Below are 144,179 nucleotides of genomic sequence, written 5' to 3' on the forward strand. Positions count from 1 at the left end.
CACATAGCTCTTGATCAAAAATGGTCTCCGATGGAAGCTACTGATAAGGACCACCTAACTTTTTTTGGCCATTTGTTTCTAGGGTATGTAAAAATTTACACAGAGTATGCAGAATTTACATTGATGAATTGGGCAGAAAGTCAGTCTTTAAGCTTGGTGAAAGCAATTAATTCAATAAAAGTGGAACCTTGGTGAGGGTTTCTAACAACAGTATTTATAATGGTAATAGCTAATATTTACTGAATGATTATGTGTAAAGTGCATTTTAAGTGATTTACATATATGAATTTAGGTAATCCTCAAAACGCCAATATGAGGGAGATACATTTAATTTCCCTATTTTACAGGTGAAGAATTAGAGAGCAAGATATATTTTCACAGAACTAAGTTGCAAAAATAGGTTTGGACTCTAGGGATCTGTTTCTTAATTACTCCGATTCTTTTTCTTCTTCATGATGAAAACACAAAAATATTAGGATAATAAATATTCATTATTTAAGCTGCTTTATTGCTCATTATGAATCTGTCATCATTCACCTGCTACTACTTTTTTAAAAGGTTATAACTCAGAAACAGCCAGATTGAAGAGATGCATAGAGCAAGGTGTAAGGGAAGGGTAAGGAGCTCCCAAGCCCCACTCTCCTGAGTCTCCAAATGCTCACCAACCCAGAAGCTCACCTAACCTTGTCCTTTTGAGGTTTTGGAGGCTTTATTACATAAGCAAGATTAATTAAATCATTGGCCATTGGTAATTGAACATAATCTCGAGCCCCTCTCCCCACTAATTGTATTCTTCTATTAATAGATATTTCCATAATATATGTATATATATTCATATAAAAGATAGTTATATAGATAGATAAAATATATAGATAAATAGATAGATAATTGATAGAATGAAACAGAGGTAAAGAACAGAAGAGAGGAATGGAGTTGCATATACAATTAAGTATGTACCTATTATATAAGCTAGCAATTGTGCCCTTGGCTATATATCCTACAGAATTAAAACTTATGTTCCCACAAAAACCTACACATACTAGTAAATATTCCTAACAGCTATGTACAATAGCCAAAAAACTGAAAACAACTGATAATTGTCAATGGGAAAATGGCCAAATATACCATAGAATATTACTCAGGAATAAGAAAGAATAGATTATTGATACACTCAACTCATATGAATCTCAAGGACAATATGCTGAGTGAAAAAAAAGCCAATTCCAAAAGGTTACATACTGTATTATTCCACTTCTATAACATTACAGAAAAGAAAATTATAGATATGAAGGACAGATTATTGGTTGCCCAGAATTAGAGGATGAGGAAGATAGGTATGGTTATAAAAAGGTGACACTGTGCTTCAACCTGGATATTTCCTACTGACCTATTTTCTCATTTAATAATCCTCTCTTCTTTTAATTCTAACATGTTGCTAACTCTATTTCTTGCATTCTTTATATCAAACATTATAATTATCAGTTTTAGAATTTTCATTTGATTATTTTTCATAGGTTTGAGTAATCTCAGGAGCATATTAATTGCAATTTTTAAAGTGTTTTCTGGTAGCTCTGATATTTCACTCCTTCTGGACTGGTTTCTATAATCTATGTGTTTTTCCTGGGCTTTGATGTTTTGGTTCTGTTCCCTTGCATGCCTGGTAGCTGATGACAGAATGCCATACATGGTTTAAGAAAAAACTGAAGAGATTCTGGATGATATTATTTTTCTCCAGAGAAAATTTAAATTCCTTATGGTGAACAGAGTATGGTCATATGACCTTGATAAAATCAGAGATTAAAACATTATGTTTTAGGCATTGTTTTTACTGTTCTACTTCTGTTTTGTGCTTACACCTGAAGCTTGTTCTTTAGGGATCTCAAATGGAAGTTGGGTATTTTTCAGGGCGGCTCCTCCTTGGTGTGCCCTGAACTTCAATTTTTGTCTTCAAAACTGTGAGATTGTAGTTGTTAAGATTAAAAGCAAGAGCTCCTGGCATTACTTTTGTAAGTATGATAGACAAACTTAAGAAAATAAATAAAGAATCAAAGAAATAGGAATCAATTTATTTGGGAGCACATGCCCGGGTTGCGCGCTCGGTCAAGGCTCATGCCCATGTTGCGGGCTCGATCCCCAGTTTGGTGGGGAGGGGGCATGCAGGAGGCAGCCGATCAATGATTCTCTCTTATCATTGATGTTTCTCTCTCTCTCTCTCTCTCTCTCTCTCTCTCTCCCTCTCCCTTCCTCTCTGAAATCAATGGGGAAATTTTTTTCTTAATTCAGTTCATTTTTTATGGTGGAGCAGCAGAGTACTGCAAATCAGATCTATTCATTCTACAGAGACTTACTCAAGAGGTCCCTTAGGCAAATATTAATCAAATAGGCACCTATCTCCCTAAATAAGCAGAACTGTGATAAGGTAAAAAATGCAAAAAGATGTGCCCAGGGACTCAGGAACCTCTTAAGAGGAAAGGCTTAAGATCCAGGCCTTTTTAAAATTTATTATTTTTTTTTTGAGGTTCAATGCAATCTCATCCTTCTCCTGAACTGATTAGGTCCCACAGAAGATCCACTGACAGAGGAAAGGGCCAGGAGGGAAGGTTCCAAGAGGGAAGGAGAACCTGGCCGGCCACCTAGGCTCACAGTCAGGCCTAAATGGAGGTGAAAAATTGCAGTGTGGTTGATCATGGAAACCCTTCGTTATCCAAGAAGAAAACTTGAAACACAATGACAGAGTCTTCCATGTAAACTGAAGAACTCTAACCTTGTATGTCCAACCTTGAGCAACTCGGGATGAAGAGGACACTCAGGGGAGTAGGATCCAGACCAGCAAAGTTTCTGTTGATCAGGAAACACTCCACAGTGCAGCGCCGGTCTCAGCTGTACTGCTTGGCAGCAAAGGAAACCAGGCAGTTAAAACGCGAGCATCTGCCTGTGGCCACGCATGATTCTTCAGTTCTCTTTTAGCCAGGAAGAAGGACTGGCCTCTCTGGGCTGAGGAACTCCCCAGGATCCCTGGGTAACTACTGGGTATTGAGAAAACCTTAGGAGACATACCCTAAAATCCTTGCTATATTGGTTTACTTGGACTGGCAAACAGAGTCCTGTAGACTGGATGACATCAACAGCAGAGATTTAACTTCTCATAGTTCTGAGGCTAGAAGTCTGATAACAGTTGGTTTCCACTGAGGCCTCTCTCCTTAGCTTGCAGATGCCACTTCTCTGTGTCTTCACGTGGTCTTCCCTCTGTGTGTATCTGTGTCCTATCTCCTCTTCTTAAAAGGATGCCAGTCATATTGGATTAGGGCTCATCCCAACGACCTCATTTTAACCTACTAACCTACTTAAGGACTCTATTACCACATATGATCATGTTCTGAGATACTCAGGATTAGGACTTCAACATGTAAATTTTGGGGGGTAGGGGACACAATTTAGTATAATACTTGCCAAGCTGTACAACTGGAAATTTCAGTACATTTGAATGTTGAAAAGATATAACCCTTAGTCTATTTAAAAAATATTTTATTGTAAAATGATTACCCATCACCAATATTATCCTATATAACACAAGGATAATATGCAAATTGACCCTAACAGCAGAATGACTGGGAACGACTGGTCGCTATGATGTGCACTGACCACCAGGGGGCAGACGCTCAATGCAGGAGCTGTCCCCTGGTGGTCAATGCGCTTCCACAGTGGGAGAGCCGCTCAGCCAGAAGCCAGCTCATGGCTGGCCAGTGCAATAGTGGTGGCAGGATCCTCTCCTGTCTCCACAGCAGCACTTAGGATGTCCGACTAACGGCTTAGGCCCAGGCAGACATCCCCTGAGGGCTCCCAGCTGCCAGAGGGATGTCTGACTGCAGCTTAGGCCTGATCCCCAGGGGCAGCAGGTGGACATCCCCTGAGGGCTACCGGACGGCGGAAAGGAAACCAGGACACAGGCTGGGCTGAGGACAATTTTCATGCACCAGGCCTCTAGTCATACATAGTGCTGAGCTAACTTGCTTCAGAACTTCTGTTAAAACAGTAAGTAAATATAGAAGACATGATAGGGGCTCCCTGAGAGTCCTTCTCCATCCTCCTTCACATCAGTCCCTCCATAGAATTGATCAATATTTACCCTAAATATATCTCTATGGATGCTTTTGTTCTTCCATTATAGCCTTATCTGTAGTCTAAGCTGGTAAAGTAGATCATACCAGTTACATCTGCTTTTAATATTCTTATGTACATACCAACTTCAGAATACAATCCACACTTCCTAGCATGGTGTAGTCCTTAAAGATTTGTCCTTACTTGCCTTTCCTTAAAGATTTGTCCTTACTTGAACAAGTCATCTGCACTCATGGAGTCCTCTGCTCCTTTGCACGAGTTCTTCTCTTTGCCCGGAATGACCTGGCCTCCTTCCATCTGGTTTCTTGTGCTTCATTTATACTCTGATTCACTGAATAATGCCTCTGTCAATACACATTATATTGGATTAAAAATGTAAGTTTTCTTGCATGTTATACCCAAAGGATTCAGAGTGCCATTAACAAAAGGAATGAGCCTTTCCTAATTCAATGTCTAGAGCTTTGCACATAGAATATTATTAGCTCAAGTAGGATTTTAAAAAAAAATAAATGATTAATTGAATGAATTGGTTGTTGATCATATGAGTGATAATGCTACCTGTTGGCACATGCTTGTACCAAGACATTGAGAAAAATTTTAGTTATTGAATAAATCTGAAAATGATGTGTTTTAGAGTTCCTATTCCAACAGAAACAGCACTTAGATAAGAAAAAAAAAAGCTAAAAGTATTTTCAAATGTATTTTCTAAAAATTGTTTCTCCTACCGAGACTTTCACAACGTGGATGCTTTCATTCTGCGGTGTGTGTGTGTGTGTGTGTGTGTGTCTGACAGGCTCCAGGGAGCTGAGCAGCCTCCACTTGACACCTGACAGCGAGTCCCTCCTGATCCTGCTGGGAGCTGCCACAATCCATCCCGTGGCAGGAGCTCTTCTTCCCGCCTCATTAAAATGGAGAGCCAGATCCTGGAAACGGAAATCCACCAAAACCCGTAACTCCAAGAAGGGAGTGGGGTTTAGGGACACATGTAATAGCCCCATGCAAACAAACTGAAAAGCTGGTCCACATTCTAAAATTTTAAAGGCCTTTTTATCCCCTCTGTGTTCAATCCGTGTATTGAATCCGAAGTCACTGGCTTCCCAGCAGAAGGCAGCTTCTCCCCAGGCATCACGTTCTCCCACGCAGCCAGCCCGTATGGGAGCCAGCCCGACCCGCTCCCCGCTAAACCGAGCAGCCATGCCTGCACACAGCCCTGCTCCACCACCGATGCCCAGTGTTAATTGCTTCCCTGGGCCATGCTGAAAAGCCAGGGTGGCAGTATCCTCAGGTGATTCCTGAGGGCTCTCTTCCTTCCTGGGCTCATTATCCACCCCTGACACGATCAGCCTTCAGGTTCCCTCAGAGCACCCAAGTCAGTCATGCCAGAGGATGGCATCCTGGGACACACTCCCTCCTGAATGACATAACAGGAGGGTAATTTCCAGGCGCAGTGCCTGGGGAAGCCAGGGAGAGTACCGGGGAGACTGGGGATTCCCAGGGAGATCTGTGTCAGCTCTCTCACCCTAATTACTGGGAGCAGACGGAAGCTGTTAGGTTAGCAGACCTGCGGATATGCTGGCTGCCTACAGCGCCATCTCCACAAGAGAAGAGAGTCGAGACCTCCTGGGACTCTGCTGGGAATGAAGCAAGAGCTCAGTAAAACAGGGCACTCAGGTAGTCTTCTCTTGTGGCCCTGAGAATGCCTGACCCAGATCTCAAGACTTACTAAACAATGAGCTGTGTCTCCAGACTTGGCTCAGAGGCTAAGAACAGAAATGTCTCCACAGAGGAAAACATAAGAAAATGCAACTTGATAAAGTAACAGCTACGTTTGGGGTAGCAACAACCTTTGAAACACAAGGAGCACATGTATTTTCAATAAAAGATCTTCCACCACCACACACCTCGCACCCTTAGCAATAAGTGAATTTCTGTCTTTTTTGTTGTTGTTAGAGAAGAAGAAGCCTGTGCAAAAGTAAGTCTGGGAGCCACTGACTAACTAAGGAGATCAGAAATGATCTAGAAGGACCATTTCTCTGAGTCATTGCCACACTGGAATGTATATTGTTCCAGAATTGTTTCAACTTGTTCATGTGTCCATGCCTGTTTTTTGTTTGGTTTTGTTTCGTTTTTTAATAGATGACAACGCTCCTAGCTAGATCAGTTTTATGTCATCCACTTTTGTATAGTCTACAATGTCTAAGAAAGTGACAGGCATAAAGAAGGTGCCAAGTCAGTGTTTCTGGAAAAGAAGAAAAAAGAGGGAGAAAGCAGCAATGGCAGGATGGAGGCAGGAAAGGAGAGAGAGGGAAATAGATGAGGGAGAGACGTTTTGGGGTTTTCCAGAATTATACAGAAATCCACCCTCTGGGCCAAGACGTAGGTTTAAAAAATTTTTTTTTCATTGCAATCAGTATAAAATGTCCAGAAGCCATGAAGTTAAGCAGCAGTGGACAGATTTTGTATACAGCTCTTATTCTCCAAATTCAGTGATCAAGCACTATTGAAATACACCCTGCACTGCTTTTTCCAATCTTCTGCCTGAAGCTGGTCGTAATCAATAAACAAAACAGTCCCGGGCCCAGGAGCAAACAAGCAGAAATCCTAAACCAAAGACTTCACACAGGGCATTTGAATATGGCTTTCTTTCTCCTTCAAGATAGACATGCACACAGCTAAAGGAAGGGCAGCACTAAGCTTGGCCCATCTTGCTTAAAACCAATGTCCACCCTTTCTGTGAAGTATTGTTTTTTCTTATAAATATGACAAATTACAACAAGGTCACAACTAGCAGATACTAGTACCGTACACAGGGGAGAGGTGTGTCCTCTGGTAATTTCCCAGAACAGGAAGAAAGGAGGCAATCAAAACAGGGACTCAGAAATTATTAATCTTGCCCAGCTGGCGTAGCTCAGTGGTTGAACGTCAACCTCTGAACCAGGAGGTCACTGTTCGATTCCCGGTCAGGGTTGTGGACTCCATCTGGGCTGTGCAGGAGGCAGCCAATCAATGATTCTCTCTCATCATGGATGTTTCTATCTCTCTCTCCCTCTCCCTTCCTCTCTGAAATCAATAAAAAAATTTTAAGTTCTTAATCTTAACGTTTTCTTTTTCACTAATTTTGAGGGGAACATAGGGCAACCTCTATTTATCTAAATATACAGCACCCGTGGGGTGGGGGTGGGGGGCGCAATGGTAAGATAAGTACACATATAATTCCTTAATAAAAAATTAAAAAAATATATACAGTACCCTTGTCTAAGTCCCCCCTTTCCTCCCCCCCCCCCCCCCATCTCTCTCTGTCTCTCTCTCTGAGGCATGAGGACAAAAAGTGAGTCCCAGGGAACTAGAAACTACCAAAGAGATCAGGACAGAAAGGATCTCAGGAAAATAATCCCACCGAAAATTGTTTATAAACTCTTGAGCTAACCCCAAAGCTGTGCACGCATACATCTGATTCTAAGCAGCAAAATGTTGGAGAACTGAACCAAGATGCACCACCACTCAGGACACAGACTGGCCACTAGGTGGAGCACACACAAGACAGACAGAAGCAAAGGCTTTGAAAACCCAGCAGACATTAGACTCCAGAAGGCAGGATTGACTTGCAGACTGAAGCTACAGAAAACAAAATATAAAAATGTTCTATAATATTTAAATAGGATGCAGTTCTACAATTCAAAATTAGGCAGCATATGAAGAACAAGGAAAACCTCAACTCACATTGACAAAATCGACAAATGCCAAGGCTGAGGTGACAGAGATGTTGGAATTATCTGACAAAGTCTTTAAAATAAAGTCTTTGAAACAAAATGAAAATATAGCAAGTTTCAGCAAAGAATTGGAAGATGTATGGAAGGACCAAATGGACATCTTAGTGCTAAAAAATACAATGACAGAAACGAAGACTTCACTAATTGGGCTCCGTGGTGAAATGGGAATGAATAGAGAAGAAAAGAGAAAAAAAGTCAGAAAACTTTAAGATGAATACATAAAATTATACACTTTGAACAGTGAGAAAGGAGATTGGAAAAAAAAAGTCTCAGAGACCTTCAGGACAATAGAAAAGTTCTAATATTTGTGTTGTCAGAGTCCCAGAAAGTGAGGAGAAAAAGTTTGATGCTGAAGAAAACAGTTGAAGAAAGAATGGCTGAAAACTTCCTCTAAATTTTAATGCACATTCTAAATTACATAACCGCTAAACCAAACAGGTAACGGTAGAACTGGATTTCAAACCAATGTCTCTTTTACTCAAAAGCTAATTTAGATCCTGTTCGCATGGTTCCACAGATCTGCATTTGAATTCTATCAAACAGATATTCTCTTTTTTTAAAGGTGAAGAGAAGGGTGCTGTTTGGCTCTCTAATTTCCTCTTTCCTCCAAGATTCCTGAAACTGAACTCTCAATGCTGTATTGACAACCATGCTGTGGGCAGTTTTCCTCAAAGCTGGTTTTTTTGTTTGCTTGTTTATTTTTTATAGATGAAACTCACAGTGGCCTAAAAGAAATGAGGTCACCTGCGAAATCAGCATGGAGTGCTTTCAGTGCATGGGGCTCTTCCAGGCTTTGACTTTGGCTCACAAAAAAAGGGGTAGGGGTTAATGTGAATTTTATACACCTCCCACCACCGCCTATGGGAAAACCACAAACAAAGTGAAAGTCACCAGAAAGCTGTGTCCAGTGAGAAAGGCGCATTTATCAAAACCAGCAGGAACTTCACCCACACTGCTACAGAAAAGCAAGGTTAAAACCAAATGAGATCAGGAGGTTGGGGCCATGAGACCAGGCCAGAGAATTTAAATGAGTTTTATTAAAAGCCTTCATTACCCCAAGGTTTGCCAAAGACAAATAGCCACTTTAGTTCTCAGCCAGGTGCCCTGTTAGAGAAAAGGGTTTAAGCATGTTCTTCCCACAGCAAAGCCACAGAGGAAAAATAATCTGAATAAATGACTGAGATGAGAAGGCATTCTTAGTTATGTCATTGCTGCACATACAGCAAGAAAAGGCCATTGGGATAGTGGAAAGCAGACCCACTTTGAAATCAGAACTCCTTGTAAATTTCATATCTCCCATTGCACATGAACTTGGGCAAGTCATTTTAACTCTCTCTTGACCTCACTTTCATAAACTATGGAGAGTGAAGATGTCACGCTGCCTCCCAAGATTGTTGTAAGAATTAATGCATGTGCAGTGTCTGGCCCATACCAGGCCACACCTCTAAACGGCTGGGTATGCTGAAGGAGGCACTTTTTCTTGTACATGGAATAGCAGTCACTCACATTAGAAAGGCCTTCCATTTCCACCTGGTCCTATGAGGGCCTGAAGAACCAAGGCTAGGATGATAAAAAGTCTCCTTGAGTTGCTACATCTCTGGGTAGTTTTCTGCATTCCATCAGCCCCAATTTTTACATAGTATATAAATAAAACACATAATAAGTCAACTTCCTGGCTTTAGCTGAAGCAGGTAGGTCACCTGAAATGTCAGTATGAATTTTAGAAAAAAAGCAAGACGGAAATAAATATCACCCAGGAATTCCTCAAATATGGTTTTAATGCTAAGAAACCTACTAATAGTTCAGATCAACTAGGATTCACTGAGCAACTACTGGATGTGACATGCTCTTTGCTGCCTAGCTGCCTCAACCACACTTGGGGAGACAGAAATCTCACTAGACATTCCAGGTGATAAATCCGGTAATGGAGAGATATGCAAGGAGCTGAAGTACCATTAAGGAGGCACTAACTTCATCCAGGAGGACAGGTATGCTTTGCGGAGAGTGGTGTCTGAACACAAAGACAGGCAGGTTTCTCAGGGTGGAGGTGGGAGCAGGGTTTCCAGGCAGGAGGGACGATGTGTGCAAAGGCACAGAACTAAGTGATAGCAGGAAATCATCAGGAGATCCCTTCAGACTACCATGCTCCAGAACAACATGGATGGAGGCAGGGGAGGAAGAATCCTTTTTCCCAAAGTCAGGACTGTCTGGTTCTAAATGTCCCCCAAATGGTACAATGTAAGAAATAATATGTAGACAAAGGACCTAGGCTGACCATTGCATTTGAACAAACCACTCTGAGCATTAGTTTTCTCGTCTATAAAATGGGTTAAAGATCATCACTACTTCATAAGTCTGTTGTGAGGATTTGCTGATATGATAGTCTTTAAATTGTAAATCTAAATGAATGGTAAATACTGTGTATATTTCTTAGCTTTGGTCATTTATAAATAACCCATATTAGGTTAATCTTCAATAGCTGTATTTATAAGCAACAGATACTCAGTTCTGTGAATAATATCTTACCTAATAATACAGAAACATGTAAATTGACTGTACCTTGGCTATGCCCACAGCCAATCAGAGTGAGTATGCAAATTAACCCAACAAAGATGGAGTTTAATTTGCATACATACCTGGCACCCAGGTCACTCTCAGCTGGCCATCGGAGGAAGGGGCTGAGCCTGCGATTGGAGAGGCTGGGGGCGGGGGGGAGGGGGGGCGGCACTTCCCAAGCCTAAAGCCTGGGGCTTGGGAAGGGGCCGAGCCTGCGACCAAACGCAGACCATTCGAAAGTCAGCGCTGGGTTGCCCAGCTGCAGCCTGTCAACCCAGCACTGACTGCCCAGGTGGCTGAGACCTAGAAAGTGAGTCAGGGTCTGATCTGCATCCTCAGTGGAAGCTGTTGATCAGTGTACTTACCTCTCTCTTTCTCTCCCTCTTTCTTTCTAATCTTCGCCAGCAGCCTGGCTTTTCTTTCTCTCCCCGCCTCGGAGGGGGCTGCTGTTAAGCCCCTCCTCTTTGATCAGGCCCAGAGATAGGCCTGGAGATGCTGACTGGCATAGGAACCAACCATTCAGAACCAAAGTTGGGTGCTGTGGGGAACCAATGGCTGCCTAGGAGGCGGAGTTTTTGACGCTGACTGGCAATAGGATCCGACCAATGAGAACCAAAGGTGGGTGCTGTGGGGAGCCAATGGCTGTCTAGGAGGCGGAGCTTCTGACACTGCCTGGCAGCGGAACTGAACAATGAGAACCAAATCTGGGTGCTGTGGGAGCCAATGGCTGCCTAGGAGGTGGAGCTTTTGATGCTGGCATAGGAACAGACCAATCAAAACCAAAATTGGCCAGCAGAGGAGGGCAGTTGGGGGCAACATCAGGCCTGCAGGAGAGGGCAGTTAGGGGTGATCAGGTTGGCAGGCAGAAGCAGTTAGGGTCAATCAGGCAGGCAGGCAGGTGAGCAGTTAGGAGCCAGTGGTCCTGGATTGTGAGAGGTATGTCTGATTGCCAGTTTAGGCCCGATCCCTGGGATTAGGCCTAAAATGGCAGTCGGACATCCCGCAAGGGGTCCCCAATTGGAAAGGGTGCAGGCTGAGTTGAGGGAATCCCCCCTCCGTGCACGAATTTCGTACACCGGGCCTCTAGTTAACATATAATACATAGCAACCACTAAAATGTCCTAGGAATTGAGATAGGTATAAAGAGATCTAGATATTTTCAAATCACTTTCAAAATGTTTAATGACTAGGAAGATAAACATCAATCATTTATATGATGACTTGCCATAGGTTTTATGATAGAAAAAGTAAAATAGTGCAAAAACGTAAGAAAACGCTCACATAGATAGTTTATCTTTAAAAACGTGATAATTAGGATGAAAATATAAAGCAGTTTCCGAGTTGGGAAAACCTAGCCAAAGGATTATGAGGAATAAGAGATAAAAGCCATGCAGCTTCCTGGGGAGAATGAAGGAAAGTAGAGGATGAACAAAGCAGAACCTCTCCTCTCCCCCCCCCCCCCCCCCCGAGTGAGAAGTCTGACCCTTAGAGGGCAGCAGCTCAGAAGAGAAGGCACCAGAAATACTGAAAGAAGGAACTAGGGCAAAGGGGGGGAAAGGAAGAGGCTCCCAGGTGAGCTAATCCTGAATACTAACCTATTTGTGTTAGTTTTGCTTTGCTTTGCTTTTGAAAGCCCTCATTCTGCTTCTAAGGTGCCATCTCAGAACTTTTGTGATTCGTTTTCATCTCTGTGTGCGTGGAGGGGGAGGTTAGCTTGTGTGTATAATTTTCTTTAAGAGCATCACAAAGTATTTTTTTAGCTTTTGTCTGGACTGTTAATTCTCTATAAAAATCTTGTAAATCACCTGATATGATAATCAAAGACAACTAAAATAATTAATCAATCAATTAATTATTTCTTAGTTAACCAAACAACACTACTTTATGCCAGGCACTTGGCTGGCACCATGAATACAAGGGTGACTGAGGGAGCCATAGCCTCTGCCTTCAGGATGCTTCCAGAGGCACCAGGAAGATGGCTGGCTCAGCAGGACAGTCCATCACTGCTCTGATAGGAGACATATAGAACTGTAGTAATCACCTGGTAGAAATTTTGTGCTTATTTTGGGATGGGCAAGAATTGGAGTTAGGTTTATCAAGAAGTTTTCCTGGACTAAATGCAGTTCTAGTGGGCTTTTTCTTCATTCAAAATACTTAATGAGTTCGGCTGGCATGACTCAGTGGTTGACTGTTGGCCTATGAACCTGGAGATCATGGTGCAATTCCAGGTTAGGGCACATGCCCAGGTTGCGGGCTCGATCCCCAGTGTGGGGTGTGCAGAAGACAGCCTATCAATGATTCTCTCTCATCATTGATGTGTCTATCTCTTTCTCCTTCTTCCTCTCAGAAATCAATAAAAATATATTTTAAGAATATTTAATGACTACCTAAAATGTTGATGCTGATTTGGTGGACAGGGGACCAGTAACTCTAATACATTTATTTAATGATTCATGTGTTCATCCAGTGAATAGTTAATGAATATTGCTGCCTTTTATAGGCCAGGCACTGTGTGTACAGGAAGAACACGAGTGACCTGATTCTTTCCCTCACTGAGCTTCAGTGTAGCTGATCTAAACTCTTCAGTGTGCAGCTGGGAGGCAGTCACACCAACAGGAACATTGATCACCGTGCTCTGGGATGAGCATGTGCAGAGAATAAGCTGGGAAACACCCTGAGAAACCAATCAGCCCATTCCTCTGCCCGCACAAAGGACACAAACACTCACCTGCATTCCTGGGTGGTACCTGCTGCCCCAAACCAAACATAGAGACACAGTCTCAATTCGAAGGCCTCATCAGGCCTGGGTAGCCCTAATGCATGAGGGAGAGATCATGGGGAAGACGCATCTAGGTGAAACCTCAGCCTCAGACATTGCACCTGTGTGGCCCTAAGTAAACGCCTGATTCCCTGGGCCTCACTTTCATCATCTCTCTAAAAAGTGGGGGAAGGCAAAGCTGTCTTTTAAAGTTGTGGCGAGGATTCAATAAACTAACCTACCTAAAGAAGTGTATACAGTGTTCAATAAATTTTGTGTCCTTTGGCTTTAAGATCCTGTCCAGTTGTCAGGTTCTGTAGTAAAATTCTTCATTTTCCATGGCAGAATATGGGGTGCTCCTTCACGTTCCCAACGGAACTTGAATGCAACTTTTAAAAATTAAAGCTGCATGTTTTCCCACAAAGCCATGGACTCCTTGAGGGCAGGGAAATGTGTCCTCTGTGTCTGTGTAGCCCTGCCTTAGCCTAGTGCTTAAAACCTTTTACCGCCCCCCGCCCCTTCACCTCCACCCCCTTCTCAATTGCCAGGACTTTCCCCATGAACAGGATGTAGAAACAGCAGGAGGCCAGGGAATTTCTTAGAGCATCCTCTCAGGCGGAAAATACTGCTTGGCAAATCTCTGCCTCGGTGGACACCTGCAGTGTAAGGTCCTATACATTTCCAGGTGAGTGGCCATACATTTTTGGCAGCCAAAACAAAGGAGGAAATGTGAGTATTTACATGATTTGATGTGAAAAGAGGAAGGCCAACCAAAGGCATTAGGAAAAGCACAATTATCTCTGGTATTAAAAATCAAAGAATCATTTCTCTGGGGCCTCACAGAGAGGACATTGTTTAATTTAATTAACAATGCCCACAAGAGCATCTTTGCTGTAAATACAGTGCACCAGAAAGGCCCTCACCACGAAACCTAGGGACATTCCTACTGGTCATTTGCAATCTAGAGACAGGTTTTATAGTATCTAGAGGAACAAACAGAGAGCATAATCTTCAGACAGCTCTGCATAACACACTGGTTTCTCGGAGCCAAGTTGATATGCATGGAGCACCTGTGACCTTGAGAACCTGTTCCCTGAACAGTATCAGCAGCATTGCACAGTGGTTACGAATCCAGACTGGACTCATGCTGACTTAACGACTTACTCTTAATTCTGTGACCTTGGGAAAATCACTAAACCTCTCTGGGCCTCGATTTTCTCATCTATAGAATGGGAATAACAACAGGTTCTATATCATAAGGGTTGCTGTGAGGTTAAAATACAATGTGTGAGAAGTGCTTAGCTCGGTATATAGGACATGGTAAGCATTTTAAAAATGTTAGTTATTAACACATACTTTGAAGGGGAAATTCATTAACTCTCCTAACTAGTTGTTTCCTTCCATTGAGTTGGCTATTTTTCACTCTGACGTGTCATTTCTACTCCTCCCTAGTTGGGGTTCCCTTCGGTACTTGCGCTAACGTGAGGCATGGAATTCACTTGATTTTGCAGTTTTCCCTTTTATGGGAAGCCTAAGCCTCACTTCTTGGAGGATGTGTTATCCTTCAGGAATGTCCCTAACATGGTCCTGAGTTATGCAGCTCCAAAGCCTCCACTCTCCACCTGCCCCGTTTTGGAGGCGATTGCCTTGGTCTCTGCCCAGAGTGTTCCCCTCAGGGTTCACTGTCAAATGTTACCAGACCCTCTCAGGAGCATCCTGTTCCGGCGTTTCTGTGAGGTCTTTCAGTAATCAGTTATTAAGCACCTACCCTGTGCTAGGGACTGTGTTTGCTCCTGAGACTGTTACAGTGAACAAGAAGGATCCGTGTTCACAGGGCCCAGGACGGCTCCTCAGCTCCTAAACTCCAAATGCTCCAGCCCCCTGCGAACAGCCCATGGATTCCAAGAGCACCGTCTAGCTCACTGCCAGTGTGGGCCCGGGGCCTTGATGCGGGACCAGTGGGCTGCAGTGTGCACACGCGTGTGCCCCCTCACCGGGCCGTGCCCTGATTCTCTGGATGCTCTCCATCTCCTTTGGAGATGCTAGCCTCACTATAACCATCTTGGTAAAGGTAAGCCTCTGTGATTCTATGAAATCAATTACACAAATAGTCAATTTTGTGGATGCTTACTGAGCTCAGGAAATGAGTGGAATCGACCTCTTTCTCTGTCCGTGCTCGGCAAGCTTCAGCTTCTCTTAAAGTGGTCTCTGTTTGGGAGGCAAAGGCCAAAGCAGGCTAGAGGAGAAACCTTAACATTTGTTTTCCTTCTCTCTCCACTAGCACACTTTTGATTAGGACTGTCCCTCTTTTGTTTCCAGAGACCAGCCAGATCCCTGAGTCTTATTAAGACCCAAAGATTCCCTGGGTCTTATTAAGATAAGAATACCTGCTTTCATCGCTCTCTCTAGGTCTAGTTTTATAATATTTTATGCCAGACAGAACTTCGGGAGTACAAGGAAAGTTCATGTTTGAGTACCTTCTATGGATCAAACATTGAAATAAATGTTTTACAATTATTAGTTAATTTAGTTTCCAAAATAAAAGTAAATAATGCCATCATCTTATGCATGCAGAAGCTAGGTGCATAGAAATCAACCAACTTCTCCAAGATCACAAAGTATGTGAACAACTAAGTCAGGACTGGAAGCTGGATCTAACTCCAAGGCCATGTTTTCCACTAGAACAGGGAATATTCTGGACCAGATAACTCTTTGTTGTGTGTATGTCCTACATATTTTAGCAGCGTCCTGGACCTATACCAACTAGCTGCCAATAGCACTCTCTATTTGTAACAGCAAACATTTCTCCAGAGACAGCCAAATGTCTCTCCATTAAAAAAGACTGCCTTATAATAGACTAAGGGAAACCATTTATCCAACCTAAGTAAGCTGTCCTCCTGAGAAAGTACTGAAATATCAAATTACATAAGGCAATATGTTAAGGACTGAGGTAATGCAAGGGTGAATGAAATATCTTTAAGGAGCTTAATAAACAGGCTTTGGAATCAAGGAAAGAAAGTGGGGTTTGTGTGTGGGGACAATAACTTACTGTACTGTTCACTAACCTGACCAGCATTATCAATGCCCTATAATGACATGATGATAATGTGGACAGGAATAATCACAGCAGTGACAGTGAATTTGTGATATTGAGAGTTTCACTGATTTTCTAAGTGAGGAAACTGAGGCTGAGAGAAATTCAGTAGCCTGCCTCAGATCGGGCACTTGTGAAGAGGAAAGGCCAGGATGGGCATCCATTTCTATCTGGTTCCGACCAGCATTCAAGAGGATCACCAACAGTGAACAGTCACGGATGCTGTGACAAAAGACCCAAGTGCGAGTGGCTGGGGGAAGCCCGGGAAGTGAAGTGCGAACAGCAAATGTGGCATGAGTTGCAGAGGATGAGAACCAAATGAGAATATTTGTCATGCATATTTGGAAAAGACATCCCAAGTGTCTAGAGACATGAGTCTGTTTATATACCATAAATGAAGACATCCCTTCACTTAATGATCACTTAAGAATCAAACCACAATATGCATTTGCCTCAAAAAGAGGGGTGATTCTAACTAGTAACGTATTACACTAGAGCAAATGAGGAAGCAATGGGAAGAAACTTTTTTGTGTTTTTTTTTTTACATAACCGTAATTGCCTACAGGAAAAGAAACTCAAATGAGAATATTTTATCTCAGCTTGTCCATAGATAGAACCCATTCTGGAGATTTTTCTGCTCTGTGTGCATATGGGAAATTGCCCGAGGCTCTAGAGACCTGCTCTGTATGAGTCAGCACAGGTGTGAGGTCGGACCTCCGCTCATGTGAGACGAAGCTCATGAGGAAGACCTGCCAATCCACTCTTCTGGGAGCCCAGCTGGCACCATGCAGAGGTGGCACAGCGCGAGTAAACCTGTCAGGCGCACTTTGCTGTCCTCTTCATACGGCAGCAGGTCTTCAACTCAGGAAGCCTGGATCCAGTCCACTCGGAAACAGGGTCATTTTTATAATTTTGGTGAGGGAAAGGACTTTCTTATCCTTTAAACAGATGCCATACAAAGTGTTTGAAGTACTAGGGGAAATGCCATGAAATGTGTATAAAACAAATTTGAGAAATATTTCTAACACATGATAGAAAAGGACACATGGTTTATCTATAAATATAAAAGGCTAAGCGACCGTCTGACCTGCTGGTAGGTATGACGTGCACTGATCAACACGGGGCAGACGCTCAACGCAGGAGCTGCCGAGCTGCGGTGAATTGTCAGCGGTGGTTCTCAGGTGAAGGACCCTGGAACCAGAGAGGAGAAAGCCCGATTCCAGGGTGTGTCACCAGAGAACCGCCCTCTCACAATCCGGGACCCCTCGGGGGATGTCAGAGAGCTGGTTTCAGCCTGATCCCCGCAGGCCAGGCGGAGGGACCCCCACCTGCCAGAGGGACCCCACTCACTCGGGCTCATTCCGCAGATGCCCTTAGAGCCGCTGTGCCACCCCAGGTGCAGCCACTGGGGAGGAACCATGGGAGGTGGCTCCAGGGCGCGTGTCCACCCATATCGCCCAGTCCCGCCCCACTGGCCACCTTCTAATTAATTTATTTTCAAATGTGCATGAATCTGTGCAGTGGGACACTAGTAATATATAAAAAGCTTTCATAAACCTGGAAGACAAAGATGAATGAATAATTCAACAGAAGTAAGACAAAGTATACAAGAATTTCACATAAACAATTGAAAAAAAGAAAGAAATGCAATTAGCCAAACAATATAAGAAAAACCTGTTCACCATTATAAACTTTACAAATTAAATATGGTACATTTTCTACTAATTAGCTTGGTGTAAATTTTATATGTAAAATTTTGTTCTCTTTAATATTCTCTTAAATTTTTTATTCTAGAATAATGTTTTCATTTCAAGCTCCCACTTCCTTGGAATTGTCTGATAGACATATCCTCATATTTTTCCATTACTAAATATAATAGAAAAAAAGGAGGAACATTCAATAAATAAAGAAAATTAAAGTAAAAATAAAGAAAAAAATAGATTTGGCAGTTAAATACTAACTTTACAGTGCTGTGATTTTGTCTATTTACTTATTTAGTTAATTACTAAGTTATTGTCTCTATTTTATTTGTTTTGTTTTGTAAATTTCTTCTCTCCAGAAGTACCTCTGCACTTCTTATGAAAGGTAGCACTTGTTTTTTCTAAAAAGTGATAAACATACAATTGCTGCTTAATGGAATTGCCCTACTTAACCTGAGCAAGGAAAAAGACGAACTAGACTAAGACTCCAGAGACTCATAGAGTTGCCATAAGAGATTACACAAGGCATACTTATTGGAGATCACCCAAAGGTTTGCCTATGTCATATTCCTTCCAAAAAAAAAGTGAACTGGAATCTGACCAAGCTTCTACATCTAATTACCAATTTTCAGACATACAGTTAGCAAGGGAACAATTAAACATCACCGTAGTTGTGAACAAGAAAACCCAAACTATAAAAAACTGTGCACCCACCTCGCCTGCACCCTCCCAGAGCCAGCAGTTGGTTCTCCACGTACCAACCCATCCAGTGAGATGGGTTGTGCATGGACGGAGCGGATATGCTCAGAGTGATGACAGCCAGTCCCACTGGGGCCGCCTCTTCTTGCCCTGCTGCTACCAGCGCAGATTTATTCAAATCAAACAACCTGCTAGTAACCCCTCCCACAACACCTCGACCCCCCAAGTCCAGTGAAAGCCACCACCAAGGCAGTGGTGGTCTTCTGCAGTCAACAGCCAGTGCCCTCGTTCTCTCGTTCTCGTTTCTACATCTCCCCTGTTAAAAGACTTGGACCAAGAAATGTCTACACAGAGAAGTTAAGTAGCTTCCTAATATTACAAACTAATTAATAGGTGACAGGCCTGGGATTCAAGCCTCTGTCCAACTCTAGAGCTACACTCATTTTAATAGATCATGGTGATCCCTATATTAAAAGACATATAAGGAGAAAGAAAAATAATGTTAAGTCTTAAAATGGCAACATATTAAGCTTAGTGCTTTTCATACAATATTTCATCTAATCTTCAGAGAGGTTAGTTTTCTCCCCACTTTACTTTTGAAGAATCAAACTTAAAATTTTAGTCTAACTTCAAATAACATCTTCCCACTGTCTATCAAAAGCAGGAATACTTGGGTTAAATCAGGCCCACAATATCCCAAAACACTCCACAAAAGGGCCAACTGATATTTCAATATTTAGATTTGAGGTTTAAAATGTGGTCAAAGACTAAAGTTGGAAACATGGTATGATGTTAGATCTAGGCGGATATATCCTTATTTATTACAGATACATTTTAAACATGGGTGGGTTCACATAAACTATCTGGGTGTTGTTAATTGAGTTCTATTTACTTTGGATTTATACTCTACATTTCTGGAGCTCTTTTTAAAATTCTGTTTGTTCTTTTATATATGAAGGTGTTGTCTGATCTTGGGATCTAGAAATATAACAATGACTTATATAACTTTAAAAAACCTCATTTTAAAACAGTAAATTTTAAGACTAGGATGCAAACTGGGATTGAAACAAAGGATTTAGAATTTCCACACCCTATCATTTTGTTTCAGCCATAATTTTTTTTCATTTGACTAATATTTGACCAAAACCAAGTAAAGAGACACTTCATATTAAAAGTCAGTATTCTTTGTAAAGCTATTACATAAAGATATGTACCCAAATCAGCATTTTATATTATTGCTAGAGGCCTGGTGCACAAAATTTGTGCACTTGGGGGGGGGGGTTCCCAGCCTGGCCTGTGCCCTCTCACAGTGCTGGAGGCCCGCGATAAATCTCCCCAAAGAGGTAGGCCCCGCCCACCCATCTGGGGCTCCTTGATAGATTGCCCCAGAGAGGTAGGCCGGAGCTGCAGGACCCGCCTCCACGATACACACACAGCATCAAGTCCCCGCCCACGCAGCCCTGCCCATCCACGTGCGTGCCCGCTGCACATGCAGCCTACTGGTGATGGATTGTTAAGGCATGAGGGCATCACGGTGTGAGGGCATCACAGCGTGAGGGCATGATGACCACATAGCCTTTTATTAGTATAGACAAGCTTATACTTTCCCTAAAATGAAAAGTCAATCTTTTCAATCAGGCTGTGCTAAACAATGTATTGATATCTATATCAAGAAATTTAAAAATCAAGAAATTTGGGGGACCAACTGAAGTCAAAGGACCTTAAAACCCAGCTCCAATCATTTTAATTTAATGAAAATAAATATAGTGAAGCAATTTTCTCAGTTCACATAGAGCTATCTTGAGTAGGGCACTAGAAAGTAACATGGGCCTGACCTATTTTAAGAGCTGTCCCAGAAATTAGATATATGAATATTCTCTATATGACAGGTAATGTTTTCCTGAATATATATATATATATATATATATATATATATAGAGAGAGAGAGAGAGAGAGAGAGAGAGAGAGAGAACCTGAGACTGAGGTCACTCTCTGGTTACCAGACATCAGAATATCAAAATGGAAGAAAATTCCGCTTTTCACTCTAGATGGTGAAAGCTGAAAGATAATGTTGTTCCCCATCAAAACAGCAAGAAAAGGAAAACAAGCAATCTATAAAATTATAACTTTTCTCATAGCCCATCAGATAGCTGAAATTGCAAGGCAGTAAGACCTGGATTGAATTTCAATGAGTGATAAGTTCCTCCAAGGAGAGGCAGAACACTTGAACTATGCCACTGTTTATAGAACAGGGAAGGAAAAGTGTCGGCCATAAAGTTAAGAAAACATCAGGTAAAACTGTAATGGATTTTTAAAGGACAAATGTGTGCTAGCATAAAAGTCTAACATAACTGGGAGCTGAAAAGACTCAGGAGGAGTTCACAAATACACACTCAAAAGCTCTTCTTCATGGGCCTTGACTAGATGCTCATAAGGAAGACTGTGGGTAGGGCAGGAGAGGGGAAACAGCCCTGCTAGGTGGTGCAAGCACACAGGTCATGATTGCTGCGGCTGGAGGATAAGCATAAAATGTCCCTGCACCTAAATAGACACTTTCGAAAGAGGACATACAGAAGGCCAAGAGACAAATGAAAACATGCTCAAAGTCACTAGTCATCTGAGAGATACAAATCAAAATGACAATGAGGTTCCATCTCACACCTGTCAGAATGGCTATCATCAACAAATCAACAAACGACAAGTGCTGGCGAGGATGCGGAGAAAAAGGAACCTCTTGCACTGCTGGTGGGAATGCAGACTGGTGCAGCCACTGTGGAGAACAATATGGAGTTTCCTCAAAAAATTAAAAATGGAATTTCTATTTGACCCAGTAACCCCACTTCTAGGAATATATCCCAAGAAATCAGAAACACCAATCAGAAAGGACATATGCACCCCTATGTTCATAGCAGTACAATTTACCATAGCTAAGATTTGGAAACAGCCTAAGTGCCCATCAGCAGATGAGTGGATTAGAAAACTGTGGTACATCTACAGAATGGAATACTACGTTGCTGTAAAAAAAGAAGGAATTCTTACCATTTGCAACAGCATGGATGGAACTGGAGAGCATTATGCTAAGCGAAATAAGCCAGTCAGAGAAAGATAAATATCACATGATCTCACTCATTTGTGGAATATAATGAACAACATAAACTGATGAACAAAAACAGAACCAGAGTCATAGAAGCATCAAATGAACTGTCCAACCTATGAGGGAGGACGGGAGGGTGAAGGGCTAAGAGATCAACCAAAGGACTTGTATGCATGCATATGAGCATAACCAATGGACACAGAGAGTAGGGGGAGGTGAGGGCATGTGCTGGGGGTTGGGGGTGGCCAGGGAGAGGTCAATGGGGGAAAAAAAAGACTTATGTAATACTTTAAACAATAAAGAATTTTTTAAAAAAAATCTCCCTGCCCTACAAGATACTTCTCTCATAGAAGTCAAAGCTTTAATCCACTGGGAGAGGGGCAGGAAACTTTTCACACAGACACAAACACTTGCCTGGACTTAGGCATAAATATACTACTTTAGAAGGTGAGACAGAAAGAAAACCCATCTCCTGTGGTGAATGGATTAAAAAAAAACACACACACAACTCTCACATGCCCAAGGGCAAGCAAGATCTCTTGTTTCTCAGAGAGTGGCAAGAGCTAAAGCCATCTGACCTTGGTAAAGGAGCAGGGAATTCTCTAGGGTTTAGGATCCTGCACCAATTCAAAGCAGAGCTCTCCTACCACTGCACGTGCAGCAGGAAAATCTTTGCCACCTGAGACACACTACAATTAAAGACAGTGCTTGCCATTTTGAAAGAGTGAGAAGATTGAGAAAGATCCATATCCTCACCTTGAGGTCCACAGTGTTACCTAAAACTGAGGTTGGACAAGGAGATTTGAAACTCTCCCCTCTATCCTGCCACAAGGAACAAGCAATGGCAGTCTATTGCTGAGAGGAACCACAGCAAGGAGAAATAACCCTGAGGCACCGTGCAAATTCAGGGATTCCTGAAAGCTGGAGATAGATTGGGAATGCCAGGAATAAGCCCTCTGATACACCAGACCCTGCACTAAACACACAAGTGGGTGGATTGGAAGGCTTTGGTGCCCTGAGACTAATGTCAGCAACAACAAAACCCAAGCCAGCTCAATTTCTGATTAGAATCACTCAACCTCTCATTTACAATCTCATGGGGAGACATGTCCATTGCAGGGCATAGATATAATTTGCCTATACTTCATATATACACACTGTCCAAACTTCAATTTAAAAATGACAGAACACATACAAACACAAGGAGAAAATCCATTGTCTAAGAGATAGTCTATATTATGAGAATCAGAGATCATTTATATGTTGGAACTACAAGACATAAACTTTAACATAGTTTTAATAATGTTAAAGAAGCAATGGGGGAATTGTAGAAGAAATATGAAATTTATAGAAAGGAGTAAAATGGCATTGCTAGAAGTAATATACACAAAATCAGAGGTGAAGAATTCCTCACCATGTTCATCAGTACACAGGACACAGCGGATGAAACAATAATCATACTTGAAGATAGCTTAATAGTTACAGTGGGAAATAAACATAAACAAATAAAAAGAGGACAAGGCCTCACAGAGCTGTAAGACAATATCAATGGTCTTACATACATGTAATTGAAGTGCCAGAATAAGAAGAGAGAGAAACTGTGTCATAAAAATTAAATATTCTGGATTTAATGGCTAAGAACTTCCAAAATTCGTTACAAGCCAAATTCTAGGAACCTCTGAGAACCCTAAGCAGAATGACTAAATTTTAAATAAGAACAATCTATCAAGTAAACACACCTAGGTCCATCATATTCAAACTTGTGACAAAAAAAAAAATAAACCTTTTTTATTTAAAAAAAATAACCACAGGAAAAAAGAAACCTATTTCCTTTTCTATAACTGCAGTTCAGCAAGGTCTACCCACTTGTTTTCATGGCTAGAGAAGCAGTGGGATTTGGTACAAAGGCAACATCTTTCAATTTACATATACCCAGAACTGACTGTTGAATCTAACACTCAATAGCTCTGAGATCTGGGCAAATTGCCTAATTTATTTGAGACTCTAGTTACTCTCATATGAAATGGGGCCATTTCATAGACTTTCATAGGATTAAATGCTTATCTCTTTCCCCATTGTCCTGTCTCTTCTTATTCGGAGGACTAAGTCTTCTCTCTTTCATAACCTTGCTTAAGTTACCCATCAGAAAATCCTTTCCTGGATCCTCGTTGTATCTTATGCTTAAGTCTATCTAGCCTAGAAGTTTAGCAATATGGTGTTCATAGGTTACAAATTCAGGTCTGAATAAAAATAACTATACTGACTTACATTCTCTACCAAATTCCTATCCATCTTCTAACATAATCCTAATCTCTCAGTCTTTTCAGTAAAATCAGCATTTCTCATCCATCATCACCCCATCGTGTGTGCATGTATGTGTGTATGTGTGCACGGGTAGAGGGTAGAGGGTTGTTTGGGACCCTGGTATAAGCATCTATCCATAAGTTAATTCAAAATATGTCTATTCCCACATTGACGGTCATTCTGAACAAGACACACCAGCTCTGGACCAGGGGTAAAGCATTTGGCTCCATTCAGTCTGAGAGGCTGTCTATGGCCCCTCGGCCCTGGTTGTTCCACAGCTGTTTCTGCTCTACTTGCAGCTCCCGCACCACAACAAGAGTGTAGTGAGCCTGAGGATTCCCTCACTGTACTCTGTTATAGAAACACAGGGCCCTGTGAACTAGAACCTTCCACCAGGCAGCAATGTTCAGAGCCCATCTTCCCGGAATGGCTAATCTCTGATGGACGCATTCCAGAAAAATGTGATCAACAACCTCTCCTCAGAGGCTTGCGTGTTAAGGTTTGAGTTTCAAAACAGAGCTTTTAGCCAGTGTGACCAATCAACCACAAATGCCCCGAGGGCTATAACTTCAGGAGTGATTTTATATTACAGCACATGAATGAGTCCTAGGAAGTTTACTCCGTCATTGGGAGAGCAAGTGTGACATACACAACAGGCAGTTCATTGTAAAAGTGGTTCACGCGTGAGGTAGTTTGGCTTAGTGATTGAGAGAACATTCAGTCTCAAGCCTCTGCTTTCCTTCTCACTGGCTGTGTGACCTTTCTGTGTCTCAATAACCTCTTTGAAAAATGGGAATAATTGGCACGCATCATAGTATTGATGAGAGGATTAAAAGAGATTGCGTATATAAAGTTCCTGAAACACTGCCAGGTATATAATAAATGTCAACAAAATGATAAATATTATTGTTAATATATATAAAAACAAAATATTGATTTATGGAAAAATGGGAAGTCACTAGACTTATCTTTTAAATCCTAAATCTCAGGCTCAGTTTTCTGCAAGTTTATTAATTGTAGACATTTTTCTTGTTGAACTTTTTACTTCACTGGATTAGAACTACGTTTCAGGGTGCAATGGATAGCTAATGGAGGGGCAATGTTCCTAGCAAGAGAAAACAGAAAAACACACACACTCACACACAATAAAATATAGAAAATATCTGTTAGAAAGTAGCAGAAAGTTTCTGATGCCACTGGAAGTTAAGGGACTGAAATTCTGGAAAGGAGAGCCTCAATCTCGTGGACTGACTCTTTTACTTCCTTTACCCTGCGGGATGTTTATTGATTTGAGGCATAGACAGGAGGCTGACAATTCAGGCTTTGAATCTGTGGGTGGGGGACAGAAGAACTAGCAGGGTACTTGGAGGCGACTTGAAGGGCTTCAAACACACTACCAGCTTTCTCCTGGGGACCTGTGCAGAATACTGGGCCACATGGGCAGAAGGCTAAAGGGCAGGTGAAAAGCCTCTAAGGAGCTGGGCAGGGGCCCTGGCCAGTTCTACTAAGGGGTTAGAGCTTTGGCCCACACTGCAAGGTTGAGGGTTAGAGTTAGGGTATGTAACTGAGTTGCAAGTTCGCTCCCCTCCCCCATGGGGGTGCATGTGGGAGGCAACCAGTTGATCTCTCTCTCTCTCTCTCTCTCTCTCTCTCTCTCTCTCTTTCTCTCTCTCTCTCCTTCCTCCTTCCGTTCTACTTTCTCTGAAAATCAATGAAAAGAAATCTCCTCAGGTGAAGATTAACAACAAAAAAGGGAAAGAGCAGAGCAGGGGCTTTTTGGTAGTCTCAAAAACAAAACAAAGATGACATTTCTGCACTTCTGAGGAGAAGACAGTATATTAGACTCCCAGTTGAACACCCTCAGAGGAGAGGGAGAACCAGGGATAAATGGAACCTCTTAGGGCTGCAACTCAGCCTTTACTCACAAGTGCCCATGACTGGAGTAAGGCTTCCACTCTAACGGCCTAGAAAGAGTCAAGATGGCATCATCTGGAGTCTCTATATTTTATTTTATTTTTTTAAAATACATTTTATTGATTTTTTACAGAGAGGAAGGGAGAGGGATAGAAAGTTAGAAACATCGATGAGAGAGAAACATCGATCAGCTGCCTCCTGCACACCCCTGACTGGGGATGTGCCCGCAACCAAGGTACATGCCCTTGACCGGAATCGAACCTGGGACCCTTGAGTCCGCAGGCCGATGCTCTATCCACTGAACCAAACTGGTCAGGGCTGGAGTCCTATATTTTAAAGAGACAATAAAAAATTTTACAAAATTAATTATACCCGTAACATACAGACCACCTGACCACAAAACAATAGAAAATTAGAACAGACAGCAGAAACAGATCCACCAGTTATCTGTTGGAGTTAGGTAATGGGGACTTTAACTATGATTAACATGACTAAGGTGAGGGACAGAGATAAGAAATGACAAAAAGATTTTTTAAATTAGCTAAAATTGGTTTGTAAGACAAGTGAAAATTCTGGAACTGAAATATATAATATCTGAAATTAAATTAATTGAAGTTTTAAAAATAGAACTGATAAGACTCCTTTCTTTTCATTAAATGGTGCCACCAGTGAACCACATGCATCATGAATGATGATTCACTGTTCTTTTCCCCGATAAGTGTTCTTTCTCCCAGCTCTGTCTCTCAGGCTCCAATATTAATTCAACCACATACACAGCACTGAGTGCCATATACAAAGGGCCCAGGACGAGTGACTGCAGGTGGAAAGAGTAGCTGAGGGTTCAAGAGAAATGAATGGTAAGGCATGGTCAGTCCCCTCATAAAAATGAAGAAGCTCAGAGTACACATCAAATGCAGGGGAGTGCCTTCTAGCCCCAGCTTCTTATGAACTAGCTGCGAGACCTGGGAACAGACGTTTTTCTCTGAACCAGGGGTCCTCAAACTTTTTAAACAGGGGGCCAGTTCATTGTCCCTCAGACCGTTAGAGGGCCGGACTATAGTTTAAAAAAAAAAACTATGAACAAATTCCTATGCACACTGCACATATCTTATTTTGAAGTAAAGAAACAAAACGGCAAAAACACCCGCATGTGGCCCGCGGGCCGTAGTTTGAGGACGCCTGCTCTAAAACTCTTTTCATTCTGTGTAAAACAAGAGGGTGACCCCGATATCTATGCCTAAGATTTCTTCCAATTTTAAGATTTAAAGCAAACTGAGCTTTAATAAGACATAGTTCAGAACCCCCCCCCCCACAAACTTGTAAAAGCATCTACTCATGGTCCTCCAAAAGATGTTTTAAAACTGGCTTTGTTGAAGTATAATTTACATCAAATACACTTCACCCATTTTAAGTATACTTTTCAATATTCTTTGGCAAATATACATATAGTTATGTAACCACTACCACAATCAAGACAGAACACCTCCAACAATCCCCAAAGTCCTGTGTCTCTACAGTGAATCCCAGCCTCTGGTGATCACTGATCTGATTCATGTCAATGTAGTTTTGTATTTTCTAAAATGTCATACAAATAGAATCATTACAGCATGTAGTCTGGCTTTTCCCGTTTAACATAATGATTTTTAAATCTATCATGTTAATGCATTTATCAATAGTTGATTCATTTTGTGTGTTGCTGAGTAGTATGCCATCCTATAAATAAAACATGCTATGCTTATCAATTCATCAGTAGATGCATAATTGGGTTGTTTCCTGTTTGGGGCTATTATGCATAAAGTGGCTGTGAACATTCATGTACAGTTTATTATCTAGACCTGTTTTCATTAATTTGGAGGAAATACCTATAGGTAAGATATCTGGTTCATATGACAGCTGTACGTTTAACTTTATAAAAAGTATATACCAAACTGTTTTCCAAAGTAGCTGTACCATTTTGCAATTCAACCTGCAATGTCTGAGAGATCTGTTGCTTCATATTCTCTCCAACACACTTGTGTGGTTTTAATTAGGATTCTTCTAATAACTAATGATGTTAGCTAGCATGTACTTACTAGCTACATATCTTCTCATGTACTTACATATCATGTCTATATCTTTTGCGAAATAAATGTCTATTCAAATCCTTGGCTCAACTGTCTCATTTTTTAATTGAAATTTTTACTGAGATAATTATAGATTCACATGCAGGTTTAAGAAATAACATACATGGTACGGGAGGGGGGTTAGAGAGCAACCAAAGGACTTATATGCATGCATATTAGCATAACCAATGGACACAGATACTGGGGCGGTGGGGGCTTGCCCGGGCTGGGAAGGGATGGGGGAGGGGGTCAATTGGGGAAAAAGGAGACATATGTAAAACTTTAGACAATAAAAAAATAATAATAATAATAAAAGCAATCCCTTGTAAAATTTTCTTAGTTTCTGACAGCTTGCAAAACTGTAGTATGATATCACAAATGGCATATTGACATTGGTATAGTCCAGTGGTCAGCAAACTCATTAGTCAACAGAGCCAAATATCAACAGTACAACGATTGAAATTTCTTTTGAGAGCCAAATCTTTTAAACTTAAACTTCTTCTAACGCCACTTCTTCAAAATGGACTCGCCCAGGCCATGGTATTTTGTGGAAGAGCCACACTCAAGGGGCCAAAGAGCCGCATGTGGCTCGCAAGCCGCAGTTTGCCAAACACGGGTATCGTCCACCAATCTTATTCAGATTTCCCCAGTTTTATTTGTGTATGTGTGCTAAATTCTCTACAATTTTATCACCTGTGTAGGCTTGTGTTTCCACAGTCTCAGGATACTAAACAACTCTAGTACCACCAGGTCCACCTGTGGCCCTTTTATAATCACTCCTACCTCTCCCACATTCACCGCCCTCATGTCCATCCCTAACCTCTGACAACCAATAATCTGTCCTCCATTTCTAAAATTTTGTCAAAAAAAATTATGTAATTGAAATCATACAGTATGTATCCTTTTTGTGATTGTATTTTTCACTCAGCATATTTTTTAAAGATTCATCCAAGGTCTGTGTTTCAATAGGATGTTCTTTTTTGTTGAATAGAATTCCATGGTATAGCTATAGCACACAGATTGGCTAAAGACTTGCCTAAGAGACATTCAGGTTGATTCCAGTTTTTGGCAATTACAAATAAGGCTGCTGTGAACATCTGTGTACTTAGGGACACTGGTAGAAGGATTCCACTTTGCTCCTTTCCCACCAAGACGTAGCAGGAGGCCCAGTCTGGTGAAATGCCTTCCACCTCCTCAGGCAGTCTCAGCAGGGTTTCTGTCATCTACAGCAATACATGTTAGTATTTTATTTTAATTGTTTGCTGCATCAAAGACTTTTTGTCACATATTTGCTTTGCTTCCTCTACACATTTGCCTCATACCCTTTGCAAAAATTATTTTGAATTAGATCCTAGGTCTAAAAGCAGAAGCTAAAACTCTAAGTAAACATGGAAGAAAATCTCTATAAACTTGAATTATGCAAACATTTCTTAGAACACAAACACATGAGACATAAAAGAAAAAACAATATTTGGTCCTCAACTAAAATTAAAAATTTTGGTCTTTCAAAAACACTAAAAATAATGCGAAAATGCAAGCCACATATTAGGAGAACATACTTGCAATTCATAAAAGTGATAAAGGTCCTGGTGGTCAGAATAGTTCAAGAATTTTACAACTCCGAAGTCAGAATGCAAACAAGACAAGTAAAAATTGGGCCAAATCAGGGCAGGCCAATGGAACAGTAAAAAGGGACTCAGTTAAATAAGGATCCAATCCAGGAAATTTCCAAGACTGTCCTCTCCTACTTAGAGAAATCTCCATCTTGGAAGGGATGGGTGATCACTGGGGCTTGGGTTTTGGTCCATTAGCTCCACTGATGTGTCCAAGTGGCATATGGTCATCTCAATGTTCATTTTCTCCCATATCCATCTATCTCCTGGGCTAACATATTCTGCGCCACCTCCAACCAGGTGAAGGTAGGAAGCATGGAGAGTGTTACTCCTGAACATGCCCCCTTTTCTATTTCTATTCAAATCTCCATTTCTATTCTTCCAACATTCCCCTGCAGCAGTAACAACATCCCCAGAGGCCATAAGAAGGGAGTTACTTCTGAGGGCTATGAGGCTGGCTACACAATGGGTCACAGCTCTAGAGGTCAGGGGTCAATGAGGGCTTAGTCTCTCAGTCAAAATCAGGTGCTAGTCTGAACTAGATACCCACATGCAAAAAAATTAAGTTGGACCCCTTTCTCAGATAATAATCAAATACTAACTCAAAAGGGATCATAAACATAAGAGCTAAAAGTTTTAAAACTCTTAGGGAAAAAATAGGGATAAATTTTCAGGACCCCAGGTTAGGCAATACCTTCTTAGATATAACATCATCCACACAAGTCACCACAGAAACAATAGATAAATCAGGTTATCATAAAAATAAAGTTTTTGTGCTCCAAAAGATGCCAACAAGAAAATGAACAAACAACTCATATATTGGGAGAAAAGATTTACAAAACATTATCTGACAAGGGATATTTCTACATAGAATTATATAAATAATTTACAACTCAATAATAAAAAGACAAGGTGCAAAACTTACAATGGCAAATGATCTGAATAGATATTTTTTCAAGGAAGATATACAAATGGCCAATAAACACATTAAAGCATACTCAACACCCTTAGAAATCAGTTAAATGCAAATCAAAACCATAATGAGTTAATACTTCACATCCACTAGGATAGCTATTGTCAAAAAGAGACAATAACAAGTGTTGGTGAGCATGTGGAGAAATTGGCAGCCTCATACATTGTTGGTGGGATACAGTCATTTTGAAAAAGAACTTGGCAGAACTTCCAACAGTCACTGCATAGAGTTACTGTATGAGCCAGAAATTGCACTCCTAGGTATATATCTAAGAGAACTGAAAACATATGTCCGCAAAAACTTGTACAAGAATGCTAAGTGAAAGAAGCCAGTCACAAAAGACCACATATTGTACGATTCAATTTATATAAAATGTCCAGAATAGGCAAATCCATAGTAGAAAGAGGAAATTAGTGATTGGCCAGGGGGTGGGGGTGGGTGGCAATTGAGAGTGACTGCTAATGGTTATGAGATTTCTTTCAGGAGTAAAACAATGTTCTAAAACGGACTGTCTTCATTCATCAGAGAAGTTCGTAAATATAGTGAAAACACTTAATTCTATTTAAAAAATATCTGCTGCAACTTTATGCTCTCGAAGCTATTCCTCTTGTTGATTAAGGCGCTTACCAATTCTTACTTGGGTTATTATAACAGCATCCTAACTTGCTCCAACTCCAGTGCCTTCAGTCCACCTTTCATACTACAGCCAGAGAAGCTTTCTAAAACCTGGAGCTCATGGTCTCTCCTCTGTTTAAAACCAATGGCGACTCCAGCTGCTTACAATATAAGCCATCCTTACCATGGTTTCAACCTGAGCTTGACAGCTCCTATACTCCAGTACTCTCCCCATTATTCACAGGGGGTGCATTCCAAGACCCCCAGTACATGCTCAAAAAATGCAGATACTACCAAACCTTATATATACTATGTGTTTTTTTTCTATACATACAAAACTATGATCAAGTTTAATGTATAAATTGGGCACAGTAAGAGATGAACTACTAATAAAATAGAACAATGATAACAATATACTGTAATGAAAGTTATGTGAACGCGGTCTCTCTCTCAAAATGTCCTATTGTAATGCACTCACCCTTCTTGGGAGAAGATGCCTCCGCGATGAGGTGAAATGAGGCGCATGATCTAGGCAGGGGGACCTGGGGTTGGTTGGGCGACTCCTGGCCTCCTGACGATTTGTAGGGTCGTGAGCCGTGACAATGTCCTGTCTGTGATCCACCAATTCAGTGCCTTTTCCATAAGCTTTATCACGCACTGTGCCCGTAACTTCTGTAGTTTGAGGTACAACAGTAAAACCAGCGCGAACCTTTTTCCTTCTTCACAATTTCACAGGCAGATCTGTTCTCGCCGTAGATCTCTCCATAGGATTTTTTTCATCGCCTGAGGACCCTTTACTGATCTCCTTGGCATACCCGCATTGCCGGCACAGAGAGTCCTGCGTAAAGGTTCCTTGGAGCAAGTCGCTCTGCTAACCCAGCCGGCGGCCCAGCGGCTAACAGGTGGGAGCGTTCAGGGCGGAGGCAGGTGCAGCGAGGAGACGGGAAAGAGGAGGAGTCCCGCAGGGACGAAGCAGGACATCGCGAGATTTCATCTCCGTACTCAGAGTGACAAACAATACATAAATTGTTTATTTATGGAGCTTTTTACTTAATATTTTTGGACCACAGCTGACAGAGAGTAACTGAGACTCTGGAAGGGGAGACTGCGATGAGGGGGACTACGGACTTACAGAGGAAGCGCCTGAGCACCTGCCAATGAACTCCTCCCTCACCTTCCATTCATTTCCACGCACTCTCTGTCTCTGCCGGACGCCGTCCCCTCCTCGTCTCTATTGAAAGATATACTTAGCTTTCCAAGGGCTCCTTGCTGCCATCCCCGGGAAGGTTTCTCCAACTGCCAAATCCAACCAGCTGCTCCTGTACTGTGTTTCCATGGCCAGCTGATCACTTAAGATACAGCTTTGATGGTCTGTTTTATGTCTTTTTCCACTAGCCAGAAGCCCTGCGGAAGTAGGACCTGAGTTTTATACGTGTTGACATCTCCACTCCCAGACACGTCTCTGAGTGAATGAGGGAAGAAATGAAGCCAGGTTTACCAATATAGCACCATGCTCTCCCATTCCAGGATAGACACAGAACTGCAGTATTACCCAGCCCTAATCACAAGGAAATCCTATCATTTACAACAACATAGATAGAGGGTATTATGCCAACTGAAATAAGTCAGACCAAGAAAGAGAAATATCATATGATTTTACTTATATGTGGAATCAAAAATAATAATCCTATATAATAAAAGCCTAATATGCAAATCTACCAAACAGCGGAACAACAGGAGGAACAAGCAGTCGCTATGAAACTCACTGACCACCAGGGGGCAGACACTCCATGCAGGAGCTGCCGCCAGCCCGCAGGCCCCAGGCCAGCCAAGGCAGGTGCCAGAGGGGACCCCCCAACCACCCCGCTGATCGCCCCACAGATCGAACCTGATAGCTGTCCAGGGTTAGGGACCTTACCCATGCATGAATTTAATGCACTGGCCTGTAGTAAGTAAATAAACCACCAAACTCAGAGAAAAGGACAGATTTGTGGTTACCAGACGTGGGTGGGGGGATTAAAGAAATGTGTTCAAAAGGCACAAACTTCCAGTTATAGATAAATAAGTCCTAGGGATATGATGTACAACTTGATGGGAGCATTTGTTAAGGTTTGCCAGATGAGCTGCCCCCAATACTTGTAGTGCTTGACATTGTCTTAGGACAGAAGTTGGGATCTAATCTCTCTAAATTCTAAACCTAAACATATGGTCACTGCAGAACAGACCCTTGGCACATAGAGACCTTTTGCCTGTGACAAATTTTCATTCATATCAGAATAATGAAAGTTAACATTTCCTCAGTTCAAGATTCCAGGGACTCCTTTAAATGCTTCAAATTGTTTATCTCATTTAGTCCAGTCAGCAATTTCATAATAATGAATTACGTTCTTACAGTTTTATCAAAGTGTTTAATCATGGGTGACTTCTGATGTCTTCCCTTAACAATAAATAAAACAACATACATACATACTGTAAAGTAAAAAGTAAAAAACCCACCTCATCCTCTTACCAATCTCCAAGAATGAGGGTAGTACAATTTATGACAGATGTCATAAACTCTGATTCAAGGTCAGTTAAGGTAAATTGTAAAATATTTATGAAATGTCCCTTTATAGGGGCCTAACGTTCTTCTGAAGGAACAAGAAAGAAAGAAAGAAAGAAAGAAAGAAAGAAAGAAAGAAAGAAAGAAAGAAAGCGAAAGAGAGAGAGGAAGGAAGGAAGGAAGGAAGGAAGGAAGGAAGGAAGGAAGGAAGGAAGGAAGGAAGAAGGAAGAAAGAGAGAGAGAGAGAGAGAGAGAGAGAGAGAAGGAGGGGTGAGATGGTGTGTAACCTTAAAACAACAATAAATAGTAGTATAAGAAATTACTTTGTAACAGCATATTAAATTATAATCCGACCTTGATATTTTATATTCCACCAATCCAACATATTAAAGAACCCAGTTCCCTTTTGAATTAAAAATAGAAAGCAATATTTCTGGAAGGAAATGCCATGTCTGTATTTATCCTGTTATTAGAATTCTAGTTTTTACAAAGTTACGGTGTAAACAACCTCAGTATTCATATTATTGCCATGAATTAAAACTACTAAGATAATTCCAGCAGTAGTCATATTGTAATAACACTGTTGGTGAAATAGATGTACTATAACACTAACTTTAAAACACAAAGACTTGAATTATTCATGTTAGGATTATTATGCACAACCAGGTTTTGCAAAGGCATCCAGGTTTCATCTTTCAAGTAGACAAATAATTCTTAAGAAACCCTATTTTCTCTTAAAGTTATATTTTATTTACTGCTATAGCACTTCTTTTCAACATAGAGAGCAAACTAATCTTTCCCAAGGGTACTACAAAGGAGAAAGAAAAAGAGACTGAACTCTGAATTTAGCCTGATCTCCGATTAAAAGTGACATTGCTGTAATCTAGCATCATGCTTTCAGTGTTTACAAAGCTTTCTATTCTCATACATTTACTACTGATTTATACCCAAACACACACATTGGAAGACCTCTGTAGGAGATCTGCAATTTTTATGAATATTTGTAGGGGAGATGATCATAAATTGCCATGCTCTTTGGATATTATCAGACATCACTGATGACAGTATAAGTTGGTACAATCTTTCTGAAAGTAATTTTTGGATTGTTTTTAAATTTTGCATAATGTCTGATTCAATAACTTCACTACTGGGAATTTATTCTGAAGAACCAATCATAGATGTGCAAAAAAATTTTATCTTTGTAGCATTAGTTAAAGGAACACTATTGGCAATAATTTAAATGTCCAGCATTAGTTGTTTAGTTGAAGACAACACATGATATATAGCAATACAACACAATTTTTATTCATCCTTAAAATGTGTGCTCCATTTCCTAGTAGTAGAATATTTGAAGTCTTCAGTGCTATAAAAATCTCCCAATGAAGTGGGAGCTATTATCCTATATAATAAAAGGGCAAATCGACCGAACAGTGGAACAACCGGTTGCTATTACATGCAATGACCACTAGCGGGCAGATGCTCAACACAGGAGCTGCCCCCTGGTGGTCAGTACACTCCCACAGGGGGAGCGCTGCTCAGCCACAAGCCATGCTGATGGTTGGTGAGCGCAGCGGCCGCCTCCACGGCAGCACTAAGGATGTCCGACTGATGGCTTAGGCCCACGGGGAGCGGGCCTAAGCCATTAGTTGGACATCCCCCGAGGGCACCCAGACTGCAAAAGGTTGAAGGCTGGGCTGAGGGGAACCCCCCTCCAGTGCACGAATGTCATGCACCAGGCCTCTAGTTGTAAATAAACATAATGGCCAAGAACATGGACCTTGAGGACCATGTATACGGACAGACCAGGGGCAAGTCTAACCACACTGTTAATGACTGTGTGGACATGTTAATCAGGAGAATCTTAGTTACAAGTGGCAGAAAATCAACTCAATATACCCTGAACAGATGAACAAAGAGCCCAAAGAGGAATTTATTGCCTTGTGTAACTGAGAAGTTAAAGATTAAATCAGAACTCATACACAGCCTCATGTAGGGACTCAGATGGGGTTTTTACTTCTCCTTGCCCTCCTTTCTCTCACTACTTGACTCATCATCTCTGTGTATTGGTATATGCTCACCTGTCACATGTCACCTGGGATGAGAAAATGATGGCCATTTCCTATGATCCCCCTTCTTAAAGCTTGGATGGGGGCAGGGAAAGGCAAAGGAGAAAACTCTGAATGGTCCAGCTGGCTCACAAGAACAACCCCAGATCTGTCACTTTATTTTATTTTTTAATTAAAAATATATTATTGATTTCAGAGAGGAAGGAAGATAGAAACATCAATGATGAGAGAGAATCATTGATTGGCTGCCTCCTGCACCCCCCACATTGGGGACCAAGCCCATACCTCGACTGGGAATTGAACCATGACCTCCTGGCCCATAGATCACTGCTAAACCACTGAGCCATGCTGGCCAGGCTAGATCTATCACTTTAGAAGGAATGGGATCCTCTGATGACAACAATAATATGTTGTGACCACCCACTGTGGTCAGAAGAGCAGAATCACTGTTTATTTTAGAAGCCCTGCCAGAATCACACGATGCATTTGGATACCCATTTTCTATCATCCTGTTTTCTTATCCCCTGAACCGAGTGATAACGATGATGAAATCACATGATGTTTGGAAAAGATGTGATAAAGGACCTAAGCAAAAAAATAACTATTAACATTAATTTCAATAATAAAAATGAAGAATGTTATGTAGTAGAAACAGAAACAACCGGCTTTTTTTGATCCATAAATGTTTTGCCTGTCTTGTTAACCCACTCCGTTTCCCCAAGGAGATAGCAAACTTATAGAGCAGGCACCCATGACTGGTAGTCTTCATGTTTCCATGACAACAGCTATCACAGAGAAAGGAAAGAAACTAACGTATATTAAGCACTAGGCACTTTAGGAGAAACCTTGACATGTGATCTATTTCATACACCAAACACAGCAACCTGCTCAGAGCAGTCACTTGATAACTGTTTGATTAAAAAGTTCAATGATTACAAATTGATGTTACACATTTGGCATAAGGTAACTTCAAGACAAAATAGAAAACATTATATTGTATTACACGTAATAGCAACTTACATTTGGAACAAAAACACTTTATAAAGTCTCCTTAAACTCTTTTGAAAGAAAATTTTGTTCTAATAGAAAGTACAATCTGGTTCAGTTGGGATTTTGAATTTTGGAGTCTGATGTTTACCGCTATAGTTTCAGTGGGTACAATGAATGCACTTAGGGATATACTAAGGCCTCTGCCTAGGTATTAATATTAATAATATTAATATCAATAATATTAATACTGATTCTGAAAGTCAAACAAATTGAACAAAATAAGCTGGTTTGTTGAAAGAGGAAATCCCAGGCTCCTCACTGTAGTGTCTCAGGCGTGCACACTTCCTAGGGGCCTTAGCCCATCAGTGCTTCTGTCCTTTTTATCCAGATATCTCAGGCCCCTTTCTCTTCCAATACTGGGGAGTTTTCTGGTGCTTGGGGAGCACATAAATCCAAGGACACTTTCATACAGAAATAGCACAGATGAAGTTGAATTTAAACACATGCATTATTCTAGTTCCACTATCTGAGAGTCATGAATTCGGAAATGATGACTAACCAGGCAGATGACAGCAGTGGTAAAAAGTACCTCCTAAGACTCCTTCCTATGGAATAGCAGCAGGACCATATTCCATGGCAGGGCTAACTAATGCATTGGGGAAATAGGAAAAACCCATACTGATTTCTCCTGTGGCTCCATTTTTCTCTTGTCACAGCTTTATTATTATGTATTTACATACCATACATTTCACCCGTTTAAAATATGCCATTCAGTGGGTTTTAGTACACTCACAGTGTTGTGTGAGCACCACTGCAATCAATTTTAGAACATTTTCATCACCCCTCAAAAGAAACTCATACTCTTTAGCAGTCATCCCAATCCCCTCAAGCCTAGGCAACCAGTCATCTTCCTGTCTCTAGCCTTGGACAGGTGGCTCAGTCGGTTGGAGCAGCATCCTGTACACCAAAAAGACTGCGTGCTCGATTCCCTGTCAGGGTACATTCCTAGGTTGTGGGTTTGATCCCCAGTCGGGGCACATATGAGAGGCAATCAATGTTTCTCTCATTTTTATCTCTTCTCTCTCTCTCTCTCTCTCTCTCTCTCTCTCTCTCTCTCTGTCTTCTCTCTCATTTCCTCTCTCTCTAAAAATAAATAAACTTATCCTTGGGTGAGGATTAAAAAGAAGAAAGAAAGAAAAAGAAAAACAAGCAAAAACTCATAGACAGAGATAACAGTATGGTGGTTACCAGAGGGAAAGGGGTGGGGGGTAGTAAAGAATAAAGGGGGTCAAATATATGGTGACAGAAGATGATTTGACTTTGGGTGGTGGGCACACAATGCAAAGTACAGAACATGTATCATAGAAATAGACACTTGAAAACTATATGATCTTACTAACCTATGTCACCCACATATTTAATTTAAAATTTTTAATTGTGTGTGTGTGTGTGTGTGTGTGTGTGTGTGTGTGTGTGTGTGTGTGAAATGAGCTGTGCGAGTGTGGGATTTGAATTATTTACAGAGATGTAAAGACTGCAAGGCTGTGCCATTGTGCTGATCCTTGAAGAATGAATAGAATTTCCAGGCCAAAAAAAAGGGGGAGGGTTATTGCAAACAGCAGGAAGAGGTAGCTCAACAAAAAGCCTAGTGTGGCCAGATCACAGTGTTGGGATGTCAGAAAGAAAATGGCAGGAACATATTCTATTTCCTTAAACATGATTGGAGCTGCAGTCTCTGCATCTAGAAACAAATTCTGTTTTCAGAAGAGATCTATCTCTTGGTTTGAACATTTGACTTCTCTCTTGGTACTTGGTGAATTGTTTACATGTTTGAGTCTCCTTCCTGATCATAACACCTTAAGACCTGAGAACGTGAGTTAGTCTCCATGACAATGCCTAGCCAAGTGTTGGGAATATAGTAACTATTCGACAAATACTTAGTGAGGGAGTAAAGGGATCTGTGAATCAATGAATCTTCACTTTGAAGACTGAACAAATCGCACTTTTCTGTAGTGGATGAGGGTTAGAAGACACTAGTAGTTCTAACATACATATCTCACAATACATATCTCAGAACTACATTTCAGTGGATATTTAGGGGAAAACACAGTAGATTAGAGATTCCATTGGAATGAAAGTTATTGTTCAGATGCACTGTTTTAAGTACTACTGGCAGTTGAAGCTCACCCAAGAATGAAAAGCTCTTCACTGGGAGGTGATCCTTGGGAGCAAGGATAGAGGAGTAGTGAGACAGGGAAGGAAAGGAAACCAGTAAGGTTGTGCAGTGAGCAGGTTAGCACTGTGTGAAACTTTGCCTCAGTCTCTCTGGGGACATCTGAAAGAGTGTACAGAGCAAGCCTCAAATTATCCTACCGGAGGGGCGAGGAAGCTGGACTTTACCAATTTATGTCAGTTTTAGATGCGACTGCTCTTGGAAGTGTTAACTTGATTGCACTCTGACCTGTCCAGCATGCAAGACTAATACACTCCATGCATTCAGAGAAAGCTTTTAGCCGTGTGCTGAGAGGATACAGATGTTTCTTCTGCTAATGTCTAGTGCACACCTTGGACTTCCTGTGCTTTCACCAATATTTTTAAGGAAGTCACTAGGGGGAGAAGGGAGGGGCTGGGGGAGAGAAAGAGATTGAGATTACAAAGGGTACTTTGGTGAATCAAGCTACAGTTTCCACTGTTGTACTTAATCTTGAGACCATAATTGATATTTATCATTTCCATCCTTTACCACTTCTATTCCTTGGCCAACCTGCTTCTAGTCTAGGTTCATCGCTGGTGCAATAATGCAGTCTTCAATACCTGAGGGTTTGAGTCTCATGTTAACTGTCCTTGTAACCCAGTTACTTATCCTCATAGATGTTGTTGTTGCAATTACCCTTTAGGTTCTGAACAGGCCTGGAAGCATCAAGAGGCGCCCCACTGAGTCCCATGATTTCCAGACATACTCCTCCCAGCTCCAGTATTTAGCAGCCACCGTAGGTCCTCTTGGCAATCAGGATGCACTGCCTTTGCCTGCAGAGTTACTGTCTTCTCTAACTCCTGGCCTGTGGACATGGGCAGCCAACAATGACCAGGTGGCAGCTGAAGCTGTAGATTTAGTGGAACCCTTACTGTGTCCCCTGGTAGAACTTTCTAAGGCTCTAACTCTGTAGATCCTGAAGTTGTAAAAAGGGGGAGCTCACTTTCTTAAGTGAATTAGTAAACGTGATAGTGGGGGGCGGGGGGATGGGCATCATGCCTACTTCCACTTCATGAAGCTAGCTTATCCAGGACACAAAACTAAAAAACAAAAAAAAAAAAACAAAAACAAACACACAGCATTTAATAGCACCACATCTTCAGCCTTAACCATGCGGGGTGTCATTCCAAGTGAAAAACAGCAACATAGTTACAATGGCAGACCTGGTCTACCGAGAACAGTCACCACTGAGCTCTCATTGAGGCTGGTGCCCCTCTTTTCGGGGCGCTCCTTATTGGTTCAGTGAAGGGAGTGTCTTTTGGTCTCTCCTGGGGAACATGATTAGCTGGTAATTTCTCTGGCATCACAACATAAACACACTGTAACATGTCCACCCCTCAGGAGACCTCGGAGCTCTTCTCCAATACTTTGAAGTAGTTCTGGCATCTGTACACCATTTATTTTAAGCCAACATTGTTTCCAAGCTTTAAATAGCTATTCCAGTAGCACATTGGGATCAGCTCCAAGTATACTTGTCAGACTGTTAAAAATTAACTCATGAAGGAGTATTTTTATAGAAAAAGATTATTTATTATTTGGTCTTACATTCTGTCCTCCTTATCCAGCATCTCAAGATCAGTTTCTTAGAAATGTTCTCAGAGTCCTACTAGTTCTTACCAGACAGGTTCTATAGTTCACTTGATTAATGAATAATCCATTTCATCCTGCTACATAGGTCATGCCTTTCTGCTCAAGTCATGCTGAGAAATGACTCCAATTATTTGTCCAGAAGCACTGAGGGAGATGGGAGTAGAACTTAAGAAGGTAAAGCATCCCCACTTATCAAACTTCCTACTGAGGAGGGACTCTTATGCGTCTATTGGCTGTCTTTGTAAGAGCACGTACCCAAATACCTCCTCTACTTCAGTGTCCAACTCCTTCCCGAAAAGGATCCTGATTTTAATGGATAAGACTTACTAGCTTTGTGAACTCAACCTCCTATACAACTCTGCTTCTCTGGAAGTGAAATCTCAGGCAGGGTTTTCAGCATGGTCTATCCTGCAGCTACAGGAAAGGAGGGTTATTTTGATTATTGGTTGGAGGTCTTCAAGCTTTCCCCTCAAATCCTGAATTGAATGTTGGCTCACCAAGTCTGTAATTTTTTTTTCCTAAAAAATTTCTATGGAGGTTAACCAACTCCACAGTCCCATATCTTTTAAACACAAGAGCAATAGAATTCCTCCATCTATGTTCTATCCCTGATAGGAGGAGTCTTAGTAATTATGGGGCTACATTTTGCCAGGGATGAGCCCCATGCCATTATGCACCAGCAAGGGGGTCCTTGCTACCGCCTGGGTGGTGCTTGGTTCATTTCAAGAAGCTGGTATTGAGGAGTTCCTTCCTAGGCCAGCTCTGCTCCAACTAACTTAGGCTGGGCTTGGGTTCCCCCATAAGACCCTGAACAAGGATTTAAGAGAAAGTAATTTATTTTGGAAGTGAACTCAGAAAACAACAGTAGAGGAGTGGGGGAGTGATGATAGAAAGGAAGCTAATAAAGGATGAGTAGGATGGAAGGTTTCCCCTGTGGGAACCAGGGACTTATTACCACTGGGAAGTTCTGCGACATTGCATTGCGCATGCTTCAGGGTGGTCTTTCCTGAGGGACAAAGACCTAGGGCAGTGGTCGGCAAACTCATTAGTCAACAGAGCCAAATATCAACAGTACAACGATTGAAATTTCCTTTGAGAGCCAAATTTTTTAAACTTAAACTTCTTCTAACGCCACTTCTTCAAAATAGACTCGCCCAGGCCGTGGTATTTTGTCGAAGAGCCACACTTAATGAGCCAAAGAGCCGCATGTGGTTCGCGAGCCGCGGTTTGCCGACCACTGACCTAAGGTGTTTATTCCAGAATTCCTGCTGTCATAAGTTGAGGGCTGCTCCTGGAGATAGGAACTCTCTGGAACTTCTGGTCAACCTGCCTTAGGGTTCAGGTGCTCCAGAGATCAGAGAATGCCCTCAGGAAAAGGGTCACACACACAATAAGAAGCTGTGTGGTTGGTGCTTATGGAAACAGTGAAGGCCACAATAATATGGGTAGGAAAAACCAAAACATCTGTTTCAAAAGATAAAACTCCTATGAGTGTATGATGAACATCCATGGAAAATAATGCCATTAAAATGTGGTAGCTACCTGTAGCATATCAGCACCACAGCCATTGAGTAAAGCAAGATATCACCATGCATATTTTAGCTGTATGTGTGTGTGTGTGTGTGTGTGTGTGTGTGTGTGTGTGTGAGCTGGTCTGGCATCTGTCTTGATCAGATTATCTGAGGCTATATTTCTCTGCTTAACCAAAGAAATCTGTATATACTACTTACTTCCTTGGCCTAAATGTCGATATGAACAGTAGGTATAGATGGAATGACTCATCTCAGTTTTAATAGTGCTCAGCAGTTCCTTTAAATGCACATGTCCCATCTCCTGTTTGAAACAGAATTTTAGAAATGAGTCTTGAGAACCATGGATACCCAGTCCCCCAAAATGTTCACAACTCTAAGAAACTCGGAGCACTCTCAGAAATAAGGAAATGGAGTCCGTTCATGTTTTATTTTTCACTTGTGAAAATATATACAATATATATTACATGTACAGAGTCCCACAGCATGAGTCAGAGAAAGCTAACAAAAGGGCACAAACAGGGGGCAGATCTTTTTCATACATTTTCCAGTTAAACCCACGTTCGGGGCAAGGCAAGCGACAATAAAAGCAACAGCACAGGAAGCCTGTGTGCATGACGCCGAAGAGCTAAATCAGAGGAAACTCCTGGGTCTGTTGGGAACGGAGGTCATGTCTGGAGAAAAGACCATTTCAACTTAGGAGGCCGGTCAGAGCAGCAGAGAATATATTCAAGTCTGGGCAAAGATACCAGCGGCAAAACGAAAGCCAGTGCTCGACTTGCCAGCCAGTCTGCCCTTCTCCCCTTTCTCTTGAAAACCTGAGGCCTTGGCTGATGCAAAGAAGCAAATAGCACGGCCCAATCTCATCCTGCAGAATGGTGGTCAGCTACCAGACACAATTTTTTAACACACTAAATATTCTAAATGCTTGTAAACACAGTTGCTGATGCTGGGTGGCGGGGCGGCGGGGGGGGGGGGGGGGGGGGGAGGCTGAGGGGGAAAGGGGGCAGACATTAAAAACACATTTGCTATTTCTCTCATATAGGAAAGACAGAGGCAGAGATCTTTGGCGTGTCACATGTGTATCCCTATCATGACATTTTCCCAAAGTGATAAAAGCTGAGGCACCATGTCTGAGAGGATGGGGTGATGTGCAGCATGTGCCAGCACAGAGCCCACTAGGACCTGGCACAGCTGGAGCAGCTGACGGCCCTGGGCGGCGTGAGGTGCGGCTTCACGATGTCCGGCTCGATGGACTCCATCAGCTCACACTCATTGGCGAGGATGTGCTTCACCAGGCACCTGGAGGCTTCGTCGATGTTTATGTTTTCCTAAAGGGAAAAAACAAAACAAAGCAGCTTTTCTTACTCAGTGTTCTAGATGATGCCGGAGCAGAGACCTTTATGTGACAGAAGGGCAGTATTTTGGGCAACTCGTTTAAACATCCCTTCCTATAGGCTGCCCATGCGTCCTCTTTCTCTTCCCTTCACTTCTTTCAAAGTGCTTTGCTTTTTAGACCTTCACAAAGGTAAACGTGTTTATTTTGGTCTGTCAGGCAGGAGAAATAGTGTTTCGTAGGCTCACTTAGTAGGTTGAATGTAAGTTAGAGGGCAGTTTTCTTATTTTTCACATACTCTTACACTATAACATAATATTACAAAATACTTACTTCCAGTGTATCAAACACAAAATCATGATCTTCAGTGAAGTCAAATCTGGCTGTTTTTATCACAATTGGTAGAACTTCTCTGATGTGTTTCCTCATATTCAATGTAAGCAGATAAGGACTTCCTTGTCAAATTGTTTTACTATAAAACCTTGTCCGATCTGAAGTATAACTACTTATCCCTAATTTGTGTGTGTATGTCAAAGTTGTTGATATACAGGGTGTCCCCCCCCAAAAATGTATACACACTTTGACAGCTGATAGCTCAATTTTAAAAATGATATGTATTTTAATCAACACTGCCTTTACAATTATTCCAAGTGTGATTATACATTTTGGGGGGACACCCGCCCGATATTTTTAGATCACTGTCTGAAGTCATATTACATGGAAAATGTAAGAGGCAGTGATTGCTTCCAAATGCTATTTATGACTAACGCCTAATGGTCATAAATTTAAAACAAGGTTAAGTTCTGGTTGCTTTTGTGCATTTTGGGGGATGTGTTCTTGTCTTTTTACAAGACCAGTGTTCATGTCTCTGAGCCTCCCCTTTCCTCATCTATATAATCGTCTTGATAATACTTATCTATCTAATAAAAAGTTGCTTCCCTTCACTGGGTGTAGTGATCATGGGTGCTTTCACTGTGTGAACGTGCTGGGTACTTTGCATACATAATCTCTTACAATCCCAGGGTTTGTTTTCTGTTCTTAGTGATTTTGTTGTTGTTGGGATGGGGCGGGGTGGGGAGGAGGCCTGTCTGCCTTCAGCTCAAGTACCTGCCTCATGCTGGGGAAGTTGGTCCATAGAGAACAGCTGCCTTCTGCCCTCTTCTCTGCTGTGCAGGTTCCCATGCCTTCAGGTCAGTGCCATGCTTGGCATGCTTTCTGGCACTCTTCCTCTTCCTGGTGTCATGCCCACACATCACACTTGAATGATGTGCTCCCAGACAGTAATCTCTCCAAGGTAGGGGCACACCCGGCTCAATGCTTTGCTCTTGAGTCCAGTCACTTGTTTATGTGACCAATTGGAAGCCAGGACCAGGTCCTCTAATGTCTCAGATGCAAGGACAGTAGGGAGTGCAAGTAGTCTGACTTAGCCTTCCAGGCCTTGGCTTCCTGGGCCAACACATCTCCCTAAATAAGACCCATGTTCGGGAGGTTACAGGGTGCTTGCCCAGCCATTACTAAACCAATACTTTAGTGTCCAGTTGAATATTGCTTGTGTGTTGGGGAAGGAGACAACAAAATCCCTCCCCAAATACCAACCATGAGTTATCATCACATCAGTTTATACAAAATAAAACTGAAGGTTAGAGAGATTAAGAAACTTCCCCAAGATCACATAGTGGATGGGTTGGAGGGCCAGAACTCAGACCCAGGCTTTTTTGACATCAAAGCCTAGGTCTTACTAAGTCATATTCCTTTTCAAGATTGTTTCAAATATCAAGTACAATCCTATCTAATAAAACAGTAATATACAAATTGACCATACCTCCACTACACTCACAAGCCACGTCCACCAGCCAATCAGGAGCAAGTATGCAAATTAACCCAAGATGGCTGCGGCCACGGAGCGAGCAGGAGGCTTGGGTTGCCCCCGGTGATAGAGGAAGCCAAACTTCCCGCACACACTGGCAGGCCCAGGCCTCCACTCAAGGCTACAAAATTTCAATTATAGAAGATAAATAAATCTCAGATACCAGGGCCTCCGCTTGGGTCACTGGGGTGTGTGGCTGGCCTGCAAACCACCACAGGCCCCTCGCCCAGGCCGCCCCATGCCCCAAGGGAACCCCCACCCTGATCTGGGACACCCTTCAGGGAAAACCAGCTGGCCCCTACCTGTGCACCAGGCCTCTATCCTATCTAATAAAAGAGTAATATGCAAATTGACTGTCACTCCAACACACAAGATTGCTGCCCCCATGTGGTCAAAGATGGATGCCCCCATGTGGACACAAGATGGCCGCCACAAGATGGCCAGCAGGGGAGGGCAGTTGGGAGGGACCAGGCCTGCAAGGGAGGGCAGTTGTGGGCAATCCGGCCAGCAGGGGAGGGCAGTTGGGAGGGACCAGGCCTGCAAGGGAGGGCAGTTAGGGGCGAGCAAGTCTGCAGGGGAGGGCAGTTAGGGGTAACCAGGCCTGCAGGGGAGGGCAGTTAGGGGCAAACAGGCTGGCAGAAGAGCAGTTAGGCATCAATCAGGCTGGCAGGGGAGTGGTTAGGGGGTGATCAGGCTGGCAGGCAGAAGCGTTTAGGGGAAATCAGGAAGGCAGGCAGGCGAGCAGTTGGGAGGCAGCAGTCCTGGATTATGAGAGGGATGTCTGACTGCCCGTTTAGTCCAGATCCCATAGGGTCGGGCCTAAACGGGCAGTTGGACATCCCCCGAGGGGTTCCAGATTGGAGAGGGTGCAGGCTGGGCTAAGGGACACACACCCCGTGCACGAATTTTGTGCACTGGGCCTGTAGTAACAAATAAAAACTTTTTACCCCAGCATTAGGCCCAAAAGATGCTAAATGAACCTTAGTTCCTTTCTCCTTCATATGTTAAGGAAAAATAAACAAACACATGTTTCTATGACAGGAAAATCTAGTTTTAAGCATTAAAAAGGGCCCTACTTCATGTACAATATAAGTTAGTTTTGGCAGTCATATTTTTTTAACCCCCACTCACATCTAACATGCCAATTAAATGGGGTTTTCTTCCTATTAATATGCAAAGTGGCATAATCTAATAACCCGGAGAGTAAAATGCTAGTGTAGACAAATCAATACAAATCTATCATCATTATGAGAAAAGTAACTAAAACCTAAGCCAAATTAATGGCAGCCTAGACATTCACTCCGGTAAAAGATAAGATGAAACTGATGGGTTAACACACCGAATAAAGGCTAGTTGGTGTCAGGACTAGGACATGGGGCCATGTCTAGTTCCATCAGAGCCTGCTTTCAGACTGTATATAGGAGCAAAGTGGCAGTTCATGGTGACTGAGCCACATTCATTCATTCAATTAATATTCTTTAGATTCCCACTAAGTACTACACATACAAAGAACAACACAATGAAAGAATTCATGTCCTTGACTGAGCTTCTACACTATCAAGGTTTAGGTAAACAGAAGAGTAAGGTTGGAAATGCATCTTGAGCCAGAGCACTGTAGAGGATTGGATACTAAGTTGGTCAGGTAGTCACTGAGGTTGTTCTGTAGGTGACGTGTCAATAAACACAATACACTACAAATCCATTATCAGACAAAACTATATGACGCTTAGCACTCTATTTTATCCCTTCATCTATCAGTAAATATTTAGTAAATACCTCTCATGTGTACCATGGTGCTGATTGCTATGGTATATTCCTATGTCAGATTAGAGATTTCAAGAGGAAGCCACAAAGAAAAGCAAACCCATTATATACCACTACACTTACCACATACAAACTACACAAAGGCATGGTGTACAGTGTTTAGAGCACAGGTCTGAAGTCAAACTCTTCTCTTAGCTCCCCCACTTTCTGGTTGTATAACCTTGGACATATTCCTTTACCATTCCCTGCCTCAGTTTCCTCATCTGTAAAAAGGGAACTAGGAGATCTACTTTCAAGGTGATTGTAAGTTAATAATGTTAATACTTAGCACATATGAAATGCTTAGACAAATACTTAGACAAGGGCATAGAGGATGCATTCAGTAAATTTTATCTATATATTCTTCTCATTTAATTATCAGAAGAACACCATTATGTGTATGTTCTATTCCTTCATTTTGCAGCTGAGGACAGAGATTGGGAAGGGGTAAGTGGCTGGCCCCAAGACACACAATAGGAAGTGGGATTGCCAGCTATGAGCCCAGCGAGAAGAGTAAACACTAACATTAACCATAAGCTTACTACAAAAACCAGGTGTATAGTGTTTAGAGCAGAGGCTCTGAGCCAGACTCTGTTTCAGCTCCCCCAAGATATGCACTGGGAAGGAGCCACATTGTCACTGATTTCAACACAGGACAATCACATGGTCAGCATGGAGATATGGAGAAAGAAGAAGTTCCCCAAATAAAGGAACAGCATGGGCAGGAGATGCGTTTCCAGTATAAACAGGGTAGGAGCATGCAGTCAGGGCTTTGGGCAAGGCTGGTTCCTACTGCTAGTCCTTCTGTTCACCATGGAAGTCACAGCCAAGTGCCTAGACTAGGAGAGGGATAGCAATACAGAACCAACTCCCACACCCTCTGTCCAAGGCCAGCATGATTCCTCCAACCTGGCCTGATAGAACTACAGGTTCAGACCTATTAGGTGGGCAATTATATTGCAACTAGAGGCCCAGTGCATGAAATCGTGCGGGTAGGGTCCCTAGGGCCTAGCCTCCTGTGATCAGGGCCATCTTTTGCCTGTTCGTCAGTCCCCAGGCTGAATGCTGCCTCTGCCGCCGGGCTGTAAGGCCATTGGAATCACCAGCTCATCCCCAGCTGCTCGGGGGCTCAGGCCTGCGGGAAAGCAGGTGCTGGCAACTTCACCTCCATGTGCATGTGCCGGGCCGGCCGCTGATGGAATGCACTGCCCACTTGGGGCCACTCACATGGACACCACCACCACCACTGCTGCCACCGCCGCTGCTGCTGGGGCTTGAGGTGCTGATAGAAGCTGCAGGGCGCACCTGCGACCTACCTGCCTCGACATGAGTGGCCCCGAGAGGGCAGCGTGTTCCATCAGCGGCCGGCTCGGCGCACACGCATGGAGGTGAAGTCGCCAGCACCTGCTTTCCCGCAGGCCTGAGCCCCCGAGCAGCCAGGGATGAGCTGGTGATCCCAATGGCCTGACAGCCTGCCCGTCTTCCCGCCCCCGACCTGGATTCCTCCGTTCACCATCGCTGATCCATCAGAGCCTGTGGGCAGGGACCAAGGGGTCAGCTGTTCAGCCCACTCGCCAGTCCCCAGTCCTGCCCCACCTCGCCCCGCTTGCAGGCCGGGGGAGGAGGGAGGGACCGAGAGGTGCTCAATGCACCTCATGGTGACCGGTCATTTGGTCATCATGGTTGTCACAGACATTGGCTTTTTATACATATAGATATAATTGATTGAGCAGCTTGGCACCCAAGTAGACACAGACACGCACACAATTTGTAGGTGATTGTGAAGACACAGAGCTGCTGACTTTAGTGGGAAATACTACCTGGGGATTTGGGGATTTTTATTTGCATTTATTCTAGAAAGTAGTAATACCATCTCTGGGAACATCTTTTGTTAAAAAGGAAATTCATACTTTCTATGACTTCCAAGAGAGGTACACTTAGACTGAACCTGTGATTTATTTACATATTTACATCATGACAAGATGCTCTATTGTGCGGACTGCTTTAGGTTGATGTATGCTCATCTCTGTGTCTCTGCTCAGAATCTTCTCTTTTATATCAGTGAGCATGCCTGGGAAACAGGCTTTGAAATTCCTAATAAAGCACTTTAGTAAAAACAAATGGTGGTAACCACCAGTTGTTATTGAGTGTCCACACTGGTAATATAGTAGGTGCTTGACTTATGAAATTACGTTCACATCCTACCCTCACAAAAATCTGTTAAAGAGTGAATAGCCATATGTTAAAGGAAAGGAGACTTTAACCTTTAACAAAATTATGCCCAGAGCAGAACAAGGTCTTGGTCAATCTGTCATTCCAACCAAGCCTGGCCTAACTCCACTTCCTATCCAGTTCCCATACATTACCTTACAGTATCTCCCAGGATTAACAGAGCTATGAAAATAAATTTCATTTATAAATCAGTAGGTCTCAATCCTGGCTGCATATTCAACTCACTGGGGAGAGTTAAAAATAATTGGTACCAGGGCTCTCCTCCCAGACATTGTTATAATTTATCTGGAATGGGGCCCAACATGGGTATTTTTTTAAAGTTTCTCCACTTCTTGAAATGGGCATCCAGGTTTGAGACACACTTGTGTAATTAGGAATATCTTTAAAGGCACTCCTTTTTAGTTCAATCGTGAACTTTCTGGAAATATCATTTAAGGCAGTGATTTTAAGCTGCACTGATTCTGATCTTCCTATAGATAAAGGAATATAAATCTAACTATCTGAGGTCTTGGGTGATTGTCAGTTTTTTAATTAGCTCTTCAGAACATCTGTCTGATGGCAAATTATTTAATCTCTGACCGCTGGTGCCAGAGAGCAAAAATATCCTAGCAGAAAACCTTCACATCTACCTACTTAGAAACCGGCAAATAATTCATCCTCTGCTAATCTTCCCAAATACATCAACCTCAAACAAAACACTATGTACCAGAGGCTACAAGATTAGGGCACTAAATTTCTCAGCCCTGTGAAGTTTTAATTAGAGCAGATGGCCCACTGGATAGTAACACCATTCTAAGAAGTTTTGCACAGAACAGGGGTCTTAAAGTCCTTACTCTAAGATTCAGCGTTTGTTTACTGAGCACATAAGTGCTGAACATTTTGCTGGTTTTCATTTACTTTAGTTCCTGTCTAACATGGGGTGAGCATAGTGGACACCTATAGTTTTGTCTGCTTAGCACTTGCCCTCATCTCTACGATCACGCCCCGTCTCCTTTGGGTAACTGCCTCCTCCCACTGTGATTATGAGCTTCTACTGGGACTCCTCCAAACTGAGCCCCATGTCTCAGAAATTATTCTCAGAAAGTGGCATTTCATGTAATCTTTGTGACAAAGCTGAGGTGGGAGGTGCTGCCCTCATTTTACAGATGAGAAAAGTGAGGTTCAGTGAGGTTAAATGACATGCACATGGTCTCAGTAAGGGGTGGCATCTGACTTCCAACTTCAATCCCCAAAGCTTCTATATTTTCCCTTTGTCTTCTCCTGCTGACATCTTAGGGTCTATGGTCAACCATTTGTTAGTGCCCATGTGAAGGTCTGCCTGAACCCAAAGCCCATGCTACACTTTCTCCGTGAAGGAAAGAAGAGAAGAGTATGAGTCATTCAAACCAGGTCCTAATGATGCCCTACTCTCTGCAAGTTCCCAGATTTTAGTCTGTGTGATAGGCACTGGGAAGGAGCCATGAGGTCACTGATTTCAACACAGGACAGAGTCACATGGTCATCATGGAGATAGAGGGAAAGAAGATAAAAGTTCACAAATAAACTCAGCTCCGAAGACTGTGCCCCTCTGACAATACCTCCCCCATCGCCACCACAGTCCTACTTCAGCCACTGTCCTTTACGCACTAATGTCAAAGTCCATTCAAACCCTCTTTCTCCCCTTTTCTATAGTCTCAGGGCCTCATACCTGCAACCTTGGTATGTGCCCTGACTGGGAATTGAACCCACCATCTTTTGTTGTACGAAACAATGCTCCAACTAACCGAGCCACATAGGCTAGGGCTCCTCTTAAAAACTTTTATGAAACTGAATGGTCAACTCTAGCTTAAAAGTTTCTTTTCAGAACTAGAGTTTATCTTTTCTTTATATAAAACTCTTTTGTTCATAATTCAACTAACTCTTCGTTACAGAGTTTGAAACCCTTGTTTTCAAGACAGCATAAATTAAACTCTGCCAACATTGTTAGAAAAACATTGCTTGAGTGAAAGCATATAGGAACACAAACTATGTATAAAAATGGATGTGTTGCTAAGACTAAACAAAACAATTTTATAATCACCTTTTTGTATTTGGAATTTCATGATACTAGCTAACTACAAGAACTTTGGCATCAACCCTTGAACCTAAGTCTGCCTTTCCCTACCCAATCCCTGGTGTCTAACTCCTAAATTCCTCAGTCAGATAACAAGCCATTCTTAGCCTGAGCAACCTCACTTAGCACATGCTATATAATTTACTTCTTCCAGACATGGATTAACAGCATCCTTTTTTTCATTCTACAAACTTTTAATAGCAAAGAAAGAGGCGATACATCAATTTGAAGTTCTCATCATGTAATATTGAAATACATACCATGTAACTAAATGAAATCATTTATAATTCAGCTAATAATCACTGAGCATTTTCCATGGACCAGGCACTATTCATCAGTCTTTACACTCCTTGCTTTAATATGCTATGGAGTCAGCCCTTAGGTGATGATCTTATTAGTTCAGGCCTTTTCTGGTCTCTGCTTAGAGATCATGATGGTGATGTGCTCCCTTCTCACAACCACTGTGGCATTTCATCCTAGGTCAGGTCTTGTGTGGTCTCTTCTCCAGTCACATGCCTCCATTTCCCTCTATGACAATCATCTCATATATTCCTTCTAGGCTGTTTCCTGGCTACTCTAATTTAAGTGTAGCTACAATCTTATGTCATCCCCATTTCCCAGTTCAAAAAGACTCTGTTGGCCCAGTCGACACGACTCAGTGGTTGAAAATCAACCTCTGAGCCAGAAGGTCAGGGCACATACCCAGGTTGCAGGCTTGATCCCCAGTGCGGGGCATGCAGGAGGCAGCCAATCAGTGATTCTTTCTCATCATTGACATGTGTGTGTGTGTGTGTGTGTGTGTGTGTGTGTGTGTGTCTCCCCCTTCCTCTCTGAAATCAATAAAAATATTTTTTAAAGACTGTTGGCTCACATTGCCAGCTCAGAATCAGTCCAGACCAGCAAACTTGAGAGCCAAGCAATCTGGCCACAACTCCACTGTCCTGGCTCATCTCCACTGGCCCCCCTTACTCAGCTGGATTCCAACTGAACTAAATAAACCACAGGCCATTCCCTCGAGGTGCTTTGCTTAGGTTAGTCTGACTTCATCTCTACCTGTAGATCCTCTGCCCATCCAGAGTGAACATATCTCATCTGCTTTTCTTTTTATTTAAAAAAAATAAATAGTTGACATTCAGTATCATTTTACATTAGTTTCAGCATAGTGGTTAGACAATTAAATAATTTATGAAGTGATTCCCCTGATAATTCAAGTACCTGCTTCATTTGGAAGTACGTAGCTACTGACATCTAACTGATTCACAAGGATTTCATTTTATTCTGCTTTGAACTTTTATTTTATTTTTGAAATGATTTTGTTGATCTGAGAGAGCGATAAAGGGAGAGGGAGAGATAGAAACATCAATGATGAAAGAGAATCATTGATCGCTGCCTCCTGCACACCCACTATTGGAGATCAAGCCAGCTACTGGCCATGTGCCCTGACTAGGAATCAAATAGGCAACCTTTCCATGCATGGGACAAAGCTCAACCAACTGAGCCACACCAATCAGGCTCTGCTTTGAACTTTTTGACGTAATTCAGGTATATTTCCCAGTTTCAGAATCTTATGGTCATTTTGAAATTTTATTATATGTTCATTTGTTTATTTAAGGGGAAAGGTAAAGAAGGACTCAGAACTAGCCTAGCTCTGCCAATTGCTAGCTGTGTGACCTCAGAGAAGTCACCATAACCTCCCTCCCAACCTCAGTTTCTTTACCTATAATCTGTGATAAAAATAATGCCAACTTCATAAAGTTGTTGAGGATGTGTATAAAATGAGATGAGATATGTGAAAGAACTCAGCAACAATGTCGACATAAAAAAGGCCCTGAAAAGAAAATATAACACCTGGGAAATAATGCAACATTACATTAATATTATTAAGTTATATATAAGAATGTTTGGCCCTGACCAGGTGGCTCAGTTGGTTGGAGCCTGGTCCTGTGCACCAAAAAAGTTGTGGATTCAATTCCCCGTCAGGGCACATACCTAGGTTTTGCAGGTTTGATCCCTGGTCAAGGTGTGTACGGGAGGCAACTGATTGATGTTTCTCTCCCACATCGATATTTCTCTCTCTCCCTCTCTTTCTCTCTCTTTCTCTCTCTCTTCTCTCTCTCCCTTCCTCTCTCTAAAATCAATAAGCATATCCTCAGGTGAGGATTAAAAGAAAAAAGAATGTTTGGAGGGACAAACATACTTCTTTGTTAGAGTAACATATCTCAAAGTGGGCTCTGAAGTTTCATAACAGTACTAGAGGCCCAGTGCACGAATTCATGCACAGGTGGGATCCCTAGGCCTGGCCAGCAATTGAGGCCTATCAGGGGGGAGAGACCACGGGAAGTTGGCTACCACCCCCCCACCCCCATCAGGCCCAGTGGGGAGGAGCCGTGGGAGGTTGGCTGTGGGAGCAAACTGACCACCAGAGGGCAGCTCCTGTGTTGAGCATCTGCCCCCTAGTGGTCAGTGTGCATCATAGCAACTGGTCAACCAGTTGTTCTGGTCACTTAGGCTTTTATATATAGATAGATAGGATAAAAAGGCATCTTATGGTTAAATAATTTTATGAAATGTTAAGTTAAAAATAATTCTTTATCACAAGATCCCTCCGAGTCCTAAATGCTCGCAGAATGTGGCATGCAACAGAAATTCTTGCATTAATTGGAGAAGAGGTTTAGCATTCTGGTGGGAGCACACATGGGGAACATGGAAGAACTTGGGTCAGAAGGTAAAGATCCACCACAATAATGTGAATTAAAGAAAGGCAGATTCAGGTTGGAGAAAAGCAAGCAGTTCCCCTTTCCCCACCTCTCATCTCCAAGCACAGAATGAGTTTCCTAAACTCTGATAACAGAACTCTTATCGCATGCTCTGTTTCCCTGGGCTGGTGCTCCTCTTTGCAAAATTTGGCAACTACTGATCAGGGGGAGTGGTGGTACATATGGGAGTGTCTGTGGGTGGGGGGTGAGGTGGGGAATAAGAGACAGTTATGAAGTGACTTTGTATTATACTTACGGTTTTTTACCCTTACCTAGGTGGTGCTAACCCCAATATTACCTTTCTCCATTTTTCTGAGCCTAGCCCAAAACAAAGTTCATGTGTTTCTTTTCCTATGGTTTCAGCAAAGTAGAGTGAGATCATGCTAATAACAAAGTTGGAAACATGGACCTGACTGGTGATGACATTATCCACTCTGATGCACCTTCTCTGACCGGTGCCCTACCTCCCACATGAGCCGGTCTGGGTTGCGTAACTCACAGGTGCTTCCACAGCAATCGCTACCCTAGCTGTTGTTATGCATGATTGCAAAGACTTTTAGAAATGTTCCTTCTCACTACATAGTAAACTTCTTGAGAGCAGCAGTGGCACTTTTATGTACTTGGGGTGTTGCCAGGATCTTGCACAGGGCCTGTTGGCATGTATGTATTCAAGAAATTTATGAATAGCCCTAGCTGGTTTGGCTCAGTGGATAGAGTGTCAGCCTGAGGACTGAAGGATCCCATGTTCGATTCTGGGCACATGCCCAGGTTGCAGGCTCAATCCCCAGTGTAGGGTGTGCAGGAGGCAGCCAATCGATGATTCTCTCACATCATTGATGTCTCTATCTCTCTCTCCCTCTCCCTTCCTCTCTGAAATCAATAAAAATATTTTTAAAAAAGAAATTTATGAATAAACTGGCCTGTGAAAGGGAAAGAAAAGTAGACCAATACCAATTAAAAATCACACAAAAAAAATACTGAGTTGTTCTATGTTAAAGCCTATAATACTGAAGTTTTTAAAATTCTAGACAACTTTAGAGAGAGAATTAATAGATGTGTGTCCTAGCCCCCATGTAGCTACAAACCAGCTTAGTCACTATAAACAGATCAGGCCTTCTCTCTGGCATCATTTTCATCAGCTCTGAGAGGAGAGATTTTATACTCTGCCTTTTTCCAAACAAGATTAAAGGTAACTCGAGAGTATCTCCAGTCGTTGACTAATGCAGTTAAACTTGTGGGAGTCCTAAGAATAATGCTCCCTTAATGGGAAAGATTTCTCACATTGAGAGTTTAAGTATAAGACATTTATTTAGGCAATCATTTACTACTGCAAGTGCACTCTATCAACATGATTAGCCATAATCTGTTGGCTGCAAAAATCAGAAACCCACTGAACTGCCTAGGTCATCTGGAGGGTAGCACCCAGGAGTGATGGAATGGCTCAATGATTCAGGCCACTCCAAGGAACTTAGGAAATAAAATGAGGCTCTGAAACACCATTAGTTCAGCTTCCGTTTTGCTACCTGCACAGCAGCTTTTTGCATATAAAGATGGAGACAGCTGCAGCAGCCTTGAATTACATTCTTCGCCACCCAAGTGAAAAGCCCTCCGACCCCCATACTGGGTTGAAGAAATCCTGGGGAAAGACTCTGATGAGTCTGGCTTCAGTCACATGTTCACGCTGGAGACTAAAGCAACCCTGAGTCCAGAAGACAATGGTACCAGGAGGGGCCCCACTTAGGTTATGTGGGCACTATTGGCCATTCACTATGACTTGAGAGACAGAGTATGGGCAACCTGTGGGGGGAGCTAAAAGGGAATGGCTGGTATAGGAGCACAAAACTGGCCGTGGAGGGTCATTGCAAAATCAAAAATCCCTCAGTTATATTTACTATACTGCTTTATGGGCATTTGCAATCATCTACACTAGTGAAGATATATGTATTTACATTTCAGACAGACATAAACAATTTATGCTTTTAAAAGAAATGGAAAATATTTTCCATAAAGTGTGGCTTATAAAAGGTACATATCTAGTGGCATCTGATAACTTTCACACATGCAGAATAAGTGGGCAGTGGAGGCTCCCATATCCAACATGCAAAAAGGGGAAAGCAGAGTTGAAACACAAATGATCTGATAAAAAGTGCCTCTTCCGAAAGGCATAAAGTAGTTGCTGAATAATTTTTTTTTCAGGAAAAAAAAAAGAAAGAGATAAAAGAGGCTTCTTGGAACTTCAGACTTCACCTTCGTTATGATTTTTTGGTTGTTTTTACAGAAGTCCACCTAATTAAATAGGTTGAGAAAGACAGTAACTTGGCCAGATACCAGTAAAGGATATTTCTGCTTCAAATGTAAACTTTAAAAATCTCAACACTGTTCCTGAAAACCACTTTCTTGCATTATAAAATATTATTTAGATAACAACTCAGCTATTCTTGTTTACCATGGGTACCCTTTACTTTTTCTTTCTGTCTCCTTCTACTAGTATCATGTATATGTAGCTATAGGTGTACAGCTAATAAGTCATTTTGATCGGTTGGCACTTTAATTATAAAAATGACTTAAAAGGGAAGGATGAAGTTCTTTTTAATATACACATATCCCTAATTAAAAGGAAACAGACTAAAATGTCAATGAATCAATTGGTAATTTGATTACAGATAATTTTAATCTTCTATTTATAATTCTGGTTGTTTTCTAAGTTATTCATAAGGCATATGTACTATATTAACATTTACATTCAAAGGTGGGAAACAAAGAATATAAGAGTGTTAATTTTGAACCATGAATAGTTTACAAAGTCCTAAAACTTTTTCTTATCTCTCAAGCCCAGACAACAGGAAGGAAACAGCATGTCTATAAATATTTCATGAACTGCAAAATAGAAATATATAAGAATGAATGGAAAATGATATAGGTTTTTCTCACAAACAGAAAAAAATCTATAAGATTGAGTCTGAAGAAAAATAAGGACAGGAAGCTCAAATACAGAAATTCTAACTCTACCAGCATGAGTAACCCAACAAAGAAGAAAGAGGGGCAAGATCTAGGAGAATGCAGTTTGACTGCAGGAATATCTCAAGTAAGATCAGGTTTAAAAGTAACACACCCAAAAGACAGAAGGAGAAGGGAGGTGATTGAAGGGTGGCCTGAACTCATCCGAACCAAGTAAGAATACACGCACAGAGAAAATGCTACAGGCAGAAAACGATAGTACTGGGGTTTATTCAGAGCAAAAGTATCAACACAGAGGCACAAACTAGTGCTTGAGAAATATGGCACAAGCTTAACAGATGACCCAGAGAAGGCAGAGCTCACACACAAAAGCACTTCAGTTGCTCTTGTAACAAACATTCAGGTTGAGCAATCAGGACACTACCTTTCACATCTTATCTTTACAATAAAGTCCCTCATACTGTCCTGTGGACAGGGTGGCTATGGGTTGTCTCCAAAGTAAAATGGGTAAATTTAATTGGTTCAAATGGTGGCTGAGGGCTACTAATTATTTAATTACACTAAACAAGAAGATTTGTTTCTAAGGAAGTGGCACAGAGCTCAAACCTCTGATGGGAACTAACCTAATTTTCATCAGAAGTTTGGATAAAGTCAAAATACCTGTGCCCTCTACTGCCTCCCCTCTCCGTGGACTCATTTTCTCATTTAAATGTGGGAGTGTCCAGGGCTCAGTCCTTGATCCTCTTACCTGCAGCTGACTTTTCTCCTGAACTCCAGAAGCACAACCAACTATCTGCTTGACATCTGATCATAGTTGTTTTTGAGATTTTAATGTAACAGTCATCCCCTGCTTATCTGTGGTTTTGCTTTCCACGGTTTTCACGACCTACGGTCAATTACAGTCCAAAAACATCAAATGGAAAATTCTAGAAATAAACAATTCATAAGTTTTCATTTGCAAGCTGTTCTGAGTATTGCGATGAAATCTCGTGCTGTCCCACTCCATAGCCCAGGACATGACTCATCTCTTTGTTCAGCGTATCCACGGTAGATGCCCTGCCCACCCATTAGTCACTTAGTATCTGTCTTGATTATCAGATGACTGTCATGGTATTACAGTGCTTGTGTTTTAGCAACACTTATGGTAGCCTAACACTCATCACAATACCTTCGTCATTCCCCTCACTTCAGCTCCTCCGGTAGGCATTGCATCATCTCACATCAGCACAAGAAGAGTCAGCACAGTATAAGATGATTGAGAGAGATGGACCACATTCACATAACTTTTATTAAAGTATATTGTTACAGTTGTTCTATTTTATTATTGGTTATTATTGTTAATATCTCACTATGCCTGATGTATAAATTAAACTATCATAGGTATGTAGTGTAGGAAAAAAGATAGTATCTGTAGGGTTCAGTATACTAGTTTCAGGTATCCAATAGGGATCTTGAAACACATCCTCTGCAGATAGGGGAAGATCGCTGTATACAAAACTGAGTGTTGGCTGTCTCTCCATTGACTCCTTCATATCTCAGGACCCCTGTTTCAGAAAACATCAACTCTACTGTTCCAGTTACTCAGGCCAGAAACTGTGGAGCCATCCCCAAATCCGATCTTTCTCTCATTATGTTCATCCAAACTGTCAGGAAATCCTCTCTGCTGTTGTTCAAAAGTGCATGTAGAGTTTGACTATGTCCCACAATTCCTCTTTCTTATATAGTGCAATAGAGTCTTAGCTGATCTGTTTCCAACCTTCCTCAATATAATCCAGGCTCGACACAACTGCCAGCATGATTATTTAAATCCAACTGTTTCACATCTCTGACCAGACCCAATGTCTTCCCATCTCACTCAGGGCAAAACCTAAAGTTGTTACAATGCTCTAAAGACTCAACATGACCCCATCACTTCCCTGACCTCATCTTTATCATTCTATTAAAGCCCAGCTGTCACTTCCTGCCATAGTGCCTCTGCATATGCTACATCCTCTCCCTGGACCATTCCCTTCCCAGGAATCCATATGGCTCAATGTTGTCCCTCCTTCAAAGCTTTAATTTAAAAAATAAAACACCTTCACCCTGGAACCTTACCTGGTCACTTGTCTAAAATTGCTTTCCTCTTTTTGAACTGTCCCCTGCATCCCATCCATATATGCCACTCAAGTTCTAGACTTCTTCCCTTATTTAATATTTCTCCCTAGCACTTAGCTCATCTGACAAACGATATATTGCATGGATTTATCTTTCTATTACCTGTCTCATCCACTGTGATACAAGCTCCAAGAAGCAGGGATTGTATCTGTTTTGTCAACTGGGATAGTCCCACTGCCTGTCACATAGAGGCAAGGCACTCAGTGATTACTGAAGAATGATGAATGAAACTATAAAATATGTAGTTCGATCATAAAATGATTTTGAAGTGCTATCCATATATACTTGTCATGTGTTTCCATGCAATGGTGAAAGAAGACATTATAGCATGATAATTCGGGGGTTAAGTATGGGTTTCTATTATATGGCAAAACTAGACCTCTTTAGACTTGGATAATTTGACTTTTCTCATGCCTGCCCTTCTTTACAAAAATCTGAAACACCAAAACTTATAACCAGATGAACGAGAGAATGGCAATTCTCTTTCCAAAAGAACTCTTCTTTTTCAAAGGGACTCATCTGGGGACAGCTGCCATAATAAGCCCTGTGAGGTAGCATAAACATTTGGGAAACACAAAGTTTCAGAAACATATTACATGGATAATGGTAGGCACCCACTGCTGATACTCTCTCTTTATTTTGGGAACCCTGAAAAACATGGAAGCTAAAAGACTTGCCCTGTGGATCTCAAATGATTGTGCCTGCACTAGAAAATTCAGTGACCAAAAGTTACACCAATTATCTCAGAGAATTTCTTTCCTCTGGAGCTATTTTTGATAGGCAAAATTATTCTCAAAAGAGGACTTTGCTTCATTTAGTTCAAGGAAATGGATATACAACTCTTGATTTTTCTGTCATTGGCTTTTTCTAAGGTATTCCTAGGACAATCTAATCACTTCAGAATATCCCTGGACACATCAGGCTAACCTCATTTTTAACCAGTGCACCTTGCCCTGGCCAGTGTGGCTCAGTTTGTTGGGCATCATCCCTGCGCACTGAGAGGTCCTTGACTCAATTCCCGGTCAGGGTACATGCCCAGGTTGTGGACTTGATCCCCAAAAGGGGGCATGCAGGAGGCAGCCAAATGATGTTTCTCTTTTATTGATATCCCTCTCTCCCTCTCTTGTTCTAAAATAAAATAAAAATTACAAACAATAATTTTTTATTAGGTCAGGGAAGAAGGTGCTCAAGAGCTGTTGCTGCTGCTTCTCACTCATGTCTAATGAGATATTGATTTCCCCCCAATCCCTGAGGGCTCCCCCAAGGAATCAATACCTCACTAGTCAGCAGAGTAGATGGAGATGGAACAGAAGGCCTTGGGAGAGCAGGGCTGTCACCCACAAATCTAAGGGTGCTTCAAGGATGGCAAACAAGACACATTAAAGTAGGTAACAGACCACAAAGTCGGGGACAAACAAAATCAATAGTGAAAAATATGAAGTAACACGGGGAGGAAGAAGTCAAACATGTGTTAGTAACAAACCCCCTCCTGAAACAAGGAAGCAACCCTTCCCAGAAGGTTCTGACAGTGGTCCTAACAGATGAACCTTGCCTATTTGTTTTTCTTTTAAGAGTAGAAGCTGATCTCTGGCCAAGTGGCTCAGTTGGTGAGAGCATTGTTCTGTACACAAAAAGGGTGCCAGTCCATCCCTAGTCAGGGCATATACCTAGGTTGTGGGTTCAATCCCCAGTCAAGGTGCATACAGGAGACAACAGATCAATGTTTCTCTCTTTCTCTCTTTTCAATAAAAAGAAATACATGTCCTCGGGAGAGGATTTAAAAAATAATGATGAAATAAAATACAAATAGAAGCTGACATAGAAAGCACCAGGTAGATCCACAATCAATCAGACCTGAGTTTAAAATCCTAGTTCTGACACTTACTAGTTGTGGCTTTGAGTAAGTTACTTATATCCCACTATTCTTTGGATTCCACATTATAAAATGAGAATAAAATAACTCTACTTTTAAAAGAAGCCATAATAAACTATATAATAACTAAGATTGGGTCAGAAACTAAATATTTCAAATAGAATCTCAAGAATGAAAATAATGAAAAAATGTGCATCAGAATTCAAGAGATTTCAACACATTTTTTGAAATCTGAAAACAATAGAGAATAGTAGTGGATTTACTAGCATGTAAGACAGCATGTTCTAAAGGTGTGTAAAGGGAGATATGGACAATAAGAGAGCTCGGTAATTCCCACAGAATCCAAGACTAATGTACTGAGAGTGGCTGAAGTCCAGAATGTGGAATGTCAGCCGCACACTTTCCCCCCTTCTTCTTGTAGAATACCAGCACTAGGCATCTAGACCCCTAGACAAACACTAGTTTATCCTCTGAGTAAACCAAAGAAAAGAAACTTGAAACTCAAGATCTTGACACCAAAAATTTTTCCTATGTAGGTGTTGTGGGACTGAAAAATGTGTCAACTAAAAGCCTGCCAATATGGCAGCTGGACTACCACTTCCCCCTCACAGAACCCTGGCATCTTCACCCCTACCAGGAGAGAAGGCTTATTTAGAAAAAGAAAAGAAAAAAAAAAGACTTCCAATAGCTGACATTTGGGAGTCCTCAGTGACTACCCACCTAAAGTGAAATCTACTAATCAACAACCAACACAGCCCCTAACCAAAAAGTCTACTATACACACAGAGCTTAGTACCTGCTTCTGATGGTCTAGTTCCTAAAAATGAACGTCAGATGTATAAGAGGAACAGTCTACATAAAATAATTATGTTCTTAACTAAGAACAGATGCTATGAAAAAGAATAATGTGAACAGGAAAGCTCTTCAAAATTAAAACTATGATTGCCAAAATTAAAAATTATAACAAAATATTAGAAAGTAACTCAAAAAATGTAGAAAATTAAATAAAAATTATGAAGTGCTGAACATATGAGGGGGGATAAAGCATAGTAGGTGCACAGACTTAATTCAGGAGGTTACACCAAACTAGGAGTTCCATAAAGAAAAAAAAAATAAAATAAATAAACAAATAAATAAATAAATAAATAAAGGGGAGAAGAGGAATAATATTTCTTAGAACATAAGCTGAAAGAGCTCACAGAGGGCCAAGCACAGTTAATGAACAAAGATTCACAATAGCAGAGAATTGTGGAACTTCAGGTTATCAGGGGTCAAGAGATGATCAAACATTACAAAGCTGCCATACTCTCAGGTAGAGGTAACAGCTTCTCCTTAGAGTGCTCTTGCATTTCTCATAGAGGCCAGCAGTTTTTAATGGAACTTCATACTATAACTAGAGGCCCAGTGCATGAAATTTGTGCGTGGGTAGGGTCCCTAGGCCTGTCTGGTGATCAGAGGATCAGAGTCCATCTGTGGGGTGACCGGTGGGGTGATGGGGGGGGGGGGCTGCTGGCACCCGCCTTGGCTGGCCTGGGGCCTGCAGGCTGGGGGAAGCTCCTGCATTGAGTGTCTGCCCCCTGGTGGTGAGTGCGCATCATAGCGACCAATAGTTCCACAGGTTGTCCGCTAATTTGCATATTAGGCTTTTATTATATAGGATTACTCAGTTATGTCAGTTTTCTTCCTGGAGATTGGGGCTTAGTAAAGTGGCTAATTGAATAACAGTAGTTATTCAAAGAATAGTTATTCAATGAATGAATGAATGAATGAATGAACAAATAAACAAAGTGTAGCACAATGCATCTTAATCAATGTGCTTATGAAAATCACTAAAAAACTGTTTTCCAAAAACATACATTCTCTGCCCATCTAGACGTCTCTAAGAATGGGGCTGAGGAGTCTAAAATACTAACAAGCTCCCCAAGTGCTGCTGATACACAACTCTGTTCAAGAATCAGTCACTGGACAGAGCTCTGGTCTAGCTCTGAAGTCTAGGCCTGGTTTCTCCAATACGGGTCAGTAAAAGGCTCTTTGGAACTCCAGTTCATTATTAGTAAAAAAGGTAAATACTAGTATGCTAGCCATTGTGTGTGGCTCAAATAACAGTAGCTGAAACAAATAAGAGATACATGTAAAACAAGATTATGAGAATTTCAATGAGGAGAAAACTGCTAAATTCTGGTTCTGGGGTCTGAGGAGGAATAAGTGAGATGATAAGATCCACAGGCTAAAGGTAGAGCCTTGCAGGATGCTATACACCATGACCAAGGAAAGAATTCAGAGTTCCCAGTCTAAGGCCCAAGGAATTAAGGGGGGCTGTTCCCTCATCTTCATTTTTCTTCTCTACTTCCCCCTGCGTGCTGTGCGGCACTAAAATCTCCCTGCTGTGCAAAGTGTCTAGAGAGATTTCTGGATGAGAGGAGTTACATAATGTGGAGTCCTCTTGGGAAACACAGCAGTGAATTAATTTTTCTGCTTCTACACAGTTCTCTAAGGGTGAAAATGCTCCCTCAAAGGGTAGGGAAAAGAATTATACAGTAAAAGAATCTTCTGAAAGAATCCATGAGAAGCAATGAAACAAACAATTCTGTTCCATCCAATAATTGACTACAATCACGCTCCCTGTGCAAGCCACCTTCCTCATAGAAGACAAGGAGGACGTTGTGCACAGTGCAGGGATCTGGTTACAAAAGAAAGACGTTTAATGTAACGTGGTAAGATACAGGAGAGAATGCCCGCCTGACAGTCAGTGACAGGTGATGCTTCAGCCCAGTCATAAAGGAAGAGTTAGAGGCAGGTGAGTAACTGAAGGAGGCATGTTCCAGGCAGGGAGAAGGCCAAATGTGAACAGGGTAGAGTCCCTGGAGGATAAATGGAAGGACAAAGTAGCCAGAGACAGGCCTGGAAGGCAGAGGACAGCCTCACTAGGGGAATTTCTATGGCCAGGAACAAGGAGCCTGTGAAGGATGAGTAATTGTGGATAACGGTGCACGGCGTGGATGTCTGGGTGGATGTGACATCTCCAAACCAGATGATCTGATGTGCAGCAAAGCTGATGGGAGGTCAGTTTCAGACATGTTGGGTGTGAAGAGTTGTCTGGGTGATATCCAGGTAGAGTTCCAGGAAATATGGAACTCTATATTTAATAAAGGGATGGACTGGCACCCTTTTTGTGTACTCAAAGAGAAAGTAGTCATGGCTAGAGACAGACATCCAGGAGGAAGGCTGGCTCCAGAAGCAGAACCTGGTTGTAATCATTCTTCACTAGTACGCCATGTCTGAGGCCAGGAGCCATGGTTTACTAGTCAAGACCAGGGACCATCTGAGTCACGGTCGGCACCCAGCTGCACCCAGGCAATGTTTTCGTTCCCAAAGGATACAGCACTCTACCTGCTTTTCTCTTCTTCCACCACCTACACTTTCCACAGAGCTCACCTCTGCCTCAGATGAAGCTCAAGGTAGAACAGAGCCTCAGGAGCATCCTCCCTCCTTGAAATTTGTAGAGACAGGCCCATAGGTATTTTTCCTTAAAAGATTTTTACAGAAATAAATATAATGGGGAGCTAGAAGAGAGTGACATGCAACACCTTCCCTCCTGCATACCTAGCTATGGTTACGTTCTCTGAAGGTCCATTCCTATTTCCCTACAATGCCTTAGTTGTAGCTGGATTTCAGATTATCCAGTACATTATACACATAGATCTAGATAACCTCTGGAGAACTAGTTTACTAAAGATAAAAATTTAAATGTTATTAATTTTTCCTGATTCCTAGGCAAATGGACAGCTTGAGTTTGAGCCTCTTGTACTTAAGCTACTCTCAACTTCAAGAAACTATTGCATTTTTCATGTAGGGCATTAAGGATCTGCCAGAGCAATGATTCAAATGGTTGTACTACAGCCTAGTACATGATCATGACTATTAAACATTTCCTTTAAACGCTGCCTCCTAACTTTGCTGGGCTCTTTGTTTTATGACCCTAAGTTCAACCAGCTCTCATCAGATCAGCTAAAAATGCAGGCTTAAATGTGCCGTGACCAATTAAATCAGTGAAAGCACAGCATACAACCTCATCTAAATTCTTCGAAGATGGGTACCTAAAACCTGGAATACCTACTTCCCATTGGGAGTTTTAACAATAAGACATTTTAAGAATAAGAGGTGGTACCTAATAGCATGCTCTGAACTCAGCAAGGGCTCAATATACATGGTTCAGAGCACACACCTAGACAGTCAGTCATTCGGTACAAATTGTGTCGAATCAATGAATCCATCAGCGACTGTCAAGAATTTTTCATGGTTTGGCATTTGAAAAATGGGAATAATCAGAGATCATCTACTACCCAACTTAAAGATAATGAAGATTTTTAAAAAATAATGTTCTATCCTCAACCCATTAAAAATTAATTAGAATAACTATCTACCCATACCCAAGTGTAATTATCTATGCATTTCCAGTTGGTATAAATACATTATGTTTCTAAGTGCACATTTTCTGGAAGCCTATAAAAAGAAATGATGTGTGATACTTCTCTTCAAGCAGCTTTCAGAAAACTAGCCACTTCTTAACTGCGGCATTTTTCAGCTTGCAGAGCAATTTAAAAATAATCATAATAATAATAAAAGCTCACTAAACGCAATAAAACACAGAAAATTTTCCCTCCACATGAAAATCCCAGGCCAGCATGCCCTAAATGTGTTCCACTGTTTTGCTAAGTGTTCTCCGTGGCCAAAAACATTTAGGAACTGCTGCGTGGTGTAGTCCTCTTTTGGAAGAGACAGTAAAAAAGACGTTATGTGCATGACACACCATCATTTTCAAAATCCACACTGACATAGGACACTGATTTTAAAAATGTTAACATATGAAGGAGCAAAAAGTATATGTTAGAATCAAAGAAATAGCCTGGCCGGTGTGGCTCAGTGGTTGAGCATTGACCCAGGAAACAAGGGGTCAGCGGTTCAATTCCAGGTCAGGGCACATGCCCGAATTGCAGGCTCGATCCCCAGTAGGGGGCGTGCAGGAGGCAGCCATTCGATGATGTTTTTGTCTCTTTATCCCTTTCCCTTCCTTTCTTTCTAAAAATCAATAAAAACATATTTTTTTAAAAAGAATCAAAGAAATAGGTAGTAACATAATATAGCTTTAGGGAAGTCACCTAAATCTCAACTTTTTTCCCCCTGTAAAATAGTAATGATAATAATGCCTACTTTATAGGATCCTGCTAAGGATTGAATGAGCTCATGCACATAAAAAGCTTTGCACAAAGCTAACACATAGCAAGCAGGAAGAAACAGAGGCACTGTTATCACTGAAGATTTTGGAATGATTTAGAATATCAAAGTCCAAAGAAGTCCTGCAGCAAGGGAAGCTCTAAGTTGGTTTTCTCAAATGTATTTGACCATGTATACCAATCCAGTTTCTCAGTTGTAAGATACAAGAGCTGAGGATGAAAATAGTTTATTCAAGGATGTTGGGGAGCTTGTAGAATTATTCGGTCGTGTAGAGAAACAGGCTCAACCTGAAGCTTCCAGAACCTCAAACCCCACATGGAACGGGCCTGATGAGGACACAGCTGCAGCCACCACTGAGCATGACTAGGTCCTGTTATCTGCGAATCTCCCAGAAACTCACCTGAATACGACTGTCCCTGGGGCCAGCGGTGATCCTGTGTCAAGCACAAGACTCTGAAAACTCTGCTTGTCTATCCAGGATGGGGGCCTGATCGGCCACCACCCTGCCCAGAAAACATGGATTCTGCATTGCCCCTTGTTTCTCTAGTTGCTCACTTCTGAATCAGTACGATTGGTGGAATCTAGGCCCGGGCCCTAGCAGCAAAGAAAGCCCAGGAAGAAAGTTTTATGGGTTCTTTCTGGGGAGGTGAGCCTCCCATGGCTAGATGTTCCCCCAAAGACAGCAAATGTGTCCCATAGTTTCTAGAAAGCCTAATGCATGCAAGATTTCCACTACACTGTGAAGCGCCTACGCTTCCCCCTGGAAAACTAACTTCCTATAGAGAACAGTATTGGGTGTACGTATTCCTTCTCTCTGCAGGATGCACATCGACATTCTTCTTTTTAGCATCAGGGAAGACTCAAATTGGGTGGTTTAATGTAAGAAAGCTTCTTCCGAGCCACCCATAGATCATAGCACATTCTGAGGAGAGGGTGGGCCTAACTGGTCAGTCCAAGTAGGACAGAAACAGCCTAGAAAATCTGCCAGGAGGAGGGCCGATGAGGAGGGTCCAGGAGAAAGGACACCGAAGTTCTTTTTGTGAATTTGGTTCCTGTCCCCACTAGTGAACAGATAGAATCTGTTGTCCCATCTATACTGGTGTTTTCCTGGTGTCCTGTTTCTGAACACACCATATACAAATCGCTACACCCTAAGAGCAGGATGGAGCAAGTTGGAAAAGGCTAAGATATAGAAATAGACCTTGCGCCAAGTGCAACTGCTGTGAGCTACACATAGATGCTGACACCCAGACCACCGGATGGGCTGTGGGAACAGACAGATCATAGGGAAGTTGAGTATGTGTGTGTGGGGGGGGGGGGGGAAGGGGGGCACGGGGAAGCGTGATCAGACATAACACATCCATGTGGTGTGTGTGATCAGACATAACACATCCAGGGACCCCATATGTCATTTCTTGTTTACAGCAACTCTAGAAGGCAGGTGCGTATGATCAAAGAGTGAATCTAAAAGGAGCAATGGGCACCAAGAATACAGCAGGTAAATGGGTCAGCAGAGGGCAGAGCCCCGTCACCACTGAGATGGGCCCAGAAGACAAGAATCACAGCTTTGGGGCTGCATTAACAAAGGCAGGCCAGGGCTCTCATTCTAAAGAGACAATCTACCAAAGCATATTGTAAGGACTGGGCTTGGGCACAGGAATGCATAACATAGCCATTAGTGGAGCTCAGGTGTGATGTGGATAGTGTAATGTATTGGAGCTCCTGATCTATAGGGTGACCATGTAAATTTTTTAAAAATCCTCACTTGAGGATGTTTTTATTGACAGAGAGAGAGAGAGAGAGAGAGAGAGAGAGAGAGAGAGAGAGAGAGAAGAGAGAAACTTCAGTTGGTTGCCTCCTGCATGCACCAACTGGGAATTGAATCTGCAACCCAGGTATGAGCCCTGACCCAGAATCAAACCCACAACCTTTTGGTGTATAGGACAATGCTCCAACCAACTGAGCTGCCCAGCCATGGCTGATCATGTAAATTTTAATTACAAACCAGGAATGGAAATCTTATTAATAATTATGCTAGGACAACAGGCATAAACTAAGAATGTTCCAGGAAAATGGGACATAGGATTCCCCCAATTAAACATCACCTAGCCCTAGTGAATCCACAGGCAGAATTCAAGTAAACATGACCGATAAAGGGGAAGAAAGTGGTTGAAAACTTGACTTAGGAGAGACTGTATTTCTACTCTTTCCTTTGGTCTTAATATTCTAAGAGATGACATTAAAAAAAAAAAATCAGAGATGCTAGCATATATTTAATTTTCATTTATTCTCTCTTAACTCCCAGCCAGAAGCTAAGGATGATTGTTCCAGCAACAGCACAGGGCATGCAAACTCATAAAAAGTTACTCCTCCCCAAGACGAAGGACCAAGAGGGTCAATTTGCCTGGTCAGTGGCAAGATGGAGGCTGGTCTCAATGACAAACTCCGCTAACTCCCTGCTAGTTCCAGCTCAGAGACGGCCACGCTGATGGTGATACCCACAGGATTTCTGCCTTCGGTGCATTAGAAGTTTCAGAGACAGAAAAAAGGAAATCAGATGTTTATCATCAGACTGATTATGACGTCACCCCAGAGGATGCTCATTGTTAGCAGATTCCCTTTCTGAGAGAAAGGCCTGTAAGGGGAATGTTCCTGATCCCCAGTGTAATCAAAGAATGAATCAGTGGCTGTCTCCAAAGGCTGCCATCTTAGCTTCCGGCTGCCAGTGTGATCTGGGCCTCAGTAATACTATCCTCAGAAAGCAGGCAGGGCTTTCTCAGATGCTTTAAGAGAGACTTTTTGGACAGTCTGACAACGCCAGCAGGCCAACGCTGCAGCATTTATTATTCCTGAGCTCCCAGGGGTTGACTTTGAAGACCAACCTGGCACCACGAAGCCATTTTCACTAGTAAGATATTCAGAAGGGCAATTTCAATAGCCGTATGTTTGGGGAGAACAGAAATGGTGAATGTTGGTTCTACCTTTTACAGTGAGGCCTTGTACCCTCTGGGTTGTATTAACAGTTGAGTGCACTTTAGGCTTGTGAAACTCCCTCCACCCTCTCTCTGTTCAAAGCTTCTCATCAAAGTTTACATTTGCAGGGATTTAGAGGATTATATGAATCAGTGTGGAAGGTCAGCCGGGCCTTACGTTAATGAACATCATGCCCGTAAGCAGAGTTCAGGACGACCATGGTGGAGCAGGCACGTCAGGGTGGGCGAAAAGACGTCCAGAAGGGCCTTTGTCCCACAAGCAGTTTCAACCCTCCCCACAAATTCACAGGCTTCTTCCGTTCTTTCTTTTTTCTGCTAGCACTTATTCATTATCCAACACCCCATACATTTTACTTATATTTTGTTATTACTACTGTGCTACATGAAGTCAGGGTTCTGTTTTGCAAATGCCTCTGTTCCTAGTGCCTGCTGCATAACAAGTGCTCAATAATACTTGTTGAATGAATAAATGGTGGAAAATAAATCCCCCCCCCATAGAAATGTAAGTCATTCATTGAGTTTTTCCTTCAGATATAAAGTAACCAATTGAGAAGAAGAGTCCCCCAAATCCTACTTCCGGGCTGAAAGGGACTCTATTGAAAGGAAGGAGTTTGGAGGCAGGGGAGTAAAACTGAGGGTGGGGCTAACAGACAGGAGAATTTTTTAAAAAGCCAGACTATCATCCGAGAATCAGACTATAAAAATGTAATATTTCTTAAATTTCTGAAATTTATCACACCTGTGAGTTTTGTTCTATGCGTCTCTCTTTACAACAATAAATTCTTAAAACAAGCAAACCGAAAAGGTCCAGTGACAACCCGTAAGTAGAAAATGATAGATGCTGTGACTTAAATAAAAGGAAGCATCTTAAGAAATCGATGGAACAAGGAGTTTTAACAGGAAAGAAAGGGGGGAAGGGAAGAGTGCACTGAGACTCCAAGAAGGAACCGAGAAGCAGCCACTTGTAAACGTAAGGCCAGCTCAGAGACGGCACAGAGAGAAGGCAGGGATTGAGACTCCCCATGAAATGGTGGAAACAAAACTAACCCCAACCAGGACAGACAGTGTCCCCAACACCCTCTTCTCCATCATCTCCCAATCCAAGCAGCTGCTTAATCCTGCTGGTGTTTCCACTTCGGTGATATTTCCAAAGCAGGTTTTCCTTTCAATCCCTAAAGCCATTTGCTTAGTTCAAACGCTTGTCATCTTCCCGTAGGAATGCAATGACCAAGTCACTGTCTCCAGGATGACCTCCCTGGAATCTATCTTTCCCTAGTGCCCAGCGTAAAGTCTGCCAGACCCTGCCCCTGAGCCTATTAGAATGATGCCCATCAAGTTGTCTTTTCAGACCATTCTCCAGTGATGTGCACAAATGTTCACTAGGAGGCCTAAGTGTGAATTCCATAGTTAGAAACTGTACAGAGACTATGCCTCTCTTATTGACAACTGAACCTCTAACAATTAGCTCAGTGCCAATGCTCCACAAGTATGTAATACCTGTTCCACAAATAAATAAAAGTGGAAAATCATGATGTAAAACTGTGGAATGCAATCCTAATAATGTAACACACACACACACACAGTTATATGCATACAAAAAATATCCAAAAAATACAGCAAAACATTTATTTATATCATTTATGCACTTTTTAACTTTCAAAATTACTGTTAAAATTTCTCTCTCCTCTCCCTCTCCCTCTCCCTCTCCCTCTCCCTCTCCCTCTCCCTCTCCCTCTCCCTCTCCCTCTCCCTCTCCCTCTCCCTCTCCCTCTCCCTCTCCCTCTCCCTCTCCTCTTCTCTCTCTCTCTCTCTCTGATGGTAAGATACAAAAATACACACAAAAACAAAAGGGAGTAGAGAAAGAATCATGTACCTGACAAATCAGATAGCAGTGTGGGGTATAATGGGAGGTATAGCACCCTTATCACCTACACCCAATTCTTCATCTTCCATCCCTGCCCCTGCCCCACTTCTGCTCCCTCTCGGCCACCCGGGACAGTGAGCAGTGCCAAGCCACACTATGGCCTTCACATGTATACTTGCTGTCTACTTGCACTCCACTATCCTAGTATGCCCAATGCCACAGTCGGTGTCCCTGCCATCTTTTCATTTCAAGGGCAAAGCACAATTCCTGATACAAAAGAACATTGTATGTTGATGGAGTAAATTAATACATGAATAAGGCAGAAACACTGACTGTGTGGCCCACTTCTTTCATTTATTCTAAAAACCTACCTACCTAATAGGGTTGCTGTGAGGACTAATGAGAAAATGCTTGTAAGACATGCCTGACACATAAGCACTCAAAAAACGAAAACATTTATTAACTATTATTGACAGGATGATGTACAAGATGCTCTGCTCCCTTAGCCACAATCACCTTAAATTGCAGATAATAGTTCCTGCTCTGCCCTTCTCACCCCTTGAAGTGAGAAAGTGCTTAAAGCAGTTTGGGAACTATAAATCATGAGGCAAACACGTTATTATCATGATGATGATGATGATGATGATGATGATGATTACATGCCATTTTCTTTGTGAATCTTACCTACAATAAGTTTATCATTTAAGGTCACGTTACCTTTGCTGAGGTTTCAAACCATCCTACGAAACCGTGCTCCTTGCAGAACTGGTCCATCTTGAGGCCATTGTTCAGGAGCATATCCTTGCCCTGGTCACATTTGTTGGCCAATAAAACCACTGAAACTGGTTTGCCATTAGGGAGACTTAACTTGGAGTCCAAATCATTTTTCCATTTGGTCACTGCTTCAAACGTAGCTGGCCTGGTGACATCGAAGACAATGAATGCACCCATGGCTTCTCGGTAATAGACCCTTGTCATGTTTCCAAATCTTTCTTGACCTATCACCAAAAAGAAATAGAAATCAAAAACTTATTGCAATTATAAACAATATATATATATATGAACCTTATGAGGCCTCTGGTATGAGCCGATCACTCAGTAAAGTGCTTCATTGTTTATCTTTAAGGAATGAGCTAAATACACAATCATGCCACTTTGTTTTTTATATTTGAGTCTAGAGAGGATTCATTCATTTAACAAGTATTTATTGAAACTTCTGTGTAACCATGTAATATTCTAGAACTGTGCTAATACAGTATCCCACTATCACATATGGCTACTTAAGTTTAAAGTAATTAGAACTAATTATAATTTAAAACCCAGTTCCTCAGTCACACTATCTAGTAAATTTTAAGTGTTCAACAACCACAGAGGCTAGTGGCTACAGTATTACACAACTCCAATGCAGAACATTTCTATTATCATGGAATGTTCTATTGGACAACAGTCCTCAATACATGGGATACAATGATTAAAACATGAGTATCCCTGCCATCAAGGAGATTACATTTTAGCGGGATGATACATTATAATGATAAATATAATAAATAATGTAGTATGTTTAAAAAGTACCCACAGTGAACTCTAATTAAGGATAATAGTAATAACTAGCATTATTGTATGGTTACTAACCATCAGAAACATAATTTACATAAATGATCATGAAGGTACAATTATTATCCCCATTTTAAAGTGAGAAAAATGAGACTTGGTGAGGATAAGTAATTTGTTGAAATTGAACAAATTAATTAACTTTGGAGGTTGGGATTCATATCTAAGCTTTTTTAATCCAGAGCTCATAGTTATTTAGGAGCACTAAATATTCTCAACTAATAGTCTGTACTAGCTGTCCTCCAGGTTTACATACCAGGAGTTGTCCCATCCAACTCAAGGGAACAGATAACAGATATGTATGTGTCTATGCCAGTCTCTGGACAACATGCTAGGAATGCAACACGAACTAGATGATCTCTACTCTAAGTAGACTACAATCTATTGGATAATAAAAGCCCTCTGAAACAAAAAGAGAAAAAGGAAGGAAGGAAGGAAGGAAGGAAGGAAGGAAGGAAGGAAGGAAGGAAGGAAGGAAGGAAGGAAACGATTATTGGTCTTTTTTAGACCAATCAGCTAGAATCAGTTTTGCTCTGATTCTTAATTTTCTAATGAATATTTGCAAGATTATTAAACACTCAAAAGGTTGTCATATGGATGAAATGAATTAACATGTGTAAAGCATCCAGCACAGTATCTTAGTACTACCTGGCACTTCAGTTTTCCCTCCCTTTCTCCAGCCTTTTAAAAATTATGAAAGACAATATGATATGGGTAGTAAAATCATTGTTGCAGACCAGAGCTTATAACAAAAAGTTACAGGTATTTCAGCTGATTAACAAAATCCTACTGGTTGTCACTCTGTCCACTAGTAGTTGCTAAAGACAGCTAATGAAAATTGGGTTTATATTTTCTGAACCAAAAAATCCCAGAAGTATATGACCAGACAAAGGTCTTTTATTCTGTCTGAAGAATTTATTTTCAGAGTCTTACAAAGTTAAATAAATTAAAACAAAGGTAGGTGTGTATTCAATAAGCCAACTCCTCTTAGAAGAAAATGCTGAAACTGGCATGTGTCTAAAAGCATACAGGTCAGCACACCTCTGAGAACACTTTACACTGAACTTGGAGCTCCAGGTTTTGTGATGATGAGTTTGAACTCAAGTTACCACACTCTCTTGTAGGTCTGCTATGTTCATATTGGCACTTGCACTGCGGATTGTAAGGGAAAAATGATCCATAAACCACAAGCACTTAGTGGAAATGGATGAAGGTCAATGGTTCCCATCCTGGTGTGGAAGCCTGTGTGCTCGGAGCATTTGTCAGACCCTAAAACATTTCTGATGGGGGTTATACCACAGAAGCAGTTTTAATGGTATAATACTCTTCATAAGACACACAACTCACAGGTAAACGTTCCATTTCCCCAAATGAGTTTTACGTTTCTTTTTTCTTTTTTTTTTTTTGGTTTCTGATGCCAAGGAGTGATTTCCTTTGATACCATTCAGGGTGGCCGTGACCTTTCAGGGATCCGGGGGGAAGAAAACCCTCTGTGATCAATTAGGGCTCAGAAGGCCTCTAGGCTTAGGAAGGATGTCTTATGATCCCTTTCAGGGAACTATTCAGATGAAGGGCAAAGTCATGGGTTATTCAATAATCTACTTGTCCAGAAGTTTTCATAGCAGAAGAAGGCCACCCTCCAAAAGAAAGAGTTTACATTTCAAATATGTGGCAAAAGGTAATTTTCAAGACTGTGCATAAAAGCAATACACATAGGTTTAACACATTCATAGGAATTCCAAAAAGAAAATGTGTTTATGTTTGAGTTTGTGATTTTGTGTGTGTGTGTGTGTGTGTGTGTGTGTGTGTGTGTGTGTGTGAGTGTGTGTGATGAGAAACAAGGAATAAAAAAGTGTGTTTCTAGAAAGAAAAGACCTTTGTTTATTAAGGTCACTGGGCCAACAGACTTGGAACATTTGTATTTTTGACATTCCAGCAAGAGGTCACATTCAGACCAGGGCATTTCGGGCACACATTTTATCCTGCCTATCCTGTCAGCTGACAGCCCTCTCTGCTGTTTCTTATTAAAAGAATGAGAACCATGTGATTTCTAGTGAGTGACATATGGGCAAAGTAGAGACCTGATGAATTTATCATAGGTAATTTACTGCTAAAAAAATAAAAAAGACCACAGTTCAAAAATCACCTTTGTCCGGCAAGTGTGGCCTGATAGTTGAGCATCACCCCATGCACCAAGAGGTGACGGGTTCAATTCCCGGCCAGGGCCCAGGCCCAGGTTGCAGGTTCGGTCCCCAGTGTGCGGCACGCAGGAGGCAGCCAATTGACGATTCTCTCTCATCATTGATGTTTTTATCTCTCTCTCCCTCTCCCTTGCTCTTTGAAATCAATAAAAATATTTTAAAATAATAGATAAATGAATGAATGAATAAATAAATAAAAAGACAAAAACAGGTTTCACACAGTTGCCATGCAGCAGAAGAAATCACCTGATGGGTGTATAGCCAAAGGAAATGAAACCACTACCTTGAAGATATATCTGCACATCCATCAAAAGATGAATGGATAAAGAAGGTGGAGGGTGTACACACACACACACACACACACACACACACACACACACACACCAGAATAGAGAGCATTATGCTAGGAAAATAAGTCAGACAGAGAAAGAAAAATGCTGTATAATCTCTTATATGGGGAACCGAAAAAAACCAAACTCATAGAAACAGAGACTAGAGTGGTGTTTGCCGGGTGCTGAGGGTGGGGAAATAAGGAGATGTTGGTCAAATGGTACAAGCTTCCAGTTATAAGATGAATAAGTTCTGGGGATCTAATGTACAGCATGATGACTATAGTTAACAATACTGTATTATAAACTTGAAAACTGGTAAAAGGGTAAATCTTAAATGCTCTCACCACACATACCAAAAATTGGTAAGTATGTGAGGTAATTTCACAACATATAAGTATATCAAATCATCACATTGTAGACCCTAAATTTACACAATGTTATATGTCAATTATATCTCAATAAAGCTGGGGAAAAAAGGGAAATCATCGCCTAGCTGGTATGATTCAGTGGCTGAGCATCCACCTAGGAACCAAGAGGTCCCAGTTGGAGTCCCAGTTGGGGCACAGGCATGGGTTGCGGGCTCGCTGGGAGCATGCAGGAGGCAGTCAATAGATGATGTTTCTCTCAATGTTACTAGCTCTCCCTTCCTCTCTCTCTCTCTCTCTCTCTCTCTCTCTCTCTCTCTCTCTCTCTCTCAAAACAATAAAAACATATTTTTCAAAAAGGACATCATCTGAGGTATTTATAGAATACCCATTCCTGAGCCACCCTCTTACTATGTTGACTTTGTGTAGGGTCCAGAAATACCTGTTTTTTTGAAGTACTCCCTGAGGGAAGTCTTAAAACTCTATTTCTACCAGAATCTACTTTCAAAATACAAATATCATCATTGTGTTCTGCTATTATAGCTCTTCAATGGCTCTCTCATGCTTCAAAAACAGACACCTTTTTTGACACTAAACATGAGGAATCTTTGGCTCCAACCGCCTTTCCAAACTCTTCTCCTGCCACTTCCTTCAAAGTGCTCCAAGGCCAAACCACACTGGACTATTGCTTCCGAAAACACATCCTGCATCACTTCCCTGGATGTCTTCTTGTGTTTGTTCTGCATCTCTGTTCCCAAAGCCTAAATCCCGTCCCCATCTCTCCTCTCACTCTGTTCAATTGTGCCCTGAAATGCCACACATTTCTGCAACCTTCCCTGTCCTGTCTGCTGGAACCAGTGTCCCCCTTTTTCAGACCTCCACAGCATTTTCTTTACCTGATACCATTCACATTTATCATGCTCTGTATTCATGCTACTATCTCCAACATCGTTAAAACCTGGAGAGCAGGTTGATCAGTTTTAATGTTGTAAATCCAAGGCTAGTTCTTCACTATCAAGATACTAAGATAGAGATTAACAGAAATTAAGATTCCTTCTTCTTCTCGCATACATTTTTCATGTATTCATCAATTAGTGCTGCATATGAATGCACTTACTCTACATTCCACATGAATTTCCGGTAAGTAATCAATAGATGGAGAAAATGAACATTGTTCTTACAGGGTTGGTGCATATCTGTTGCAACAAGTTTCAGACCAGAATGTCATGTTTTCACAATCATTATCATCTTAAGAAATAATTCCTTGGAACCAATTAACCCTATTATAAAGAATATATATTTTGGGGGTCATGACACAATCAATAAAACTGAAAGTGCCACAGAGATGGTCTTTATTTCCAGGGAGCAATAGTATGAAAAGCAGGAACATAAAAACAAAAGTAAATATGGACTTTGCACAAGGATCTGGGAGGGGAAACAAACTACCCAATTGATAGAATTGTCAAATGGTCACAATGTATAATGGCTTCAACTGGTTTTGAAGGCTCAGGGAACCCCGCAGACAAGAATCAGAGTCAGCTGACATCCTGGTGAGCAAGGTTTTCTCATTTTTAAGAGCCTGTCTGACTCTCTGGCAATGGTTCTGAAACTCTTTCATCTTCTTTCTTCACTTCTTGGCTCCACCAATCCATTGACAGAAAAATGTCAATCAATCGCAATTTATCCAAGAACCTTAGGTTATATCCTGAAATGAACCTGGTGTGATCTTTGCCTACAACATTACTCACCACTCCCTAGCCAGAACCAAGTTTCTGCAGCCCCCATGACAAACACTGCCTCTGTATAGAGGAAGAGTTCAATTCAGCCTCCCTGCTAAGTGAAGAAATAACCTGTAATTCTTGACCCCTCTCCGTGGATAGTGGCAGGTTTAACAAGTCTCTAAGAGTCATTCTCTGTCACGTCTCTTGCATTTATCACTTTCTTTCCACTCCCACTAAAATCACTTCAGTTAGGATTGTCTCATCTCATTCCTGCACTTAACAACAAATTTTGATTGCTTATTATTTTCCAAGTACTGTTCTAGCAACTAGAAAAAAACAATTGAAAATCTTTGCCCTTATGAAGCTTACATCCTAGTGAAAAGATAACAGTAAACAAAAAACGAAGTAAGATACATTTATACTCCATTCGCTGGTGAAAAGTACCATGGAGAGGAATTAAGCAGGAAAGGAGAAAGGTGGGAGGGCAATGTTAAGCTGCATGGATAATAATGACTCACTGAGAAGTATCATCTGAGTAAAAACCAAAAAGAGGTAAAGAAGCCAGCCATAAGGATATTTAGGAGAAGAGGGTTTTAGTCAGAGGGAACAGCAAGACAAAGATGCAGAGGCACAGATGTTCTGGCAAGTGTTTGGAGAACAGGAAGGAGACTGTCGGCTGGTGTGCCATGAGGCAGATTACAGGGACCAGATTGCAGACAGTGAGGGACCTTGTGCAGATGTAGCCTTTTATTCTGGATGAGAGAGGGAGGCACTGAAGGATTGTGAGCAGATGAGAAACATGAACTAATAGAAGAACGTGGTTAAGGATGCTACTGCACTGAGGCAGCGGTAGCCAACCTTTCGGACCTCACAGACCACCAATGGTTCCCGGACCACCGGTTGGCGAGCGCTGCACTGAGGAATGATTTACTGGGGTCAAGGCTGGAAGTGGGGAGATGATAATCCACTTCCATTGTGATTATCCATTCCAACCGCTTGAAGGGGAGGGCAGTTAGGGGTGACCAGGCTTGAAAGGGAGGGCAGTTGGGGGCAATCAGGCCTGCAGGGGAGGGCAGTTAGGGGTCAATGGAAGGTGGTAGTGGTGAAGGTGGTAAAGATGGGTTGTTTCTAGATATATTTGGAAATAGAGATGACAAATGGGATGAAGACTGTAATAGGATTCAAGCATGATTCCCAGACTGTTGGCCTGAATCATTGAAAGTATGGAGTTGTCATTCACTGACGTGTGGAGGTGAAGGTTTTGCAGAAGTCCTTTGGGATTCTGACATGTTGATATGAGATGTCTATTGGCAGGTATGTTGAATAGGCAGTTGTATATTCCAGGCTGAAGTTCCAGGAGTGGTCAGGGCTGAAATTTAACTTGTACTTTAATTTCTATACACCTCTGCCTCTTTCACCTTTCAAAGCCCTGTTTTCACCCTATCATTTCCCTAATTAAACACTTTCAGGGAAGCACTCCTGCCTCCAGCCGATGCCAAAAATCAAAGGCTGAGCTGCTAACACATATAACCCACACAAGATTTAAAGCAATTCGGACTATTTCCCAAGAGTTATAAATTGGGAGACCTCTAATAAAACAGATACTGCAACATCTTGAAAACTTTACATTCAGAAATGCAGGGTCTACATCATATGACTAATCTTTGGGTATTCGTTCATTTGATCTGGTCAGTAAGGAAAAAAAATGTGCTGAGATGCTATTCCTTTTTTGCCTTGTTATGTACCATAAAAACACTGCCTTAAATTTGTGTATGTATATCAACTTTAGAAAAGTAAGTCTAACAAAAAGTATTTCGAATTCAATGAAATGTATATTATGTATGTGGATTAATTTTTCTTATTGTAAGGCTATTATAAAGGGTTGCCTAGAATCCCATGTTTGTTTCTGTGCATCAAAACACTCCTTAACACACTTGGCCTTGTTCCAGTATATCCATCCAGCTGTACGAAGAACTTTGTGGAGGAACAAAATGGGAGCCAGGATTTGGGGGAAGCTTTGCTCCCATTTCCTAGGAAAATAGAGAGCAGTAGCTTGGGTGGGTCCAGTATTGAGAACAGAAGCTTTTGAAAAGAAAACAAGTAAGCACTTTCCAAGTAGAGAAATGGTTCCTTTATTTTACCCTCTGGACTCCAAAGGAATTTTCAAGGTTACACACTTTGATCTACAAGGTCAAAGATACTCAGACTAAGATCAGGATACTGCCCAAAACTATGCTTTGCTAGGCTCTGTTAAGTTCTGCTTCCTGATTTCATGCCCACTCATTCCATGGCATGCCTATGCCCATCAGAACATACCCTGTCCCTATTCTCTACCTAAATTCTACCTCTTCTTCAAGGTTGTACCAAACCCTACATTCTGGCAGCCTGTCCTGACTTCTTGGCCCCACACTCAACTCTTTCCTCATCTGTACACACACGGCTCTGCCATGGATCACCTGCTCGCCCTGCCCTGCACTGCTTCTGATGTGCTGTAAGCCTCTGCCGCCTATGTCTCCAGTCCCACTGCAGACTCCTTGAGCCCACAATGCATTACTCAATCAGTGTCTCCTTAAGTCCCCACAGCACACACACTCTGAGAGGCTCTTAGTCTACGCTCATGAAGGACTTGTGCAATAGAATGGAACTGGTAATACAAGTACTCTTTACAGAATGAAGCAATAATTTTTAATATTGATTTTTTTTGAGGGGGGGGGGGGAAGAAGGAACCCCAGCAGGGAAAGAAGTGAACTGAATAAAGCAAGATCTCTGATCCAACTCATTTACTTTCTATGCCTTACTTGCTCCTTCTTAAGATCCACTCTGAAAAAAAATCTGTCCCCAATTCAGAACCACCCAAGCTCCTTATGCAATTTTTTTAGTTCCCCCATGAACAATGGTTCTCATTTCATCTTACTATTGGCTACCATCCCTCATAGGCACATCTTACCTCTATTCAACATTGATTTTTAGAGTGGAAGGGAGGGAGATGTGAGAGAGACACATCGACTGATTGCCTCCTGCACATTCCCCGGCCAGGGCCAGGGATCAAGCCTGAAACCTAGTACGTGACCTTGACCTTCAGTCCGTAGGCCAACGCTCTATACACTGAGCCAAACTGGCTAGGGAGCAAATGGGATTTATAAATAGACAAGTCTCAGTTTATATCCCAGCACTGTCACTGTGACTTTTAAAAGTTTTATGCATTTTTTGCTTGTTTATGTGTTTTCTAATCTAGTCTGTCTAAGCCCAGTTCTCTTGTCTCTATGACAAGTTCCTTGTGCATAATAAATGAAATAATACATAAAAATGCATAGCACCATGCCTGACACTCAATTCATGGTGTGGCTATTACTGCCATTACTGTATAAGAACAATCCTCCCAACAAGTAATTTAAATTAATTTGTTCTAAATTTCACCTTACACATTAGATCGAAATTTTTTTTAATCCCTGACACTGTAGATAATTCCTTTGCCACCATTAAACTGGGGAGCTAATGTAAACATTTTCAGAAAGTGAAGCTGAGCTTCTACATGACACAAGAAGCTAAGTCTTTCACCCCTCATCATGAGAGAGCAGATTTAGACAAGACTGAGGGAGAAGAAAGGTTAAATAATGTATCGGGATAACACAGACTGCACAAAGAAGAGACAGAGCAGAAAGTAATCATTCTGATTTCCCTCAGACATTTGAAACGATTGACTACCCTCTTCTTCTTCTTCTTCTTTTTTTTAAGCCTCACTGGATATGTTTGTATTGATTTTTAGAGAAAGAGGAAGGGGGAGAAAAAAACATTGAACAACCAGGGATTGAACCCAAAACCCAGGTATGGACCCTGACTGAGAATCAAACCCGCAACCTTTTGGTGTATGGGACAATGTTCCAACTAAGCCACCCAGCCAGGACTGTTCTCTTCTTCAACTGTTTTCCTTTTGCTTTCAAAATCTGCCCTTGCTTGGTCTCCTCCTACATGGTGTTTTCTCTTTTTCTTTGCTGACTCCACAGTCATTCATTAAATTATATAATGAGGTCTGCTAAAAGGGAAAGATATTTAGAGAAGTACAAAATAATGTAATATGTTGATTGCTAAAGGGAGAAGGGCTAGAAGGGAATTTAAGAAGTTGCATATGTCTCAAGGGAGGAAGAAGTTACCACTGGAATGAGAAAATTAGGGAAGTGTCTGAAAGTGCCCTTTCAGAATTGTCTTAAATATCCGGTAGGATTTAAATATATGGAAATAAAGGGAGGGCTTATATGTGAACCAGCAAGAAGAGCAGGAGCAAAGCACAGAGACAATACCATGGGGTGTGAATAAGGAATAGCAAGGAGTTCAAATGGCCAGATGTTAAGCCTCCTGATGGAGGGTGGGAGGAAATGATATTAGGAATGTCCTGTGTAGCTAGACTGTGGATGCCTCTGGGTGCCCTCAATGCCATACCATCATCCTCTCTTCTTCACTGCATGAACTCCTCCTTCTTCACTGCATGAACTCCTACAGGGCAGGGTGCCTACCAAATTCAATTATTTGTGTGCCCCAGTACTTAAAACACCAAAATGTCTGGCGTTAAAAAATAGTTTTTAATTATTCAAATCTCATCATTAATAAATCACAGGAGCCTACATACTGGTTCCCATCCTACCATTAACTCTCTCTCTATGAGCCTGAGAAACTAATGTGACTCCTGCCCTTTCAAATCATAGCTTCCTAGGCTGTAAAATGAAGGATTTGGTTTGATGGACCCTCAAGATTTTAACTCTGTGAAAATGATCTTTCATGAAGTCATTCCTTCATCAACTGTCTCCAAAAATCAAGTTTTGTCATTTTTACCTCCAAATGAATCACATTTCACTTCAAATCATGAAGACTTTGTCAAATGAGGAAGCACAGTTTTTAAGAATGGGTCTTTAGCCCAGCTAGTGGGGCTCAGTGGTTGAGCATCCACCTATGAACCAGGAGGTCATGGTTCAATTCCTGGTCAGAACACATGCCTGGGTTGTGGGCTTGATCCCCAGTAGGGGGCATGCAGGAAGCAGCCCACCAATGATTCTCTCTCATCATTGATGTTTCTCTCTCTCTCTCCTCTCTTCCTCTGTGGATTACAGACTGATGGGTGGGGAAGCTTGAGAAAGGGATGGCTATTAGGCAGCTGTTACAGTAGTTCAGGTGGGTTGTGAAGAAGACATGACTACTGAAAGGAGGAACAAGAATTATTTTTCAAGGTAGAAAAGACAGAACTTGACAGTTGGAAATGAAAGGGAGTGAGGAAAGGGGGAAGTTAAAACCTGAGTTATTTTCAAAGAGCAATTTATTTTTTTAATGTCACTCTATTGTTGAAAGTATTAGAGATGTCCCCTTCGTGTGTTTTTTCCCATTGACCCCCCTCCACTCGGCACCCACCCCTACCACACCTTCACCACATTATTGTCTGTGTTAAAAAGTAATGTATGATCATAAAATCGTTTAACCAAATTCTTAAACAGCTGAAAGAAATTAGCGGAACTTAATAATTTGGAACCCCAGGTTAGAGTCACTACATGACCCTGTCAAGTTGAGGAAGACTACTTGAGTACACTCACGTGAAGATGAGAATCCTCTCTTGACACAATAAACCTAATTTCCAACCCAGGAGCACTGGGGCCACCATATTCCTCTGAGAATGTCCATCTCAGAGTCAAACAGAGTGAAAGAAATAAAAAGCGTTCTCCATGGTTAGAAAGCTTTGCAGGATTCTCCAAAGCTAATCATCAGAAAAGGGGGGGCGGGAAGGGCTCTAAGCCTACCATAGGACAACTAGCCTCAAAAAATGCTTTCAGGCTAGTGATGACTCTACTGTCAACCCCAGTAATTGCTTAATACCAAACCGTGTTTATTGAGCAACTACTATGGACCAGGCATCATGTTCTACTTACACTTGGCCCAGTTTCCTCACCAATAAAACTGGAAATAGTAAGACCTAGTTTCCAGCATAATTGTGGCGTTAAAACTGCGAAGATTGCTATGGCAAATTGATAAATGCAAGGAGTTATCTCTCTTAACCTTTAGTTTAGCATACACCTTCTTTCCTAATTTGCTGTTTCCATCTCACCACCTCCCTCCTCACACGTTGTAACCTGTAGCGATGCCAGATTACCCACAGTCCTCACTGTGTCTCCTCACTTCCACACCATACCTCGGGTAAGCCCCATTTTTTGCTTTCTTTTTAACACCTGATACTTCCCGTTCAGAGCACTCATCAAAAACAGTGATTAAGTAATCATCTCCGTGATTATCTTATAACTAGAGGCCCGATGCATGAAATTCATGCAAGAGTAGGCCTTCCTTCTCCGGCTGCTGGCAACGGCTTCCCTCTGGCACCCAGGAACCCGGCTTCCCTCACAGCCCTGGCTTCGTCCAGAAGGATGTCTGGTCTAATTAGCATATTATGCTTTTATTATATAGGATATCTTTATGCCCCATCAGACACAGATTCCATAAAAGCAAAGACTTATCCATTTCACCCCCTCCCCACCCCCCACCCCCAGTAAATTCCTCTGCTTTTCAAGTAAAATGAAAACGTTTTCTCAGGCAAGACCTTATACCTCTCAAATCCTCAAGTTTTAAAACTACTATTTTAGTAAAATGCAATAAAACAAAACAAAAAATATTTCAGTGCCACTTTGCCTGTCCTGAGGTTAACTGTGTTTCTGACAACACGGCCACAGTGAGACAGATCCTGGGTTTCCATTGATCGTGGCCTGGCCTCAAGGACTCCGGTCACCTCTTACTTGCTAGCACCCCACACACTCCTCCCTCAATAGCTCCATGACTTAGAATCTGTGCTCCTTCTAGTCACCAGCCCTCCCAGCACCTCATCCCCACCACTCTAATTCTTCTCATCATGATGTATATAATCTATAGGCAATGCATAGCCACCACAGTGATGTCCTGGGAAGATACACTTAACCTTGGTACATATAAGAACGGGAGGAAAAGGATGCTAGCAGGAGCCAGGTGGTATGACAGCAGAACAGTTAAGTAATTGCTAGTGCTGTCCCCGGGCCAGGGCAGTGAGTGACGGAAGAGGCATAATCACTATCTGCTTTGGAGACTGATGGTGTGTGCAGGTCAAAGAAGAAGGAGAAAAGATGGCAGAGGTTTCAAGTCTAGTTGAGTGGGAGAAAAAAAGTATAGTTAGCACAAACTAGAAAGTCCAGAGTGTGTGAAAAAATGTCTAGTTTAGACTTACAAATAGCACCCTTTACTATTTATCCTTACGAGGGGGTGATTGTGGATATTGTCTATTTGTATTCCTTTGTTGTTGCATCCTTTTGTACTTTCCAATTTTGCTACATTGAGCATATATTACTTTATTAATCGAACTCAAATCCTGTTTTTTAATGCAACCTTGCTATTGACATATTGATCTTGCAAGATAAATGAGATATCATAAAAAAGAGATGCCTGACAGCAAGACAGAACTGTATGTCTGGAGCTTATGAGAAGGCCAGGTCAGATGCACAGTTCTGGAGCCGTCAGCACAGTGTTTAAAGCCATGAGGATGCATGAGATCCCCAAGAGCAGGAGACAGAATTAAACAGGGCCAGAGAATAAACTTCTGTCTCAAGCTGTCCAGCCTGAAGCCAGGCACAGGGAGTAACCGGTGCTAGGTACAAGCACAGAAAATATCAGACTAGCTAGAGCTCCGTCCTGCCTGCTCAGGTTTAATCTCAGAGACTTGGCTGGGTGTGGTGTGGCCAGAACCCTCTCTGTGCCACCAGAGTATTTTGGAGTTACCTATACCGATACCTTTCACTCACAATTACAGTGCCTTGCTTTGTGCCATCATGGCCACTAAAACTGTGAACTTTCTGAAGCCAGGAATCAAGTCTTGTTCAATTCTTTATTCTACTTTGTTTTCCCCTCACCCAGCACAGTGCTTAACACATAACCAGGCATTTAATATACAAATCTGCTGAAGAAAACAACCACACACATGAGAGTTGCTCCTCTCCATCCCCTCCTTCCCTCAAAGGACTTCGCTTTCCTTGGTCAGCCTGCTATGCGCTCTCCTGCCTGAACTAGTTCTCTAAGTTCTAGCTGAGGCGACAAGTTCCACGTGCCCAATGCTCACGTGTTCTAATGACTCTCCTGCAAGAAGCCCTGTGGTGTTTTCACACACATCCCTCCCCCTACTTCGAAAGTTCACCCTTTTGCTCAGTGTACATATTATCCACCTGTAAGCACAGAGCATGTTAGTCTACACGGTAATTAGAAAATCTACAGATAGCCAGGCAGTAAACTGCCCAGCAGAGAGCAGCCCCAATTAAATATGCTAGTGTTTGTGTGTGTGTGTGTGTGTGTGTGTGTGTGTGTGTGTGTGTATGTGTGTGTGTTTGTTTGACATAGTGGTTCCAACTGTAGCTCTTTCTACATTTCGAGGTTATATTGATATTTCAGATCCTTCTTCTAAAACTCCTTGGAGAATCACAGTATTTTGAAATAGTTACTGAAAAGATGGTCAAGCCCAAACCCACATGGAAGCACATTACAACATCTAAAACAACACACCACTCTGACCCACAGAATCCCAGAGCCTCCGGTGTGGGGAGTCCGTGTCCCGAGGCTCCCAGCTCTAGGTCCAGGCTGCCTCCCTCATTCACTCTGCCTGGTGGACAGGTAATGTCCTCCAAAGCTTCTCATCACTCGGCCTGGGCTGGGAAAGTTAGTACAGAGGTGCCCCGCAGAAAAAGATTTTTCTTATAAGTTGGATCTTGTTTTAAATATGTAAAGGCCTTGATTATTGAGCCTTGGTGAAATGTTTACATAGTGAAGAATTGTGCTCTAAATAATCTACCCACTTAATTCATTTTCCACAACACTGGTTAAATCTACAATTGGGTTTTCTGCTGTTCCTGTTCTTCTCGACACTTGCTAGCTCTTGTGACCTTGGGTAAGTCCTTTGCTTTTCTGACTCTTGATCTTCTCTAATACAAAACAGATTTAACACCACCTGCTCTGCCTACACCCTCAGGGATGCTGGGAAGAACAAGCTGGAAAATGTATGTGAAAGCGGTTTGTAATAATAATTACAATAAGAGTAATAGCTAATATTTATTCAGCATTTATTTTGTGTCAGGCACAGCTTCACATGAATTAATTCATTTCATTCCTTTAACAAATCTAAGATGCAGATTTTGCTATTGTCCCCAGTTAACAGACAGGAAACCAAGACATAGAAGCCAAGTAACTTGCACGAGTTACTTGGAATAAGGAGTTGGAATAAGTGACCACACACTACCTGAACATAGTGGAATATATTAAAACCGATACAGATGGCCAGAGATAGTACAAATATGATATCACAGAAAAATCAAACAATTGCCATTTTATAGATGTGGCAACTCCGGTCCTGCCATATTCCGTGGCTTGCCTAATGTCAAGTATTATATACTTAGAATATCTATAATTTAGAACATGTATAAGTATTCCTTTTTTAAGTTGTGGGAAGTAGAGCAAAGCAGTTAGGAGCCTGGGTGCTGGATTCAATGCCAAGTTTTTAATTCCAGCATGACCATTTAAAGAGCTATTTTACTGGGAAGTTAAAAATTAAACATGTGTGGACAACTGTAAGAACAAATGCTTAAGAAATGTTAGCTGTTCCTCTGCCCCAATCCCTACAGCTAGGCCCCAAAGCATGCCAAGAGCTCTAGAGAAAACTGTACGGTTCTCTTTGAAAGTGCTAATAGCATTAAGATTTGGAGAAGAGGAGGAAAGAAAGAGTTCAAGTGTGAACTTTTTGTTTACTGTTTTTCTGATAAATCTCTAAAAAGAATAAAACCTGAAATTAAGAATCAAATCTTCATAAATACATTTTCATTCCATTTCCTCCCACTGTCTTCACAGGGGTACTGAATAATATCCAGAAGCCCATTAGAAATAGGAGGCAAAAGGAAAGCTAACCCATCTACCGAAGAAGCAAGGCCTTAAGAGGGGAAGAGAGCATAACCCCTGTGGCCCACCTGTACACCAGGCACTCACAGGCCTATGGCCATAAACAGCGGGGCTTGATTCCAAGACAGACAGAACTGGGTCAACTCCAGCTCTCCACTTATTAGCTGTGTAGCCTTGGGCACAGTGACTCAATTTTTCTCTCCAGCAAGAGCTTCTGAACCCACAGCTGGCCCAGCCGCTCCTCTAGGGTGGAATCACTGGGAGTCTCCTGTGGGGTTTGTGGGATTTATCCCATTGGTTTCAAGGCCAAGTTCACACGCCCTGAAAGGTAGTTCCTGGAGCCTTTCAGGATCAGACTGGCCAGTCTAAGTGGAGGCCACAAGGGAGATACTGTGGGAATGTGTTGGACAAATAGGACCCCACTTGGCATTGAACCAAATGAATATCAAGTGTGTAACTGAGCCAAGATTCCCTCTATAGCAGGTTGACTTGACACCCCATCAGGACAGGACAGGTCTCCCTCTCATCCACACCCACAACCCTCTCTAAGCAAGGCCTACTACCTGTTCTTTCCAGGAGCACACCAGAGTTGAGGCCAAAGGAGAAAGAGAAGCATTGCTATGTTTGAAGAGCGAGGCTGTGATTTGAAGGTACTGTAAAGTATATTTAGCTAACTGGATTCTGGGTGGGCAGCTGAGGCTGGATTGCATGAATTCATTCCTCACAGGGCTACCTATGCAGCCTAAAACATGTTAGTACTATGCTCCAGACATCCTTTCCCACAATGCCCCAATTTCCCCCAACCAGCTTTGCCTGCCGCCCAACTTCTGACTCAGCCTACAGGGCCTTAGGGGTGGAGGCTGCTAAGAACAGGTTCCTGCAGAACCTCAGCTTTGGGACAAGAAGCTTGCCTACTGAGATGCTGCATGCACACCACCGTATCTGTAGCAGTGACTTTCCAAGGCTTCTCAGAGTTCTTATCTACCCCAGCTTCTGTGACTATAGTCTCTACACAACCTTAGTCCAGAACCAAGGCTTGGGGAGGCATTTCTAAGCTTAGGAGTTGAACTGCTCATGATAATATGTTGTAATATGGGCAAAGCTGAACATGGTGCTGGGTATTTTGAAACAGATTATATGGACTATAATACAGGAACATAATTTATTATAATTTAGTCAGCACATTTATATCATGTGTTTCTTGCCTAGCATTCATGTACATGTTTAAAAAAATGCCCAGCCAGTATGGCTCAGTGATTGAGCATTGACCTATGAACCAGGAGGTCATGGTTCCATTCCTGGTCATGTCCAGGGTTGTGGGCTCGATCCCCAGTAGGGGGCGTGCAGGAGGCAGCTGATCAATGATTCTCATCATTGATGTTCCTATCTCTCCTTCTCCCTTTCTCTTTGAAATCAATAAAAATAAAAAGGCAGCTACTGTAACAATAATCCTTGTAGTTCTCCTAGATAGAAGGTACTATCTATCATCTTTAGCTAGCATTCGTTAGTTGCTCACCTCCCATTTGTTGGGAGAAAATATTTCGCCTATTTAAGATAAGGAAACAGACCAGTAGGTTAGAGAACTCGCCTAAAATCACCCACAACATATGGGATAAAACAGGGATTCAGACAGAGGCAGCTTGACTCTGGAATTTAGGCTCTTAATCACCGTGACCTTCTTTCTTCCCTGTCAGGGGAGGACACTGAGACCCATGGGCATTCTATAACATGCTGGGGTCACATCCTTACTTACACTAAGTCATTACGGCTACAGTTTCTTTCAAACAGGAAGCTAATTCTAAATCTGAACCCTGGAGACTTCCAACTCATCCAAAAGAGTTTCAGACACTAAAATGCAACAACGAAGTGCTCAGACGCATAGTGGATTTTCTGGATGAAAAGCCCGATCAGATAGCGGCTGATGACATCTTCCGGTCTCTGATAACCCCTGTGCCACGAAAGCTGCTGAAGATGACTCTAAATGCACGCATCTGTCTCCATGCCAAGAGTGTTTCATAAGAATTTATCATAAGACCTGGCAGCTGATGATTAAAGAGGCACTGGAGTCCCCAGAATCAGAAATGCCCTTTCAAAAATGTTCCACATTTGTTCTTGCTTCCAAGCCATGATAAAGTGTTTCCAGTCGAATGCACCAGCTAAAATGAACCTATTTTCTGAAAGAGAAGCAGCTAGTTGGGTCCAGCACCTCAAGAGGTTCTTGGTGCCACAGACCATAAAACAGTCAGAGGTGAAGTGGGATTGAAGAGATTCACCCCGGAATCCCAGAGGACCTTAAAACTTCTGAGCACCATATGTGGGATCTAAGTAACAAAATAAACTGATGAACGGAGTGGATCCAGAGACATGGAAGCATGGAACAGAGTGCAGTATCTCAGAGAAGTTGGGGGAGGGTGGGTGGGTGGGTGGGTGGAAGGGAGGTAATCAACCAGGGAACTTGTATGCATATATGCATGGCCTATGGACACAGATGAGGCCATGCATATATGGGGTGGTAAGGGCCTGGGGAGGGGGACGGGCTGGAGGAGGTCAATGGAGGAGAAAGGGGGACATCTGTAATACTTTCAACAATAAAGAATTATTTAATAAATAAATAAATAAATAAATTATTTTTAAAAAAAAACTTCTGAGCAGGAATATTCCTGAGCTGTCTGTCATTGTCCAACCCCTTTCCACTGAGCAGGGATGCACTGAGCTGCAGGGACTTGTCTGAAGTTACTGAGTGGCAGAGCCAGGACGGGTAATGAGGGGCTGGCTGTACAGGGCCAGGCTGCAAACAGCCTCAGTCCGGGCACTCACTCTTGGAGTACACACTTTGCATCTTCACTCTCCCCTGTGCCTAACTCCTGGTACAAACGCTTGGAATCAAATCCTGATTTCAAACACTATAAAGAAACTTCTCATTTTCTAGGTTTCTCAATGAAAATTTTAGGACCAAATCAAGAAATCGTATGGTTAATGTCATAAACCCTTGGACAAAAGTGCCCCTAAAATATATACACAATCTCCTTTGGATAGATGACAGAGAGAGAGAGATGGCATGTAGGTGCAGGGGAGAGAAATAATACTTGAACTCTGTTAAGTCTTCGGCTTACTCAAAGCAGACAACCTCAGACTCGCTTGACTGAGGGGAGAAGAAAGTTGGAATATAGTGAGCGGCTGAGGACAGGAATTGGTAAGCCCCTCTAGCCAGGAACTCCCTGGGTTCCCGCTGTGAACCCGTCTAGGGGCTGCCCCTCGGTTGGCCTGCGCCAGGAAGGCGGGCAGGACACTCAGGGTCGCGTCCCCAGCACGACTGCGGGAGCCCAGAGCCCGGAAAATGAGCTGGAGGCCGAGAACTGACTGCAACCCCAGAGAGTCTCCCTCTGCGTCCCGGAGAGGCCCGCGCAGGGCTGAAGGCTCCCAGGAAAGGGCGTGGGAGGTGGTTACAGCAGCCGCTCCACGCGCCAGAGAACGCGCTGCAAAGTTTCAGCGAGAGCGAGAAACTTTTTTGTTTTCTTTGCAACCAAGTTTCCAACCCACCAGGAAAAGTCTCTTTCGGCGCAGCGCCCCCCGGAGTCTCCGCCTGGCTCTCCCCCTTGGCCGCCACCCTTCTGCTGGGGGCTGGGAACAGGCTGCGGGGCGCCGCCGCCCGGGACCTCCTTCCCGGGTTCTCACCTGCGATGTCCCAGAGCTGCAGGCGCACCACTGTGTCCGGGTCCCAGTGAAGCACCTTGAGCGCGAAGTCCACGCCGATGGTGGCCCGGTAGTGCGAGGAGAAGTTCTGGTGCACGTAGCGCTTAATGATGCTGGTCTTGCCCACGCCCAGGTCGCCGATTACCAGCAGCTTGTACAGGTGCTCCTTGTTGGCCGCCTGCATCCTGGCTGCCCGCCCGTGTAGTGCCGAGCCTGCCGGGCCGGGAGCGCAGCGGGGCCTGGGCGGGAGAGAGACGCGTGGAGCGCCAGTGCGAGCGCAGGGAGGGGAGGCGGCGGGGAGGGGGCGGGGGCGGGGGCGGAACTCCTCCCCGGCCTCCTGGAGAAACGCCCAGACCAACTCAGGGGTTAATCCTCCTTTCTACTCCGCGCTGTGCCGCCTTAGGAGTGCATGCAGGAGCGGCTCTGGGACTGGAAAGTTGGGGGTTCCGTGTTAATGCCTCTTGCAGGGGTAATGCATACAGCGCTGCACAGTTTCCAAAGAGTTTTTCGCGCCTGTGCTCCTGGCCATAAAGCGGTGAGGGGTGGATTTTATTTTCCATGTATGCGAGCCAGAAAACTGGGTGTCAAAAACGTTATGTGAATGGCAGGAGATGATAGTGACAAGCCTGGCTGAGGACTGGTGCCACCCTCCCACATTGTAGAGAGAACCTGAAAGAAGGGACAGTGGATTATACACTTTCAAGAGGCGGGATTTGTGCAGGTCCTGCATGCCCTGGCTTTTGAGGCAGTGACCTTGGGCAAGTCATTTGAGCTGCCCCAGCCTCCTTCTGTAGGAAGATGGTAATGGTGAAGCAAATCTAACAGCCGCCTTGGATTGTGAACACGAAGCGATTTCACACCTATTCGACTGTCTATAGTCCAACCCAGAGTACAACTGGGCTGAAACACTGAGGCTGGACACTTCAGATTTGAGTTTCATTGATAGACTGTTTCACTGAGTTTCATTAAACAACTGGTCAGATTATTTTGAGTGTTAATAGCAGGCATTTACTCAGCACTTACTATGTGCCAGTTTTTATACATATGTCACTTAATCATCCCAGCAGCCTTCAAAATAGAAACCATTATTTTACAAATGAGGAAACCAAGGCCTTTTAAGTAATGTTCCCGGGGAAAAGAGGTAGTGAGGAAAAAGCCAAATTCTTTTGGTGTCAAACAGTTTTGGGGTTTTTGTTTAGTTTTACTTTCATTCATTCTTTTAAACCAATCTATATTTGTGCTTGGGATGATACAGAAAAAATACAGATTCCAAGTCTCAAAATCTTCACCTTCTGTGGGTGGAGACAGACAAGACAGACAAAAATAAATAAGTGCAATTTTTAATATATTAGTTGGTGATAAAGTAGGGAAGGGGATAAGGAGAGTTGGGGTGGGGTTGGCCTTTTCGACAGGGAGGCCAGGGAAGGTCTCACTGAGAAGGTGACAGTTCAGTAAAAACCTGAAATTGGTGAGGAAGTGGCACGGGGATCGAGGGGATGAGCATGCTCTACCAAAATGAGTCACTTGGTGCCCGAACGTTCTGGGGAAATGAGCAATGCCCACATTATCTCATTTCACCTTTCCAGTTGTCTTAGGAAGTGGAGTCTTTTGTTCAGTCTATAGATGAAGAAGCCAAGACAGGGAGCAGCTTTCCAAGGCCCCAAAGTGCTGGAACTGGGATTTCAATCCAGGCCTGTGTGAAACCAAGAACGGGAGGTTTGCAACACCCTTGCCTTCTGACTTCCTCTGACATTTAGCCTCCGAAAGCTGAGGGCTGCCCTAGGTGCCTGGCCTGCACGAATCACATCAGCTCTTTGAGCCTCAGTTTCCATATCAACAAAATGAGGCTGATATCTGCCTTAGCGAGTTGTTGAGAAGACTGGAGAAAGTGTAATGCAATGTGGAGCCTATGGTAGGTGCTGAATCACTGGTAGCTATTCATATCAAATGAGGGACACGCTTTTTACGCCATGTTCTCTGACATATGCACTGTGGACAGGCACTATATCGCATCATCTGTCTTCTCAGAGGGTAGCTCGGAAGCTTGGTTCATAATGGACACTCAGTGAAGGTGTACAGAGTTGCAGTGGTTTGTGTTTATTGATACTGAGATAGGTAGTCATCACGCCTTGGTTTCCACCCACACAGGGACACACCAGGCAGATGATATCTAACAAGTGAGCCAAGTATTCTTCCTACCTGCTGACGTATTGGCCAACACGGTAGCTTTGCTTTGCAGGGAGGGGGATTCACAAACCTGAGGTGCTTTAGCCATTCTCAGAGCCTACAAAATTAGGGATGATGACAAAATAAGACTCTTGCCAGATCCAAAATCCCAGTTCTATAGATCTGAAAGGCAAGTCTGGTCTGGGCAAGGAGGGAATGGTGATAGAAACAAGGAGGGGGTGAAAGTTTGAGACATAACGTGAGCCAGCCCTCAAATGTTATGCCTGACGCAACCTTTTCACAGGCCGCAGCCTGTTTTCCCAGCGGCCTCGGCTGAGTCATCCTCAGGCTCACCTGATCTCTTCTGATCAGGAGAATGTTGGAGCATCAGATGTTTAGATTTATTATGTGGGACAGGCAGGCCAAGATTCGGGTTTTCTGGGACCTGAAGTTTATAAAATTAGGGGGAAGGAGACTCTTTCAGCAAAAGAATACAAGATTGCACTGGCCAGGTAGCTCAGTTGGTTAGAGCACTGTTCCCATATGCCAAGTTTTTGGGTTCGATCACCGGTCAGGGCACATACAAGAATCAGCCAATGAATATGCATAAATAAGTGAGACAACTAATCTCTCTCTCTCTCTCTCTCTCTCTCTCTCTCTCTCTCTCTCTCTCTCTCTCTCTCATCAATACATTTTTTAAAAGAATACAAAAATGAAGAAATGGTCCCTAAAGTTTCAGCTCGCTGCTTCCCTGGGGACAGGAGATCCCGTCAGGGGCAGCAGGGGCGCCCCTGGTGAGCAAGCTCCCTGGCCAGCAGGAAGTCTGTGCAGTTTGTTTCCAGAGTCATGCATTTAGGTCTCATGACAATTCTTCACAGTGGGAAGAAATGACTCTCCGTTTGTACTTTTAAAATCTTTTAGACGTCCGTGGCTTGGTGAGCACCCAGGTTAGCCGTTCAGTGAAATCTTGGTAAAGGTCACTCAAGATCTCTGAACCTGAAAGTCCTCAGGTCAAATGAGGGAACTGGGTCACAAGATCTCTGGGGAGTATTTTCAACTAGGATGTCAGAATTCTGGCTCTTCTAGACACCCTCTGGAAGGAGAGACACCCCACTCATTCTAATCACCCCCCTCCATGGCACCATTACCCACGAGGTGAAACTTTCTGTCCTGAGCTCCACCTGCCCCCCTGGGGAGACTTGGGAGAAAGGCTGCGAAAGGACCATTTTGAAGCAAACATCGTACCATCGTTCTCTTCTGGTCCCATGGATCTGTTCTCTCCTCAGCTGGTGCACCTTTTCCCCAGGAGAAGGGCTCTCCAAGCACATCCCCCCCCCGCCCCCCCCCAGAGGGCAAACCTCTCTGTGCTCTATTGCCTTGCTTTGACCTTCTTTCCTTCTCTCAGAATTGGGCTGCAGATAGGAAGCCGCGCAGCTGGGGACAGAGTAGAAACTAGATTCAGGCCGGAGCTGTTGAGACGAAAGGACCTTAGCAAACAGGTAGATCATCTTTCCTCCTTCCTCCCTCTACCCCCACAGGACAAGGCACCCAAGAAGCCACCTGTCCCAGCCTGTGAAGCCGTCTGCTTCAGACTCTTCAGGCGGATGCCTGGCTCTACCCTGACAAGCCGCCCTCCCTCCTCCCTTAGTGAGTGGCTGGGGTCCGGCCATGTGGCTCCTCCTCCCAGCAGCCACACTGCTGTTACCACAGGAACTCTCAGAGCATCTCTGATGATGTTTTGACAATCTTTCTGCCCCCAAATTGATACACCACAGCACACCCTCTCCTGAAGAAGAGGCATGCAGAAGACTCGAGTCTGCAAAAGGTGTGTAACACCACGAAGTGCTCAGACTTCAAGCGTGGAATGGCATTCCAGAAGGAACAGTCAGATCTCTCTACGTCTTCATTCCTCACTGTCCAATGTAGGTACATATTCTTGCATGTACTGATGACTGGGAATTGCTTTGTAAACATAAACATGAAACCCTCATGTTTCCATCCCAGGGCTGCTGTATCAGATGAGTCCCTATGACTTTACCTCACTTGCTTTCACCAATAAGAGCACCATAGGGAGAACGTCATTAGCTTATGTGGCTCTTAATTATTGCTCTGAAGACATACTTCAATGGCTATAAGACAGGGCGCCAAAGAGTCTGTTGTAGGAAACTAAGGTCATTTTTCTTAGATCAAGGCAAAGATTATATCTTCAAAGAGATGGGCTTTGCTCTGAAAAGGGCCTGTAAGGAATGACCACAACATTTATCAGGCAAACAGGGACTCTTGAGAGTGAAAGGGGGCTCTATTAATAATTACACCAAACCACAGGAACAAGCCAGCGCTTCTACAGGATGTTTATTCCTGAAGCAGACAGACCTCTCCAATGAGACCTACAACTAAGTGTGGCATGTGAAAAATCTCCTAAATCACCTATTTAATAAATAGGTCTGCCAAGTTCAGGCTGCGGCTCACTTCTCTGTTGCCTTCAAAGAGTTCTCCTTTTATCTAGCAGGCTTGTCTGAAGCCTGTGCTAACTTGCAATGGGAGTTCCATGCAGTATTAATTCAGAACTGCAGCAGGCGTCTGGAGGTAGGCAACAATTTTTAGATTGTTTGGAGTGAGGCCAAGGTAGCTTCTGTAAGGGAAGTGCTTGAGATGAACACATTTCAGGCCACAAAACTTGTGACGTTGGATTTTTTTCCCCCCAGAAAGAGAAACTATAATAGGATATTTACTGATTATCATGCTGCTGAGTTTCTAAACCCACTGTTAGTCTGGACCAAAAGAATTAGATTATGCCCTAAACCTTTTGCGGCAGTTTTATTACCAATTAAAATTATGTGCCATAGCTGCACACATTAGACTTGAATTAAATCGACATGGCTGAGTTAGGACTCATTTTCCTCCTAACCCACCCGCAGGGATGAGTACAAATGAGCTAGCTACCAAACGGTCAAAAGACAAGCGTTTGAGAAGAGCATTGAAGCAAAATGATTCTATATGAACTCAGAGTTTCAACTTCCTTGTATTGGGTGCCTACAATGGGCCACGCCCTTTATCTTGGTTAATTTATTTAACCCTCATAACCACCCTGTTAGTAGGTACCCTTATTTTTATAAGGAGGAAAATGAGGCTCAAAAAATTTAAATAATTTGCCCGAAGTGACAGAACAAACACTATAATTCTAATTCCTAACTGCATGCTTTGCCCTCTATACCACACTCCTTTAGCATGTAAAATCCAAGTCCAGAGTGATTTCTGTGATACTATTGCATATTCAGGCTATAAAGAAAAAGGGTTGATTCTGATTCTATTTTACAAAGTCCTAAGTATGTAAGGAAACATCCAATAAAAGAGGAAAACAAAAATCTATGATTCAAAGGTAAAAGGGGTATGTACCACACTCACTCAACGACTCAGGCAAAAAGGCAACAAAGGAAAAGCAGCCTGCACTTCTTCTGTGGGAGTGACCTCGCTCATATACGCAGAGAGCATAAACCAAGGGGCCCACCTCTGCTGCTCTCCGAGAAGGCAACAGCTGAATAATACTGAGGCGCTCCTGTGAATGAGCCCCTCGTCCATGACAGGTGGGGACACAGGGACTGGTCTAGCTTAGAGGATAACTTAAGAAAATTACTGACAGACCATTCAGGGCACCAATCAAGATACATTTATGTGCAAAGCACTCTGACAGAATTTTTTTTCAGGAGTAGGGTCAGGAGTGGGGTCTCAGATTTAAGTACAAGAATGTGTAAGAGATGAGCCCCTACCATCAAAATGTTTGCATTCTGGTTAGAGAGTCAGTCAGCATGTACATGCATGGCCCTCCCCCGCCCCCTGTACTTCCTAAGAGATCCCTTCACTGCTCCCTTCCCTTCTCAGCCCACTGCTAACTGTGCCAGTCTCCGTCCCGGGGACTCTGGCTTTCCCTGCTTGAGCTCATCCACTCCTGCGGCAGCAGAGCAAGCCGGGCCAGAGAGGAAACTCGGGAAATCAGGCCGACTTATTTGATTTCACATTGGAGTTTCACCGCTAAACTGTTATAAGACCTTAGTAAAGTAATTTAACTTCTGTAAGCCTGTCTACTCATGTGTAAAATGAGGATAATAATTTCTACCTCTTAAAGTTGTCAGGAAGCCTAAATGACGTAATGCAGTGAAGTGCTTATTAGCATCGTGTTGGGCCCAGGATGTGCACTGAAAAGAAAATGTTAAACTATTAAATGTCTGCTGAATATTTTTATATCTGAATTAAAACCCCAACCTTACTCCTGAGTTCCATACCCTTGTTCCAACTGCCTTTTGGGCATGTCTGCCAGGCTTTTTGGCAGACATTTCAAGTGCAAAGTGTGCAAAACCGAACTCATTATCTACCCTAACAGACTTGTTCCTTTTCCTGCATTCCTGGTTTTAGTCAGGGGTTGCACCCTCACTAAAGTCTACCAGGCGTAAGAACAAGGTCACACGTGACTCCTCCCTCTTTAGCACCCACACATCCCATCAGCCCAAGTCCTCCGGTCCCATCTCAGATACATTCCTGAGTGTGCTTCCTCTACTCCATGAAAGTACTACTAGACCACAGAGGTGAATATCTACTCAAAAGTATTGTAGGCAAAGGACTTGTAAGCATTATAAGAAAGTCAGAAATCATAAATGGAAAAACATTTTAAAATGTATGTATATAGCCCTGACTGGTTTGGCTCAGTGGATAGAGCGTCAGCCTGCAGACTGAAGGGTCCCGGGTTCGATTCCAGTCAAGGGCATGTACCTTGGTTTCAGGCACATCCCGAGTAGGGGGTGTGCAGGAGGCAGCTGATTGATGTTTCTCTCTCATCGATGTTTCTAGCGCTCTATCCATCTCCCTTCCTCTCTGTAAAAAAAATCAATAAAATATATTTTTAAAAAAATGTATATATATAAATCATCAGAAGCCAAACAAATGGTAAATGTAAACTGGGGGAAAATTTGCCACATTTAAGACAGGCCACATAAAGGAAATATACTTTACATATAGAAAGGTTTTATAAATTATTTTAAAACATCCAAATAGATAGAGGCATAGGCATATGAGTAAACAACTGACCACACAGAAAAATAAAAATGCTAATAATAGCCCTAGCCGGTTTGGTTCAATGGATAGAGCATCAGCCTGTGAACTGAAAGGTCCCAGGTTCGATTCTGGTCAAGGGCACATGCCCGGGTTGTGAGCTCAATCCCTAGTGGGGGACTTGCAGGAGGCAGCTGATCCATGATTCTCTCATCATGGATGTTTCTATCTCTCTCTCCCTCTTCCTTCCTCTCTGAAATCAATAAAAATTAATTTAAAAATTTTAAAAATGTTAATAATAATGTGAAAAAAATATTTTTTCATTAGTAATAGAAGTAGGAAAATTGTTTTAATACTAAAAATACCCAATATTGACAAAGATTCGAAGAAATAGACAAACATAGGACCCTGGTGAGACTATAATTTAAGAAAAAGCTATGGGAGGGAAAAAGCTGCATGAAAAACTCTTAAAAATGCATGTGCCTTTGACCTAACAATTCTACTTGTAGAAACTTATGATAATAAAACCATTAGAGAGAGAGGTTTGTACACATTTAACTTCAGGAACATATATAACAGTGTTGCTTATCATTGTAAAAAAGGGGAACTTCTTAAATATGTTAAATATAATAATGCTATAAATATGTAATGGCACATTATACAACCTTTGTAACTAATGTTAAAGAAAAATATTGAATGACCTGGAAAGATGTTCAAAATTCTGTTTTACAATATTTAAAAACTGAAAAAAATCACAAATATTATAACACCCAGTTTGGCATAGTTATCCTATATAGTAAAAGCCTAATATGCTAAGTGTCCGGTTGTCCAGTCCGGTCGTCTGGCCGTTCAACCAATCAAAGCATAATATGCTAATGATATGCTAAGGCCACTCAACTGCTCGCTATGACGTGCACTTACCACCAGGGGGCAGACAGTCGACCAGTTGCTATGACATGTACTGACCATCAGGGAGCAGATGCTCCGACTAGTAGGTTAGCTTGCTGCTGGGGTCCGGCCGATCGGGACTGAGCGAGACAGGCAGGACACACCCTGGAGCCCTCCCATGGTCCCTCTCCTGCTGGCCAACCTCCCAAGTTTCTCCCCGGCTCTGAACGTGCATTGGTGGGGTCCCAAGGCTTGGCCTGCACCCTCTCGCAATCTGCGACCCCTAGGGGGATGTCGGAGAGCCAGCTTCAACCCAATGGTGGAACAGCCGGTCACTATGATGTGCACTGACCACCAGGGGCAGACACGCAACACAGGAGCTGCCCCCTGGTGGTCAGTGCACTCCCACAGGGGGAGCGCTGCTCAGCCAGAAGCCGGGCTCATGGCTGGCAAGTGCAGCAGTGTAGGCAGGCTGTGGTAGCCTCTCCCGCCTCTGTGGCAGTGCTAAGGATGTCCGAGTGCACAAATTTCGTGGGCCTCCAGTGTGTGTGTATGTGTGTGTGTGTATATATATATATATATATATATATATATATATATATATAATTATATAATGTTATATATAATTTTCACTTTATATATGTACAGTATATGTATCTATTTGTATATAGATATGTACACCCACACAAAGGTATAGAAAATTATATACCAACTAGAGGCCTGTGCCCTCTCGCAGTCCGGGAGCCCTCGGGGGACATCCAACTGCTGCGGAGGCGGGAGAGGCTCCCGCCACTGCACTCACCAGCCTTGAGCCCAGTTTCTGGCTGAGCAGCACTCCCCCTGTGGGAGCACACTGACCACCAGGGGGCAGCTTCTGAGTTGAGCATCTGCCCCCTGGTGGTCAGTACACGTCATAGCAATTGTTCGTGCCACCGTTCAGTCAATTTGCATATTAGCCTTCTATTATATAGGACTAGAGGCCTGGTGCACAAAATTCATGCACGGGGGGGGGGTGTGCCTCAGCCCAGCCTGCAACCACCCCAAGCTGGGACCCCTCGAGGGATGTCCGGCTGCCTGTTTAGGGATGTCCGACTGCCGGTAGGATCGGGCCTAAACAGGTAGTCGGACATCCCTCTCACAATCCAGGACTGCTGGCTCACAACTGCTCACCTGCCTGCCTTCCTGATTGCCGCTAACCGCTTCTGCCTGCCAGCCTGATCACCCCCTAACCACTCCCCTGCCAGCCTGATTGATGCCAAACTGCTCCCTTGACAGTCTGTTTACCCCTAACTGCCCTCCCCTGTAGGCCTGGTCACCCCTAACTGCCCTCCCCTGCAGGCCTGGTCCCTCCCAACTGCCCTCCCTTGCTGGCCTGATCACCCACAACTGCCCTCCCTTGCAGGCCTGATCCCTCCCAACTGCCCTCCCCTACTGGCCATCTTGTGGTAGCCATCTTGTGTCCACAAGGGGGCAGCCATCTTGTGTGTTGGAGTGATGGTCAATTTGCATATTACTCTTTTATTAGATAGACTAGAGGCCTGGTGCATGGGTGGGAGCCAGCTGGTTTGCCCTGAAGGGTGTCCCAAATCAGTGTGGGGGTTCCCTTCGGGCAATGGGCGGCCTGGGCAAGGGGCCTGTGGTGGTTTGCAGGCCAGCCACGCCCCCCGGTGACCCAAGCGGAGGCCCTGGTATCTAGGATTTATTTATCTTCTATAATTGAAACTTTATAGCCTTGAGTGGAGGCCTGGTCCTGCAGGGTGTGCGGAAAGCTTGGCTTCCTCCATTGCTGGGGAAACCCAAACCTCCTGCTCACTCAGTGGCCGCAGCCATCTTGGTTGGGTTAATTTGCATATTCGCTCCTGATTGGCTGGTGTGTGTGGCTTGTGGGTGTAGCAGAGTGGTGGTTAATTTGCATATTACTCTTTTATTAGATAGGATATGTTATCAGAGATTCTTATGGTGAGGTTACTGCTTTACTGTATTACATTTCTTTCTACTTTTATATTTTTTCCTTTCTTATTTTTACAGGGAACATTATTGATTTACACAGAATAAAACAGTTTCCTTTTAAAAAATGGATGGGCACCTAATGGGTCTTGGATGAGGATTCCCAGCAGTTTGGGCTCCAGGTTTCAGGGATCAGCACCAACATGGCTTTTCTAGGCCTCTCCACTACTTGTGCAGTATCAGTTTCAGCTTTCAGTATATTTCGCCCAAACTTTCAGGTCCTGATTCCACTGATCTTATCAGTGCTGGGATGTTTGTCCTCCCAAGGGAACCAACACCGTTTCATTGGTGGCAGCGTCAGGCTGATACTTCAGAACACCATACAAGTCCCCACACTGTCCCGGGGCAGCTGTCACAGCAGCCCAGGCCTAGTTCATGAGGTGCTGGCAGGAGCCTTCCCACCAGTGCTGTGTGCCTTGAAAGGACACTTACTCTTTCCTCCGAAGATGTGGTGTTCCCATCTTTGTCTCCTTCCTGCCCTACTTTTCCTCTGTGACACCAATCTGCTCATTCATTCCTCCAATATCCCCAGCACCTAGCCTGTCCTTTCACTCAGTCCCTCATGCCATCTCACCCAGAATCTCCCAGACTCCATTCCCCTGCTTAGATCGTGTTCCCACTCCTGAATCAATATTCTTCCAAATTAAATTACTTCAGTAGGGCACTGCTCTGCTCACAACCTCTGAACTTATTTTATGTGCAGGGGGAATAAATGCTATCTTATTTAATCCTTCATTGAGTTGAATTTTCTGTTATATGTGGCCAAACCGAATCCTAAATAACAAGCTTCCTTGAGTCAGATGGGAAGAGGTCCTCTCCCTCCCTAGCACGCCTATATAACAGCAGTTTATGTGTCTATATCCTATAGCATTCTTTTTTTTTGTAGATTTCCTCCCAATCTACATCCTACCAATGGTATACCCTACTAGCACCTGGCACAGTACTTGCTGTGTCACACCTGTGTGCTCAACACATGCTCTGTCCTCATTCACGCAAGGCTACATTTAAGTTTCATGATTTACACAATCACTCAGTAAACGTTTTAATCACAATGGAAAATATGAACCATATGAAACCATGTCTTCTGTTACTGCCTGCCAACCACTTTGAGCTCTGGATACAATAAGCTGTTTTTTTTGTTGTTTGTTTTTTGTTTTTCCTGCAAGGAATGTGAGCATTGCTGCAGGCTTCCACAGAAAGCAAAGGGAAGGGGGGATTATAGACTGCTGGACTGGAAGTTCTAAGTAAGGGCTGTGTTCCATTTCTGACTATGCCACTAACTCTCAAGTCAGCCTGGTCACCTCACCTCTCACCCTCCCACCCCCTTTGAATAGCTTCTCTAAATGGATAGGACATTCTCAAAGATAATCTGACCATGTGCATTGAGTCTTACATACAGGCATAATTTCCAACAACTAGTAAATTCTCTTTAACTAGATATTACTGTTTTAATAATTCATACCAAAGAATTAATCAGTCTTTCAAAGATGTATGCACAAGATATTAATGTAGCACAATTTTTAGTAGCAAACTGAATACCTTGGGTAAGAGATTCTTACCTAGACAGCTAGGATCATCTTCCCCAGGTAAAGCTTGGTGTTGTATAAACTGGCCTATGTTACAGGGACTAGAGACACAAAGAAGACCAGAGATACCGCAGACATGTCTACTAGGCTTCCTGATGCTAATAATCTTGTAAGAAGTTCCCCAAAAGGAACCAGGCCCTCTAGGTTGTTGGATATCATAAGGCTCAGGAAGATCAGTGCTATAGGTATCCAAACCCCCGGACCCCTGCAACAAGTGTTTACCACAGTTCAGGTAAGAGGGCCTCCTCTCCACTGAAACAGTCTTGTTTAACGCTCCTAGTGACAACCATTGCTGAGTTTTTGTGGATGATTCCTCCATTTGATGAAACAATTCTTCAACCAAACCTTTTCTATTGACTCATCCAAGATGAGGCCCTCCTGTAATCCAGCCTGGGCCTGTGGTGTGGATGCACACTTCTCTCAGCTGTTCTGGAATAAAGTTTGTGCATCTCCAATGAGCACACTTGCTGACATGAGCTCCTTTGAGAGTGAACGAGTTTAATCAGCTGAATCACTCCTGAGTCATCCGTGGTATCTCAGTTTGCTTTATGTTATGTATTTTTGTAATACAAGGTTTTACAGTTTGTTGATTCTTCGCCATGTAGGAAAATTTTACACTTCTAGGAGCTTTTCTTGAACCATTTTTAAAGCAGCTCTCGTGGAGAATAACCATCAGACAAGCAAGTTCCTGAAGCTTCCTCATCTCCACCTCCTTCGGGGTTGGGGCCTCTCAAATCCATGGCCCATTCTTCCAGCTCCTGGTATGCGAGAAAAGAATTCTTTCCTGCTGGAAAAAAAAAGAATTCTACAAAAAAAAAAAAGAATTCTTTCCTGCTGGTACAGACTGCTGAGGCTCAGCCTGGGGGGATTATACAGCCCCTTGCCCTCCAGAGAAATGGGCCAAATAAATAATAATTGAAGATGAAAGGGATTTTCACGGTTTCAACTATGGCTAAGAAGATTACCGTATTCTAACCCTAATCACAGTGGTAGCTTTACTGCCACCCGGGTTCACAGTGAGGTTACAAGTCACTGGAAGTAAATAGAGGTTTTGGAGGAGTAAGGATTGTGTATCAACATGCATTGTCTACTGTTTGTTAATTAGCTAGTGCTGCCTGCCATTTATTATTCAAAGAAGTTAGCAAAACTAGGAAAAACAAGATTGGAAACAGTGGCCTGACAAACATTCCTGAAAAGGCTGTAATTATGGGTCCCAGAGAAAAGGGAAACTGTGGTTGTCCTGGCTGAGAGAAGAAAACATATGTATCAGATCTCTGGGATTCATTAAGCTGGGAATCCGATGATAACGATGAACTTTTCATTCATGGCTCTTCAAATTCCACAGAAAAAGCCAAAATAGCTTCCAGTCAAGATGGTTTTGCTGATGCTTCCTCCATTTGATGAAACAATTCTTCAACCAAACCTTTTCCATTGACTCTAATAAAAATCTAATTTGGCTTTTTACGTGGTGTAGGTAAAGGTGGTACTCAGAACCTCTCACAACCACATCAAAATTATCACTAAACTACAGAAAAACCACCATTCAGAACTGCCTGAAGTCTAACTGAACATAAGGCCTATAACTATGGATATAAAGCAGAAGACGCATGGGGGCTGGTAGAAGGGACAGAAACGCAGAATGGGCTGGTCTCACACCCATGTGTGGTGGTTAAAAATTAGGAGGGGTATTTCATCTGCGGAAGTCCTCCCTGAGGAATAAGGGGTCCTGGGCCATTACCAGAATGCCCAGTCTGAGGCAGCACTGCCAGGAAAAGAGGTTCCCCATAACTTCTGGCTGTGAAAATCAACATGGATTGTGACTGAGTGAGACAAAGGGTTCCTGGAGTCCCACACATTCCCTTTAAAGGGTTCTCAAGGAATTACTCAGACTCACTTGCTTTGAGCTCCAGTGCTGGGGCAGCAACTCAAAAGGCACCCCAGACATATGAGGAGGAACTTAATTGTCTAGATTCAAAACGAGGGCTGGAGGGGCAGCTTTCTACCAGAAGGAAGTGCTGGCAGATATTAATGTTCCTTTGCTGAACCTTCCTCAAAGAGCTGGCATATGGCACCAAATCTGAAACTCCACCAACCTGGCTATATACTGTTCACCCCACCCAGGTGATTCCTTGAGACCCTGTCCCAACCAACTTTCCAGCCCACCCAAGCAGTTTCCAGTGGCTTTTCTATACAAACAGCTTCTCCTAGCTCATGGTTTAGACTTTCCTAAGATCTCTTCAAAAAGCTGCATTTGGCCTCTGCATACCCCGTACCTCTTATTAAGTGACCTCAGGCCTGGTACTAGTGGCAGCTGGCCTTGGTTTGCAGCTTGGCCTCTTCCAGGTACTTCCAGGCACAGCACAAGTAGCAGCCATCTGCAGATCACTTTGTAGCTCATGCTGGGTAGCCCTGGCAGGGCACAGGTGGCAGCTGACCAGGGCCTGCACTTCCCAGGAAGCACAGAGCCATCCCACCCAGTGTACAGCTTCAGACCACACCAAAGCACCACTAAACCACCTCCATGAGCAACACACTCAAGGGGAAGACTCAATGGCTACCTGAACCCCACTGAAGTGAGTTCTGCTCCAAGGGGTCAACCCTTGCACAGATCTCAGCCAGCCCTTGCAGCTGATTAGCCTAAGGGTAGATCCCTCCCACTGATGTGCTAACAGCAATCTAGGCTCAGCTACAACAGGAAGATGCACACAATCCACACAGGGGGTGCACCTGGAACTCCCCAGGCTGTGTCACTGGCCCTGCAGGACACCTACTATATAAGGCCTCTCTACCAAGATTTGGAGATGTAGCAGCTCTTCCTAATACATAAAAACAAATACAGGGAGGCAGCCAAATGAGGAGACAAAGAAACATGTCCCAAATAAAATATTAGAAGGAATCTCCAGAAAAAGAACTAGACAAAATAGAGACAAGTAATCTACCAGATGCATAGTTCAAAATACTGGTTATAAGAAAGCTCAATGAACTAGGGGAAGAATAGAACTTAGTGAGAACTTCAACAAAGAAACAGGGAACATATAAATGGGTATAGGAAACATAAAAAGGAACCAGTCAGAAATGAAGAATACACTAGGAAGATAAAAAAGCAGAAAACACCCAATCAATAACACACACAAAAAAAGAATCCAAAAAAATCACAATAGTATAAGAAACCTCTGGGACAACTTCAAGAGTACCAACATTCACATCATAGGGGTGATAGAAAAAGAAGAGAGAAAGCAAGAAATTGAAAACATATTAGGAGAGGAACCAAGATGGCGGCATCGGTAAACACCTAAACTGCTGCCTTGCACAACAATTTCAAAACTACAACTAAAAGACAAAATGTCTATCACCCAGAACCATGGGAAAGCTGGCTGAGTGGAAGTTCTACAACTAGAAGGAAAGAGAAAAGAGCATTGAGACATGTACAAGCGCTGAAAAGCTGAGGTACGGAAGCGCGCGAACCAGTCTGGCAGTGGGCATTGCTTTTTTCAACCCAAAGGGAGACAAGCTCCCAATTACTCTGAAATCCAGTTTCTGGGGAGACACGGGGGACCCAAACTCCTACGGGGAGAAGCTGGACTGTCTGCCATCAGGTCAGAAAGTGAGGGTGGCTTGCTTGCAGAGCTGCACGCAGGAATAATTGTTTACTGCACTGGGGCACGAGACGCGGGGAAGCGGAAACTTGGAGATGCAGAGAAGGCTGACTGACAGCCATCACTGTTTGCCATGCCCTAGCCTAGCGACTCCCTGAGACCCCACCCCGCACAATCTACAAACACACCCAAGCTCCGAGCAGCGGCTTTTGCATATGAATGGCCTCCCCTATCGCAGCTTAACTAAACAAACTGCAGCTCCTGTTAGACAGCTCCAAAACCTCCAAACCCCAAGCAAAGAGGAGAAAACTGTAGTTCTCACTGTAGCTCCTGCTGGGTGGCCTCAGATAGTAGCTGACCTGCATCCCATTGGAGATCCAGAAGCCAGTGTACCTAGTGGTCAGTGTGAGATGACACCAGATTTCAACTCCTCACATCCATAAGTGACACAGTCAAGAGGCAGACTCACTGAGCACCAAAGCCCCACTGAAACAAATTCTGCACCATAAGCGTGTCTCCAGCACAGCAGTTCTTCCATTATAGACACAGCGGGTCCTCACAGCCAATTGGCCTGGAGGTCAATTCCTCCCAGTGTACAAACAGCAATCAAGCCTTAACTACACCAAGACTTTGCACTTAGCCCACAAAGGGGTGCACCAAGAGTGTCTACCTCAGGTGATTGGGGAGGCTGAGCCACTGGTCCCTATAGGTCACCTACCACACAAAGCCACTCCATCAACACAGGGAAGCAGCCAAAATGCAGAGACAAAGAAACATGTCACGAATGAAAGAAATGGAGGAAAGCAAACTACGGGACGACATAGAGTTCAAAACCACATTTATAAGGTTACTCAAGAATCTTCTAAAAACCGCTGAGAAACTTGATGAGACCTTCAAGGACCTTAATGAGAATGCCAAAAAAAAATGGAAAAGGACCAGTCAGAAATTAAACATACATGGTCTGAAATAAAGAATATATGGAAACTCAACTGTAGATCAACGTACCCCAAGAATCAAACCAGAGATCTGAAATATGAGGAAACAAAAAACACCCAACCAGAAAAACAAAAAGAAAAAAAAATCCAAAAATATGAAGATAGTGTAAGGAGCCACTGGGACAACTTTAAGCGTACCAACATCCAAATTTTTGGGGTGCCAGAAGAAGAGAGAGAGCAAAATATTGAAAACCTATTAGAAAAAATAATGACAGAAAACTTTCCCTACCTGGTGAAAGAAATAGACTTACAAGTCCAGGAAGCGCAAAGAACCCCAAACAAGAGGAATCCAAAGAGGACCACACCAAGACACATCATAATTAAAATGCCAAGGGCAAAAGACAAAGAGAGAATCTTGAAAGCAGCAAGAGAAAAACAGTTAGTTACCTACAAGGGAGTACCCATACGACTGTCAGCTGATTTCTCAACAGTAACTATGCAGGCCAGATGGGAGTGGCAAGAAATATTCAAAGTGATGAACAGGAAGAACCTACAACTAAGATTACTCTACCCAGCAAAGCTATCATTCAGAATTGAAGGTCAGATAAAGAGCTTCACAGACAAGAAAAAGCTAAAGGAGTTCATTACCACCAAACCAGGATTATATGAAATGCTGAAGCGTATTCTTTAAGAAGAGGAAGAAGAAGAAAAAGGTAAAGATAAAAATTATGAACAACAAAATGACAACAAATACATACCTACCAACAAGTGAATCTAAAAATCAAGTGAATAAAAAATCTGATGAACAGAATGGACTGATGAATATAATAGAATTAGGGACATAGAAAGGGAGTGGACTGACAATACTCAGGGGGAAGGGAGTGTGAAGGGTGTGGGAAGAGATTGGACAAAAATCTTACACCTATGGATGAAGACAGTGGATGGGAGTAAGGGCATGGGGTGGGGTGGGGAATCAGGTGGAGGGGAGCTATGGGGGGAAAAAAAGAGGAACACCTCTAATAACCTGAACAATAAAGATTTATTTTAAAAAAAAAGAAAAGAAAACATATTTAAAAAAATGATAGAAAACTTCCCTAACCTGGTGAAGAAAATAGACATACAAATTCAAAAAGCACTGAAGAGTCCCAAACAAGATGAACCCAAAGAGACCCACATCAAGACACATCATCGAGAAACCAAGATGGCGGCATAGGTTAAACACCTAACCTACAGCCTGGCACAACAATTTCAAAAACACAACTAAAAGTCAAAACGGACATCATCCAGAACCACAGGAAAGCTGGCGACTGAAATGCCCACAACTAGAGGGAAAGAGAAAACCACAAGGAAAATCAGAGAAGCCATAGAAGCTTGAGGTATGGAGACACGGGCGGAGACACGAGCCCGCGCGCGTGCAGGGAAGACGGAGCCGGAGAGGAAGGGGCGGCTGACGGCCTGGCTGGCGTTCTCTGGCGGGAAGGAGATAAAAGCGCCAGATTGTGCTGAACCCCAGCTCCGACTGCACTGAACCCCAGTTCCGGGCAAAACCCTGGGAAGCCGGGCTCAGGCTGGGGGAGTCTGGGCTGTGGGGCGGAGGCAGAGGAGTTGCGCCAGAGCCGCGCACGGGAATGTGCGCAGAGGAGGGACTGTTGCCTGTGCCGCTGGATTGCCCTAGCAGGAGGGAGACAAAAGCTCCTGACCATGCTGAACCCCAGTTCTGGGAGAGACCCGGGGAAGTCAGGCTCATGCTGGGGAAAGCTGGGCTGTGGGGCAGAGGTGCAGAGAGGCGGCGAAGAGCAGAGCACCGGAGGCGCGCACGGGATTGTGCGCGGAGGATGGGCTGTTGACTGTGCCGCTGAGTCGCCCTGGAGGAAAGGAGACAAAAGCGCCAGACTGCGGTGACCCCCAGTTCCGACTACACGGAAACCCAGCTCCGGGCGAGAATCTGGGAATCCAGGTTCATTGGGGGAGAGACTAGACTGTTTGGCAGCGCGCGAAACTCCAGGGCGCTTTTCTCTCAGAGGTGTTTGCTGGGAGTACAGAGAGACACTGAGACACAGGAACCTCATAGGGCGGGGCTGACAGGAAGCCAAGGCGGTAGGCTCCGCCCTGTAACTACGCCCCATCCAAGCTGAACACAGAGGCTTTTACAATTTTGCAAGTCTAGTTGAATGGGGCTGTCTCACGGCATAGACACAGCTGACCCTCACAGCCAATTGGACTGGAGGTCACATCCTCCCAGTATACCAACAGCATTCAAGGCTTAACAACACCAAGACTTTGCACTCAGCCCACAAAGGGGGGTATCAAGAGCGACCACCTAGGGAGATTGGGGAAGCTGAGCGATAGGGAGGCAGCCAAAAGGGGAAGACACCGAAACAGGTCACGAATATAAGGGATGCTGTAATTCCTGCTGAGGGGCCTCCGGCAGTAGCTGACCTACACTCCATTGGAGACCCAGAAACGAGGGCATCTAGTGGTCGGTGTGAGATGACACCAGATTTCAACCACTCGCATAAGGGACACATTCAAGAGGCAGACGCAGGGAGCGCCAAAGCTTTGCTGCACCAAGACCCGGCACATAAACGTGTCTCCCGCACAGCAACTCTTCCTTTATAGACACAGAGGGTCCGCACAGCCAAGTGGCCTAGAGGACAATTCCTCCCAGTGACACCAACAACAATCAAGACTTAACTATACAAACAAGGACCAAGATGGAGGCATAGGGCAGAAGCCTGATTGCTGCCTACCACAACAATTTTGAGACTACGACGGGAGAGCAGAGCAGACACCATCCAGAACCACCGGAGGGCTGACTGAGCAGATGCTCTACAACTAGAATAAAAGAGGGGTACGCAGGATGAAGCTGATGCCGGTGACCCAAAGACCACACTTTAAAAACTACGGCTCAGGCGACACAATGGCGGCCGGGAACATGCTCGGCGCAGTTCCCCCAGCGGTCTCCGGCTGAGGGGAAGGCTCCACTCGCTGCCGAGCACGGACAGACGAGCCCCTGGGAGACATGGGGTGGGAGACTATGCGCTTGCTGACCTCCGAGTCCTTCAAGAATCTCAACGCTCCGGAAGCGGCCAGGTGCTCACGCTCGGCGACCGGCCACCGCTGCAGACCCAAGGGCCGACGCAGCCACCCCGGACCAGCCCGCCGCCGCGCACCGGGCACACCGGAGCTTCGCCGAGCCCGCTGCCCAACGAGTTCTGCGGTGGCTGCCCTGGAGCTCTGAGAAAATGGCCGAAGGAATTGCTGAGAGGGAATTGACCAACAGGAATTGGGATCAAGAAGACGAAACCCCGCTGGGTCCCGGATCCGGGTGAAGCCGCGCGCCCCTGGGTCCGGGTGAGGCTGGGAACTGGGTCAGGGTGAGGCTGGGTCCCGGGTCCGGGTGAGGCCACATGCCCCTGGAACCGGGTGAGGCCACGCGACCCTGGGTCTGGGAGAGGCCACGTGCCCCTGGGTCAGGGGGAAGCTAGATCCCGGGTCCAGGCGAGGCCGTGGGCCCCTGGATCCGGGTGAGCCTGACCCCGGGTCCGGGTGAGGCCGTGGGCCCCTGGATCCGGGTGAGCCTGGATCCCGGGTCCGGGTGAGGCCGTGGGCCCCTGGATCCGGGTGAGGCTGCGTCCCAGGCCCAGGAGAGGCCACGCGACCCTGGGTCTGGGAGAGGCCACGCGCCCCTGGGTCCGGGTGAGGCCACGTGCCCCTGGGTCCGGGGGAAGCTAGATCCCGGGTCCGGGCGAGGCCGTGTGCCCCTGGATCCGGGTGAGGCTGGGTCCCAGGCCCGGGAGAGGCCACGCGCCCCTGGGTCCGGGTGAGGCCATGCGCCCCTGGGTCCAGGTGAAGCTGAATCCTGGGTCTGGGCGAGGCCGTGTACCCCTGGATCCGGGTGAGCCTGGGTCCCGGGTCCGGGTGAGGCCGTGGGTCCCTGGATCCGGGTGAGCCTGGCCCCGGGTCCGGGTGAGGCCGTGGGCCCCTGGATCCGGGTGAGCCTGGGTTCCGGGTCCGGGTGAGGCCGTGGGCCCCTGGATCCGGGTGAGCCTGGCCCCGGGTCTGGGTGAGGCCGTGGGCCCCTGGATCCGGGTGAGCCTGGGTCCCGGGTCCGGGTGAGGCCGTGGGCCCCTGGATACAGGTGAGCCTGGCCCCGGGTCCGGGTGAGGCCGTGGGCCCCTGGACCCAGGTGAGCCTGGCCCCGGGTCCGGGTGAGGCCGTGGGCCCCTGGATCTGGGTGAGGCCACACGACCCTGGGTCTGGGAGAGGCCACGCGCCCCTGGGTCCGGGTGAGGCCACGTGCCCCTGGGTCCGGGGGAAGCTAGATCCCGGGTCCGGGCGAGGCCGTGTGCCCCTGGATCCGGGTGAGGCTGGGTCCTAGGCCCGGGAGAGGCCACGCGCCCCTGGGTCCGGGTGAGGCCATGCGCCCCTGGGTCCAGGTGAAGCTGAATCCTGGGTCTGGGCGAGGCCGTGTGCCCCTGGATCCGGGTGAGGCTGGATCCCGGGCCCGGGAGAGGCCACGCGCCCCTGGGTCCGGGTGAGGTCATGCGCCCCTGGGTCCGGGTGAAGCTGAATCCTGGGTCTGGGCGAGGCCGTGTGCCCCTGGATCCGGGTGAGGCTGGGTCCCGGGTCCGGGTGAGGCCGTGGGCCCCTGGATCTGGGTGAAGCCGTGCCCCTGGGTCCGGCCGAGACCAAACCAGAGGGAGTCGGACCTGCATTACCACCATTTGTCCACCATCCAGAGCTGAGGGGTCAGTACCGACATGTACTCATAAGGAACTGTTGGACATTGATATTGGGTCTCAAAAGAACTGTTGGTCCAGAAAGAAACTCACTACAGACTGATTCATTTGCCTGTCAGCATAACTATTATTGCTCGTCGCACATTCAATTCCTATAAGTATATCTCTAATGACACATGATTTCGCTCATCTAGGGGAAATGATGAACAACATAGACTGATGAACAAGAACAGAACCAGAAACAAGGAGGCATCGATCGGACTATCGGGCCTCAGAGGGAGGATAGGGGAGGGTGGAGGGAGGGGGGAGAGATCAACCAAAGGTCTTGTGTGCATGAATATGAGCCTAACCAATGGTTAAGTTCAACAGGGGGTTGGGGCATCCTTGGGGAAGGGTGTGGGAGGGGAATGGGGGGATGAGGACAAATATGTGACACCTTAATCAATAAAGAAATTAAAAAAAAAAGACACATCATCATAAAAATGTCAAAGGTTAAAGACAAAGAGAGGATCTTAAAAGCAGTTAGTTACCCACAAGGGAGCTCCTATAAGGCTGTCAGCTGATTTATCAACTGAAACTTTGCAGGCCAGAGGAATTGGCAGCAAATATTCAAAGTGATGAAAAACAAGAACCTACAACCAAGATTACTCTACCCAGCAAAGCTCTCATTCAAAACTGAAGTGTAAAGAGCTTTCCAGAAATAAAAAGCTAAAAGAGTTCATTGCCACCAAACTAGTATTACAAGAAATGTTAAAGGGTCTTTTTGAAGAAGGAGGAGGATGAAGAAGGAAGGAGACAAAGAAGAAGAAGAAATAAAAATATGAATAAAATGGCAATAAATACATATCAACAATTACTTTAAATACAAATGGATTAAATGCTCCAATTAAAATATATATGGTGGCTGAATGGATAACAAAACAAGGTCTTTACATATACTGTCTACAGGAAACTCACTTCAGATTAAAACACACACACACAGACTGAAAATAAAGGGATGGAAAAGATATTCCATGAAAATTTAAACAAAACAAAACAAAACAAAAAAGCTTGGATGGCAATAGTTATACCAGATAAAACAGACTTTAAAACAAAGGCTATAGCAAGAGACAAAGAAGGACTCAGCAACTCCATTTCTGGGTATCTATCCAAAACAATAAATTGAAAAGACACAGACATCCATATATTCATTGAAGTATCTACACTAATAAAACAGAAACATGCAAATTAACCATCACTCTGCTATGCCAAGCCATGCCCACCAGCCAATCAGGAGCGAGTATGCAAATTAACCCAACCAAGATGGTGGCTGGCCACAGAGCTGGAGCAAGCAGGAGGCTTGGGTTGCCCCCAGTGATGGAGGAAGCCAAGCTTCCTGGCCAGCCCTGGCCTCCGCTCAAGGCTACAAAGTTTCAATTATAGAAGATAAATAAATCCTAGATACTTGCTTCCAGCCGGCCCTGGCCTCCGCTCAAGGAGGCACTGAAAAAAAAGAGAAAAAGAAAAAAAGGAGGGGCTGGAACCTTGGGTCGCCAGGGGGTGATCAGGCCAGGATGGGATGGCAGAGGCCATTGGTGGTAAGCAGACCAGCAGGGGGGCCAGTTGGGGGTGGGCAGGCCTTCAGTGGGGGTCAGTTGGAGGTGATCAGGACAGCGGGGGGGGGGGGGGGGCAGCAGTTTGGAGTGAGAAGGCCAGCAGGGGGCAGTTGGGGGTGAGCAGGCCAGTGGGGAGGAGAGGTGGGGGCGAGCAGGCTGGCAGGCAGGCAGGTGAGCGGCTGGAGCCAGCAGTCCCAGATTGTGAGAGGGATGTCCGACTGCCGGTTTAGGCCCGATCCCTGTAAACCAGCCGTAGGTCATCCTTCGAGGGGTCCCAGATTGGAGAGGGTGCAGGCCAGGCTGAGGAACACCCACCCTGCCCCATGCACGAATTTCATGCACTGGACCACTAGTTACTTATAATAGGCAAGATATGGAAGCAACCTAAGTGCCATTGATAGATGAATGGATAAAGAAGAAGTTGTGAATATATACAATAGAATATGTTTCAGCCATAAGAAAAGAATGAAATCTTGCCATCCACAATAACATGGATGAACCTAGAGAGTATCGAGCCTATCTAATAAAAGAGCAGTATTCAAATTGACTGTAACTCCAACACACAAGATGGCCGCCCCCATGTGGTCAAAGATGGCTGCCCCCATGTGGACACAAGATGGCCACCAGAAGATGGCCGGCATGGGAGGGCACTTGTGGGTGATCAGGCCAGCAGGGGAGGGCAGTTGGGAGGGACCCAGGCCTGCAGGAGAGGGCAGTTAGGGTGACCAGGCCAGCAGAGAAGCGCAGTTAGGGGGGACCAGGCCTACATGGGAGGCCAGTTGGGGGGGACCAGGCCTGCAGGGGAGGGCAGTTAGGGGCAAACGGGCCAGCAGGGGAGCAGTTAGGCATTGATCAGACTGGCAGGGGAGTAGATAGGGGGTGATCAGGCTGGCAGGCACAAGCGGTTAGGGGCGGCAGGCAGGCAGGCAGGTGAGCGGTTGGGAGCCAGCAATCCTGGATTGTGAGAGAGAAGTTGAACATCCCTCGAGGTGTCCCAGATTGGAGAGGGTGCAGGATGGGCTGAGGAACACCCCCTCCCCATGCACGAATTTCGTGCACCGGACCTCTAGTATATATATAAAAGCCTAAGCAACCATCACAACTGAACGGATGGCTGAACAGGCTGCGTGGGGTGACTAGGTCAGGAGGGGAGGGGGGGGTAGTGAGGGGCAACCAAATGACCGAGCAGCAGGCTGCGTGGGGCTATCAGGCCAGAAGCGGGGTTAGTGAGGAGCAACCAAACGACCAAGCAGCAGGCTCCAGATCGGGCCTAAACCAGCAGTTGGACATCCCTCGAGGGGTCCCGGATTGGAGAGGGTGCAGGGTGGGCTGAGGGGACCCCCCCATGCATGAATTTTGCGCACTGGGCCTCTAGTTATGCTAAATAAAATAAGGCAGAGAAAGACAGATGTCAGCTGATTTCATTAACATTATATGTGTAACCTAAAAATCAAAATACACAAATAAGCAGAAGAGAAACAGATTCATAGACACAAAGAATACTTTGACAGTTGCCAGATGGGGAAAGGTTTGGGGGGAATGGGTGAAAAAGTGAAGGGATTTAGAAGTACAAATTGGTAGTTACAGAATAGTCATGGGGATGTAAAGTACAGCATAGGGAATATAGTCAATAATACTATAATAACTACATATGGTATCAGATGGGTACTAGGTTTATCAGGGTGATCACTTCATAAGTTATGTAACTATCTAATCATGAGGTTGTATACCGGAAACTAATGTAATATTGTACGTCAACTGTAATTTAAAAAATTTAAAAATATATATTTAAAAATGGACAAAGGACTTGGATAGACATTTTTTCCAAAAATATATTTAAATGGCAATAAGCATATGAAATATGTTCAACATCACTAATCGTAACTATAATGAGATAGCACAGTACATCTATTAGGATAGCTACTATTTAAAAAAAATAGAAAACAATTGTTGGTGAAGATGTGGAAAAATTGTACACTTTTGGTAGGAATGTAAAATGGTATAGCCACTGTGGAAAACAATTGAAAAATTAAAAATGGAATTAATATAGTATCCAGAAATTCCACTTCTGGGTATATGATCAAAAGAATTGAAAGTTGGATCTCAAAGAAATATTTGTACACCCAAGTTCATAGCAGCATTGTTCACAATAACTAAAACATGGAAGCACCCATGTGTCCATTGACAGATGAATGGATAAACAAAATGTAGTATATACTACTTATAGCAGAATATTATTCAGCCTGGAAAGGGAAGGAAATTCTGCATAATGCAACATGGTTGAACCATGAGGACATTATGCTGAGTGAAATAAGCCAATCATAAAAAAGACATACTCCATGATTCTACTTATATGAGGTACTTACAGTAGTCAAAATCATAAAGACAGAATAATGGTGGTTGTCAGACCCTGGGTAGAGGGGAAAATGGAGAGTTATTGTTTAATAGTATAGAGTTTTAATTTTACAAGATAAAAGAATTTTAGGCACAGGTAGCAGTGATGGTGGAACAATAATGTGAATATATTTAATAACACATAGCTATACACTTAAAATGGTTAAGAAGGCAAATTTTATGTGTATTTTATCACAATAAAAAGAAATGAATAAATTTTAAAAGCCAAATTATTGGGTTTAGTCGAAGCTCTACAACTTAATTGCAGTGAGACTTAAACAGTCATTGAATCTCTCTTAGCCTCAGACTCTTTATCAGTAAAATGTAATAAATAGTTTCTACCTTCCCTACTCACAAAAATCAAATCAGATAAATGACTGAGCAATTGTTTATTGCAACAGAAGAGATCATTGTGTAAAAGTAAGTTATAATTTCTCTTTTTTTAAAATATATTTTATTCATTTTTTACAGAGAGGAAGAGAGAGGGATAGAGAGCCAGAAACATCGATGAGAGAGAAACATCGATCAGCTGCCTCTTGCACACCCCCTACTGGGGATGTGCCCGCAACCAAGGTACATGCCTTGACCGGAATCGAACCCGGGACCCTTGAGTCCGCAGGCCGACGCTCTATCCACTGAGCCAAACCAGTTTCGGCAGTAAGTTATAATTTCTCACTACTCCTATTGTCTCCCATTGTAATGCTAAAAGAACTCTGTTGTAAGATGTAAAACTAATATTCTACTACAAGACTAAACATAAGACTTACACTGTAGGGCTAAATTGCCCATACTATAAATCTAAGACTAAAAGAATTCAACCTTCTCTAAGAAAGCACCACTGAACATGGATGAACCTAGAGAGTATTATGAGAGTAGGAATGGTGTCCTAGCCCCTTAGAAAGTCTTTTTTTTTATTATTGATTTTTTACAGAGAGGAAGGGAGAGGGATAGAGAGTTAGAAACATCAATGAGAGAAAAACATCGATCAGCTTCCTTCTGCACACCCCCTACGGAGATATGCCCGCAACCAAGGTACATGCCCCTGACTGGAATCGAACCCGGGACCCTTCAGTCCACAGGCTGACGCTCTATCCACTGAGCCAAACAAGTCTTTCACTACAAACATTTCATTGCATCTTATTATATTATTTATTTCTATGTTTATTTCTTTGGAATGTGTATAACTAGATATGTATAATTATAACAATACTACATATGTGCCTTGGTTTCTTAATTCTAGTTGTTTCCACAGTGTGGATTTCCTTTGTTTCAAACATGATAAAATGTATGTTTTCTAGTCATAGTCCATTGTCTCTTAAATGTGTATTTAAGATAGAGCTCAGCAAATTACCACCTTTGAAACCAGATAGTGATTTTTATGTATGATATTGCTAGAGTCTTATGAGTCATTTTTCCTTATTTATAACACATTATGAAGTGTTAGATTATTGGAAATGCCATGTTAAGAAAATATCATGTCCTTTTTCAAAAGAATAAAACATATGTCTTTTTCCCCAAAATGAAATAGGAAGTAATAAAAATATTTTTCTAGAGTTATATAAATTATCTTTCATGTATTTTGGGAGATCATCCAAAATGCAAATATCATAAAATATCAATGTGGTATTTGAACATAATTTTTAGCACATGTGAATTTTCTATATCTAATTATACTTACCACTAACACTTCTTATCTTGAGTACATCAAAGTATTTCACACATCCTAATAAAGTTTTTTTTAAATTAAAGATTTAATTTGGGGTGATATTCAACAAAGAAATTCTGCAAAAATAATCTTTATAAAATGCTATCCTATATAATAAAAGCCTAATATGCAAATTGACCAAATGGCAGAATGACCAGTCGTATGATGTACACTGACCACCAGGGGCAGACGCTCAACACAGGAGCTGCCCCCTGATGGTCAGTATGCTCCCACAGGGGGAGCACTGCTCAACCAGAAGCTGGGCTCACAGCTGGCAAGCTCAGCAGTGGTGGCAGGAGCCTTTCCAGCCTCCGAGGCAGCACTAAAGAGCAGCAAACCCAGCAAGCGCAACGGCAGTGGCAGGGTGGCGGGAGCCTCTCCTGCCTCCACTGCAGGCGGGCGGTAAGGAGTGAGGGGTACTGGACTGTGAGAGCCCTGGACTGAGAGAGGGATGTCTGACTGCCCTAGGGGGATCGGGCCTAAGCTGGCAAGCAGATATCCCTCGAGGAGTCCCAGACTGCGAGAGGGTGCAGGCCGGACTGAGGGATCCCCCACCCCCGCCATCCCACAGTACACGAATCTCATGCACCGGGCCTCTAGTATATAATATATGGCTACAAACTCAATTTCTAGAGCACTAAAATGAGTGCTCTATTTCAAGATAAATATACAGCAAATGGAATCAAACAAACCCATTTATTTTCATTTTTACCTATGATAATTATTTGTTAAAATGAAATGAATACAAATAGCAATTTTTAACAAGTATGGTCAGCTAAATAAATAGCTTTAAAAACGTTACTAAGTTTTTCTATCTTTCATTTAAAATATCTTCCCCTGCCATTATTTTAGTTTTGGGTCCTCTTCAATTATTATTTTGGATGTCTAATTGCTCTTCATCAGTAACACCTGTAAAATATGTCTAGGAAGTGGCAATGGACATCATCCCAATTGGACAGGGATGTGTTACTTTTAGAGTCAGAAGAAGAAACTGTCCATATGAGTCTAGGAAAGAAAACAAGTAAAGATCTCATAAAGAATATTTTTATTTATATTCTTCATTAGATACCTCAAAGGGCATATAATCTAGATTGTTGGTGTAAGGATGACACATTTCAATGTAATCTTGGATGGAAATTTAGCCATTAACATGTTTACCTAAAAAAATGAAATTAGGAAATTAGAAAATTGGGAAAGAAGGAAGGAAAACAGAAATAAGAGAGGGAAGAAGAGAAGGTAAAATACATAAAGAAATGAGAAAGAAGAAACGAAACAGGAAAAGAGGGAGTACTTGTATTCCTACTCTGGGCCAAGAATTTTCACTAGTATTGTATTATTTAGCTATTAGTCTAACCTTGAAATAATGGTATTATCTACATTTTTGCAATTAAATAATTGAAGCTCAGAGAAGAACAGCTTAATTTCAAAATTAACACAACCTGTAAGAATACAGTGAGTTGATCTTTTTGCTGGTGGAGGGTCTTGCCTTCAATTTATAAAACACGTAACATCTGTGAAGCAGAATAAAACAAGGTATACCTGCAGCATCTAACTTCAAAGCCTATATATTTTTTACACATATCACACTAATATTCTAGAACTTGCCTGAATGTTCTATGAGCTTTGCTCCTGCCTGACTTATGGAACCTGCTCAATCTGGCTATTTTCTAGCACACGGCAGCATGTCTGATACCCAATAGACACTCAATGAATGATTCCCAAAAGCAGAAGAAATGGGAAAATTGAGTATTTGTTCTTATAGAGGACACAAAGGGAGGGAAACACCAAAAGATGAGAATGAGGCTCAGCTCTATTTCGCTTAGAAAGTAAGCTTGCTTGAATTGAGTTTAAGACATAAGTTCAGATTAGCTATCACCAAGAAGTGTGATTTGGGCTCAGATGATCTCTAAGCTGGAAAACACACACACACACACACACACACACACACAAAACAAGCAAACAAACAAAAAAACACACAAACAAACAAAAACAGAAGTTGTTTTAAATCAGTGCCCCAAGAATAATCTAAACTTTATAAAGATGGTTTAGTTATTTAGTTATAGATAAAACATGCTGAAAAGCTGGTGATCCATATTGTACAATAGAAAAATATTTGATAAAACAAATGCTTCAGTAATTTGAAAGGTAATTATGAGGCTATAGCACAGGGGAAGTGGTTGAAAAGATCCAGAATCTTAGTTATATTTTGCAACTATATTAACAACTTACTGCAAGAAAGAGATCAGCTTAGGCAATCACTTTCAATCAGAAATAAAAGGTAACATATAGATTCCAGGATTCAGGGCCTCAAAGCATTGAAAAAGTTGACTTATTCTGGACTTCAAACAGTAAAAGGTAAGAGTGAAAAAAGCTTTAGAGCACAGCAGCCTAGTAACATGTGACATTCCCACAGATGCCCTCCGATGGTTTCTAGGTAGCCATTGTTGAGAATGAGAGGTATGTGATGAGAAAGCAAACATAAAATGAACCAGATTTCAGACTTATGTCCAGAAAACAATGTTGGTGTATTAACCGTCAGATGAAATTGCCTAGAAGCAAATAGTTCTACTAATTTTCAAGGAAAATGAATTGCTAACAAAGCCTGAACCAATACTAAAAATGCCTTGACCATTCATGCCTCAAACACGAGTCCCAAAATTTCATGAATAGAAAAGAAGTATGAAATTTCAGTGACCCTTGAGGAAGGACTGCTCCCCAAACTAATTTCAGCTATCACCATGAAAGATAATGGAGGATAATTAATAGGAAGTATCTCCTGGGAGAGGAATTAGGAGCTGCCAAAAAAAATAAATAAATAAGAAAAGAAAAAGAAAAAGTTCTTTACGAAAGTAGAATAAAATCTAATCAAGGAATATCCTGCATTTGTCAGGGGCAAGGGACCTCACAATGCCTGCCTGACAACATGTTCATCATTGTTATGGACCACAGGGTGCAGCAGAATCCACTCTTTTCTTCTTGTTTTTTTTTTTTTATTTATTTTTTTAGAGAAAGAGGATGGGAGAGGGAGAGAGAAAGAGAAACGTTGATGTGTTTCCTCCATGCCCCTTACCGGGGATTGAGCCCACAACCCAGGCATGTGCCCTGACTGGGAATCGAACCCAAAACGTTCATTGCACGGGAGGACACCCAACCAACTGAGCCGCACCAGCCAGGGCAGAATCCCACTCTTTACTTTGTCTAAATGGAAGTTTTAATTACAGTGATCTCATTCTTGTTCCAATACTTTTCATTGGTCGGCAGGGGAGCGCAAATAATTTTCTCTCCTTTGTCATGGAATCAGTGTCTTCTATTATGTGGAAGAGTAAAAGTGGTATTTGGTGCCCATAAAGGTACCCTATCACAGAAACTTGCCAACCATTCACCAAAAACTACTTCCAATTTTTTCCTGGGATTACAGTTTGACTATTATTTCCCACTGGCCTTTTGGTCAGATGTGGCCATGTGACTGATGTCTAGTCAGGGCAATGTCACAGACATGAGCAAACACTTTCAGACTTGACTCATAAAAATTACCTACATGTGATCATGCTTTTTCTCTTTCCATGGCTTGATGGAAAGGAGATATTGCAAGCTGTGCATTAAGAATGGAGTAGCTGCAAGATGTAGAGATTGGACACTTGTTTCTAAAGGGGGTGGAGTACAGGAACTAGATTTATTCTCCTTCCTGAAACAACCAATAAAATGGAAACATATTTTTTTTGTTAATCCTCAACCGATATTTTCAGAGAGAGTGGAGGGGAGGAAGAGACACACACACACACACACAGAGAGAGAGAGAGAGAGAGAGAGAGAGAGAGAGAGAGAGATGTGAGAGAGACACATTGATTGGTTGTCTCCCACACTCACTTGCACCAGGGTGGGGATGGTACATGCATGCCCTTGACCAGGAATGGAACCTGTGACCCTTCCGTGCATTGGGCTGCCACTCTAACCATTGAACACACGGGCCAGGGCACATAATTTTAAACAATGATTTTCAGGGCCATAGCCATCAGGTAATGAAGAACAATGATCACTGAGAGACAGCAAACAAGGTAAGCCCCTACAACTTGCCTTGAGAGAGTTTGTAGGACTTGGCTGAGGGAGAAAGAACTCAGGCAGAGCCCAGTGTGCTGTCTGAATTAAGAAGTCATAGATGGGAGTCTGGGGCACCAAGACAGCTAGAATTCAGTAATATTTTCCATCCACAGTTGGGGAGCCACCTTTGTTATGTGTGGATGTGGATTTTCTTTAAGTTACATGTGGATTTTCCACTGTAGGGCAATTCAGCACCCCAATCCCTGCATCAGTTAAGGGTCAACTGTACTCTAAAGGAAAGAGCTGCCCAGGAAGAGAAATTGGAAGACATGCTGAGGGTACACCTTACGTGTTTTGCAAAGTACTGATTAGCAAATGTGCATGAAGAAACTATTCAATTTGTCTCAAGTATGGGTCAAAATTAGAATAGACTAAATGCTTCTCTACGCTTGCCTAACAAATAATGAAAACAAGTCCTGAAAGGATAAAAATGTTTGTAACTAACATAACAGCATTCAAGAACAAAGCTCAAGGATGTTTTCAGGAATATAAAAACCAGCTGGCAAATGCTACAATACCACCTATCCTTTTCTCAAGACAAGAAATAAAGTGGCTTCTTAAGCACAGGTGTGCTATATCCAACAACGACAAAGAGTAAGAAAATGTCTGAATGGATGCAGGTTTCCTAGTCACTTCCAAGACTCAGCAATGAAGTCCCATTAAATCTGGGAGAGCAAACACAAGAATAAGTGGATCATTTAGAGAACTGTTGATTTATGTGCCCTGGCATGCTTGTGGGTTTATCATCACCTTAGTGTTATGTGATGGCTGAAAATTATAGCATCATGTTGAACTCAAACTAAACTGGTATGAGAACAGTCAGTTCAGGTTGTAAGCAAATCTATTGGGTAGGGCATTTGTTTGTACCCACCACCTTGTACAAATTCATTGGCAGTGTGTACCATTATAAACATAAAATGAAGGGATTTTTATTAAATGGTCCTTTAAATTTTTCAGTATTGTATTTTATAATGACTAATGTGTTGACCCACTAAAATAGTGTTTTAGTAGTTACAAGAATATTTCTAATAAAAATTAAATTAAAATGATAGTGACAGTGAAAAATATCCAAAGAATAGGCCATGGCAATTCAAAAGAACAAAATCAGTACACAAAAATTAAAACATAAACCAAGCAAATGCATATTTGTATGATTAAATTCAACACTGGAATTTAAATTTCAAAAAAATGACATCACATATCACATTTAATTAATACTTTAATTTTAATTAAATAATTCCTAGATTTATATATCTAATCTATGGATGTGTTTTGATTTTTAGTTTTGAAGAGCTAGGGAGTTTATAACCAGTCTTATTTTTATACATATTTTGGTAACATTGTAACTAAAATCAGTAAACACCAGGAATCCATGACAATTTTTTCATTTTATGGAAGGCCTATACTATAATCAAGTTTGAGAAATAATTTTATATAGAACATTTTCTTAAATGTGTAGTTAGAGGGCTACTTCTACATTTATGAAATTCTCAAGTTGATGGGAAAAGTACCAGGAGAAATGGGATCTGGGAGAATTAGGTAGAGAAGGATTATAGGATGAAAATGGACCACCCAGGAATTCTTCACACCTCAGACAATTAATAAAAACCCTTCATGAAAGGGAATACTTCAGAGGTGGCATTGTTCCTTTTGTTCTACCCTAGACTTAAAGTGCCTTAAGGAAGTTTTCATATCTTATTCACCACTTTCTTGCACTCCATCTTATTTAACAATATGCATTTAAGTAAATACAATCCAAAACTGGTCAAAATTAAGGAAGTAAAAAGTTAGTCCATAAGCCACATATTGAATAAAATTGAATAAAATTTATTGACTATATATTGAGAACAGGTACTATACTAGATGCTCTGGATGTACAAATGAAGATAATATAATATTTCCCCATGAATAATCACTGAGAAATATAGAAATAAAGTATAAAGCAGTATGGTAAATATATACATATATATATTCCAGGAGTTATTCCAAGGATGGAATAATTAATTTCAGAATGGTAGTGGTAGAGGGAGAAGGGTCAAGGAAACCTTTAAAGAGGAGATGGTTAGAATCCGTTTTTACTGCTGAGAGGACTTTTCTAAGTGGTATAGCGTGTGGAGATCATTCTAGGCCAAGGGATAGTAGATTCTCTAGGAAAACAATGGCCAGAATTTAAAAAAAATCTAACTAAATGAAGTGGTGAATTTTATGACAAAATAAACTATCTAAAAAAGTAATATGTTATATTCATTCAAATCAAGTAATATATTGGACTTCACCTAATTAAATATACTATACTTATTTAACTAAACTCATCTTCCTGAAACCAAAAAAAGAAAATTTTATATTATAAAATATTCTCATATGGATGGTGGACATTAAGATTTTACACTTTATCTGGTGTGCAAGTCAGAGAAACAGAACAGAATTAGTAGGGATATATATATATATATATAGATAGATAGATAGATAGATAGATAGATAGATAGATAGATAGAGAGTGAGTGAGATTACAGGAACTGGCTCATGTGATTATGGAGACTGAGAAGTCTTACAATCTACTATCTGTAAGCTGGAGACCCAGGAAACCAGCGATTCAATCTGAGGTTAATGGCTAAAAACTAGGGGAGCTGATGGTGCAAATCCCAGTCCAAGGACTGGAGAAGATGAGAGATGTGTAAGCTCAATCAGTGAGAGGGGAAAAAAAGGGGGGGGGGGCGGGCAAATTCTTCCTTCCTTCACCTTTTGCTCTACTCAGTCCCTCAATGTACTGGGTGATAGCCACCCACATTGGGAAAGTCAATCTTCTTTGCTGAGTCCACTGATTCAAATCTTATTTCATGTGTAAACACCCTCACAGAGACACCCAGGAATCATGTTTAATCTGGACACTCTGTGGACAGTGAAGTTAACATGTACATATACCACATCTGGTTACCTCTGTGATGGGTACTTTGATCATATTTATTCTTTTTGATGTTGTTAATCCTCAGCCAAGGAAATTTTTCCATTGATTTTTAGAGAGTGGAAGAGAGGGGGAGAAACACAGAGAGAGAAACATCTATGTGAGAGATACACATCGATTGGTCGCCTCCCACAGGAGCTCCAAGCAGGTCCAGGGATCGAGCCTGCAACCTAGGTATGCTCCCTTGACTGGAACTGAACGCAGGACTCTTCAGTCTGCAGGCCAACGCTCTATCCACTGAGCCAAACTGGCTAAGGCCATATTTATTTTTATATCTTTGTTAGGAGAAGGGTGTTTGAACTATACTTTTCTGTTACCAGGAAAGTTAGTGTAATAAAATAGGCTCGCCACAAATAATGCAAAGATATGGATCTTAAAACATACTATTAGTGAATAGAGTTAAATTAATATCTCAATAATTGATTCCTTGGCTTTGAGCTCTTGAAATTACTCAGCAAAGCCTTAAAGTGTCTGGATTGAAACTGAGATGAATGCAGTTTAGTAGACATCGCCAAAGAAAAATAAGGCCTTAATAGAAAGTAATAACCAGAAAGTACAAATCATGTGACAGTCCTTTAGCTCTAATAATGGGAACTATGAAACTGAAACCTTGCAACCTTTTGCCAAATTTAAGGACTTGTGAGTGATAATCAAAAGAGATCTTGGCTGAAGAATTGGGCATTGCTCATCCAGCTTCTTTGATGAGAGAGCATGAGTTCCTTGCCCTCTCACTGGGGCTGTCTTCCCACCATTCCGTGGTCCGTGTACCACCAAACACTTATGGCTTCCCTACAGGGGGACACACTCTGTTTTTCTTAGTTCTTGTTCTCACCTACTACTCACTCCTCCCTCTACCAACTTTCACAGATCCACCTGTACCATCTGCCCTGAGGCCCTTCAGAACTAATCACATGGTGCCTTTATTCCTGTTCTTATGTCATTTCACTAGGCTCAGAACTCCCAGATCATTCTCTGAAATGCTCACCCTTATGACCCCTAATGTGACCACACTTTTGAAATCCTTCCACTATGCCCTCAGGAACTCTTATGCATTCTGTTACCAGCAAAATCCTCCTTTTCCATACCATTGTCTCTGAACAGTCTCTATCCCTTCTGGAAACCAACTTTTGCTAAGGATCCTGCTTTCCCCATGGCTGTCTAACATGCCCTGTGTAATCATTAATATGTGGTTAGCAGTTGAGACAAAAGATCACAGGGGGACTTCCAGAATGGCTTCTTTCAACCTCCAGGCAAATGAGCTTCAGTGGCCACGCAATTATAGGAGAAACTAGCTTCCTTGTGTATTATTTTATGCTCCAACTGGAACAGACTACAGAGAATCTTTGAGTTCTAATCTCATTTCTTTTCCCAGTAGAACTATGATTAAGAAAAAAAGGGGGGCAGGGAGTCTTTGGTATTGCCCAAAGAACCGAGGTTTGTACTTACTTTCAGAGGTTTGAATGCTGGCCCTTCAGCCTCCTACTTGTGTGACTCTATGTAAGATTCATAACCATTTGCAGTGTGAACTTGTCTTATTTTTAGAACGTAAAAGGTAATATCTTTGAGACTGAAAATTCAGAGATAATTTAAATAAAATATGTATACTAAAAAAGGGCATGTGTTCCTCTCTTTTGGACTTAAATATATGTTTGTGAAGCCTTTGTTTAGGAGAAGGGTGTTTGAACTGTACTTTGGATACCATACCTCTATAGCTCTTACAAAAATAAACAATATAACAAGAAACCATCCTACTTTTCAGATTGTTCCTTTACCTCTACATTGCAATAAAATACCACTCCCATTTTATATATTCTTTTTCATTATCTAAGCCCTTCCATATATATTACATTATTTTCACAACTCAGCAAATTTTAATTAATATTTACAGATAAAAAGACTGAATTTCAAAGAAATCCTTTTAATTTCACGCTGTTCCTCAATGAAAATAATCTACTTAAATTATGGATCAATGATGGTGAAAGGAGTTTTAGGGATAAAATAGGCAGGTTTAGGGAGTTCTAGGAATGAGAAGGGTCCATAGGAGAGGAATGCATAGATGGAGACTTGAAGAGGCCAGGGTACTTATCTTATACAGAGGATAGAGAAATGCCACAAAAAGAGGGGGTCCAGGCAGATGGAAACATTTCGACCTGAGAATTTAAAACAGCCATAAACCAAGGATGGACAGGCTTATCTCTGGCCTGAGCAACTGGGAGATCAAAGGCAACTCTAACCAGCAAGATAAAGGGCGGGGGGCAGGTTCTGGGGGGCACCATGTGGGCTTTGAGCTTTGAAACTAATACCATGTAGCAGAATGACCAACAAGGAAAACATAGGGGTCCTAAATTAAGGAAAGGGACCAATAAGAAAGGGTCAGGTTCAGACCAAGAACTGCAACAAAGGGACATGAGACACATTTTTTAGATTGATTTTCCCATTAGAGAGAGAGAGAAAGTAGGCTTTTCCCATGGGGCTGGGGGCTTCCCAGGGGACACCCCTGCCCAGATGGAGTTTGTATCTGCTTCCAATAAACTTCTACATTCTTTATTAAAGAAGCCTTTTTGTCCATGAGTTTATTCTTCAAACTTCGTGAGGACAAGAACACATGGGAAGAAAATTCTGCACCCCGAACCCCACGTTTCAATGGTATCACTAAATATAATAAGTTCCTAAACTCAAGAGATGATTCATAAAATTAAAAAGATTTAATATAATAAAATGTAGTTTAACTGTTAGAAATTAATAGAGCAATGGATTTCCACTTTCAAATGTAGTAAGCTAGATATTACCTATACTCCCACTGGGCATAAATAAGTAAGCCTAGAAAAAGTCAGATAAATTTTACAAATCCTAATTATTTTTAAAGGCATTATAAAGGTGGTATGGAAAACAAAAATTAGATTAAAATTTCAGAGAAGGAAGTACCCTGAGTAAGTGAGCTCTTGACCTCAAATCATTTTCCCCTCTAAGGGTATTTGCCCATTCTAACTCCAGGCTGAGGATTGGGGTTAGCCCAGGCCTAGGATCTCTGCTGGGGAAAGAGAAATCAGAAAGCCTTTAGCAATCATGCAGGACTGGTATAAAACAAACTGGAGACTTGAAGGAGCTCAAAGACTACAGATTAGTTCCCAATTTCCAATGTGTGGGAGGGGGTTTTCCACACCACCAATAATTCTCTGATACCAGCTAGGTATACTGACAAGTCAACTCAATCCTACCAATGCTACCCTAAGATAGCATCAGATTCCACAAGTTAAGAGCTCAGTCCCACAGGACTGCCTCCACACACTTCAGATACAAGTCACAAGCCCAGGTTATCAGCTGTGCTCCTGACAACCAGCTATAGATTGGAGATCCCAATGATCCCCAATTTGGGTTTGATTACTTTACGAGACTAGTTCACCAAATTCAGAGGAAAACATTTCACATGCTAGATCAACAATTTATTATAAAATTATATAACTCAGAAACTGCTAAATGGAAGGGATGCACAGGGCGAGGTATGAGGAAAGGGTCGGGAGCATCCATGTCCCCTCCAAGCATACCACTCTCCCAGTACCTTCACATGTTCACCAACCTAGAAGCCCTCAACCCCAACCTTTCAGGTTTTCATAGAGGCTTCACTACTTTAGACACGATTGACTAAATCACTGGCCATTGATGATTGAACTCAATCTCCAGTCCCTATCCTCTCCCCTCTTGTGTAATCAGGAGTGGAACTGATCCAACCCTCAAAGCACAAGGTTGGCTTCACTGGCAACCAGCCCTCCCCCCGCCCCCCCTCCATGCTTAGGTGCTTTCCAAGCCACCCTATTAACACAACAAAAGACACCTTAATTATTCTCAGCACTTAACAAATTCCAAGGGTTTGGGGAGCTCCTTGCCAGAAAAGGGGAGGAAGACCAAATATATTCTTTCTTATTATAAATCACAATGTCATAAAGGCCCTCATAAAATAGTTCCTAAATTTGGGGACAGAAGAGAGGCTGGGAGTGATACAAAAGATTCTATAAGAAAAAGTTGAAACTTCGTTGGTCTCAGGGTGATTAGAATATAAAGAAAGACCAGTGAGAGGAGGTTGGTCTCAAATATACAACCAACCTCTCCCTCAAGACATTGGCCAGATTTTGCAGTTGTATGAGGTAGGTGGCAGAAGAGCTGTGTGAAAACCTCTGAAGGACATAGTTGTATCTGCCATGGGTTTTCAGTACTAAAGAAACAAAAATCTGCCAATCTCTCAAATCTAAATCGCAAGATTAGGATTGTTATGTGCTTCTAGCGATGTGTCCTCTTTATTGTCATGTAATGACCCTCCTTGCCGATGGTTATATTCCACATTCTAAAGTTGACCTTGCATTACTGTGGTAACACCAGCTCTTTAGATTAGTTTTAGGTTAAATAAATATGTACACATCTCTCTCTCCCATAGCAGTTTCTCTCATATTTTGATAGTGTAGGAGGATACCTTCATTTGCTAAATGACCAAAAAGGTTTCAAATCACATTCATGGATATGTGTGATGGCCATATTGTGAAAAGCATAAAGTAGGGTGTAATTTATATGTCCCTTCAACATGTACTCTCAACATCAATTTTGCAAAGATACATATGACCAATGCGATTCTTACAATCAAAACAATCTCTTCAGCACATTCAAGATGATGCTCAACAATTCTCAGGGCACTATATTCTCACTCTTCCTCTTTATTTCCCAGTCAAAATGCAAATGATTGAGAGATGACATTTAGTCATTTAGTCAATCCATTCTAACTTATTTTTTAAATATAAACCATTCCTTGAAAATATTACTTATTATGCTAACAGTATTTTAAATTGGTAATTTTCTCTGTATTGATTGAGGGCAGACCCATAGCTGAAACAAAACAATATATGCCAATACCTACTCCCCCCAAATTCCAAAGGGATAGTAGACTATTTGTGTAGATTTTTTTTCCAAAAAAAATGTGACTAAAAAGCCACTTCTTGAGTTGAGATTGAAGGATGAGAAATTTTTTGAAGGAAAGTAGTTAAGAATGTTGTAATATATTTTCCTTACCATTTGCTCCCAAGTAAAGTAAAGGATATGCTTCTCTTTCCATCAGGCCTATTGAGAAAGGCTTCAAGACGACCACTTAGACAACTTCATATACATCCCCTGGAGCATGGAAACCAATGCCCGAGAAATCTACGATGAATGGGCTGTGGCTATTGTCCTAGTTCCAGAATGAAAAGTCATATCTACACTGGGAAGCAGCTTAGTTTCCACTGATGACAGGAGGAAGATGCAAATGTGTCAAGGATCCAACAAGGATTGTGTAGTAGGAAGCCAGCCCGTTGTTTAAAAATAGACTTTGTCGACCTGGCCAGTGTGGCTCAGTTGGTTGGGCGTTGTACCATGCACCTAAAGGTCACCAGTTTGATTCCAGGTCAGGGCCCATGCCTGGGTTTGGGCTCCACCTGCTGTGTGTGGCATTCAGGAGGCAGCTGATTATGTTTCTCTCTCACTCTCTCTTCCTCTCTCTCTAAAAAAAAAAATCAATAAAAGTTTTAAATAGTCTTTGTCCAAGAGTCAGCCTCATTATAAATGTGTTTATTAGATTCATAAAGAAAGGGGTGGGGTTTGTGAGTGAACAGCCAAGAGGAAGACTTTGCTGACATCAAAGGTGTAGAAATCAAGTGATCCCAATTGGGAAGTCCCCAAGGAACTGACAAATGTGCCTCCTAAGGGAAAAAATAAAAATCATTTAACATCCACCATGCCCCAAAAACACTAGCTCCCAATCACAACCATACAATTAAAGACTGGCATTTCCTGAATCTGACCTCTTTGTTCTCTTCCTACCCTGATCCTAGAGATTTCAAGAATTAGAGGTCATGAGAAGAAGGCCATCATGTTTCCTACCCCATTAACTGGCTTCCCAACATGATGTCCGTGCATGTTGGAGAACAAACCTTCAGTTTCCAGTGGATTTCATAGTCTGTTTGTTTTTCAGAGTGGACATTTCAATTACTAGACTGAATGTGTTCTTAGAACTAAATAATGTTTTATTACCTAGGAGTGACTTGAATAGTCTTAACACATGAGCTAGTTTTCAGATGGAGCAGGGAGAAACTGCATCGTAGCAGTTGTAAGAAATGATATTGGTGGGGGAGACAGTTGTTTCTGTTGGTATCCTGTCACAGACAGCTAGATGCTGATCAATTCCAGGGAACACAGGTAAAGTAATTTCCCAGCTTCTGTTGCGTTTGGGTTGGTGTCATGTGACTGGGATCTGCCCTATAAACTGTCAATGGAGGTGTGCTACTATGTAGACCTGGCTATACTAATAAACCACCCCAATGATGCCCTAATTTTCTCCTGACATTATGCCTAGAAGTGAGGGCCTCGGAGATTATGTAGGATGGGAATCTTACCACATGGTAGTAAATCAAGATCTCTGAGTCACTGCTTGGAAGCCGCACCATCCCCAAACCCTCAGCACATCACCTGACCATATGCAAACTGTAACAGGAGCAAAAATAAACTTTTATCTTTTTAATCCACTGTGATTTGAGTTTGTGTTCCTCAACATAGCCCTAACTCTCTTTCCATAAAATTCTGACAATATTAGCAATTATATGCATAGTTCTCACAACTGATTCTGATTAATCAGTGGGTGTCAACATTAAGTAGAGAATAATTTCCTTGGAGAACCAAGTATACAGGAATCTCTCCTTAAAGCGAGATGAGAATCACAAAATCACCCAAAATCTGTTCTTTAGTGAACTATGTCATAACACTGTTGTGTGGATAGAAGAGAAGGGCATGTCTATTGGAAGTGCACAGGAATGGGTAAGACAAGCTGAAAATGTAAACCTTACCCAATTCTAAAACAAGGCCAATTCTTGGTTTCTCAGTGGGAAGAAAAACTGTACAACTTCTAATTAGATTAATGAGAGATTTTGGTGACGCACAAATTTGAGCTTGGCCTGGAGAGGTTGGCAGGATCTGATTAAAGAGAGGGCAGAGAAGATATTCCTGGAGGGAAGTACAGCCCAAACAAGGGGTGCAGACACAGGGATGAGTGTGTTGAAAGCATAGGACATGGACCAGTCACTCACCATGATGGATTCCAACATTTAGACCATGGACATTAAGACTGAAAAGATAAAAAGGAGTTTAGGGAAGAATTTTGAATAAAGGATTGATAAGATAGCATAATTTGACTATTAGATGATATTTATATTGAAGATATGCATACAAATCACCAAAAATCAAGCCTTAATATTCAGGTCATGAAAAAAAAAAATACTGCTTATCCCTAAGAATGCAGAGCTAAGCAGTGAAAATATATAGGATCAGAACAGGTAGAAATGAGAAGTGGCCAAGAGGAAACATTGCTGGAAAAACTGAGTAATTATAAAGTTTTAAATTTGAAGATTTTATTGTTCTTGTTTAAACAAAGCTATTGTATGATTTCACTGTGTTGCATTAACAAATATCAAATAACTTACATCTTTCCTCTTCCTTTTGATTTTTTATTGAGCCGTATTGGACACTGTAGCTTATGTAAAATTCTTAAGGTAAGTCGCAACTTTCCATAATCATCCTGTTTGCAATGTACCTATTCAGATATAATTCTAAAGTTCACATAAGTATGAAAAGGAAATAGTCTTTGATCTGCACAATCTGTCACCTACTCAGGAGTCAGGAAAAGATCCCTTTATGGCAAATCTATTGACCACATGAATGTAAGCCAATCGAGATGAAAGAACTAATTCAGCTGCTAGTAGTTTATTTATGGTGCTGTCAGGATTATGACCTAGTAAATAAATTAAGGTCTTATCAGATGACTAATACACTACAAGGATAAACCAGTCCTCAAAGTTTTGGAGCAAAACTTCCTTCTCTTTGAAGTGTCACAGATTTTGCAAGGGTTTATCACTAAGGGAATACAGCGGAGAAAAAATAGCCCACTGTACAGAATGTGCTCATCAATTTGAGTGTCAACTTACTAGCATAACTGTCGCTTCTTGAGACTAAAGCTTACATAAATCTGTATCTACCATGTTTTCTATTCTCAATCCTATACTTTTTCATAAGATGGACTGCCAAGAAGGAGCAATCATTTATTGAATAAGAGATTAAGGTTCTACTTCATTAAAAAAAAAGAGAGACTTCCCATAAGACTTAGTCATATTTTAGTAATAATAACAATAAACTTATTGAATACTAATGATGCATCAGATACTGAGCTGAACAGTATATCACATACCTCAAGTTTGTAGGCATCATGGTATAATGAAAACAGCTCATGTCTTAGAGTCAGGTAGGCTTGTGCTCAGAACTGACTCTTTACTCTTAACTATCTGGGTACCTTAAACAAGTTGCAGATCCTCTTTGAGTCTCATTCTTTTATTTTTAAGAACAGGATAATAATATGTTACACATTAAATATGTAAAACCTCTTCTATAGCAATTAGTACAGTAGTGCTCAATAAATTCACAAGTCTAACAGTAGGCACAGAAAATTTACCCATGCTTTAAATAACATTGCCCTGATATTTCTTACTACATGGCCTTAGTTTCACTGATAAATTCAGTTAGGTAGAACACAGACTGAAAAATGACTTTTGGTATACAAAAAGCCATATTTGGGTACACATTAATGTTGAATCATAAGACAGAAACTATTGTTAATATAGATCCTTATTTATAGCTGTAAAACCAAGTCAGGTGACTTGCTGCTTGTCTCTGAAACCTCATGGCAGCTTTATGTGTATGAATTAACTTATTTTCCTAGCACTCTCCATTTTCCTCACCCTCCGTCATCTGTAGTTTGAAGATCACTATTAACATCATCTTCTTTAGATCCTCTGATGTTCCAGACACTCATAAGACATACCATAACCTTTCTTGCTGGGGCATGATCAAAGTTTTGAAGCCATTGAAGTTTTCATGGCAGTTTTTTGAAAACTATCCTATGATGAACAGCTAAGAGGTTGTGTCCTTCTTATTGGGGCTTAAGTGCAATTAGTGCTAACGTTTTATGGGCATCTTTGAATGTTTTGCTTTTGATCTGGATTCCATCCCAATATGTTTAAAATCTCTCAATGTTTAAACAGTGTTCTGTATAGAGGAAGACCTTATACATTATTCACTATGCAGTTTTAATTTTTTTCTAATCACTTTTTGCTGGTATATAAAATGCAAGTTGATATATGTACGCTCAATTTACTAAATTCTCCTGCTAATAGTTATAGTTCACCTGGAGATTCTTTCTATAACCATGTTTTCCATAAACAATGACAGTCCATTTTTTCCTCTGCAGTACTCTGCCATTTGTTCTAACCAGCATCTCTAGCATAATGTTACCTAGAAGAGGTGATAGTGGGCATCTTCATCTCCTCCCTGATCTCATGGTGCAGACTTCAAAGATTTTACCATTAATCATGAGGGCTTGGTAGATGTTCTTTAACAGATTAGTTTATTTCTATTTCTAGTGTGCTAAGAGTTTATAGTGTGGATGGATGTTGAGAAATATCAATGATTTTTATTCAACTATTGAGATGATTCTATAATTTTCTCCTTTACTTTCTTTCCATAGTGGATTATATAGATTTTTGAATATTAAAAGAGTCTCAAACTCACCTTGATCTCACTTGATTCAGTTTTCAGCTAATATAATTCAGGATTTCTGCATCTGTGTTTATGAGAGATTATAACTTGTAATTTTTTCTTATAATGTCTTTATTAGGTTTCATTATCAAGGTTATACTGGCTTAGTAAAATTGTAAGTGTTCCCTCTTTCCCTATTCTTTGACAAAGTTTAGATGAGCTTGGTGTTATTTTTCCCTTAAATGTTTGTAATTTTCACCACTAAACTTATCTGTAACTGAAGTTTCCTTGGTGGGAAGGTTTTAATTTTCAGACACATATCTTTATTAAATATAGGCATTATCAATTTTTATAATACATCTTGTACATGTTTTTAATAAATTGCTTTTAAATGTAACTTGGTCATTTTATCAAAATTTTATAATAGCAATGCCCTCATTTTCATTCTAGATATTATTTGTGCTCACATCTAATCTTCTTAATGACTCTTTGTTGTAGGTATTATTGTTTTCTCACTTTTATAAATGAGGAAATGAGCCCTGGCGTTGTGGCTCAGTTGGTTTGGCGTAGTCCCGTGCAATGAAATGCACCAGAAGGTTGCCAGTTTGATTCCCAGTCAGGGCACATGCCTGGGTTGTGGACTAGATCCCCAGAAGGGAGCATGCAGGAGGCAGCCAACTGATGCTTCGCTCTAGCATTGATGGTTCTCTCCCTCTCCCTTTCTCTCTCTCTAAAAATCAATGAAAATATTTTTTAAAATAAATAAATATATAAATGAGGACGTGAACCTCAAAGAGCAAGGCAGTTGTCCAGGTTTACTTCATATTTGACCGTAATACTATTTTGAATCATTTTCCACTTACCATGAACTTTCATGTGCTATTCAGTATCTACAAAGAGCTCCTCCCCATCCTATTAGAAAAGTTAGAATTATCCTGTAAGTACCAGCTTCTATTCAGTGAAGGATTCCTTCTATTCTTCTTCTCTTCTGTGTCTTCCATCCCGTGAACGATTCCTTAACTCACTCAACAAAATAGATCTCTCTGTTATATTGCCGCTGTAGTCATCTTAAAAAACCCTCTGTTGTAGCTCATCTATTTACATATAACATTGTAAATATATTTATAAACATCGTCCTCTCCTACAGAATTATCAGTCTCTTGAAAGTAGTCAGAACCATGTCTCCTGCATTTCTATCCCCGGCATTTAACATAATCACAAAGGAGGTGCAAAGGGAAACCATGATGATCACGCTATAGGACTAATTAGTTTTACATGCCTTTCCCTGGAGAAATTTACCACAGCAAAACTTTGCTTGGCATACACTGTTTTCTCTACATATAAAATCCGCCCCCCCCCCCCCCCTAAAAACATGGTCTAAAGTAAACTACTTCCATCATTTAAGGCTTCGGTTCTATTTTAAGTAAAGAAATGCTGACACATGACTTCAAAAACTGAAGTATATTTTAAGTTTTCACATTTAACCACTTCATGCTTTAATGCATATATTCACAGACTCAATCGCTGTCTGTTAATACCTCAACTAGGGATAACATGGAACTCTAATTTTGATCTAAATTTGAGGCTTCACTAAACATGAGGCTCCAGTAGTTGTCTTGCCTCCCTGCTCCTCGCCGCCCTTCTCCATTCTCCGCGGTTCTGCTGATTATGAATGGACTGTATGATGTACCAACCAAAAACTTCTGTGAGGGGCATCTAACCACAGGCCTGAGAATACCTTGTGAAACTTAGAGCTGCAATAAGGGACACAGCCACTAGGTGAAACCCCATAAAACCTATGGTTGCCTCCAGCCCATTATTAATCCCTTCAGCCCTTATGACGCCTGTGGATGCTGGAAAGGACCAAAGAAAGCAAGAAACCAATCCCTTCATTTTCACAGAGGAGGAATCTGAAGGCCAGTCAAGGAACGGAGTAGTTAGGTCACACACTGAATTAGTGGTTAATACAAAATCAGCACCCAGGGTCGGTGTTGCCCTATGTCTCTACATTTGTCACAGTAATTGTTTTACCCCAGGGTTATGAATGGAAAGGGTGTAAAGCTTAAATAACAGGAGACAGGCCTGATCAGTCTCCTCTGCGGAGACAAAGTAGTATTGGCTTAACATTAATTAGCTCGTGTTCTGGGGTCACATGCTTACAGCCCAAGGAAGCGGGCTTCCAGGACGATGCCTACAACAGTGACAGTGAGGATGGAGGTTTCCAGGCTTCTTAGATCATCAAAGAGGCCTACGTCACCGGTCTGAATCAACTATAGGAAGGGGTGTGAGCAGACTGAGTGGGAAGGACTGTCTGCAGCTTTTCTGTGGACAAATTATGTGATCTTGGAGGCAAGTTTCCAGCCCACTGTTTCCATGGTAAAATGGGACAGTCTGCTTTGTTCAAATGGGCACAATCAGATCAAGGAGTTATGGGGATTTGGTTTCAGCTGATTGTGGACAAAACTGATCGCAACAGGCTGTCATTGGTAGCCTCCCTGCCCCTTCAGTCCCATCAGGTCTCTTTTCCCACAGTTGTCCTCATTCAACCAGGCCTGTGTCCTAGAAGTGAATGTGGCAATTAAACCACAGTGATGTACAGTGACCCGAGAAATGGAATAATGCATCAGGCAGGGATGGTTGTAATAGTAGGAATGATATGTGCAATTATTACACAATCTCTGGCATATATACAATGGTGTTAAAAAATGCTTGCTATGTCTATGTTATTTCACTCCTCTCAAATATATTTACATTAAAAAAATGACTACTGTGAAAACATCTCTTTATCTCTAGAGACAAAGTGATCTGGTCTTCTGATAGAGTCTCTGTGCCATTATATTTATACAGAGTGGCCAGATTATTATGATCTCTGAATGCATACTAATCTGGCCACTCAGTGTACTTCTCTTGAGTACCTCATTTATTTGATATCAAAGATACTATAAATCATGCACCTGATCAGTTTTCCCCTTTGCACTGGCTGATAGAAAGCTCAGGGCAAATAGGTGATTGATCTCCAGCAAAAGTCTAGAATACTTTTGGTACCCATTTGAGATACAAATACACTGAGTGGTCAGATTAGTATGTGTTCAGACATCATAATAATCTGGCCACTCATTGTGTGTGTGTGTGTGTGTGTGTGTGTGTGTGTGTGTATTAGAGTCCCAGTGCATGAATTCGTGCATGGGTGGGGTCCGGCCAGCCTGGCCAGGGGGAGGGGACATGGGCGGTTGGTCGAACTCCTGGTCGAGGGGACAATTTGCATATTAGCCTTTTATTATATAGGATATACACTGAGTGGCCAGATTATTATGCGTTCAGAGATCATAATAACCTGGCCACTCAGTGTAATGTGTAGCAGCCGCAATAAACAGAGGTGCTCCACATATTAGTATTAATTAGGCTTCTGCTATCTTCATTTATTAAATTTATAAATTGAAAGTAAAAGGAAGTCCATTTTTAAAAAAAGAAATTGACTATAACATTTACAGAAAGAATAACATCCAAAGTAGGTTGACGCCCTGGCTGGTTTGGCTCAGTGGATAGAGTGTTGGCCTGCGGACTGAGGGGTCCCAGGTTCGATTCCAGTCAAGGGAACATGCCTGGGTTGCGGGCTTGATCCCCAGTGGGGGGCATGCAGGAAGCAGCCGATCAATGATTCTCTCTAATCATTGATGTTTCTATCTCTCTCTCCCTCTCCCTTCCTCTCTGAAATCAATAAAAATATATTTAGAAAAAAATATTAAAAAAAAAAGTAGGTTGGCTCGCTCAGACTTCACTAGTGTCACTTTATATTGTTAAAAGCATTTGAGAAACACTTCCATAACCTAGTAAAATTAAAGTATAGACAACAACAAAGCATTTACTTATTCCAGGCACTGTTCAAATTGCTATATATAATGATTATTCTACTTACTTATTACAACCAACTCTGTGAGTTAGGTAACATTACACCAATGGTTCAGAAGAAAATGTCAAGATCAACAACAAAAATAAAGTGTGTCACAGGTAAATGTCAGAGTGGGAATTTGAACACTGCTGTTTATATGACAGAGGTTGTGTAATAATTGCACATATCATTTTATGTTTGGTTTTGACTCCAAAACCTGTACTCTTAACCACTACATATTTAGGTTCATTATTTGTTTCCTTGGACTCAAAGCTAAGAAAATAATCTATGGCTAAAACTAGAGGTTTATTTATAATAGTGAAAAATTGGAAGCCATATAAAGGTCATAGAGTGGTAGAGTAAATTATGAAACAATATATAGTCATCTGAAAGAATATATATATCGATGTTTCACTCTCTCTTTCTAAAAATTACATATATATATATATATATATATGTAATAGAGAAATATACTAATTAACTGGGATGCCATAATGGGTCGACTGGACAGAAGGAGGTTGCGTGCACAGGGGGTGGGGTGGCAGGGGCCTCCGCGCACCTGCGCTGGGGCAGGGCCTGATCAGCAGCGACCGGGGCTGCTTCAAGGGCCGGAGAGGGAGTCAGGGCCAGATCGGCATCGGCCGCATCTGCTGTGGGGCCTGGAGAGCGAGGCAGGGCCGGACCAGCGACTTGAGTGTGGGCGGTGTCGCGCGATTTCGAATTGCGCGCTGGGCTCCTAGCATAAATATGAATGTGTACATATAATAGGTAAAAACAAATCCATATATTTTTTGTGGATGCTTCCCTTTTGAGAGATAAAGAAAACAGAATGAATGTCAAGTTTTTATGCATTAAGTACATCAGAATAAGAAGGCAAACCTCATTTATTCATTCTGGTCAGTACGTTCTGAATGTAAGAGTGTTTTAGCTCCTTGTGTTACTAAGCTTTGTCTCACCAAGCAAGATCAAGCAGTTGAGACAATAATCACCATGTTCTTGTTTTTTGTTTTTTTTGTTTTTATAAGAAGGTTTTAGAAGTAATGAAACCAGTAAGAATAAAGCCTGGGCTTCTGATGTCCCTATGTGAGGACCTAAGCTGGAGAAGAGTCTCCCCCACCCCCCACAAACTTTGATGACAAGATGGAAGGTGAGCCCAGAAGAGGCAATTCCGCTGCTGGGCACACCCTGCTTTTTTCAATGATGCACTAAAATCTGACTCTGTAGTTTCTCCTTTAAGAACACCACAAGTAAAGAAGAAAGTTCCTTATGGTGAAATTATTGACTAAATAATAATATGGATATCACACCCATCATGAGTCCCATCCCTCTCATGGGGTAATCCCAGGACCCTGAGAAGACGTGCCCTGAGCCAGAGAGGGTGCAGTCAATGCTGCCGATTTCTTCTAGGTCCTCTGTACCTTGCCCTTTTCTCTCTTTCATTTTTTTTTTTTGTAAGAACCAAGTGATTAACTGCTTCCATAGAAGTAGATTATGGAGGACTCTTTTCCCTTACCTTTAAATTTCCATCAACAAATATAAAAACAAGACAGAAAAAATACACAAACTTGTTACCAGGATAGTAAACATTATAGAAGAACAGGATCATAGGTGATATGTGTGTATATGCCTCTTTCTCTTGTTTTGTTTTCCATAAGTAGCTACATTACTTGAAATTTTTCTTTAAAGGAAGAACATTAAGGCCCTGGCCAGTGTGGCTCAGTTGGTTGAGCACTGTCCCATGCACCAAAAGGTCCTATTCGATTCCCAGTCAGGGTACATGCCCGGGATTGTGGGCTCAATCCTCAGGAGGGGGAGTGCAGCTGATAGATGTTACTCTCTCTTATAGATGTTTCTCTCTCTTAAAGAAATTTAAAAAAATATTTTAAGAAAGAAGAAGAACATTAAGGAGCCAGGAGAGCAGCTGATGTACAAGAACCTGAGAATATTGAAAGAGCTAGCAATTTATCTCTCTACTTACTGAGGTCTGAGATCCTTTCTTTCTCTATCTCCATTCTCAGAATCTAGAGCACTGACATCAGGTGAGCACACACACACACACACACACACACACACACACACACACAAAATATATTGCTGCATGCCCTACTTTCTATTTAATAATGCACGTTCTAACTGAATCAGCCCTCCTCCTGGATTCCCTCTTCCTGTGAAATCTCTTCTGACCCTGGGCTATCTCTGCCCCTGACTTCTACACATCTTTTCTCATACTTTATCCTCCAGTAATTTGGAAGCACATGCATTTTTCCAAAACATACAGAAGGTTTAGTAACTCTGTCCCTTAGTACAAGCCTCACTTCCGGAAAGACCTTTGGACTTCTCACTCCAAACTACTTATTATTCTTCAGGTGACTCCTGCTCCATGGAACCTTCTCTACATCACACTCCCCCTCCCCATTAGTGGCTTGTTTCATGCATAAGGCTCAGTAACTTCTTTCTACCACGGTGAAATTATTGACTAAATAATAATAACAATATCACACTGTCCATTGTATAACATAAACATTTGACTTTATAACTTCATAACTAGCCCAGAACCCCCACAAGCTTTCCAACAGTAATAGTGATAGTGATGATGATGATGAAGAGGAATAATAATAATAATAGTAATAGTAATAATAAATAGATCAATAAATAAAAGGGCACACACCTATAATAGGTAAGATGTTGAAATTCTGCCAACATAAAATCTGCCCCCCTATGGGGGCCGGTTGTAGCCTGTGTGCAACCCCCCTATGCTGTCTCCCTGGTTGTAGAGTCGACTGCTCCTACAGGGTCTGCAGCCCAGCCTTCTACTGAAGTACAAGCTGCTTGGAGGTTGCTCAGTGCATAGGAAGGACACACTGTGTCAGAAACCAGGAATCTTGGATTCTGCTTCTTAGAAGAATCCTGCTTTAAACTCTTAAAGAGAATCCTGCCTTAAATTAGCCTGTGACTGTGGGCAAGTCTCTGTAATTTTCCTGAGAAAATTCTACAGGGAGAATATTAATCCTGGTCTGTATTTCCACATCATGTGGTTATGTTAAAAAGATGTTGTATGGCCCTGGCACATGTGGCTTAATTGGTTGGGCATCGACTCATGCATCAAAAGGTTGCAGGTTTGATTTCCAATCAAGGGCACATGCCCAGGGTGGCTGGCTGGGTCCCCAGTAGGTGGCATGCAGGAGGCAGCCAACTGATGTTGTGCTCTTGCTCCCACATCGATGTTTCGCTCTCTCTTTCTAAAAATCAATAAACTGTGCTTTTTAAAAAAGATGCTGTATGTGACATGGCTCTTAAACAATGAAGTATGATACAAATTTAAAAGTCTTATTAAATGTTGTTTTTATTCTTACATTATGTATCCAGTCCTGGTTATTTCCTCAGGTCAATTTTTCCCCCCATTTCAGCTATAGCATTTCCATCTCCAAATCCTGGGAAATCCACAGGATTAGTTGTTGGGATGCAGGGTGTGTTGTGCAAAGAACTTGGACGTTTGATTCAGATTTGTGTAGAAATCTTTAGCTTCATTATTTACTAGCTGCATGACCTAGGAAAGTTTATCCAACATTCTTGTTCCTCAACTTTCTCATCTTCAAAACAGGAATACCAATGCCTTTCTTACAGGTTCAGTGTGAAAATCCAATGATGTAGCCTGTAAGCTCCTTGACCATCCATAGTAGATACTTAGTAGGTGCACACTGAGGAGGAAAGAGACTTTTAAGCGTTGCACAGACTCAAATCCTATTGATGAAAACTTTCCAATTTCCTAAAATTAACCTTTTGCACTCGGATGTTGAGTGTGACTCGACACGGTTAGCATTAGAATATAAAGGAATCGGGGGGAAAAGCAAGCGAGTGCAAAGGGTTAAAAAAAAACGACACACAAATTACGTTGACTCTTTGTAAAAAGTTAATTGGAATTAACTAAGAAATACGGGAAGGGTCAGATCCATTTCCTGCTTTTGAGAACAGTGATTGTTTCCTAACATTCATGCATCACATCCATATCCTTTGCTATATGCGAGTACTACCTGTACTGCTATTTTCTTACTCAACTAAGTTGGTTGCTATTTAGCCATATCAGCCATGAAGTTAAAAAATATGAAATAATATCCTGCCCAAAGCACACATACAGATTTACAAGTCAGAACCATCAAAACAAAACTACAAAAAGGTGTGTGTGACCTAAGTGGTTTAGAGCGGACTCATCCCGCAAATGCTGTGCCCATGGACTTGCTCACAATTCTCCCACCAACTGGATTTAAAATAAACACAGGGAGTGACATGATCCTATGGCTTGGAATGTTTAGGATTAGTTTTAAGATTTGTATTGCACAAGAGTAAGCTTTTGCTTGCTTAGAATTTCCAAGTCCCACTTTGTAGGAGTGTTTCCATTTCAAGCACGGCCCTATGTATGTATAACTCACATACACAGGAATGTAATAGAGTAGATGTGTAGAGGATAGACATTTATCTTATGTGCACGTGCTAAAGCCACCAGCACTCTCCCCATGTTAATTTAATTGCTAATTCAACTAATCGTTAATTAAACCAAAGTTTACAGTCAGTCTGAGAAGTGAGATAACAGAGTAGCTTGAGGCACTAAGCCAAGATATTCTACCCATCTGGCAAAAGGGGAACATTTGGTGAGAGAGGGGAAGCAATTATTTATTTATTTAGTGAGTTAGTTAATTCTCACCCGAGGATATTTTCCCATTGATTTCTAGAGAGAGTGTAAGGGATGGGAGAGACACAGAGAGAGAAACATCAGTTGGTTGCCTCCCCCACGAGCCTGCAACCGAGGCAAATGCCCTTGACTGAAATTGAATCCAGGATCCTACAGTCTGCAGGCCAACGCTCTATTCACTGAGCCAAACTGGCTAGGGCAAGAGGAAACATTTAACTTCTCCATAATTCATTCTTTTATCTTTGTCATCTCCATTTCCAGAACGTTAGTTCCAACACTTAGTAATTTAGGAAAAGAGCATTTCCTCACTGGCTTCCCTGCCTCTAGTTCATGTCATTGTCCCCCAATCTCCACATGACCATCATTTATTCATTCGATACATATATACTGAGCTCCTGCAATGTGCCAGGTACTGTCCCAGAGCTCGGATCATGTTATTGCCCCCTCCCCGTGGCCTTTCTGTTGGAATCTACATTCCTTAGCTTAGCATTCAGGGCTCACATTTATCTGGGCCCTGCTCACCTCCTGACCACTCCTTTCTCAGTATTTCATACCCGCACTGCTTGCTTTTCTCCTGGTCCCCTGAGTTCATACTCCTCACAACCTTGCCATGAATATTTGTCTTTCTTCAACCTAGCTGTCTCCTTCTGACCTGTCTAAACTCACCTTTTCTGGGAAAAGGAGACTGATATAGACAAAATCCCCCAACGGGCCAAAGAGCATCTACCCTCATAATGTTTAAAAGAAAGAAACAAACAAAAAACAGTTTACGTTACATGTATGTGCACGCACACACACACACACACACACACAAAGAAAAGCAACATCATAAGGTTAACTTTAGTCATTTCTAAAGAGTAAAAATGTATATATTTTTATCTTTCCATATTTCTGTATTCTCAAAATTTTCTTTGATGATCATCATTTAACTTCATAATTGGAAGAACAAACATTTTTTTTTAAATTAGGAAGGGTGGATGAGAAAAAGATA

The 144,179-nt window shown here is 42.4% G+C and overlaps 1 protein-coding gene across 1 annotated transcript; it reads right to left on the reverse strand.

The window, feature by feature from the left end:
- Positions 1 to 42,759: 42,759 nt before the first annotated feature.
- Positions 42,760 to 91,541, reverse strand: RAB38 (RAB38, member RAS oncogene family). The gene is made up of 3 exons (XM_079789002.1): positions 91,281 to 91,541; positions 72,163 to 72,443; positions 42,760 to 43,613 (listed from the first exon to the last, which is right to left on the reverse strand). The coding sequence occupies exons 1-3, from the start codon at positions 91,480 to 91,482 to the stop codon at positions 43,461 to 43,463; spliced, it is 636 nt and encodes a 211-aa protein (XP_079645128.1). The 5' UTR covers positions 91,483 to 91,541; the 3' UTR covers positions 42,760 to 43,460.
- Positions 91,542 to 144,179: the final 52,638 nt, after the last annotated feature.

This window comes from Cnephaeus nilssonii (assembly GCF_951640355.1).
Source record: "Cnephaeus nilssonii genome assembly, chromosome: 13".
NCBI lineage: Eukaryota > Metazoa > Chordata > Mammalia > Chiroptera > Vespertilionidae > Cnephaeus > Cnephaeus nilssonii.

Coding starts and splice junctions, on each gene's coding strand:
- RAB38 (XM_079789002.1), bottom strand. CDS start 91,482: ATGCAGGCGGCCAACAAGGAGCACCTGTACAAGCTGCTGGTAATCGGC. Junction 72,444..91,280: donor GCAGCTCTGGGACATCGCAG/GTGAGAACCCGG, acceptor TTTTGGTGATAG/GTCAAGAAAGATTTGGAAAC. Junction 43,614..72,162: donor GGTTTGAAACCTCAGCAAAG/GTAACGTGACCT, acceptor TTTTCCCTTTAG/GAAAACATAAACATCGACGA.